The 144,179-nt window shown below is 37.5% G+C and overlaps 1 protein-coding gene across 2 annotated transcripts; it reads left to right on the top strand.

The window, feature by feature from the left end:
- The first annotated feature begins 32,209 nt into the window (after positions 1-32,209).
- TRPC6 (transient receptor potential cation channel subfamily C member 6) lies at positions 32,210-129,011 on the top strand. Of its 2 annotated transcripts, XM_068669880.1 has the most exons (13): positions 32,598-32,737; positions 32,825-33,020; positions 89,894-90,668; positions 97,499-97,684; positions 99,717-99,881; positions 104,586-104,799; positions 106,751-106,978; positions 110,506-110,770; positions 113,200-113,395; positions 114,912-115,115; positions 122,852-122,935; positions 124,804-124,879; positions 125,724-129,011. In XM_068669880.1, the coding sequence occupies exons 3-13, from the start codon at positions 89,982-89,984 to the stop codon at positions 125,873-125,875; spliced, it is 2,457 nt and encodes an 818-aa protein (XP_068525981.1). In that variant the 5' UTR covers positions 32,598-32,737; positions 32,825-33,020; positions 89,894-89,981; the 3' UTR covers positions 125,876-129,011. The 2 variants fall into 2 exon arrangements, with proteins under 2 accessions (XP_068525975.1, XP_068525981.1); XM_068669874.1 differs by lacking the exon at positions 32,825-33,020 and having other exon boundaries at positions 32,210-32,737.
- Positions 129,012-144,179: the final 15,168 nt, after the last annotated feature.

Here is a 144,179-nt window from a genome sequence, read left to right as displayed (position 1 = left end):
CTCCATGAAGGAGACAAAGTGCTATGGACTGGTCACAACCCCCATTCCCCATTCCCTTGTGCTGTTCAGGCAGAGGAGGGAGAACATTTTGGATGGGGGAGAGGTGTTTTTAGTTTGTTTTTAGTTTTTCACTGCTCTAGCAAGTTAGTAATAGGTAATAATTTACATTAATGTCACAATGCTGAGTCTGTTTTGCCCATGACAATAACAGTTGTCAGATCTCCCTGCCCCTGAGCCCTTTCCATCATACTTTCTCCCCCTTTCCCTTTGAGGAGAGAGTGAGAGGGTGGTTGTGGTGGAGCTCATATCTAAGTACCACCATAAGGCCACACCCAGAGAGAAGCAGTTGACAGCTCTATGTCCGTGTGGAGGCTGGTGACAAGTAGTGTTCCTCAGAGGTCTGTCTTGGGACCAGTGCTTTTTAATATCTTTATTAGTGACATAGACAACGGGATGGAGTGCACAGTCAATACAACACAAAGAAGGGATGCCATCCAAAGGGACCTGGACAAGCTAGAAAAGTGGGCCCACATGAACCTAACAAGGATTAAGAAGTCCAACTGCAAGGTGCTGCAGGGCAATCCCAGACATGCGCACAGACTGGGAGAACTTATTGAAAGCAGTCTTGTGGAGGACTTGGGGGTTCTGGTGGATGAAAGGCTCCACATGAGCCAGCAGTAGTTACTTGCAGCCCAGAAAGCAAGATGCATCCAACCCAAGCAATTTACAATGATGAAGGTGGAATCAGTATAAAACTCTTGAATATTGCACAACAGAGCCATGTAGATATTAAATTGTGTGTTGTAGATTATGGATTGCCAAAATAGAAGCTATGAAATTACTATAGAACGGAGCTCTGCAAGAGATACCTATTTATGGATTGCCACAGCAACATGTACCAGCTTGTAGCAATCAACAGTGAAGTATCTCTCAAGAAATCTCAGCTTTGATAAACACATTCAGGTTTTAAAATTAATTCTTTTGTAAAATTGAACAAGAGGAAAAAATGACTGTGGTCTATAATAATTTACATATGCTGAAGATATTTAAATAAGAAAATGCTTTCAGTCTCACAAAGTATTCATGAAATAGTGACTAGCAATTTCAGTCAGAAAAGGTCAAACAATGGAAAAGATGGAATATAACTCTTAAACAATGAATTGTCAAGAATGTGATCCATTCTTTGTCAGTTGGAATCTTTAAATCAAGATTATATTTGAAGACATGCTTAATTTAAACAAGGGTTAAGGTGCAAGAATGAGTGAAATACTGTGTCATGAGTTACCTAGAAGATCAAACCAGATTTTCATAATATATGGCTTTAAAATCTATGACTTTGAAGTAAGTAAAAAATGAGCAGCTCTAGGAGTTAATTTGAATATTTTGAGTAGAAAATAAGGTCTTGGAAGGTCATGTTATTAACATGCAAATTTTTGTAGGGAATTTTTTGCAAGCATAAATATGTGATGTATTAAACACTACAGATTGTTTCCTACTTATTTAAACAAGCATCTTCACTTCTGATCTGTAATACACAGAAATATTTCCATTGTCATAGAAAACAAAATTTGTCATTTCTCATTTTAGGCAGCTTAAATACTGTTGAGGAGTGGAATTAAGCAACAAGCAAACAAACAAAAGCTTACATGGTTAAAAAATAAATCTCTGCATGAGAAATACTGTATTGATTCTATTGAGTGACTTTGAAAGATCTGGCAATATAGGAACATTTATATTTGTTTGTTTGTTCTCTGTGCTGTTATAAGGTCAGTAATGATCAGTATCATGGAATGGACATGTATTATCTTTACAGATAACACTTACTGTCTTTTAATGGTTTAGAACTTCATCATTCATTCCAATAATGTTAAACAGCAACAATTAGTCAGTACAATTAATACTGAAGAAAAATATATTTTCCTGACCTTTTGGACTATGCTTTGAGACCTTCCTAGTAAAAAGGCCTGCCAGACTCAAGATTGTCTTAAGTATTGTTCATATGTTCTGACTAAGGTAGAAGACAATTTATAAAGAGTGGCATTGACTTTTCTTTTAAGAATTATCTCAACGATAATAGCTTTTCTTGCCATGTACTTGCTTTTCTTGGTAATTTTCCTTGCTACTAAATGTTAATAACACATAAAGAAAACATATAGATGAATATATCTGTCTTTATTTCCAGAGCACTTAAAATGGCAGAAACACATAAATTACCTTAAAATAATTGCATACAGCATGAGATCAGATAATTGTGTGGCTAATCTGCATTTGCAACTACCGTGATTTTTCAAGTGGCTCTACTAATGTGGCAAGCTACAAGTCCCCTCAGTGCTATAACCGTGTGTGAATCAAGGCACAGAATTTGCAAGAAGTTGCACACACCTAGAAATCGTAAAATAGCAGAGTTAAGAGTAAGAGGGAAGGGACTTGAACTTTGTTCAAGTGAACCTTAAGAATTAACTAGATCATGTTCATTAAAATGTATCAGTCTGAGAACTGGTGCACACTTAATGCTGGTCCTGTAGTTTGTTATTAATATGATGTATAAAGAGAAGTCACTGGGCTGAAACTGGGGCTAACAAAAATACGAGAATAGTGTGTGGCCACAGATTTCAAGATCTTTTAACTGATTTTCTTTCTGTAACAAAATGGAATTAACCTTTTTCTTTTTGCTTTTCAGGTAAAATTCCAAAGAAAACCTAACAGAAATAAAAGCCTTTAGTATTTGTTTGCAGTACAGGAGAATTAGCCTCTGGTACATGATTTAGACTAATGATATGAAACTACACTTTGTTTATATTTCAGATAAACATTAGGTTATTAACTTTTATGGAACTCTGACATCAGTGTGTCTTGCCTTTTGTGGCAGGTTAACATTGGCGGGGTCCAGATGTCCACTATTCTTTCACTCCCATTTCTTAGCAGGACACTTTCTCACTTCCTTCATTTTTCTCTCTTTCATCCTCTTTTGGCTATATATATATATATTTTTAAATCCAAGATGTAGTAAATAAACGTTTTCCAAACAGAAAAAGATATGTTCCATATCTTTTTTTTTTTTTTTTTTTTTTTTTTTTTGTCGAAGATCAAGTTTTCTTCAGGTGTTGGAAGAATACATTCTCCCAAGGTCTTCTGAAAAGAACTCCAATACCTAGTTTTGGACAAATACAGGAGAATAATTCACCTCTTTCTGCTCTTGATACACCCATTGGTGGATGTCTTCAGAATTAACTCAGCTTTTGCTTTTTCTAATGTCACTGAATGCACTAAGAATTGTTGAAATAAACAATTTCAGTTTGTTGAGGCAACAGTGAAATGTTTCTATTTTATTGGTGCAAAATATATGTTTTAGAAGTTCTTCATTTAGAAGCTCTTCACTTCTTCAAAGTGAAACATTCGCTATGGTCATACTAAAGATTTTCAGTGCTGTCCTATTTCCCATGGTGGGAAAATCAAAAGTTTGATCATACATTTCAATTCAAAATTTAATTTTAAATGTAATTTTGCCTTGAACTTCTTTTGAATAGTTCTGCCACCAGGAGGCAGGTTAAATCAATTTATTTTTCTTGTGACAGGTGCAATATCTGAGAAGAACGTACCCTCAAATCTATATGTACAGTTTTATTAATTTCCTTCTTCTAGGGACTGTAAGACTAGATTTACTGCCCACAGCTAAGGTATCTTAGTTTCCTAAAAAGATGAATAGGTGAATAGGCAAGTTGAGGGACTGTTATACTCCTATGAACACATTTAAATACTCAAACTACTTTTAAAAATTTCATGGCATACCTGTTTTACATCATTAAATTCACACATGCTTTTGAAAGCATTTCCACTAACATTAAACATACAATTAATAGTATAACCACTTCAGCTCACATTAGCCTACACGTTTTTATAAAAATGATACAAGTATTTTGGGTTTTCTAGACTTTTGTTTTCTAGACTTTGTTATTAATCATAGTTCATAGAAGTTCTGCATATTTGGGTTGAATTTATTCAGTTTGAGGCTTTCAGTATTTTTTGTTTGATAGAAGATGCAGCTAAGAATGCAATACTAATGAAAATAGTTGTCTGTTTTCCATTTTAACAGTTTTAAAATCCTTGAGTGTCAGAATTGCTTTTTTCTGCATTTGGTTGAAAATAGAATCATTACTTAGATAGGGCAGTTAATTTTTTCTCTTTTAAAAGATAACAGTTAGATGAAAATTGCTATATTTTAACACTTTAATAGCTAGTCTTTTTCTAATGAGGATAAACATTTTGTAGTAAAAACAAAATTATTATCTTGCCTGACTTACTGGCTTAAACTGCATAAGAGGAATAATCATTTGGCACATATATTACTTTTAATACTAACTAAAAAATAATAAAATAAGAACAACATTGAATAGAATATTTTCTGTTAAACTCCAATATTTTGACATACCCATCTTTGACAATGGAATTCTTTAGAATCAGATTTTTTAAACTGAAATAATAGCAGCATAATAGCTTATAGAATGGAAAATCAGAGCTGCATGGTTGCTTGATATATCTGTTTTTCACCAAAATTTTAAACAAAGAATATTTAATTCTGCAATAGAAATTACCTTACTCAAGGTGTAAAAATGAAAAAAAAAAAAAAGAAACAACTCAAAAGATATATATTCATCTTTGTCTCACAATAAGCAGTCTGGTAAGTGATGAGAGATGGAAGCTTTCTTAGATAAAGAAGACAAATTGAACCTGGGTCTCCCTTATTCTGAATGTGTGCTACATCTTTCAGTTATAAGATAAAAGAGTGTCACCACACAGAAGATTCAGTGTAAGGCTGACACCTTAATCTAGGTGCCAACATGTGGACTAGATGTCTAGGGTTATATTAATGTGATGTCTAGTCAACAGGGAGCCAAAGGAGTCTAGAAACTAATTCATTTGCCTTTACAGGGAACTCAGTGCCACATCCTTGATATTAGCAGGAGCCTAGTAGATAGACCATGGGTCCAAAAGAAGAGCTGTGTCCTTCTGGAGTGACCGCCAGAAATGTTATCATGAACTATTTCAAATCCCCCCATATAGCTCTGCATGAGCAACTGCATCAGACTCTGGGTGTCTATTTGAGAATGGTCTCACATGTTTCCTGGGTCTCTCATGAGAGAACATAATGACCATATTGCTACTGATTGCAGTGGAAGCTGAGATACATAACTCAAAGGTGGACTCCTACATATATACATCTATTTTTAGAAATTTTAAACTTGGACTAGGTCCTGCTCTCTATCTTTGTGCAGGAGCTCTGTGAACCTGTACACTACTGTATTTGAGAATCAAAACTGTTCAAGGGATTAGACACAAATTTATATTGCTAATAGAAACTGCAGTTTGATGAATAATAAATTCAACTACAAAAGATGAATTCTGTCAGGCTTACAAGAAGTGAAAGAAAGGCTGAAAATAAGCTTATAAGTGACAAAAATGTTTTAGAAAGAGTACTATCTAATTTAAGATTCAATTTTAATCTGAAAAAAATTAATCAATAACATTTTTTTTTTTGAGATTATATTAAGCTGCTAACAGTGAAGATGGGAAAACCTATACAATACTTTACTTTTTGTACAGTAGTTTTGGAAATGTACTAGGCAGAAATACAAGCAAATTCATCACAAAAGCTGCTGGTAAAAACAAACGATACAGTTGTGAAAAGAAATAGCCTTGGGTTCCTCCAACATGGTGCATTTATGTAAAACAAAGATCAGAGCTAGGAATTGCCTTGTCTTGCCAGCTCTACAGCAGGTTCCATGATGTGGGGATGGGACTGGTCCTGACCCTGTGATCTAAAGCCCTGGGGGCTAAAGTTTCCTGAAATATAACAAAGCCCACCACAGTGGTGCTGGCAGAAGCACTGCACAGTGAGGGAACCATAGGCAGGCAGGGCAGGAGAACTGATAATTGTTTTAAGGAGCTTTTAATGCCAATCAGCAGAGCTTCAAAGTATGCTTTGGTACTGGGGACAGTGTTGTACAAAGCTTTTCCCTAGGGAGGTTAATCTTCCTTTTTTAAAATGTGATTGCAGACTTGACATCTTTCATGTTGATTTCTCCATTTTTTTAAGGAAAGCTCTGTTCTTACTAATGGAAGACAGAGGACAGAATCATAACTGTACCTTGACCTACCTGACCTACCAGTCCCACTGGTAGCTATTGCCCTGTTCAGGCCCAAAGAAGTTCTTTGTGTTTTTTTAGCTCCTTGCCAAAATGTTTTAAAGAAACCATTCTGTCAGAACAAACAGAGGCATGAGGTGGTCACTCAGCTCTCTCAGCTCCCAGCCCATCTGCTCTATGTGGAGTGGGATATGGCTGTAGAACAGGGTGACTATTTCATGCAAATTGAACAGGAATTGAGCATCTTCAAAAAAAGACCTTCAAGACCATCTGGTCCAACCATCTCCCTACCACCAATGTCACCCACTAAACCATGTCCCTAAGCACCACATCCAACCTTTCCTTAAACACCCGGAGGGTTAATCTGAAATGGACTTTTTCAGAGTTTTTAAAAAATGCTAAAATATTCCTTTTTTTTTTTTTTTTTTGGCACTGAATTAAAGAACTTTATTCATACAGCTGTACATTTTAAGTCACTTGTATATTTTACAGCACACATACCATCACTGAAGATAAAGAGTTTTGTCTCTGTTCCTTTCTAAATATGATATCATATTGTGTTTACAAAATCCAAGCCAAGGAAAATAATCCAGAATTTGAATATCATGATGTTTCCAGGATAGAAGTGCATCTCTGTTTTTTGCAGGTGGAATGCTTGAAATCCCCAGAGATTACAGAGATCACTCTGGGCCACATAAATAATCCACATAGGATTCTGCCTCATTTTTATGGCTTTTGGCATAGCCCTGAGTCATCTGTTTCCTTCTCTGTAGGAAATATAGTTACAGGAGTTTATGCAGATAATACTTCAAGCACACTTTACCAAATGATTTTTTTCTTGATGTGTGGCTCTGGAAAAATCAACCTGAAAAAAGCAGCAAATATCAATTGATTTAAACAGTGTTTTCACTAGTTATTTCTTTATTTTAATATTATCAATTTTATTTTAATGCCAGCTGCAATTTTATGGTTTGGATAGGAGTATGTGCATAGTTAATCTGGCTCATAAAATACACAAAACAGCAGCCTTTCATCTTAATTTATGAAAATATTATTTATTGTCTGTTTTTCAAGAAAGCAGAATTGGGTGATGCATAGAAGCAGCTTCACGTAGTCTTGTTAGTTTTACCTTTCACTGTAGTATTTCCATGATCAACAATTAGATTGATACCTCTCAGTTGCTTTTCTTTTCCTTTACTGGCAAAGATATTGCTTAAAGGCTCTGTTGTATGTATATTATGGCCTGTATTATTATCCCTTTCTTTCCACGGGATGTGTTTTAAATTGTCAGATGAAAAAACATGATGTACTGGAAACAATTCAAATGCAATGAAGGTTCCATCAGCTTGTGAAAAATCTCAATTTGGGAATGTTTGTATAAAAAGGAAATATTGTGTCTGAATTTTCTAAAATACCATATGATTAACTGAAGTACATGTGTATTCTGCTCCTCTTCCAAGGCATTACTACAACCAGGAGAAGGAAGGAGAGGTCTGCCAAAGACATTCCTGCTTAATCATGGTCAAATCGCAGTACTTTGTTCTGTCTCCATTCTTGGTTACAGGGTGTATCTGGACCTCGTGAATGGTTACCATGCTTAGAAATATTTCCTTGTAATCCTTTCTTAAAAGTAGATATAGAATAAAGATCAAACAAAGCAGGTTTTTTTTTCACATTAATTTTTCATCTACTGACAATCTTTAGAAAAAAAAAATAGTCTAAGCATTTCCAAGATTTATTATTCTTTTTATAGAAATATTTTCAATACTGAACATATACATTTTACTATAACTTTAGCAGAAACCTAATTTTTTCCCCTGAAACGCTGAACTGTACACAAGTCAAAACCAAAATCATAGGTTTGTGTGGGTTTGCATTTCAAATGCTTTATAATGATCTGTAAGTCTCACCTAATTGTTAAAGATGGCTAGCTTGTGTAAAGTAATATAAATAACTATGAGAAATGATGAAGATCAAATTTCATTTTCTTCTTTCTTTCTTTCTTTCTTTCTTTCTTTCTTTCTTTCTTTCTTTCTTTCTTTCTTTCTTTCTTTCTTTCTTTCTTTCTTTCTTTCTTTCTTTCTTTCTTTCATTCATTTTTTCTCCAATAAAATACGCTAACAGCACCAAAATTGTCCATCCATATCATACAACTATAAACATTTCAGTCCAGTAACAGATTTGTAGAGTCTGAAATAATTTCTGCTGAAAATTATTCTAAGGCACTGAATGCTTCATCAAGTTGGGAAATGAGCAAAGAGAAAGAAATATTGTCATAAGAATACTGAATTGTTGTATAAAGTCGGTGGAAACAAATGTGCTCTTATCACTGGATAATGTCATTCAGTGCTTGAGTTGATCCTGTTGTACTGGGGCATTGTCCTGAAGGCTGCATGTTAAAAAAAAACATTTTCAACCATCCACCATGCAAACTTCAGGGGGAGCAGGGAGGTGGATTCATATAAAAACAGCTGAGTATAGGCTTGGAAATGATGTTGGCAGTTAGGGAAACCATAGATAACATCTGTAAAGACTGAAAGGTGTAAATGCTATACTTTGACTATACTGGCAAAAAAGTTGCTAAATAGGCATGAAGCATAAGCTAGCTCAAGACATGAATTCCAGACCTGAATAGAAGTGTTTTAGGAAGCTTGCTGTGTCCATTATGGTAACTGAAAGTCTTGCCCTTGCAGGTTTTCAAATAATTATCTTGTTAGAGTTCCACTAAAAGAACATTTTGATTCTATACCTAGTCAGCCTCATTCATCTGTCTAATGAGCTTTGACAATGCAAAAGTGGGATGTCATGACGTCTACAGTCACTTTCACAGTATTTTATGCTGTTGAAGTGACAGAAAGGGCTCTTCACTGGAGAATCAGACCTGGCATGTTTGTCAATATTTTATTATGTAATATTTTGTTAGAACAAAAGAGATGATCACTGGGATGATGTTAATGTTTCAGGAAGTCCAGCAGGAATGTGCTTATGTACAACTCGGGACCGCTGCCTTTGAAAGGCTTTTTAAGCTAACACTCATATGCCACAGGAAAGATTTTAATACTATGTGGACAATAATAATAAGTCATGAAATGGAAAGAACTGGGAAAAGAGGCAGCTTTGATAATAGAAACAGATTAAAAGTATTTGTGTGAGTAGCAAAGACAACTGGGAGACTTGATGCAAGCAGTGTTGCTCTTCATTCTGCTCCTCATTGCTATTGGAATTTAGCAAATCTAAATTCCCTGTGTCTTCATTTATCCATAATTCATTCCTATCTCCCTAAGATGCTTTAAAGATTCATTAATTGATGTTCATGTAGTAATTAAGGTCCTTAGATTAAGTAATTTGTATGTGCAGTCATGAAAGGAAAAATACACATTGGACAAAGAACATTTTGAGGGGGGAAGTTCAATAATAGTGCACTTTGTCAGATGTCAAAACAATGAGTGTATGACTGTGGGCAGTTTTATTATTTGGATTGTGTGAGAATGGGACTGTAAAGTATAAAAATAAAGATATGAAATCAAGTGAGTAATTTTATGTGGTGGAATTTAAACATAAGAGCATGCCAGACTTGAAAAAAATTATTCAAGACATCTCAAATGCTAATTTCTCCAAATTAATTATTTAACACAGATGGTTGAATTCAGATTTAAAAATATAAAGCCATGCACAACAAAACTGGTTGTGTGTTGCACAGAAGGTACTAAATGCTTCAGGACAAGCCCTGAGATCTTTGCTTAGCCTTCACTCAGGGAAAATCAGAGAATCAGAGAATCACAGAATGTTAGGGATTGGAAGGGACCTTGAAAGATCATCTAGTTCAATCCCCCTGCCAGAACAGGAAAACTCCCAGAGGAAACTTTTATTGAGAACTTTATTGAGTGAGGGCCTCACTGCAGCACTCCATGGCAATTCTGTGGTAGCTGAAGAAGGTTTGGGATGAAAATCAATATCTTTTTTTTACCGTTTGCGGGTAAAAGCTTCTCATATCCAGGGGTTTTGCAAGGAAATTAAAGTTAGGCCAGCTTGCCTTTACGTTAATGGTAATTAGGAATTAGGGGTTTAATGTGACAGCTTTAATGTGAAATGTAAACTATGATGCAGCATTAAGTCAGTGTCATAAAACACTGGAACGGACTCATAAAACATTGAACAAGAAGTCCATAATAACTTCTTAACACATATTAACTATGGTGCGATATCTTCAGAAATAGATTGCATAATGATGACCTACTAGCAATAGATGATTAATTAAGAAATAATATTGCCTTGATTAAATACCACGCAATGTACTCATTTAATTGGAACTGTTGTATAGGTTCACTCTCTACTGTATATCAGATGTAATTCTAATAGCCTAAGAAAATACGCACAGTAAATTGTACAATACCATGAAATACAACCAGCATTTCTAGGCTTTTGTCACAGCTTCAGGACTGCCAGAGGTTTCTGCCTGAATAGTACAATGAAATTGCTAATAGTATTAGAAATTATTAAGGGTTCTTACTCAGGAAAATGTGGGTACCTCCTCTTTTTTATTTATTTATTTATTTTTCTTTTTTTATTTGTGAATAAGATGAAAAAAAGAAGTCAGCTGTTTCAGCTTTTTTTCTTGGCATGGCTGAGAGCGTTATCTGTGTGGTACAGATGGAGAAGTTAAGGCATGGAGAAACAAAATGATTTAACATCACACAACAGTTAATGGCAGAATCATGAATCTCTCCCCGGTCAGGTCCCAATGGGTCCCAAGCCAGTGTTCAGCCCAGTAGGCTGTGTTTCATCTGTTACTGAACTTCTTTTGTGAAGTCCAAATAAATGAGTTCAGAGGCACTGAGTTTGAAAACAGAAACCCTTCCCATAACTCTCCTGAATGAAGGCCTTGCAATCCCACTGTGGCTATGGTGGTAAATGAGATCCTGTGTAAATCCCATGAAAAAGAAGAATAAATGTGGTAGTCAGAGATCCATGGGCAGATCCATTTGTACTGAGCCAGTTGTAATATTACACCTGAATCTTAATATTGCAGGCATCTTCTTCTCTTTTGACTCAGCCTGTCACTACTTGTCACGGCTTGTCATTCTCAAGATGAGCACATCATTTGCAGCCACAAGGCAAGAAGGTGTTGGTGTTTGAATGAATCATACGAAAACCAGCATTACCACCAACATAGCTTGGAGAGCTTCCATATGCCTATTCATCTCATTCCTTTGCTTCATAAAGAACTGCTACAAAAGAAGATTTTCCAGGTAGAAGTTTCAATTCAAAGCTTAAAATCTAGAAATTTTCATTTAAGGTAAAATTTTCAAAATATGTAAGGTACGGTTCCAGAAGCCAAGCAGCAGGGCAAATTAAGCAAGCAACCTACCATTGTTGGTAGCTGCTGACTAATTTAAAGCTAACACTTGCAGTCCTTCGCTGCTGTGTCATGGAGGAGATATCTGATCTGTAGATGTTCCTTAGGAGATCAGGGTGCTTCCATGCACTGGTCCACATACAGAAGTTTATCCCACCTTCAGTTTGACTTGGGCTCAAAAATCTATACAGCATCTTTCAAAATCCCTAAGTCATTTCATTTCTGAAAATCTGTCCAGGATCTATTTATCTGGGAGGGAGACAAGATATAGAAAGGAAGTCCTGACGTGTCATCCAAACACCATGAGTATTGTATTGAATTTTCTCACAAGGGGAGATAATTTCAGTGAAGTAGAGCTTAGCAACCCATGAAATCTAAAATTGAAATTGAAGAGCAGCAGGAGAAGGAAGGAACTGTGACTATAGTGGCTATAGGATCAAATATAAAATGCAGAGAAAACACATCAGGGAAAGCTGACTCATGAAACACCTTGTTAATGTTCACCTGTACTGCAGTTGCGTTATGGGATCATAGCATCTGAGCTAGATTTAGTCAAGCAAAAATAGGTGATGATGATGATGATGATGACAAGATCATGAATTTCCTGGCAGCATCAAAATTGTAAGGAACATCAGCTTACATGCACAGCCTGTTCCAAAACCTGTGCTGTTACTTGGGCACTAAGTAAGACCCCATGTTGTTTCCTGTAGTCACAGTGTAGACGGTTATGAAAATACTTCTGTAAATACTGATGACAAGAAGCTCTTGTCTTTTGGTTTTCTTCGTTCTCCTGTTTGTAAGTTCCCGGTTTTATATAAACTAAATGAACATCAAAAGAAACATTTTTGTTTATATATAACAGCTGTAATCTGGCTAGATGATAGAATAATAATGATTTCCTTCATATTGGGAAATGATGAAGGAAAAGACCAATAGGTAAACGAGTTCTGCTACTGTGCAAGGATGAATACATAGAACTGTAGCATTTTACATGCTACTCAAGTGTCAGTGATGATATATTGTTAAAAAAATATGTTAATTCTTCTCCATCTTTTCCTTACAAACTCTGCTTCCTGTTGCACCTGCCTCTAGATGTTACAATTTGCATCTGGAGTTTATGCAGCTATATTTGCTTTTTTTTTTTTTTTTTTTCCTGCAACAATGTGGGCATATTATGATTATGATTCAGCATTATCAAAATTCATTACATCAGTTTGATTTTTCTTTTTTTTTTTTTTTGTATAGCAAATTCCTGTTTGAGTTTATGAGACACTGCTCATATCCTTTTCCATAGTAAAGATGTAAAGGAAGTAGTTTTCCTGCTGTCTGAGGATTTTCAAGTTTTCCAATACCTCCTTGTTTTCTGCAGTACAAAATTTTATTTTTCCATGAAAAAGTGAAGGAAAGCAGTTTTACAACTCCTGGCTGAAAATGAACCCCCAAACCGTTATATAGAACAGGGTCTTGTGTTTGACCCTTTCACATATGCTTTTCTCCTTTTGGTTTTCTTCTATTTTGAATAATTTTAATTTTCCAATAAAGAAAATTAATTTAGTTTCAGTGGGTAGACCTCTTTTGTTTCTCACAAAAAAAAAAAAAAATCCAGTCAGCTACACAACCAATTTTTAACGTTGTCATTTATGGTTTTGACCTTGGGGATAGCAACAAAACGGTATGGGGTGTGGTATGCGTGGGTGGGGTAGTGAGTAGCCAACACAAAGCTATAGCAAATTGAATCTAGGAATGCAATGTATTTCTAAGTGAAGATCCAGAATGTTGACAGGTGTTGAAGGAACAGGACCATGGGCTGAATCACCTTGAAAATACTTTGATCTCCTGACAAGCCTGAACAATTAAAAGATATGAAAAAAATCTCAGTTGGCATTTTGTGGTATGGAATACTTTTTGCAAGACAATACTGGTTACTGGTTGAGGACATATAGGACCTCAAACAGTCAAACTACATACATTTTGAGAAAAACCCAGACATAAGGAAGAGATCTGGACCGAGTCCCAAAGAATAATTTTGAGAGGTAAAGCACAGAGGTAACAAATGGTATAAATAGCTTAAGTAAATTTAATCAGGTCTTTTGGTATTCAAAAGCATCAATAGCTGTGTTAGTCTTTAATGGGAAGAGATTTAGCTATTACCTCTCCCCAGGGATACCTTTAAGCTAACAGAAGGCCATCACGTACCTGCCCTTGCCATTGGGACCCATAGAGAACACCTGTGCTGTGACTGGACATGCTGGACTCAAATCTCCCAGAAACACCAAGAAAGTGCTTCTGCTTAAAATGCATGTTAAGGACTTTTTGTTAATGCTCTTGTTCAATTAGGGTTTTTCTGATACCTGTTGCAAGACAGCAAGCAAGTAAAATAGGGTTTACAAACTAGTCATAACCAGAGGAACATACCCTGTAGTTGTAACAGCTCTGTTCATTCCTTGGGTTGGTGACAAACTTGATGCAGACTTTTGATCCATGTGTTGCTCAAGGCAGTAGATATTTCTGAAATGGATGAATTTCGCTGTCAGTTCCTCAAGAGAAGACAAGGGAATGGGGGAGGTTGGGCAGGCTTGCAGCTGTGGTACAAGTGACACAGCCGGCCAGTGTTAATCCCAGAGGATCCTTCCCTGTCATTTCTCCTAGAAAGCAGTTCTGGACTATATTATTACTGTTCTGCTTTAATCAGGACAAAATTGGAGAGAGTCAGAAAAAAACATTTACTAGTGTTGCTAAAAGCAGAATTTTGAATGTGGACTGTAGAATTGGAATGTAGAATTGTGGACTACCTAGTTGCCAGAGACATAAAGCATCCCAAACACAACATTACATTGAGTATTTCTGTTATATTTCCCACTTGCATCCTATGCAATGTAGTCATACCTCTGTTTTCTGAAATTTACACTTTCTTCCATCCTTGAGCAGCTGTTACCTATTCTCAGCAGGGTTGCATTGGATGCTGCTTAATGTTTAACTTTAAACACAACTGTATAATTGCATTTACTGCTAATGAACTGTAGGGATTTTCTAATTCTATTATGACTGTCAAAGAACAAGTTTAAAACTTCTAAGTTCCACAACAGAAATCCAGCTATGTAAATCCTGAAACCTGTCAAAAAAGCATCTCACCTCTTTGTGGTGGTTTTACTCGGGTGGGCGGCCGAGCTCCACCACAACCACTCTCTCACCCCCCCTCCTCAAAGAGGAACGGGGAGAAAATACGATGAAAAGGGCTCAAGAGTTGAGATAAGGACAAGGAGATCACACAGTAATTATCGTGACAGGCAAAACAGACTCAGCATAGGGAAATAGTAAGATTTATTACCTATTACTGATAAGCTAAAGAAGTAAGAGACAAATGAAAGAAACCAAAAGCACCTTCCCTGCCCATCCACCCCCTTCCACTTCCTCCCCCCAAGCAGCGCAGAGGAGCAGGGGTTATGGTCAGTCTATAGCACTTCTTCTCTGCCGCTCCTTCTCGGTCACTCTCATCCCCTGTGCTTTGGGGTCCCTCCCACAGGATGCAGTCCTTGCTGAGCTGATTCAGCATGGGCTTCCCACAGGCGGCAAACTGCTCCAACCTGGGTCCCCCACAGGCAGCAGCTCCTGCCAGGTCACCTGCTCCACAGGCTACAGGTCCGGCCCGGAATCTGCTCTGGCAGGGGTCTTCCACAGGCCTCAGCCTCCATCGGTGCAGGGCCACCTGCTGCACCATGGTTTCCTCCATGGCCTGCAACGTGGAACCCTGCTCCACCGTGGTACTCCATGGGCTGCAGGGGGACATCCTGCTTCACCATGGCCCTCACCACAGGCCTAAGGGGAACTTGTGCTCCGGCTCCTGGAGCATCTCTGCCCCCTCCTTCTTCAGTGTCCTTGGCGCCTGCAAGGCTGTTCCTCACTCCTCTCACTCTCCCAGCTGCTGTGTGTCACAGCGTTTTTTTTCGCCGTCTTAAATATGCTCTTACAGAGGTGCAAACAACATCGCTTATTGGCTCTGGGGCAACTTCTAGATCCTTCTCACAGAAGCTACCCCTATGGACCCCTGCTACTAAAACCTTGTCACGTAAACCCACTACACTCTTCCAGTAGCAAGATATGGTTTTGAAGAAGTATTCTCACTTTGAACACCAGGTTTCATATGTGAGTGACACTTCATGAAGTGCTAACTTTAACTTATGCAAAAATAAAATAAAATAAAATAAAATAAAATAAAATAAAATAAAATAAAATAAAATAAAATAAAATAAAATAAAATAAAATAAAATAAATAAAGCTTCTTCCAAAGGGTTCTGTTTAAAGGGCTCAGAAAGATTCTTCTATTGCTGCAGCAATGGGCAAGAACTGGGTGGCACAGGGAACTTCCCGCAGCTATTCTGTCTTCAGACTGGAGGGCATTTTCCATCTGCTTTTATTTTGTTAAAAATAGCATTTTTATTTTTAACATTTTAAAAATTGAAATTTAATTTTGACATTAATCCCAAGAGGAACATGAAGCACATTTGTATTTTCATGTCTATCATTCTATTTTGCAACCCAGGGAACCAGAAGCTTTTTCCAGTGAGAACTCTCATGCAGTAACATCCCAAGAGATGATGAGTGAGGAAGACAAGCAGACTCTGTAAGACTCAAGACTCTTTAACAGCAATTTTTGGTATGTAACACTTTGCTCAGAGACGAATAGCAGCAGTCTTGTGCTTCAGGCAGCAGTACCATGAGAGTTTTATCCGAGAATTTATTTAATAAATTAATTAATCTACCACAATTTATTGTCTCCAGTGAAAACAAACTGCTAAAGAAAGCTGTTGCCTGAAAAATCCTCTCTCAAACCAAACAATAAAAGCAAACAAGCAAAAAAACAAAGGAAAAAAAAAAACCAAACAAAAACAAACAAACAAACAAACAAACAAAAAAAAACCACCACCACCACCAATAACAACACAAAACAACTATTGTGGTCTTGGCAACCCTAATGTTTCTAACAAATTTCAGTGTTTCAGTCAAAAACTGAAGTGGACAGAACCCATGGACAAAATCCGAGGATATGTCGTGGTAGAAATCGCCTCTTCCGAGCACTACAGCTCATATGTAATTTTTCAATGGGACAGCATACACTCAGAAAGTATCTTAGCTGAATTAATATACAAATATTTATTCACTGTATGTAACCTAGAAAGAAAATGGACAGAACACAGAAAATGATTCAACCCAGTATTAAATATGGGATTTTGTGAGCAATTCCAAAGACCCTCACTCTGTGAATTCACGCCTGTGAGTTGTGTTCAACTCTGTGCTGATATATAGTGATGCTATGATAGTATCACTACAGCAGAGGAGGTTACCTACTTAGGTCTAAGAAAGCCACGGAACTTCAGGTATTACTATACAAAAAATTTCCTGCCTCAGGAACATGTTGGCTGGATTTATAACTGATGCATCTGAAAGCAGCCACTGGACATTTATGATAGTACAAAATATAACATTGCAAACACAAATAACTAATTCATATAACAAAAAATTTCAAACTAATTTTGAACAGTCCACTGTAAGGATGGACAGAACAATAAAATGGAAGTCCACTGGCCTGGCTTACATTTGTGGGAGAGCTTTTTGGTATTATTCTAAATTATGAATAGAACAAACATGCTGATCTAGCTGAGCCAGGCCGCTGAGATTTATTTAAATCTTTTGTCCCACTCTTGCTAATATGCAGGATAAACTCTTGGTTTTGTTGTTGTTTGCTGATGGCACAATTTCCATGGATTCTAGTCTGATCAGAATTTAATCTCAATAGTTAGGGTTCTGATGAACTATCTGTGGAGGCTCGCAAACATTAATTTGTTTCTTTATCAGTAATTCAAACATTTCAAATTAACCATCCCTGACTGAAAAGATAAAAATGCTCCAGTTCTTAACTGATTGAAAATAATAATAATAATAATAATAATCATGTTTATTTGGCTCTTTGAAGTATTTCACTCTAAGAGCATGTAAGGTACTTCATTCTGATTCCAAGTTTTCAAATATAATTACTTAAAGTGAAATTAAAAAAAAAATAAAAATGATCCAACCCAAACAAATCAAGGGGATACATTTTGAATGGATCAAGAATGGCTGTTTTTCAGCTGAACATATATTTGCTTTCCAGGAAAAAAAAATCTATCAACTAATAATTGAACATTCTTGAGATTCTGGATCTGATAAAAACCGACAGGAAAGTGTTTTGTGTAAAAAGTTTAATCAGCTTTAGCCAGGATATAATTAACAATATGTACGTTAGATAATGGTTCTTGGATAAGATTCGGCATTTATGTATTTTTTAATTCTTCAATATCCTTTTTTTCTGCCTTTTTCTTAGAACAGTTTGCTACGGATAAAAATCACGTTGACAGAACAAATTTAACCCTTTTTGCATGAGTTTGTTTTTATTAATCTATATTATGAGGTAAAATTAAGACTTATGCCTGTTACACAATATGGATACTTTTGTGGGTGATACTTTGTCTTGGTAAGTCTTTGGTTATCCTCATTATACACATTTTATTTTTTCAGCTAAGAAAGACCTACCACAATGATTTTGTTGCAGAATCTATCTTAGTAGAGACCAGCAGAATATTCTGAGAGTCATAATTTTAAAATACGTCAGTTCATCTCCTTATATCAATAAGCAGGGCTTTTCTAATCCAAAAGAAGAAATTAATCCATGGTATAGTTTGGTGGATCCAGACAGGATTAAAAATATATCATAAGACTTGAGCTCTGTATAGGTGGCAGGGAATTTAACTGAGTCTGTGCAGGCCAGTTGCACAGTTTTTGCTGCAAATATACTCATTTTGGATCTCAGTAAAACCTAATTCAGTAAAAAACATCTCAGAAATGAGGTGAACTGTACCAAAAAGTGCTCCACATAACCGATAAGTTTTGCATACAGTTTATATATATATTTTTTGCAGTCTGTTTTCTTAAGCCCTGAGGAAACAGCAGACTGGCAGGAATCTGAGAGCTGTGAAACCTGGGACAAGATGTTTTGTAACTGCAACTTGTCTTGCAACCTCAGCTTGGTGAAGAAAACACAGAGACCTGCTGACTAAACAATCACAAATCTGTTAAACTTTACCTGGAAATACTGAGTGAATAAATATAACTAGACCCTTGGTAGGCCTGGTTTATTAAATATATATATATATATTTAACATATATTTATGTTAATAAATATATGTTATTTATAATATATTATAATAATATATTATATTATTATATAATATTATTTTATTATATATAAATAATATTATAATATATATAATAATAATATATAATAATATTATATTATTATATAATATATTATTATATATAAATAATATATAATATATTATTATATTTATATTATTATATATATTATAATAATATATTATTTATAACATATATTTATTAACAACCTTTTTATTTTGGAATAATTTCTTCAATATATTGAGCACAAATACGCTTTTTAACATGGATCATGTCCATAAACTTTCAATCCAGTCTTGCTTTCTTACATACATTTTTATCCATTCCTCATTAATCCTACTTATCAGGAATGAAATGAATACCCTAGATTCCTTTTGTGGAGTTTGTGCATATTGATACTTTGCAGAATCTCATTACATGTGGTACATCTGCTTTCAGGGGATAAAAGAAGATCCCTGCATTTTTATTGAAAAGGAAATGAACATAACAATTTGATGCATTCATTTTCACATTATATTTCTTTGTGAGGATTATTTACAAATACACCAACCATGTGGACATTTTGTAAAGCATGAACAAAAATTGTTCAACTGGATTTCAATATTGCCATTTGATTCATTGTCACTACCAAATGAAAGAGATCAGTATTTTGGAAAGATTTCTTATCGTGTATCAGCTGTCATAATAAAATAGTAAAAAAAAAAAAAAAAAAAAAAAATCAAAACCCAACTAACCAAGAAACTCCAAAAAACTCTAAAGAAGTAGATTCTCTCGAAGTCTCAATTAATGTTTTTAATCAGAAGGGAAAAAATAGTGTTACATTTCTCACTCCTTTAATGCCTTAATTTTATTTGAAAAAGAACCCTTTTTTCCCCTCTCTTTTTCTTTTGGAGGTTAAGTGGCCCTGACACTTAATAAAGATAGCATCTCATCATCACCATTTGCAATAAGGGAGACTGGAAACCTAAATTTTTTGCTTAACCCATTATTCAGTTTTGTGTATCATGACTTAACGGGACATCATAGAATACTTTGGTTTAGAAGGGACATTAAAGATCACCTATTTCCAACCCCCTGCCATGGGAAGGAACACCTCCCACCGGACTAGGTTGCTCAGAGCCTCATCCAGTCTGGCTTTGAACACTTCCAGGGATGGGGCATCCACAGCTTATCTGGGCAACCCTTTCCAATGCTTTACCACCGTTTGAGTGAAGAATTTCCTCCTAATCTAAATCTCCCTTCTTTTAATTTAAAACCATTTCCTCTTGTTATTACTTGCCCAAGCAAAAAGTTGTTCTCCATCTTTTTTATAAGCCTCCTTTAAGTACTGAAAAGCTGCAATGAGCGTTCTCCAAGCTGAACATCCCCAGCTCTCTCAGCCTTTCTTGGAGAGGTGCTCCAGTCTTCTAATAATTTTCATGGCCCTCCTCTGGACCTGCTCTAAGAGATCATCATTCTTTGACACGTATGCATCTCCTGTTGTAACATGGTCTATATTTTATGTGATAAATAAAGGGTGGCTAGGAGGAAAGAGTCAGGTGGCCTACAGCATAAAGAGAATAGGTGAATACTGAATGTTGGAGCAGAATTTGCTGTCTAACTTGTACATATTTACATCATAAAAACATCTGCTTATGAGCATTTACATTGTAAAAACATCTATTTATCTAGGCTCTCCTTAAGATCAGTGGTAGAAAATGGCTGCATGTGGTAAATAGATAGACATTTCCCTATAGAAGAAGCCTAAATACCTAAATGTCTAAGTTGTAAACTTCTAAAGGTAAGTGAAAATTACTTCCCTCCCATCTACTGTTCTTAAAAGCCCAAGGATGATACATCTCTGCCTCCAAAAATATCTTTCCTTAGCCAACACCCTTTGACAAAGCAGCTAGTTTGGTAAAGGATTAGGCAGAAGACTGTGATGTTTTTTGAAAAGTCCATCAGAAAGAAAGTTTTAAGAGAAATTGTAGATTTAACACAATATCTTTTTTTTTTTTTTCACTTACATTGAAATCAATTTTGCTTACATGACACTGTGTTTAATGAATATATTTCCTGGAGCTTTCAGCTTGCAAAAATGTGTGGCTTAAATTTCTCAGATCTTTGTTACAGTGTAATCTAAATACTTCCATAGTGTCAGAATTTTCGCAGAACATCTTAAAAAGAAGTTTGCCAAGTAAACTTCCTGACTCTAAACCAGTAGTTATACAATCCAAAAGTGCTTTGTATCCTAATCAAAGTGAAAAATTTTGGGTTAAGAGTCTGTATTAAAGTAGAGTTTGCTCTGCCCATACTTATTGGAAATATTAAGGAAGAAAATCCTCAAACCAATAGAATTTACTGTTGCTTACGTCATAGTTATTTCAAAACTGGGTACAAATTAGCAAGCTCAAATCTATCCACCATTTAAGCTCATAATGCAGGTACAGGATGCATAACACGTTTCAATAGTGGAAGTAGCTTCCTTGCATCTAGCAAAGGAGAGTGATCTATTGCAGATTTTTTTTTTTAAAACTAAGTTTTTTAGGTCTGGATCAAAGGAATTTTACAAGCTATTAAAGTCACAAACATCATTACTGAAGTGCCACAATACAAAAGTAGAAGGCATTTGTTATGCATCATGATGTAGGTAAACCAAAGGCTGGTGACAACTATGAATTACTAAAGTAATGTAACCAAAAACAGCATAAAGTAGTATTTTGTGGCATTGTGATGGCATAGCCAGATGCAATGAATGAGCATCTTACATTAGTATGAGTGATGTAATTTTTGAAGGGGATATTAATTTTATGTTCCAAGAATGATCATGTTTGATAAAATGAAGCAATCTACCTAGCCTAACTCTTCTACATCTGGCAGTAATAGATGCCTAAAGGCAGTGCAAAACAAGGTAAGCATGGAATGGTATTTCCCCATTCTTTTTTTTCAAAGGTCCAATGAGTTGTATCTCAAAAGCTTTTCTGGAGTTAGAGGTAATATCCCCTTCCTTAGTGAAAATTGGCATTAATGCATTTCACTAAAAACTCAGCTATCAGGATAGCAATGTTCTCTGACTATAAAGACTGAGCGTTAGCCATCTGGCAGTCCTACCGTGCCCATTTGCTACCCCTTATGCTGTCTCAGGGATGCCCAAAACAGTGAGGCTGGTGTTCGTGGAGTAAGGCATATGAGTTTCCCTCCCAGAGGTGTACTAATTGCCAGATCTGTCATTCTGGGAGTAGGGAAATATTCTGAACTGCCATTATGACTCCAAACAAACAAACTATAGAAACTGCACAGTTTCTGTCCTGAAGCCATACCACTTTTTTCCCCAAACCAATACTGCAACACTTCAACACTTGCATAGAACAGACCAGTAGCATCTAATGATTTAACTTCTCATATTCTAGAGATTGTATTTGTCTGGATTTTAGCAAGCTAGCCCACCACTTTAAGAGTAAATGAGGTGAATATGACCCTGCCTTCTCTGGTTAATTACTCCAGTAACCAATCAGTTTCCCAAGTGATCATGAACAGAAATGTTATGACAAAACTGAAGGAAAGGAAAAACATGTAAATCTTGTGTGGTCCATATCACAAATGGTAATTCATACGTTGATACCACATACAAAACAAAATAAATGAATAAATCATAAACTACAGGTAAAATTGAATCAAACACCTAACTGTCCTGTCCAGTGACAGGACACAAAGTGAATGCTCATTGAAGACTGAAGAACTGATGTGTAGAAATGATTGTCAAAGCATGTCCTGGCAGATGCCATCACTGCTCAAACTGTTACATATCATATAGAGGATGCATGTAAGCAGAAAGTAGTCATAAAAGAATAGATTTTATCTAGAATGCTGGCTTAAGCCTCTTCATGAATAGAGGTGAACAAATAAGGAATGGTAATTTTTTTGTCTTGAACAATCTTGGCCACTTGTAAATGATGTCATTACAGACATATTTTTCCTTCAAAAGTTGTGCAAACAAACCCTTGCTAATCTAGAAATACATGAATGGCAAATGATAGAAGCCAAAAATGTAGAGGAACCAACTAGTCACTGAGAAAGTGAGCAAGTGAGCATATGATAGCTGAGCATCCTTCCCATATACCCACCATCAGGAATTACAACCATGTTCCTCAGTTTGAACCAGAATGGTTTAGATGGGCAGTGAGAAGAAGATGAGTTAAAACAGCAGCTGTACATATTATTGAACATAAGAAAATCATCATTTGGATTTTATATCTTTAGTTATTCATAGCTGGGTCTTACAGAGCTCATATGCAAATTACTTTCTTCCTTTCATATATTTTTGGATATTTGTTATTTCTTGCTACATTAGCCCCTTGTTTTTTCCATATTCACAGTATTGTGATTATGTAGAATATTATCACAACATTTTTTATATTCTATACAAAAAAAAAAAAACACAACACAACAAAACAACAACAACAACAAAACAAAACAAACAAACAAAACAAAACAACAAAAAAACAGAAATGGGGAAATATGAATTTTGCAAGCAATAAGAACAAGTGAAAATAGTGTGGCTGACAAACACAGTGTAGAAGTGGGTTGGGAAGATGCTGTCACTAATCTGTTTAACCTTGTATTGTATAATGTCAGTGTTTCAGCATCAGTTGATGATTATTTCTCCCAGTATTCTTTTTCCATTGCTCTGAAGCCCCTTTGTATTTATTTTTCAGTTTAGCTAAACTAGTATGGCTTATTTTTGCCATATGAATTTGATTGGGCTCCTTCCTGCCATTTCTAACTAAACCACGTAAGAACAGGTATAATACATGTATGTCCCTTCATTGTTTGTCCCTCCTGTGGTGAATGTATTTGAGTGCACTGAGTTTTATTTAGTAAAAGATCTTCAAGTCTATATCTTCAAGTAAGTTCTTCTCCAGCATGTGAAGTAGCAACACATTACCTCACTTGATGGGAAGGCTGATGGTGCATCTCATAATGGAGTAAAGCCTCCAGGTCCTCAGGTGGAGCTGTTTAAGGTAGCACACCCAACCTGCACGCATCACAACATTCTTTCCCTAAATCACTTTTCCCTTATTTCCAGATAAATTGGGCCAATCATCTGCAGCAAGAACACAGAAAGATGAAGTTGCAAACCAGTGACAGTATAGGAAATGCAGGCCTACTTGCAGGAGTCTGAAGGGATATTCTTTGATAGTTGGCAGATATATAGTATCAACAGACAAAATGGCAATTCTGAGTGCAAAAGCAATCTCAGCAGGTTGTCAGTTGAAACTGCATCATGTTTTCTCTGTAACACTGATGCTCTCATACCTTAGAATTACAGTGGAAAAATAAAAACAAAAGCAGAACCACAACATCTTATATTTTAGAGGGTGGAACCCCCTCAAACAATTAAAGGTTTAAAGCCCTCTTTCTACGCTACGCTACTCTACGCTACTCTACTCTACTCTAATCTTGAAGTCACTGGATAAGATGGTGCAGCCAGGACTAGTACAGAATCTTCTTCTAGCAAAAGAAACAGAATTGCAAAATGGAATAGAATTGCAGAAGGGATTATTTTCTTTCTTAGAGAACTACTAACAAGAGATTTAGAGTAGAAACTGATTTACGATAAAGGAACATAATGCACATACACAATTCAGAGAAAACATAAATAAGACATCATTTGTGGTTAACTAAGAAAAGACAGACATCCTTGACAGATAAAGTGTTCTGAGTTATTATTTTTAATACTGCAGGATGAAATCAGTGGGATATCAAAGATTATAGATTCCATCCTGTCGACAGCGTTGCAAAACTAATACCCATTATGTTAGAATCTCTAAATGGTAAAGCTGAGATAGCAGTGAGACATATACTGCAGCCAGTCTCTACAGCTAGTCTGTGTTTATAACAAATCTCATCTATTGCTATTTTCCATCAAAACCACAAAATGTGAATAATGCATTACCTGCTTCTCAAAGGAGGCAGGAAATTGCTAGTATTATGTTGGGTTGTGGTGGTTTTACCGTACTGGGCAGCTAAACCCCACAACCGCTCTCTCACTCCCCCTCCTTTAGATGAGGAGGGGGAGAAGTAAAGCAAAGAACAACTCACGGGTTGAGATAAGGATAATTTAATTAAAGGGAAATAATTATAATAATTAAATAAAGACTACCATGAACTAAACAATTTAACTAAGGGGAAATAAAAAGGGAAAGGGGAAAGGGAGGGGAAAAAAGGAAAATAAAAAGAAGGGAGGAAAACAAACAAACAAAATAAATGAAGGCTATATGGAAGTGCAGAGGAAAGAAATTACTCTCTACTTCCCACAAATGAGCGATGATTGACCACGTCCTTGAAGCAAGGCCTCAACGCACGCAGCCGGTGTTCGAGAGGAGGACCGACGTCTTCCAAACGAGAGCCCACCCCTCCCCTCTTCTTCCTGTTTCCACCTTTTATTGCTGAGTGTGACATCATATGGTATGGAATATCCCTTTGATTGGTTTAGGTCAGCTGCCCTAGTGATGTTTCTCTCCTCACCTTTTGCCCACCCCCTAGGAGGGTTAGAGAAAGGCCTAATACTGTGCCACTGCTGCTCAGCAGTAGACACAACACTGGTGTGATAACACTGCTGTTCCAGCTACAAGTACAGAGTACGGCACTGTATGGGCTGCTGCCGGGAAAGTTAACATTCCAGCCAGACCCAGTACATGGGTAGATAACTTATAACTTTTACAATAGGGAGCCTCCTCTCCCAAAATCATAAAATAATATCCCTGTGCATGATACTGGTTTGAGAACTAGAGTAACTACTGGTGTTGTCCCTTAAAGTGACATAATTAAACCTGACTGTTACACTGACAGGGCTGAGGAAGATTTCTAGAATTCACCTGATTAAAATTATCATTCTTTCCTTGTTATGAGAAGTTTTGCAACTTCAACTTAAAGAGATCACTGAAATTTAAAAGAGAAGGAAACAGTCTTGCAATAGTTGCGAACTGCATCATTTTCATGACAGTATGTGATTATCTCAAGATAAACAACTGTTCTGTACAGGCACATTTATTTGCCAGACAAGGTTAAATGTTAATAATAGTTTTTGAATCTTTAAGAACTTCTTTTTGTTAAAGCTCTAATTTATTAATCACTATTTATGATACTTGTTTAGCCTTTTACTTGTTTATCCTTGGTAGAGATAGACATCAGATCTCCAAGATGAGTACCACATATTGATCCTGTAAAGTATTCATGTAAAAGGACTCAATATATCACATTCTAAAGTTCTATGATAACATTAAATGACAAATCAAGATGCTCTGAACCGCTGGAGCAGCACACAGAAGTTAACATAGTGTCTTGAGTGAACATATAACCGATAATGAAAACCTGTTATATTCTTCATTAAATGGACACAGAGTAATTGAAAATATTTTATTTCTTTGTGTGCATAATGATAGAAGGTAGATACAGGAAGAACTCTGATTTTGATCTCAATTATACTGATTTCATAATGATGTCCTTCTATTGATTTCACAGCATCACAGAATGGCTGAGGCAAGAAGGCACTTCTGAGTCCATCTGGTCCAACCCCAATTCAAGCAGGGACACCCAGAGCAGGCTGCCCAGGACCATGTCCAGGTGGTTTTTGGAGATCTCTGAGCAGCTTGTGCCAGGGCTTTTGTCACTCTGCCAGCGTAGACGTGCTGCCTGGTGCTCAGAGGGAATCTCCTGTGTTCCAGTTTGTGCCCATTGCCTCTTGCCCCAACATTGGGAACCAGTGACAAGAACCTGGCTCTGTCCTCTTTGCACCCTCCCTTCAGGTGTTTATAGACATTGTTGAGATCACCCCTCCTCTTCTCCAGGTGGAAGAGTCCCAGCTTTCTCAGCCTCTCCTCATAGGAGAGATGCTCCAGTCCCTTCATCATCTTGGTGGCCCTCCACTGGGCTTTCTCCATTAGCTCTAGATCTCTCTGGTACTGGGGGACTCAGAGATGGACACAGAACTGCAGGTGCAGCCTCACCAATGCTGTGTAGAGAGAAATAATTGACCTGTTGGTGATGGCTAAAGCAGCAAAGGGTACCATTAGTCTTCTTACCGGAAAGGGCACATTGCTGACTCATGTTCAACAATGTCCACCAGGATTCCCAGGGCCTTCTCTGCAGAGCTGCTTTCCAGCTTGGCCCCCACCATGTCCTGGTGCCTGGGGTTGTTCCTTTCCAGGGGCAGGACTCTGCACTTCTTCTTGAGCTTCATGAGAGTTTTGCCAACCCACCTCTCCAGTTTGTCAAGGTCCCTCTGGAGGGCAGAATGGCCCTCTGGTGAGTCAGCCATTCCCCCCAGTTTTGTGTCATCTGTAAATTTGTCAGATTACTCTTCCTTTCATAGCGTACATGAACTCTTGAGCAACATCCCTTTACATATACATTCTTTTTGGAAGGTTGATACTTTTCTACTTCCTTGGAAACTAGCAAGATATTTTCCACTTAATTCTATCTAGGTTTGACTTCAAACATCCTCCTACTCACTTAAAATACAGAAGGAGTATCTTATTATCTGTAATGGAAATAGGGGCTTGATGACTTGTAGTGTTCTTTGTCTTTGAGCAGCATGCCTCAGACTACTAGGCTGGAAACACAGTGTTTATGCAAAACCCACAGAATTATGTGTAATAAAACTGCAGTGGATTTAATGACAATATTTCACTTGCATTGACTTTTATAATGTAGATACAGTATAGGTGGGCGTTAGTGCATGTTTCAAATTTTTAAAACTAATTGACAACAATTAATTACACCATGTAAATTGAGGCAAATGTAGCATGACAGACCTTATGTGAAAATGATTTGAGAAGAATTGTATATTTTTGACAGAAAAAAAATAGGATAATGTCTGAGTGGGATCCTGTAAGTCATGTGTATCTGATCCTGTAAGTACATGTGTATGTGAGGGAGGTGGGAGCATCCCTGGCAGTCCCCTGGCAGATAAGGATGCTCCTAGGAATCTCTGTTCCACTCACACTAGAGTCCTCAGTATAATTGTACAGGTGGGAACACATCCTTACTAAATTATTTCCTTCTCATTCCAGACCTCACTTCTCGCCCCTCTCTCTTACAGTTCCTCAGTATCTCCTGTCCCTGAACACCCCAAAGTCTCCTTAGGCACGGCATTTTGGACAGCTTTTGAAACATTCATTTACTGTTCTGTGATCCAATGCTGGTGCTCTCATTCGGGTGCCAATAGCTGCTAGCCATCTGAGCCTACCTTCTCTCTGAGATCTCCTTGCAGGAAAAAGGCCAAGCTGCCATTTCTAACAGTGATTATAATTTATAAATAAATCAACTGCACTTCAGTTTCAAAAATGTATCCATGCAGCATTCAGTGGGAAGAGAAGGAGTACAGAAGTGACAATGCTAGGGAAGATTTTTAGAGATAGAGAAGATTTCTTCATGGCACTAGATTCTGTCCTCACCCACATTTAGACAAAGGCGGAGATGAACTGTGATAAGAATTAGAAGTTGAAAATATTTTTTTGTTTGTTTCTTTTGCTTTATTTTGTTTTGTTTTCATAGAGTGAACAAAACTACTGAGTAGCAATGGGTAGGTTTCCTGGCCTTTTAAAAGCAAATCTTGAGTCCTATGTTGTACAACAGGAAGGAACTCCAGCAGGCAGCTTACACATCTTTCACACCTCAAACAATCCAGTGTTGCTTTGCTGTTGAGCTTACTCCTATTTTTTTTCCAGAAGATGCTCTCACCCACAGGAGCGACACTGCTTAGCCATGGCACCATTACATTGAATTGTTCCTTTCCTGTTTATACAAGTGTATCTTTGATAGTATTCCCTGTTCAGAACAGAGAGAGCCAGGAAACTATGACTGTGGTGTGTGCTGGACTACCTCTGTTAGTACAATCTAAGCTCACATAAGACTTTGGTTAAACTTAAGCATCCATGCATCATTCTATGAATCCTTTAAAATTTCCTGGTTACAAGTACAGGTTGGTGCCACTTCCTTTTGTTCCCAAATAGGTTTATATTAGTCTGCAAGGCAAAAATAGAGTTGCACCTATATTTTGCTGTATGGAGATAACCTTTGTATGATTTTTTTTCAGTGAGGCTGAATCATGGTGCTGTTGTGTTCCACGTAGGTTCTTTAGCAGCTTTCATTGCCATGGTACCCAAGTGACTTCCAGTAGTGCACTTAAACAATGTGCCTGTCACTTGTCATTTGGGTTCACTCCGTCTCTCATCCTCTCCCTGTATAGAGAACAGGAGCTTTCAGTTTCTGTTTTTCATCTTTCTGAGCAAAATATCTGTCACTATACTTTATTGAGTGAATGATGATGGAATAGTTTGTAATGTGCTATCTGTAATAAAAAGAATTAAGCCAGCTCTAAACTAACCCTTCCATTTCACACTAAACACATCACTGTTTTTTATCCAGGGAGACAGATGTATTTTCAGATTATGTAATAAAAAAGATGAACATAGTTAAGTGAAGGAATACTTTTTGTGTGTGTGTGTGTGTATCATTACTCAGGGTTACAGATTTTTTATTTTAAAGGAACAAAAAGTTAATATGTGTACAAGTCAGGTAATGATTCAGAACAAACAGATCTTCTGCCTAGTTCTGTATTCAGTCTGATTTAAAATATACATCTGGATCAGAAGGACTGCAGTGAGAATATGATAACTTTTTCTAGAACACGTACACCAATTTCATTGTAATTCAATTTGCAGTTTAAATGTCTTACAAAACACTGCATAAATATAAATAATGGGCAATTTTTTCAAATATATCATATGTTGTTTATCTTTGCAACAGAAACACCAAGTCATTAGCAAAGACAGAATAATGTATAAATAAGATTGTGTTGTTGGAAAGACCTTCAAATGTAATGAACAGTTAAAATCATACTTTCTGATAGGAATCTCTTTTCTTCTCTTTCACTGCAGGAAAGAACCATTTTTTTGCTTCTTCATCCCAGCATCTTGCCATCAAAAATAATTCTCTGTAACCTCATAAGCTTTCAGATACTTGCAGAATGGCTCATCAACCCTAGACTGTTACGCAAACATGGAGATAGATTAAAGTTCAGTCCTTCTATATCCCGAACTCTTCAGACACAAAGGCATCCAAAGGACCATAAGTACAATAGGAAATGTCACCTTTGGCCAGGGTTTCCATCATTTTGTGTCTTTTGTAAAACCCACTGACATCAGAAGATGTGCGCTGGTTGACTGTCAGTAGGCAGCACAAAAAATGTTGGTGTAGGCTTCCCTGCTGAAGTTGGTTGATATTCTCATGGCTTGTCAGCTCTGCAGTGTGTATGAATTGTTTTCTTATTGTTTTCTTATTGTTTTCTTTCACTTTTCATCAGTACCACGAGGGTGGTATGATCTGAAAGAAACCATAAGAGACATTGCTGTGATTCATGAGTGTGTCTTCAGAATTTCTGGAAGATTTGGGATAGATTAAAATATAAGAGTGCTTGGGGTGATAAGTGCTTACAAGGCTGAAATGTGAATGAAGACCAATGAAGGCTTTGTATCAAGGAAACAGCTGAGAAAATGTGAGCTGAAAGCTGAGAGAGATGTAAAAGTATCATGGTGAAAATGGGCATTAATCCTAGGGGCAAACATCAGTAAGCAGATCTTTGAAGGAAGCAGCAGAAGAAAACAGAGTAAGGTATGAGTAGGCTCTCAAATCACAGGTTCTGATAACCTACCAGAAAAATAGGATTGTATAAAGTTTGAAGAAGAAGGAAACAAAGGTTGTGCAAGGAAGAACAGTGATAAAAAAACAAAACAAAACAAAACAAAAAAAACCTAGAACCTAGATCTGGTTTGAGACACCAATCTAGTATCAAACAGAGCAGTTGAAATAAAAAATATCTGTATTGATATTTTGGGAATTTACAAAAAAGACCTAGGAAAAACACTTTATGAGAGAGCAGGAAAGGGGAAATAAAACTTCCATGAACAAGAGCAGTGGAACACATGAGAATCTTCCCATCACAAAGTACTCAGTTACTGGCCAACAATTTTCCTACAGTAAAAATGTGAAATATTATCAACAGCATATTTCTCAAATGCAGAGCCTGCCCATAGCTCTGTATTTCTTTTTATAGTCATATGAAACAAGAATTAGTATGAGAACTATAAAATACACATGAGAGCATTGCTACTAAACCTCCTACTTAAAATATTCTTAACCAGAAAAAAAAAAAAAAGTTTATCAAAGAAATGAAGACTTGTAGAGCCCATTAGAGTTTAACTTTAAGAGCGGTAGCTATGAAAGCAAAAGAAACTTCAGAAACTTAGAGCAACTGTGGAATTGCCTTTAACTGTGGGTATTTCAGAACCTGGTCATTACCATGGACATAATATTGCAACTTCAGTGAGCTCTGGATCTCCCTGTGCATCTCCTCCTCTTGCACTTCAGTAGGTGAGATGAGTCAGTGGCTCAGGCAGTCATCAAAACTAAGACTTGGCAAAGAGCAGCAGGCAGCATGGGCTGTGTCAGCCAGCACATACATGTATATCTTGTACAGGACTGTGTGGGGTTAGTTGCCTGGCTAGCTGCTCAGATGACCACTAGTCGGTGAAGGTGTGTATGCTCGAGGAGATAAGGACATATACTATACACATACTAGCAATGGTTTTGAGATGAGAACATGTTTAGGGATGAGGGAGAGATTTTATTCAAAGATGTTCATTTTACCTGTACCTTTACAACATTTAGTTATAAACACTACTGTGTGACATAGTAAGCCTATTATAATGTTACATAATGTGAAAGGTGACTAAATATCAGATGCTATTTCTTCAATACATTTTTTTTCAGAAAAGTTTGTGTTTAGTATATTTAAGCTAATATGATTTGTATTAGTAAAATAACATCACCAAAAGTTTATGTGTTTAAGCTATTAAGATTTTTATTAGTAAAATAACACCACCACTAAAAGACAATGTTACAACTGAAACAGCATACATACAAGTGGAATGAGTTTTGCAATGAGTTTTGCTAAAGTGTTATAACCAGAACATTTGTTTTATTATTATTATTATTATTATTATTATTATTATTATTATTAGGCTAAGAATGGCCATATTTTGCCCCTGCTGTTATCTGAAGTTATTGGAGGTGACAAAAACAAGTTCTGTTTGAAACTGGTGAGGTGTTTATAATGGGACACAAGCACCACAAACACCGTATTTCCAAGTTAAAAGAAAACAAGAAGTTCCAGCCCCGTGAAAGCCGGAGCTAACAAGTCCCTGTGTGTTTGCAGTCCCGCTAAATTTCCAGGGGAACAGCCGTCAGTGCGATTTTGCTCAGATCCCCGTGGGCCACGTCGTGTGTAAAAAGCGGCTGAAGGTGAGCATCTCTCCTCCTTGGGGTACAAACCCTTGGTTTTGGGGGGTGGGGAGAGTATTTTGGAGTGACCTCTTCAGAAGGCCAAGCCCTGAAAGCCAAAATCTGTCCCCACACAGGCCGGGCAGCCCCCTCGGGGGAGTAGGGAGTGTGAAGGGAGCCGGGGTCCGAGCGGAGCCGGGGGTGGGCTGGCGGCGGGGCCGGGAGACGCCGCGGCCCCTGAGGGGAGGCGAGCGGCGCCCTCCGCCCTCCCACCTCCCGCCCCTGCCGCGCTCCAACTTTGCTGCCTCTCGCCTCCCAGCCGGCTCCATCCCTCCCTCCATCCCTCCCTCCATCCCTCTTTCCCTCCCTCCTTCTCTCCCGCCGGGGGCCCGCCACGCCGTGAGGCGGCCGCCGCGGTGCGGCGGGGCGGGCAGGGCGGCGCCGAGCGGGGCTCTCCGCGCTGCTCCGGCGGCGCCCTGAGGGAGCCGGGTGCCCCGGGCGGGCTCGGCGACGACGACGACGACCCCGTCTCGGCGCGGGACGCCATGAGCCAGGCTCAGCCTTACGCCCCGAGGAAGGGCGGCTCGCCGGGGACCGGCACCCGGCGGAACGACAGCCAGGACTACCTGCTGCTGGACGCGGAGCCGGGCGAGGACAGCGCCCTGCCGCCCTACGCCTTCTACCCGCTGTGAGTGCCGGGGCGGGCTGCGGCGGGCGGGCTGGGGCCGCTTTCCATCCTCTCCCCCCTGCAGGGCAGCTTTTTTGCTTTTAAAAGGCGAAGAAACAGCCGCGGCGAGCGCCCCTCCGACCGGCCGCAGCCCCTCCAGTGCCCGCTCTGCTGGGAGAGGGACCCCAGCGCCCTGAGGAGGAGTAGGAGGAGGAGGAGGAGGAGGATGATGAGGAGGGCTGCCGTTTGCTGCCGTTTGCTGCCGAGCCCGCGTCGTTCCTCGTTAAAATTAACGCTGTGTCTGGTGGGTTCAACGTAGTTACGGGAATATTAACTCGCAGAGTGAGCGCACGTCGCGGTCGTGTTCGTACAGCCGCGGTCCTTCCCTTGCTGCGTTCTGTCAGAGGCGCGTAGCCCGCTGTACTTTGATTGTCCAAGTTTTGCTGAGTAGCTCTTGTCGTTTGAAGTAGGGTGGAAGGACATATGCCATGAAAACTAAATGAAACATAAACGACAAAGGTTCCGGGAGCCGCAGTTTTTAAAAACCAGGTCAATTAACGCTCTCTGTTTACACTTTCTCCCTGGTTCTGTGCTGTCAGCGTGAGTCCCATAATTATCACTTGTTAGTGCTTCTGAGGAGAAGTTGTCCCACAGAGGAGGAATATGGGTAGGTATTAAGCAATGTGAGATGAGTCTGAAAATCCCAGGTGATTAGTGGAAGCTCTGTACTTTCTTTTACACAAATTGGATTGACTGCTTAACTGATGAACTCCAGTTGTGTACCTCTTCTAGTTGTTTTGGTTTCATCTATGAGGAACTTACCAGCCATTTGTCATCTACCTGGATGTAGAAAATAAATAATTGCAAGAAAAATGGTAATACTCACAGTGTTTGATTATTTATATGCTCAGTTAAGAACAGAGTTTTCAGAAATCACAACTATATTGCTCTTCCTAAGTGTTTTTTGCTGTAGAGTAGTTACTAGTTCAGTATGATCATGTAGCTATAGGAGCATACATTATTCTACACTGGACTTAATCCCCGTGTCAATATGAATGAATGTATCTGTCTAGTGAATGATTTCCTGAGCAAAATCTAATGATGAGTAGTGCAGGGACTGCTTCTGGCTAGGTGGACTTCAGCTCTGAACTAATATGCCAATTGTTGAGTTCCTTTGCTGTGGATTCATTCAGAATGGTTGTCCAGCTGCAAGAGGATATACCTTGCTTAAGTGATTTAAACAGTATCTTAAAACAAGATCTTCAAGAGCTGTGGGATGCTAATGTTTTCCCTTCAGCAGTATAAGCCTGTGTTAGCAGCTCTTGGTCCAGCACACAAGTGTGGAGATCATGTCTCATCATCTCAGAAAGGCTTTGAGGAAAGCCTACATCCTAATTAGGTTGCTTTATAGAGCTTGGGTAGCACTAAATGCAGGATTTTATCTCAAGTTGTGTCACATCAAGGTCTTAGATGGCTGATTCTGCTGTATGGGAGCCTCTCCCTGTGGAAGTTGTTTCTATCAGTCTTTGAGAACAGACAGATGCTACCTGATCTGAGTGGCAGATGTGAACATGAGAAATGTGCCCATTCTCATTTTTTATATAGTTGCTACTAAAAAAGGTGCTCTAGGGGACTTTGCTGTTGCTGTGCTTATTTTTTGATGCACATTAGGCATGGGAAAGTTTGTATGGGGCTTCTCATCTTCTTCTAAGGAGCCACTTTATGTGCACCTTGTAGACATTACCTGCACAGAACCACTTACAAACTCTAACTAATCTGGCAAAGATGAACGCAGTGAGCACAGGCTCCTCCAGGAAGAGGTGATGTCCTAAGTACAGGTTTTGAATTTTACTGCCTAAAGTCCACTTGCATCATATTTTACATACCTTTTGTGCTGTCTCTTGAGCTGGAAGCCAATAGTTTTACCAGTGGCCTTCATATGGCCAAGAACAAGACCACAGTGCTGGTGTTTGGGATATATGATTTATAACCTTTGTAATCTGCATGTGTTAAGAACACTTTTTTCTGCCTTCTTTTGAAATCTTCAAAATGACCAGTATTTCATGATGTTACAGTGGAGAGTACTATCTGAATCTTACTTTGTATCAGTAGAATCATAAGGTCTCTGGAGATCATGAAGATAGTGTTGATGAAGGGCCTGCATTACCCAGAGAGATAAATTATGTGAAATCAGTGGTTTGCTTGCCATGAAATCTACTTGGGCCCAGCATGCATGTCTTACCAAGTCTGTCCATATGTGTGCTATCGATGTTTATTCTTCAGCTTCTTCTCCAGCAATGTGGCAGCTTAGGGAGCTGGTCATGCCGTAAGGTTCCATATTCTTCTGTGAAAGTCCATGGAGGAATCATTGGTGGCCATTGGAGTAGGAGTCTAAACCGAGGGGTCTGTGGGCCTGTCTATTGAGGAAGAGCTGTTATGTCCCATGAAACTGAATAGTATGTTTACGCTTCAATGCAAACACAATAAAATAACCCTCCCATCAGTGTGTGTTTTAAAATATTTTTACTAAAACTACTTGTGTGTCACTTATAGTATTTCCTGGTGCATCCAGTCGCTAAGGTTATTTTTGTCAAACTAACTGGAAAATGATGTGCATCATTTGCACAGGCAAAAATGCCCCAAGAACATCTCATGTGATGGTGATTAATGCAGAACAGGGATGCAGAGTACAGCTGAGGTCCACAAGATCTGCCCTGTACATCCTTTTCAACATTGTGAGGGGGAAGCACACAATAATGGTGGCTTGGTTAGACTGTCATTTGACATGTGGGCTGATAACAAGGAAAGGTTTTCTTCGAGTGGTCATTTAGTGCTGATGTCACTGCCTGTGTTGTTTCTAGAACACGTTTTTCATGTGTCTCTTTGTGATTGCCTTGAAGTAGCATAGTGGCTGGATTCTAAAATATCTTTTCTAAGAGACCCATTTCTTGTATTTGCAGCTAAAGACCTAATCCATCAACCACTTCTACTTCAGTTCAGTAGTGTTACTCCTGAGCCTTCATATACAGTCCCTTTGTAAGAGCAAATTATTGTCAATTTAATAAAATACTGAGGTTGCCTTTTTTTTTTTTTTTTCCTTTGAGGTGACTTTTTAGATGATTCATTAATTGTAAACCGTGCAGTTATATTAAAATAGGAATAATTGCCAAACCAACTGTCTTGAATTTGTGTCAATGAGTTTAACAGCACTGATTGTATTGTTCTCAGGTACATCTAGGCTGAGACAGAAAAAATGCTTTCATATATGTGTGTATATATATAATTAAATAATTATTTAATATTTAAGTACTAAATTACCTGTAGACTGGACAAAAATTTGAAATATTGACCTGTCAGTGCTAACTGACTCTGTGAGTAGTGAGAGAGCTGACAGAATTGTTCACATACTTGAGGCTTTATCTGAGTTTCATTACAATGTACTGAATGAGCAGTACTACTCTTAGTACTACTCTGAGCAGTACTGTCTCTGAGGTAGCTGCTACCTTCCTTGTACACAAGACAACCTGGGCTCAGTAACCATGCCAGACAGGGTCACAGCCTCTTTTTTTTTGGTATGTTTATAAAATAATCTTTTATTTTCAGTGCTGTACAAAAAGTTCTAATGGGAACTTGTGCTGAAATACCTTGCTTTTCAGAACCTCTGTTAGGGAAACACACTTCAGGCAATTTACAGAATTCGTAATTATATGGTTTCCAAAAGATAGGGTTACTTTCTTAAGAATTTAATAATTGTGTTTTAGAAATGTTACGTAAGTAAACACTCTTTCTAGTAATCTTCTTCCATCTAGTTATCAAGTCTGGCCCCTAATGTACCAAAAAATTCCATTGCCACACATAAGTCAGAAGAAACTTTTTCTCTTTTGCAAGTATTTCACTGGCATAGAACCCCTAGTGTGTAGTTTAAAAGAAGATGGAAAGTGCATTTTAAGGTCTAACCCCAAACGTGAGCACTATTTTGCAGTGGAATTTGAAAGTGACAGTCCCTGTATAAACTTCCCTGCTGAAAACATGTTATTGGAGAATATATTGTGAGCATATGGAGATAGTCAGAATGCACTAATTCAGTCAGACATCTGCTTATATTGCTTATTTATACTTTGAAATATTTTGCATTGTGAAAAAGAAATATATTTTCTTATACGTGTCAGAAAGGACAGACAATTATGCATTAAAATATCAGTTGTAAAGTAAATGAGGCACACAAATTATCAGATTGTGTGAAAGAAATGTGAAAGAAAAAGGTTCTGATGTGCATAACTGCCTTGAGGCGCAGATTATTCCTCGGCTTCTGTGGTTGTTAGATCAAGTGGTTCTCAGCATTAACAAATCCAATACATGCTTTAAGCCACTTTCACTGTTAAATAATATACTTAATAATTTCTTTCCTGTCTCTAATAGTTTCTGCTGTTGGCATAACATCATTTTTATCTGCATCCTGAACTATCTTGCTTGAAATGACCTGTAAAATTATCTCCTAGACTCTTCATTAGACGTAATCTCTTCAGGGAGTAATGTGCAACGTGGCAGCTGTGCTTCAGATTGCTAGTCTCTGCTGAGATGCTGTATCATCTGAAAAATCTCTTGCAGTGGTTTTGTTGACAACAGAAAGGTGGAAGAATTAGTACAGGGAAAGAGAGGTTGTTTCCTTTTATAGTGTGGTGGATAGAACACTTCCCTGTGAATTGGGACTAATGGATCTAGTTCCTACAGTGCAGAGGAGAAAAATAATGCCTGAATTTCTCATATTCTGGGTGACTAAATTTAATCCTCAAAGTCTTGGTTAAAAAAACATCACCATTATGACCAAGTCCCTGGCAAAACAACTTTTAGTTCCCTCTTTATTTTGTACAAGTATCTATAAGGGAATGCTTCACTTTGAACTAGAGGTATGCTTGATGTTAAGTTCATTTTTTTTTATATATATGCTTTTTTTTTTTTGGTCTGAGTGAAGAATAGCAAATACTTCCCTTGAATCAAAAGGAAACGTGTTTATTTGATATTACTGTGTTCTAATGTTTCCTGTCTCATCAGAATTTTTATGTCTCATCAGAAATAAAGGAAAAAGAAACCAGAATCATGCTTATTGGGATTAGGACATTCAGTAAAAGTTTCTTTTAAAAACCAGCAGAGTGGACCTACTGTGGATAGCTGAGGTCTGTTGGTAGTGAGTACTGCTGTAGCTTAACCATACAAAGTTAAGCTGGCCAGGGATAGGTGGTCTTCAAAAAGGTCTGGTAGTCTTTAGAATGCTCCCTTCCAGTATGTCCCCAGAGCAGACTCTATTCCACAGGTGAGGTTTCCTACTGGATAGTTTTGTGCTTTGAAGTTGCTAGAAATACAGTAGGCTTATGCTGAAACTGGTACAAGACCAGAAAATTACCTCTCAAAGGTAAGCTGAGCTACAGACATTCATTTTTTGGTGAAGACTTACATGATTTGTTGGTTTTAGTTGCTAGGCTCTTGTGTATTCACTGCATATGTTCACTAATGTAGCAGAAAGCTTCCTTTGGTCTGCTGCATTACTTGAGGAATGCCATGTGGTAAAACTATATAATCCATTTTGCTTGACCTGTAGCAATATTTCTGAGGGCTTATTCATACCCATTCTTAAGAAAAAAGGTAGATCTGCAGGTCACTCAGATGCAGTTACTGAAAAAAATAAGTTACCTCACTGTGGGACCTAATTTTATAAAACTGGAAGCTTTCCATTTAAATCCAAGTCATTTGTTGGATTTGCATGGTGAAGGTGGAGTAGCGATAAAGAAATGCGTGGGATATGTACAGCATACTTTTCATTGCAAATGTTAATAACAAGCGTGCTCTTTGTCAAACACCCTCCCAACAGCATTTGCCACTGCGGAAGCTGTGGGTTATAATAACTGGCTACTTGAAGAATTCCCACAAAATGTCAATATCCCCAGGTAACAATGAATTGGCATGATGGGTCTACCTCATCAGGCTATGTTTAGGCATTTGAACTCAGCAAACATGGTGAAAAGAAAATTTTGGCAGTTAAACTATATTCATCAAATTCTGCTTGGTTTCTTACATCAAACTGTGCAAGGCAATGGCTTAGCAAAGGGCTACAATTTGAAAGTGCATAACAATAGTTTTATATATACGTTTGCACACGTGCACACATACTTGTGAGTGTAGATATGCACATGGAATCTACTCAACAGGGAGCTTAAAGGATTTGGTTGATAAGATGCATTTAAATGTAAGTTTTGATAGTTAAATGTGGACAGAAAGCTTAGTGATAATTAAATTACATACAGTTTTCTCTGGAATGGATTAACATTTTAATCTTGCAGTGGAATGGTTGTTTGTTTAGCAGTGACAATTTAAATACATAAATACATTATCTTCAGCAAAATAGATGAATTGTGGAATATAAAGGGAAGATGACTAATTAAAATCTGGGTTTATTTTCTATATCTGTTTCTACACAACTTCACCTTTCCATAGCACAAGAACAATTGACAGCACACATTTATTATCTCACCAACATAATACGTATAAGTAGACATTTGTAAATAACAAAAAAATAGGAATGAGATGGGAGCTTGGCTACAAAAAACACAAGTAAGTGGAACAGTGTAGAGGAACTGCACATCAAGAATTGTCATCTTGGGGGTGTTCTTCAGGTTATGTGGGAGGTGTGCATGGCTTGCTTTCTGCAGCAATTGGATGTTATTTCCTTTTGCTAAAAAACAAAAGCCAAAAAACTAATTTAAAAATGGAAGTGTAGTGGATGTGGGTTTGGAGGGTCAAGCCTTTGCTGTGGATGGTCTACTTTCTTTTAAAGTGAAATTGTAGTGATGAAGTAAAAATGACAAATAGTAATAATAATAGTAGTTGTGAATCACTGAGAAGTAGATGTGCCTCATCGCTCAAACATACCTTCAGTCATGCCCTTAGTCATACTGCTGTTAACATTAATACATCATTAATTAAAAACAAAACCAACCTGAGCTTGCCCATTGCCAGCTCAGAAGAATGTGACTGGAGTTATTTGTTTTTGCCTTAGAAATGGAATAAGTACTGGTTTTGATGTCAGTATTTACCTTAGTGAAATGATTAATGAACTGAGGTTCTTTTTAATTATTTGATATGTGAGGTCTTCCCATGCAGGTAGAAGGAAAGACGCTGAACCACAAGATGGTGGTGGATGCAAGTTAGATTGAAAAATAAACAAGCAAAATGGAATACAGATCACGAGGTTTGGTGATGCAGTGCTGACAGTTTCAGAGGATATTCAGACTGGTAAATTTCAATGAATCTTGTCTGCTGTTTTGTTACCAAATTTTGAATGAAACAGTGCATCTCTTAAAAATGGCATCACATACTCAATTAAATTAAGTCCTCTCATTGAAAGTAGTGGGAGTTTTGTTAGATAGCCTGGATGTTTAGCAGGTTCACATTACAATTTTACTTTAGTTGTAAGTGAGCAGCAGCAACTCCTGCTGACCACCTGCAGAAATAACTACTCAAACAAGTTTACATCTTGCTTTGTTGTGGTTCGCTGATGTTTGTGCACACAGCAAGTGGTAATCTCTGGGCTGCATGGGACATCCCATACTTTCCTAATCAGACTTTGATTAATCTCTGCTAACAAGGGCAAACTTCTGCTTTTGAGCCTGCTGAGTTCTTAATTCCAAAAGAGAGGTCTCTTGATTTAGCCATGACCTGTAGGGACCTACAAGCAAGCGTTATTTAACTCAGAGCTGGAAAATACTTGTCCTGAGAGCAAGGAGCTATTAAGAAGGCTGCTAGCGGCCACAGCCATCCTGGATCCTCTGGATTTTTTTTCATTTTTAATCACATCCTGATCAGCATAACTAGAAAATAGGTATGTGCCCAAGAGACTGTTAATGTGGGCTAAAGTGCTGGTCTGGTGCCTTCTGTCTTCTGTCAGTACTGAGAATTCAGATGAATGCTGGGTTACTAATTTTCCTCTTGGCCCAATCTGGGTTTTGCCAGTTGTGTGTCTTGCCTGGATTTAGGAATTGTGACTGGCTGCTTAGAAGCCTTTTGGAGGGCAGATTCCCTCATCTTTGAGTGATATTTCTCATCTGTAAGATTTTGTCTTTGGCGTACATATTTCATGTATTCTGTACATGATTTTTTCTCTCCTTTTTTTAGAACAGGTAGCCATATCCGACTGCTCAACTTTGTTAGGCCTATGATATGTACACGTCTTCAGCCTGCCAAGTGGTAATAACCCAATACTTGGCACTTCTTGTAAAGCTCTCTTAGTGCATTGCAAACAGGCATGTCGCACAGAGTCCAGCTGTCAGCCTTCCAGACACTGGGCACTTGGCAGCCGAGAGTGGTTCTTAGCACAACAGCGTTTTAAATCACGGTCTGTGTCAATTAAACACCTCTACAGCACCCCGCATATCGCAGCAGTAAGTAAAATGCTTCAAACTGAGGTGCAGTTTGTGGACGGATGCTTTGGCAACTGGCATCACAAGGCTCAGAAAGTCTGTACTGTTGAGACTCATTGCAGCTAATGTTGCAATTCTCATTTCTCTGCTCATCTCAGGATCTCTACCAGCTTCCCCTTAGCCCCACGCATGTGCAGGAGCACATCCATGAGCTTGTGATGGGGCAGGTGCTTGATAAATCTGATTGCTTAGCATCCATCCCACGTGTAACAGCACAAGCAGCGCTGAGCTGTGACAAGGGCTGTGTTTACTCACAAGCCCCGACAAATAGAGACCTAGAGCCAGGAGAGATCCAGATGTTAGCTAAAACAGTAGGTTTTGCATTTTTTCCCTAACCATTTGCAGTAACACCTCGTTGTTCATATGTGCCAAGATTTACAGTCACATTCTGTGAGCTTCTAATCATGTTTAGTGATTTACATAGGATCTGAACCATTGTACTGATCTTTTCATTTTGATAATCCTTTCAGAAAATGCAGTGAACCTCTTTGAAAATTACTCCTAACCAGCTGTTCTTCATGTTCAAAGGCTAAAGAACAATTTTCCCTTCCATTTGCAAAGCAATAATTGATTTTCTATATTAGTTTAGTTCCACTCTGCTAATCTTTGTTTTTATGCATAATTTCCTTAAGCTAATTTAAAATTACTTTCAATTGGAAAGTGTTTTCTTAAATTTAGTAATGAAATATCACAAGTGCCATAATTTTCTCATTGATTATCTGCACTTGTAAGGCTGGTTGCATTATACATGAGTTGAAGATATATTTCTATTCTTTTTTTTTTTTTTTTTTTTTGTCATGCTAGATTCATTAATTTATATTTAATTGCAATAAACCTAATATGATCCAAATATATGAAGTAGCAAAATATCTTGAAATGATCATTTAAAGCTTGTAGAATTTTTATCATGTGCACATGAGGGAGAGTAATCTGTTAGAAGTTGATATAAATATATAGTATGTTAGTTGTGCTTATTTAAAGGGAAATCCAGTGCTCTGAGAACTCCTGAGCCTCTCATAGCTCTGACATGAAGAACGAATATGCACGTTCATGGGTCTGTTGACACCCACATGATCTCATGGATCTCCACTTCCTTGCTTTTGTTTTCCTCTGTGCACTTGCCTATGGGTTTCTCCTGGTGGGAGCACATAGGCTAGGATGGCTGCTGGGAGGGTTCAGACTCAACGTAGGCATAACATGGACCAGGGAGGTGAAATTAAATAATCTTCTGTGCAGCAGGATACTTGAGGATATTTGCAGTAAAACCTTTAAAATTTCCACTGAGACATTTAAGTCCTGCTCTGACTAAATTATCTGACAGATCAGATGCAAAGAGCAGGCAGCTGGATGGCAGCAATTACTCTTCCTCTGTAGCTCTTCTTTTTCTCTGCCTCTAAAAACAAGTTTCCCATTAATTTCTTAAGACAGTTTAGGAAGGCTGCTGTTTTCTTAGCTTTCTCAAGTGAATCTTAGATTCTTACAATGCTCTATTTCATTCTCCTTTCTGTCTCTATGTTGAGAAATACACATTAAAAATGCAATGACAATTCATAATTTGGATCTAAGTGTGGTAATGCCAGCAAAAGTTAGTTAAGATAACTCTACCTTCAGACAGTGGGGATCGGACGAAATCTTCTAAGGCTACTAGGTATTTTGTATGGCCTCCCTTCAGTGTTCTCACTTCAGGATCTTAAAAACTAAAACCACACAGCATCAGAGCCACTGGGAAGTTTGGGCCGCAGTCTGTGCTGCTGTCCTGCATCCCAGTGAGGCCAGTGAAGCTGTGAGAGTCTGTAACAACCTCTGGCCAACCTCTGGCTGTCCAGGAAAGATGAAGGAGTTATGGCAACACAGCAGATATTGCAGAGGAAGAACAGCAAGTATCTTGAGCTGGCATCTAAGCAACAAGCAAAACAAGCAAAAACTAGACTGGGAGAGGAATGTGAGTATCTGAAGAAAAGGTCTATAGTATTTAAAACATTTTGGAGAGCACTTCTAAGAAAAAAAGTCAGCAATAACAGTATTTCCAGAAGGTTTGCAGAGTGAACACTCCTTGCTGTACAAAGCAGTACAAGTGAATGTTCTCTACTTTTATTCAGAAAAGAATTTTAGAGAGTTAGGTAAAAACGCTATTTAATGAGCAGCATATGTTATGGGCACATTGGTAGGTAAACAGCAACTGATGTGATTGTGAAATTTCAGCACTGCTGTGTATGATAAAGTAATAATGATCTTACTTAATAAGATGATATATAAAATATATACTGGGATTTATTTTCCCACAGGCACTTCCAGCCTAAAATCAGCAACAGCATTTGAAAACAATGCATGAGAAGAAAGGAAATGTAAAAAAGAATCTAGGCAAACACTGCAGAGACAGCAAGGCTAATGGCTCTAGTCTTACAGAACTGCCTGAGGGTCTTTAATGACCCAACGTTTCTATGTTATTGATTTTTACATCAAATCAGAAAAACAACAGAAATCTCTATAGCTGTCAGTGAGAGCATTTGATAACAACTTAGAGGGAAAGAATATCCCTTGAATTGACCAGCTTCAGCCTGTGCAGGATTTCTGACCTGTCTGCAAGAATCAATGAAGAAATCACTGGTACAGGGTTAACATCACTGCTGTGCATGTGTGCCTCTTCTGACTCTGCCTGTGCCTTGGTTCTTCCTACCAGCACACAAGTCTTGATCTGTCCAGAGGGCCAGAAATGGCACAGAGGTACATAGTGAAGAGGAGTGGAAACAGGAGGATTCACCAAGGGGAAATGCCCTTCCCATCTGGATTTCCTTTTAACTGAAACTCGAGGAGGGTGTAGGAGGGCTGCTACATGTCCAGGGATCTCCCCAAAGGCAGTGTGCATGCATATGTGAATGTGCACTTTTGAGCACTCCTGATACTAATAATGTGCAAGCAAATTCCAGTAGCTTCATGTTCCTGAGTTTTACCTCTCTTGGAAGCAGATTTAATGAGTCTTGAACTGTAAGGTAAGGTGCTAGGTATTTCATATTGTGGATCAAGCATATAAGAATTGATCAAAATTTCACACCCATCCATGGTTTGTTTTCAAATCCTACATTCAGTGAAAATGTCAGTGACTCTGGCATCTACATTTGGTTTTGATTTAGACATAGGATTTGGGGTTAGAATGTTGAAATCCTTGTGTCTCTTCCATCTCCGTGGCAGTCAGCAAGCTTTCCCCTTATTTTAAGGGTGCTGCCTGGGTGGCAAAGGTGGCAGCAGGTGCAGGAGAGGCTGAGAGCTTTGTCTGAAATGAAGCAACTAGCCTGACATCGTGTGGGCTCCTTCCATCCTCTGTGGAGGAGACAGGCCCCTTCAGAGCATAGTTCATCAGGTCTGTTCCAGGACTGGGTGAATCACACTGGTGACTAAAATACAGTAGAATGATTGTTGATGAATGGCACATTTATATTCCACAATGTGCAGATGTATTGCTGCTGACTTCAGTGGGATTTGAATTCATATGCCTGTGTGGGAAATATTATCCTCAGTCTTTAACATTCGTGAATGTCTTTTTCACTGTATGTTTTGTAATATATGTCAATGATGGTAATTTAAATATGGAGGAAAAGATGATATGTTTCTGGAGCAGACGTCAAAAATGAGAAATATCCGCAGTGAAAAACGGTATGTTATTCTTTGACTAAGACTAAATTCTGACCCATATGTATATGGATAGATGTTCTGACCTTTGAATACTGAACTATGCAACATAGATTGATTTTTTGGGGGGAGAGGAGAGAATTAAGAAGAGAAATATTTTGCATGTTAATTGTCTGCGTTGCATTAGAGAACAGAGGTAGAAGAAGAACAGATACTAATGGGTTTATCTGGTAACAGAAATATTTTTTTTTCTAATTTATATTCAAACACGGGCCAAGCAATATCCTTCATTTCGATTAGAAAGTCAGCTTATAATATGAAGAAGTATTAAATCTGCTTATTTTAAAAAATAATTATAACAATCAATTCCATGAGTGTCACAAAAGATTTTGCAGAATTTCAGTTCCTCTCTTGCCTAATTTTCCTCTTTGTTGACATGGATAAAATAGAATTGGAAGTGGTGGTGTAACTTTGTCTCAAAATAGAATTTCTTACAATTAAGGCTGTTTACCAACATTCTGTGATATCAGATGTTCTCCCCTCTGAGTTACATGCATGACTCACTGATATCACCTTTAATAAATGTAATGCTTCTGCAGTCTGCATGCAGCCTAGCACAGGCTGAATTGGAGAATGTACTTCAGTTGTAACCAAAATTTTGCTCTGCAGTTTTTAGAATGGTAAAACCAGGAATGTTTTCTGTTCAAGAACAAATTAAAATCTGTTTTTTTGATATGTTGGTGACCCAAGTATTCATCCAAAGTTCTTGTCCTCCATCCACAAATTATTTATATGGGTAGATTTTTGTTTCAAGTGTTTAGCAACTGCCCTGGGAATTTAAGGAAGGATCCTGCCTACTGATGATGTAGGAGAGCATGCCATTTTCTCCTCAAGGCACCAGAGATGAACACCTCATTTAGAGGCATGAAGACAGCTTTGGAGATTCTGGATTGCATGAGAGATACAACAGCAAAATATCTTTTTTGAGTGAGAAGTAATTTCTGAATATTTATAGCTTTATCTGAAACAGTTCTTTTGAATATATCAATATTATATAGTGAGAGGTGGAATGTTGCCCCAGGTAGGAATTACTGGCCAGACATCCCCTGAACAGTAAAACAGTATGGCTGGTTGCATTTTATCATAAGAAAAACAGTACAAGATTTGAAGTGTATCCTTCTCAAGTTCACAGCCTCACTCAGCAGCAGGCCACTGCTTCTTGGTTTGAAAGGGGTATATGGGCTTTTCTTGGGGCGTGCAGTGGAGAGTCTGTATCTGCTGAGTTTGTACTGTGGGTGGCTTTTTTTTTTTGTTGTTTTCTTTTAAATTTGTGACCTGTTAGCATGAATGTAGAAGGCTGTCATTCTATCCCATGGGAATCTGAAAATTAGAGATGCCACTGACGTTCTGAATAGATTAGCATGATCCCATTTGGCACAACTTGGTAATCTTTTATAGCCTCGGCTGAAGAGTTGTACTGAGATCGTTTTACCTCTTGCTCTGCTCAGTAAGCCCTGAGCTCAAGGCTGGGACACAAGATGGAAGAGAACAAAAGCATCTGCTGCTGCTATGTATACTAAAAATATTCAGTTCTGAGAATATAAGAGACAGTAAACACCAAAGCACCAAATTATGACTGCTAATTACCTTACAAAAAAGGCAGGGTGCTAGGAATATTTGAAGGAATGTGTCAAAGGAGTGTAGAAAGTTAGAGGTATAGAAAATGAGAAGAATAACTCTTATTACCACCTGTCTCCAATAATCAATCAACATCTTCCTAAAAATTCCAGATAATTTTCAGAAAACAGCAAAGCCAGCTGATGCTGCTGCATCTTCACCCAGGAACTTCAGTTTGCCCAGGAACAGGATGTAGCAGAATAAGGAATACGGACAGTGAAACTATTTTCATGATATTTCTCATGTGCAGCATCTAGATAAGCGATATGTTGACTAGGCTAGCTTCATATCCCAGAGATGATTTCTGCATGAGAGCAACTTGGTATTCCCTGCTCTTCTACATTGAGTGTCATATATACTGACACTGACAGGATATATACCACTTACATGAGTATCAAGGGGAGAAAAAACTTCTAAGTAAACAACAGTTGCAAGTAGGGCTCTGCAAATACTATTTTTTAATTTTAATTTTAATTTTTATTTTTATTTTTATTTTAATTTTTATTTTATTTTTTTCTTCTTATTCTGGAATATCTCCTTGCAGACTTGGCCAAAAAAAAATGGGAATACAGTTTTCTCATTTTGCCAAATCCTATGTAAAAGTGAAAGCTGAGTAAGTTTGAAATTTCTTTTCACATGAAATGTTATTAGTTTTGTATCTGTTTTCATGCTAGAATGGTTAAACAATTAAAATTCCCCCTTTTTTCCTGAGCAACCCTTGACAGCTCTCTTCTTGGAAATATTCACCATTTACTCTTTGATCAGATTGCTTCAATATGTCTGAAGTAAAAATGTTTAGTTTTGGTCAACAAACATTTAAAAATGTTTGTTGAAGCCTACCGCAATCATACACAAATCAAATCAATATTAATTACTTTTTTTTTTTTTTTTTTTTTTCCCCATGGCTGATTGTGAAGGACGGTTTCAGTGCTCCCACAGCCCATGTGTGATGTGACTGCCTTGGCAGACGGCAGAATTCAGTTTATCTGTGCGTTTGTGCATGGCGGAGGGATGCACAGCTCCTCCTGAGACCAGCTCCTGTGAGACCATGGTGACCAAGACCCCAGATCTGTCTCCCTTCATCAGCATAATGTAGTGAAATGTTCTGTGGAACTGATGCAAAGTGATACACTTCACATCAGTTACAAAGCAACCATCACAAGGCTTTCTTCTCCACAATTTGGGGTTTGGATCCGAATAACATCTCCCCTGCTCCCTTCTCTCCTTAATTTTAATGCATTTAGTCAAAATCCGAAAAGTGAATTTGGACAGTTTAGACAAGCAACAAAAATACCTACTGAAAGATTTTGCTTTTCGGAACCTGTATTTGCCACTGGATAATGAAAAGGCCACTTTATTGCTAACTTCTGTTGGCTTAGCTTTTCTCCGTCAAAAGAGTTTCCATCCACCCCAAAAAAACCCAATGTCTTAAAAGTCTTAACTCTACTACTGTTTGTGGGATTTCAGACTAAAGAAATGTCTTAAATTGTTATTCTGCTTTGATTCATCAAATTTGCTGGATGTTTGTGTTAAGTGATAAAGAATGATTCTCTGCATATCTGCATAACTAAGTTTTAATTACATTATGATTCTTCTGTAGAGTATATTGCAAAAAAAAAAAAAAAAAAAAAAAACCAAGAATAGAAGTTCTCTTGACAACAAGAGGCAATCAGGAAATATGCTCAGTGGGTATTTGCCATTGCACATAGTGTCAGTGCTCCAAAAGCTGCGTGTTAATGTGTCAGTGTGAATAAATGCCTCTTAGGAAGATTTCTCATTTCTTTGTTTCATCATAACAAATTATTCATTGGTAAGCCATGTGCTTGGGGTGTCCAAAACTGTATTGCAAGTCCTGTTTCAAGTCAGGCAGAACAGAAATCTCAATCCAATGGGAACTGGTGTGGATGGGCAGAAGCTTCTTTAAATCTTACTGATCACAGGAAAATATTCTGCAATTATGAAGTCACAGTTATTGTCTCACTTTATGTCTTTGATATCTCAAATTGTGTTTCTGTTTTACATCGTGCCATGTATTGGAATCCTTATCATACCTCTGGTCTAAGAAAGGCAAGCGATCTTTTCATGCTGGAATTTGTTGCTTGACTTGCTACCAATTCTGTATTCACCGAGGTCAGGATGGCAAGTACTTTATGCACATCAGGGAACAATAAACATTGTCGTTGTTTCTTCATTCTTACAAAGTAATTATTTTTTAATAACAGTAATTACAGCTATTAAAAGTAAAATAAAGCCGTTACTTTAAAAAAAAATATTTTTCCCTTTTAAGTAAGCACATATTGAAATGGAAAACATTTCCTCAGTAGCACTTTATCCTGAAGTTATATTGCACTGTTTTTAAGTAGCATTCTCTTTTTTTTTTTTTTTTTTTTTAAATACAATGCATGTTTCTTCAGCCTACTTTGTACCAGATAATGGGTAACATCTACAAAAATAACTCTGTTCTGTTCTTGTTTTCATGAAATTCAGTTTCATGCTTTTTATCTATTTTTATTTTTCTTGGGTAACACCAATCAGCTGTTCTTTCTGTTGGATATCACTTTGTTTTTTAAGCACTTACAAGGTAAATTCTATCAGATGCCTTGCTTTTTATTTCATATAATTAACTATACATTACATTTGCATAGTAAAGATAGGATACATTTAATTCTTTTCCCACAAGCAGAGGCGGAAGAAATGTCTCCTGTACTGAAACTATAGTTATTGAAGTTTTTTGTTTGTTTGTTTGTTTGTTTTGTTTGTTTGTTTTTTAATCCAAAGAGGAAAAATTGGTTTGGATTTATTATTTTCTCTGAACTTGTTCATAAACAGAATTCTGGGAAATGGAATATTTGGGAAATTCTCATTTTGTTGAAATACTTTTAAACAAACATTTTAGCTGGTGGACACATTTCACAGTATTATAGATTATAACAAATTAAGAAGTGGATAAACATATTAAGGTCCGTAATCAAACAGTCAAATATGACTGCCAGAATAATCATACCTGCCATCCTTTCGGAATTCTCTTTCTTATATTATTGCATATCTCTTCTATCTCTAGGCTAATTTCTGTCCTTAGTACAATTATATGCAGGTTGTTTTAATTTTTGTACCCCAAGCAGACTTATTGTCTGTTCTTCATCAGATACTGAATAGAGTGCGTACTTCCTGCTCCTGCAGAATGGAGTTATTTGCCACCAAATTCTAGTCACTCCTGTAATGCCAACAGGTTCTCATGTTGATACTTCTCTTCCACACTTTTAAAGGTCTTTTAAGACCTTGAATGCTTTTTCCCTTATTCTTAGTCCTGAGGTTGTTGGTTGACAGGTCAAGATCAGTGCGAGATATTCAAAGGAGGATATCTTGAAAGAGTCTATATTTTTTAAAAAAGAACAGAATCTGAACAATATATGAGGATGAAGAGCTCTAAATTTAGGGTATATACTTAGAAATTTATGCTCCTCATTAATATTTTAGGATTGTTAAATTTTGTAACTGCAGTAGTCTGAAAAATCAAACATCATCCATGGAAGTGATGAGCAGATTGGAGTGATTTCAGTTGCATTTGGTGTTGACAGTCAGATTTTCAAGAAATAAGAAGAGACCCAATAAATCATGAGTAAAACTAAAAACTAAATCATGAGTAAAAACTAAAAACTAAATGAGTAATCATTTAATTTTTGGTTTCAGTCCCGAAGGTGACACATATGATTAAATCTCAATTTATTCCCGTGCTGGAGCATTAGCTCAGTGCTGACTACAAGGCATGCTGAAGTTCTGCCATATTAAAGTTCACTTCTTTGTGCCATACACCACAGATTTTAGGGGTAATCCATACAACTGTGTTTCGCCTCATTAAATTCTTCACTTTTTGATTTTCTTCCATGCTTTGATATCTTCACCTGCATTGTAGGTGAAAATACTGGCATTGCTCTCGTCATCAAATTGTCACTTGTCTGGAATTCGTACTTTACCACATGATGTTTTTATTGTCAACTCTGTGATATAGAAAATGAAAAGTATTCTGCTGAGGATTTTAGTTTTTATGTATGCTTTTCTTGAAAGATGCCTAATAGTTTCAGCTTGGGAAAAGCAATAGAAAAGATGTTACCAGCTAAAATTAATCGTTATACAAAAATAAAATTAAAATATCTTATTTAGACTGCTAACCTTTGGCAAGCATGTCTCCGGCCAAGTAGCACAAGAAGCAGCTAGTGGAACTGCTGGTCTTCTCATGTCTTATTTAGACATTTTAAGTTGCTTTTAACATCTGTTTTGTGATAGCCTCTAGTTTTTCTCTTGGAGATGATTTTTCTGTTTCTCTGACATTTTTGATGATACCTTACCCTATTGCCTGGGACTACAACTCTGAATAATAAACTGTGCTAAAAGTAACGATGATAATTGGCTCTGACTCATGCCAGAAGTAATTCACACCACTAGGAGAACAGGTAAAGGAAGACAAGACAACCTTGTGAGGTGTCTTGTGGAGGATTCTGTGCCAGTGTTTCGCCCTGTGCTCCAGTCTCCCTGTGCAATTATTGAGCTGTGGTACTATGGTTGGGTCTAGACACCCCAAACACTGCAGTGAACTCATTAAACTGTGCTCTGTGATGTATGTTTGTTTTCCTTTCATTTATAAACAGATATATAAATGCATACACACTCGTACACATTCCCTTTCTCCCCCACTTTATAAAAACAAATAGCATCAAAATGAATTTAAAGGAAATACCCTTGGTCATTAAATGATCAAGGCAGTGAGAGCTTAGCAGAGCTCTTGGCGGCTGGAGTTATTCTGTCAGCATAGCCTCATTTTCTTCCTTATCTGCTGGAGAAGTCCAGGAGTAGTTGCGGCTACCCTTACATGGGTACATTGTGGGACAGGAATCAGGAGCAGCTTCTCCTGTTCCATTGCATGGTCTTATTGAGGGGGGTTACAGCTTTTCAGCTGTAAGCATTTCCTTAGCAATAGCAAACACTATTGCACTTGCCATAATACGGCTAAGTGTTGTGCGCTAGCATCTGGCAAGTGGTTGCAAACATAAGCAGAGCAGTTGAGTCAGAGCATGACATTTTCCAACAAGGCCCTACAGAGCTAAAGACAAATATTTACTGCTTGAGCTTAAGTCCATTGTCTGGAAAGAGAAGACTCTTGAGGTTTTATGTTCAGACTGGGCATAAGGTTGGCTAAGGAAAAGCTAAAGTCCTAGTAAGTGTTACCACAGATGGCTCTTGTTTGCAAGCCTGAAATGCATTTTACTTCCTCTGTTTCAGTGTATACTGGCTAATATTTTCATGCTTTGTTGCGGTTGCCAAAGTGTTATTTATGCAGCTCACCAGGTTTATATAACTGGGAAAGGGTAGTGCTCCTTAGAGCTCACCTACTGCTGGAAGGTGATGACATTAATGGGACAGTTAAGGTAAATACTGTTTAAGTATTGGGAAATAAATGTGTGCTGAAGACGTATACAGCTGGAGTATAAGAGATGCAGCCTGTGATTTTTTTTTATTATTATTTTTTTTAAGACAAAATTACTAAACATGGACCTGCAGGACAGAGAATGTTATAAAATCCAGTTTGACAAAAGCAACGGTAGCTTTATAGCACAAATGTTAACAAGAAAGAGCCACAGTTGTCCATCTGGCTTGGCTTCTTTCTGCAGTCAGCTTAATCAGATGCCAGCCAGAGAGGTTTGTGTCTGGGGAGACAGGAGCTCAGGGCTGGAAAGGGGGCAGGCACTGCTAGAGGAGGTTCTGCCTCTTCTGAGGCTGTCTCTGAGTATGGGGGCTCCCTTCAAACAAAATGTGTCCAACTAGGAAAACTTGAACGGATTGTTGGTAGTTTAAAAATACGAGAGGACTACAAGGCACTTATTTATGTATTTTTTTTATGTTAATCTGAGGTTTAAAACAACTATTAGTTTTGACAAATTTGACTGTGTGCTTAAATCACAGCTCCATCCAACCTTATTTTTCCATACACAAAAGGGGTAAGGAGCAGTAGAAGTAATATGAAAATGCCTCTCTGTAAGGTTGAACACACACTTAAGATTGCTTCAATTCAGAAAACATTTGAGCAGGCAATTAAGTCTTAATGGTTTTAATGGAGCTAAAGTGTATTCTTAAGTGAAAACCACAGAGCCTTTTTTTTTTTTTTTTTTTTAAACTGAATTTAGGCCTTAGCTACAGACAAGGAAATGAAAACAAACCCATTCTAATATTTTATAACTTTTATGCTCCTACAAAGGTATTTTCTTCTAGTTCCACATCTGTGTAGTATTTTCATTGTAGAGTTTAAAGAAAAAGATAGTTTTAAATATGTTAAATTAATTCTTTTTTATTTTTCCTGCTGCATATTTTACATCACATTCCTAACCATGATACTGGCATTGTGTACTAACATTTAATTATACATTTTTGTTAAATTGGAAACAATAAATTAATTTTTGGCCGTACTTATTTGAATATTGGTTAGTTGTTCGTCCAAATTCATAATAAAAATATGAGTTAGAAATTTCCAAACATAAAAAATTAGGTTCCTGTATTGAACATCCATAAAAAGTCTTCATGTGGTACATTAGAATAGTGAGTAAAGAAAATATTATACATACATATATTGAAATAACTTGTTTGTATGTGTTCATTTGATAAAGCATGTTATAGTGCTTTAAAGCATTTATTAGTTTTTTAAATATAATGGTTTATAATGTCTATGAGTTATTTGCATAAATAGAGATTAAAGGATGATTTAGTATAGCTGAGTGGTAGGACTTCATCTGTTAAGAGGTTCTACAGGTTGGAAGGTATTAGAACGAGAAATAATTTTACACTGATAATTTATTAGAATCATCATCTAGGTTGGAAAAGGCCATCAAGATCACCAAGTCCAACCATCCACCTGGCCTACTGAGTCACGTCACTAAATCATGTCCCTGGGTGCCACGTCCACGCATCTCTTAAATACCTCCAACAATGGGGACTCCACCACTTCCCTGGATAGTCTGTTCCAATGCTTGGCCACCCTCTCCATGAAGAAATTCTTCCTAATGTCCAATCTAAACCTCCCCTGGTGGACTCTTTCCTCACATCCTACCACTTGTCACCTGAGAAAAGAGACTGTCACTCTCCTCGGTGCAGCCTCCTTTCAGGTAGTTGTAGAGATTGATCATTTCTCCCCTCAGCTTCCTTTTCTCCAGACTGAACAGCCCCCAGTTCCCTCAGTTGCTTGTCATAATTCTTGTTTTCTAGTCCCTTTACCACCTTTGTTGCTCTTCTCTGCACATACTCAAGCAACTCAATATTCCTAGCTGTAATCAAGTGGGGAGGGTTTTATTTTGATTTGAGAACCTTAAACACTTCCTCAATTTTTATTTTTAGCAATGAAGAGTGATGGGATAATTTGTACCTGAATTACATACAAAGCTGCAAAAAACTCCTTTGCTTTCTACCCCAGTGTTTTCTGATTCTCTCTGCTAATTATATTCTGTGTGTGGTTTAGTTCATGTGCCTTTCCCACATTGTACTTACTTATATATGGTACTTAGGTAACTATATAACAATGAAGAGCACAGCATATCTCAGTGGTGGTGTAACACTCTAATGTATACATTAGCCATGTTTAAATTCATCTTTCAGGAAAATTAAGTGTCATATCTGAACTTGCATACATTTATTCCAGCTTCACAACAGGAAGGCTCTGTCTTGAATTTTTATATGGATATTGAAATTTCAAGGTATCATGTAGGACACTCATCTAGGGAATCCATTAAAATGAGCAGCTCTTTCATCATGAAACAAGCTTGAACATCTTAAGTATGTTTAATAAGTAGAACAAGAGGCTCAGCTCTGCCATTTTTTGATCCATTATGTTGGCTAAAAATGGACATACTGAGTGCTGTCAGTTCTAATGTAAACCCTTTGTAATCTTTATTTATATGTATTTACGTTTTGATTGTGAATCCTTGCAGAATAATTGTTTTCTGACTCTTTTTTTTTTTTTTTTTTAAAAAATACCATTAATTGTGAAAATTGCCCAATTGCAAATACCTTTTTTAGTTGGAGTTTAGTGAAGATTGATGTGAGCAGTACATTAACTGTTTTGGGTTTTCACTGTAACTTTCCCTTGTGGTAAAGCAATGGACCAAAATTTGCCTTAGTTCCTTGCTTTCTGTTAATGTGTTTTTGGAATAATCTCTGACTACTTTTCAGGCACCTTCACAGGCACCTTCAGGCAGCTGGAGTTTCATTTTGTTCCTGTGCCTTATCTTTTCAATTTGTCCCCATGCTTTATCTTTTCATTTTTGTCCCCATGGTATCTGTTTTGGTGTTAGTATTCTTTCTTAGCGAACTGTGACAGTTTCTCTTTCCAGTACTTTGATGTATTCAGAAAGGCACATGGTTTGGCCAAGAAGATCTATTAAATTTTTGATCTTCCACAAAAGAAAACCTTATATTTTTCCCCATAATATTGGCTTTTTAATCTCCTAATTCTCAATTTAATTTTTACATTTTTACCTTTTACTTTTAGATAATTTTCCAAGATCTTATTTACACTTTCTCTGAGTTTCTTTAAATGTACTTTGTTGTATTCCACTATACTTACTTTACAGTTATACTTCCTTCTCTTATTATAACCATTTCCCTTTTCAATTATTGACAAGGTTCTCATTTTTTCCGCTAAGGCAGTTTGATCTGAAATACATACAATTATTTTCCTGTTGTTTTTCAACTGTTTCGTAAACAGACAAAAAAGGATAGATGACTGAAATGAATTTATGAAATATGATTGACAAAAATAAGCTGTATTTCAGTCAGATATAGACTAGCAGAATAGTTACAAGACTGTCTCTTAAAATGAAATTTCATGCAGGTATAGTTGATTTAAAACAAAAAAAGAATAGAGAAACTATTACAATCATTTTTTTTTCCAAGGCTAACAGAATCTTCCAGTTTCTAAAGGCAATCTTTCCTTTACTATTTCAGTTTTTAATAGGTCTTTCAAATAGGGGTGATATTTCATAACTGACAAATGATAGATACTCTAAACCTGATTTAAGAAAAATATAGTGGAAAGGTAGACAAAATTTTCAAAAAAAATTAAAGGCAAAAATGACTAGACAAAGTGAAATGCATCACAGGCTAATAGAGGACTGTATGAGTAAGAAGGACAATAGAGTTAATTTATCAGAACTCAGAAAAGTATTTGATATAATGCCACATCAGAAAATATTTGTTAAATAATGAGATTATTTTAGTTGAAAAAACAGGTTTAATTTAAGGCAATAGCATGTTGAGTTCCTGTTGCCAAATGTCTAATTTTTACAGCTTTTCTTCATGTGACTTCTTGCCTAGTCCAAAGAAAGTGTTACTCTTTTCCTCTTAGATGTATTGTCTATGTGAAAACATTTTTGTATAGCAGAAGTCTTCCCAAATTGAGAACAAACAATCAAGTTCCTTCAGTCTTTTCTCAAGAGCTCTTTTCTTGGCCTCTATTAATCTATTGCCACATTTGCCCACGATGACTGGGTCACTTTTCAATCCTTTGCAAAAGAAATTGACTCTCAGAGTTTCTGCTTCTTAGGTTTCTGTGTTTCTAGAATATACTCGTGTATTCATTTTCTAGGTAGAAAGGTAGGCTACCTCTGTAATGGTAAAGGAAGCAGTAAATGAATTTCCAGTTCCTGGAAATGTTGCTGGGTATTGGAATGCACTCATTTAGCTTACTACATTGTTCATAGTGTCACCGAATCATAGAACAGTGTGGGTTGAAAGGCGGCCTTTGCAGGCCATTTAGACCAACCCCATGCTCAGGGAAGGTCCAACCAGAGCGTGTTGCTCATGGCGTTTTTCAGTTGAATTTGAATGTCTCCAAACAATGGAGATTCTACAAATTCTCTGACCAACCTGTGACACAATGAGGAATTATACCAAGTCTTAATTTCCTGCTTGTAGCAACTTCTGCCTGCTGCATCTTTTCATTTCAATGTGCACTTCTGAGATGAGTCTGGCTCAGTTATCTTTATGTCCTTTCAGTAGGTTGTTGTAGAAAGCAATAAGATCTTCACCTCAGCCTTTTCTTTTCCAGGTTGACCAAGCTGATTCCTTAGTGTTTGCTTTCATCTGTGCTCCAGCACATTGAGCATCTGCTGGACTTGACCCAGTATGTACCTGTATTTTTTGTCCTGGGGAGTCCAGATATAGATACCACACTCCAGATGTCTCCAATAGAGGCTCACCAGTGCCCTTACCTGCTGGTAACACTCCCACTAATGCAACACACTACATGGCTGGTTGCCTTTCCCACAAAGGCACATTGCTGAGTTCTCTTCACCTTGAGGATCTCCAGATCCGTTCTGGAAAACTTCTTTTTATCCAGTTCACCCCTAGCCTTTGCATGAAGTTAATCTATCCCAGATATAAGACTTTACAATTGTCTTTGCTGAAATTCACAATGTTCCATTTGGCCCATTTCCTCAGTCTACTCTTCAGTACGTCAAATACTCCCACCATCCTGATATCATCCATGGACTTGCTGCCACTACAGCTGCTAGTATCGTTCCTTGATGGCAACCAGCTGCAGTTGGACTTCATGGTGCTTATAACTACTCTTTGAGCCCAAAGGTCCAGTCAATTTTCTGCTCACTTTTTCATGTTCCTCACCAAACTATATCCTGGAAATTTGTCTGTCCCACTATGAGATCATGTTGAAGACCTTGCTAAAATCAAGGTAATTGGTAGCAATTGCTCTGCCTCAGTGTAGCAAGCCCGTCAGGTTGTCACAGAAGGCAAGCAAGTTGGTCAGTAAGTGTCCTAAGTTGACTGTAGTAAATCAATGCTGGCTATTACTAGTCGCCTTGTCCTTCCTGTACTGGAAAGGTCTTCCAGGAGGATTTGCTCTAAAGCCTTCCCAAAAGTTGAGGTTGGGCTCATTTGCCTACAGCTCCACATATCCTACTTTTGGGGAAGGCCTGGTTTGAAAATAGGCGTTGCATGCCTTTTTCTAGTCATCAAGACTCAGGAACCTTTCTCAATCTCCAAAACATTTCAAAGATACTAGATGTCAACACTGGGATGGTATTAGCAAGCTCCCTTACCAGCTTTGGATGCATCAGATCTGGTTGATTGGACTTGTATACCCAATTGCCTTAAATATTGTCCAACTTAATTTTCTTGTAATGTAAGTAATGCTTCACTTCCTCCAGACTCTGATAGCTGGCTTAAGGATTTGAGGAGCTTGATGGCAAACCTTTCTGGTAAAGACTGAAACAAAGAAAGCACTGAGTACCTCACTTATTCATGTCCTTGGTCACTGATTTCACCAGCCCATTGAGTAACTGCGTGCTCTTTAGACTTCCTTTTGCCACCATTGTATTTGTAAAGGCCTTTCCTGTTGTCTTTCACATCCTTGACTAATTTTAAGTTTACATGAACTTTGGTTTGCTTAACTCCATCCCTGTGTGGTTGCACTGGTTATTTGGAACTTCATTGGTCGTCCATGCTGGCCTTTTATCATAGAATAAGGGAATGGTTTAGGTTCTGATGAACCTTCAGAATCAGAACCTGATGAACCTGAAGAGATGAACCTTCTCTTCAGAGGAGGCCATCTAATTCCAGCTCCCCTGCCATAGACAGGGACACTTTCCACCAGACCACGTTGCTCAAAGCCCCATCCAACCTGGCCTTGAACAGTTCAAGGACGGGGCATCCACAGCTTCTCTGGGCAACCTATTCCAGGGCCTCAATACCCTCTGAGTGAAGAATTTCCTACTAACCTTTAATCTGAATCTCCCCTCTTGTAGTTTAAAACCATTACTCCTTGTCCTATCACTACACTCCCTGACAAAGAATCCCTCCCAAAATTTTCTTTAGGCCCCCTTTAGGTACTGGAAAGCTGCAATGAGGTCTCTGCAGAGCCTTCTCTTTTCCAGGCTGAACAACACCAACTCCCTCAGCCTGTCTTCACAAGAGAGCTTCTCTAGCCCTTTGATAATACTCATGGTCCTCCTCTGGACTCATTCCAGTACTTCTGTGTCCTTCTTGTGCTGGGGGGCCCAGAGCTGAATGCAGTGCTCCAGGTGAGGTCTCACAAGAGCAGAGCAGAGGGGAAGAATCACCTCCCTTGTCCTGCTGGCCACACTGCTTTTGATGCAGCCCAGGATACCCTTTGCTTTCTGGGCTACAAGCGTACGTTGCCAGTTCATGTTGAGCTTTTCATCAAATAACACCCCCACATCCTTCTCCATAGGGCTGCTGTCAATCCATTCTCTACCCATCCTGTGTTCGTGCTTGGGATTGCCCCGATTCAGATGCAGGATCTTGCACTTGTCCTTGAACTCATGAGGTTTGCACAGGCCCACCTCTCCAGCCTGGCCAGGTCCCTCTGGATGGCATCCCTTCCCTACTGCATGTCAGCTGCAGCACACAACTTGGTGTCATTGTCAAACTTGCTGAAGGTGCACTCAATTTCACTGTCCATGACATTGACAAAGATGACAGTGCCAGTCCCAGTACTGTTCCCTGAGGAACACCACTTGTTACTGATCTTGACCTGGACATTGAGCTATTGACCACAACTCTTTGAGTGAGACCATGCAGCCAATTCCTTACCCACTGAGTCATCTGTCTATCAAATCCATGTCTCTTTAATATAGAGACAAGGACATCATGCGGGTCTTGCTTGCTCAACTTTCTGCACATCACAATGGACTGCTTTCATACTTTTGAAGAGGGTGTCTCTGAAGATCAACCAGTTCTCCTTGACTTATTTGCTCTCCTACAGGATCCTGCTACCAGGTCTTTGAACAAGCTCATCTTTGGTCTTCTGAAGTCAAAGGCTCTAATTTTTCTGTTTGTCTTGCTGTCTTCTCACAGAGTTTTGAGATGCATAACCTCATAGTTCCTGCAGAGAAGGCTGTCACTGACTTTCATATCTTCAACCAATTCTTTGCTTGTGAGTAACAAGTTGGAAAGTTCCCTGGCATGCTTTTTGCCTAAGCCATCTGCAGTCTCCCAAACAATTCCCCTCACAGTCTGAGAATTAAGAGTGTTGCTGGAAGTGTTCCCAGTAGTTGGTTTCCATGAGCCCACTGTTCCCAACATTGAGAGGTCTTACTGGAAGTGAGCATAGGCATAGGGCACAACGTCGTGGTTGTGGACCGCTAGTAGACGTTAGTGACCTGAAGCATTCCCGGCCATTTTTACTAGTGTGGATATAGCTGAGAAGTAGTCTTATGGGCATGAAATGCAAACAATTGACTAAAACTGTAAAATACACCATACCAGTTAGTACCAATGAGAAGAGCACATCTCTTTGTTCTGCAAGAGCAAACTTTAGCTCTAAGAAGAAAGATACAAAACAAATGATAGAGCAATGTAATTGTTTCTGTGCATGTGTACATGGCCCCTCAAGCACAGTCATCCAGCCCTGTCCTGGAAAAGTTGTAAATGCAAAGTGAATTGCTAGTAAGACACAAGTGATCTGTCTGATAGCCAAGTATCTCAGTTGCTCTACTGTTTTTTGTCACTCCCAAAGTCTTCCATTGGACTTCAGTTTGCTCTATGCTTGTTCTCGAAGAAAAGCCTAAAGTTGCTGATACTCTTTTACTGTGTCTAAACTGGTCCATGAACGCTTCCAAATTCCCGCATCTAAACATGTTCTGGAAGCTTCCAGGGTTGTCATATTTAGCCTTATGTCATTCTCACTCCCCAGTTCCCCACTTTCTGCACAATCCTGCTGACTCCATTTGGTTTTATAGAAAATAAACTCTTTTAAGTGCAGTTTGGGAGGGTGCAATAATCTCCAGACTTTACTCCATGCTCAGTTTTAGGCTTAATAAATACATCTCCCCTGACAGTTTAATTGAGCTGTGTATTATAGCCACAATACAACCATTGAAAAAAATAATCATCTCTGACAATACACTGAAAGGGAATTTATTTATAGTTGTATGATAGAAGAATAAATGTGTTCTTGAATCCTAATAAAATCAAAATGTGTCCTCGTAACAAAAAAGAGAAATTATACTGAGAAACATTTAAGAATTTAGTGTATGATGATATTTCATCGAACGATATTGCATAGTGTTCTAGGTTAAACATTTTTTAAATCTGTTTGTAGTGTCTCAAGTGGATATTATAATTGCATTAACTTCTGTATATGATACCTAAAACAGTAATATGGCACACTCTCTATAAGTTTATTGAAACTACTTAGAAATTTTTTTGCATAAGCAATGCTGAGGTTTAAATCTGTGTGTTGATGTGGTTCTGCAGTCCAACCCCAGCCACCTCAGTGTGAATGGAACAGCAGGAGTCCTGCAGTGCTGTGGCTTGCACTGACCTGGAGCTCATAAGCCAGGAATTCTGCAGAATGACCATCTTGGCACCAGTCAGCAGTGCTAGTGCAGAGATAGTACCTGGATACTGTGGGTTATGTACATACCAGGCTATATTTGCTCCATTGCTGAAATAAATTATCTCTCATGTGTCCCAAAGTGCTGGAACATTGCAGGAGTCCTGTGGACTCAATAACTCTGGTTTCTTGCCAGCATGGTAGTGCTAGGCTGGCTTTGTGTAGCGCAGACTGTATGTCCCTGCACCATGCCCTTACTGTGCATATTGTCACAGCTTTTCTTTTATCTTCATAATCCAAGAACGCTGTTACACTGTTAGTAGAAGGCTAGCTGCATTAACCACGTAGAAATACTGGTGTGCAGAAAACTAAAATTTCTTCTATGCAGAGGAATGAGAATTCCTGAAGTTTTAAGCAACAGCTGATTCATGTCTGAATGATGGATCATCCACAACTCAAGGTGCATGTGAGGTTCATAAACTGTTTCTCTGTGTTTTACAAAAGTTTCTTATGAGAATTTTTGCTTGTCGAAAACATTATCTTGTTACTCTTGTGCGTCATATAGATTTTCCCCTTGTTAAAATAGGTTGAACTGAAAGGGGTTGTATTCTGAAAGGGGTTGTAAGGACAGGTCACAACTGAAGTCTGCAAATATTAACAGAAACAAGACTCGTCAGTCTAATGTTCAAATGATCTTGGAGGGTACAAAAACTTGCTAGATGAATAACGGTGAGTCTTGAAAAGCCCCTTGAGAGCACTGAATTAAGCCAACTAAAACACAAAAATTACCCATCTTATTTAATCTGAAAAGCAGAGGGCTGATGGCTATTGCTATAACCAGAGAACTTTAACAGTGAAAGTCATCAGCTTCCTGGATGTGGTGGTTTCACACTGATGGGCAGCTGAACTGCAGCACACCACTCTCACTCCCTCTCTCGAGGGAAGAGGAGGAGAAAATACAATGGGAAAAGGCTCAAGGGTGAAGATGAAGACAGGTCAAAACAGACTCAGCATAAGGGAGATTCATGTAATTTATAGCCTATTTCCTCCTGCTCCACCAGGGGTTCCTCCATGGGCTACAGCGTGGAGATCTGCTCCATGTGGGACCCATGGGCTGCAGGGGGACAGCCTGCTCCACCAGGGGCCTCTCCACAGGCCGCAGGGGAACTTGTGCTGCCTTGTGCCTGGAGCACCTCCTGCCCTCCTGCTGCACTGACCTTTGGGGCTGCAAGGCTGCTTCTCTCTCAGCTCTCACCCCTCTCTCCCAGCTGTTGTAGCACAGCAGATTTCCCCTTCCTTCAATCTGCTTTCCCAGAGGCCCAACCAGTGCTGCTCACGGCTCAGCTCTGGCTCACGGGAAGGTTAACCATCAGCCTCTAGCGCTCTGGGTTCTGAAGAGAACAATGGGCTCCAAGTGCCTACAGTACAATTAATTTCCCTCAAAGATGCTGATTTTTCCCTTTTAATGGTGAAAACAAGAGTTGAAATAATTATTTTATGCTCAGAAAGGGACATGTTATTATGTAAGTCTATAGAGGAGCAATGGCACAATGCTTTTTGCTGCATGCTCCATCATCCTGGTCCTGTCACTGTCCAGACTGAAGGCCTGTCTGGAGCATGCTGTGGTTGCCTTCCAGCTGGCACAATCATTTTCTTTTTCTGGAAACCAGAAAGTGTTGAAGAAAAATTTGAATAAAATGATGCTTTCTTGGGTCATGTTCTGATGTGGAGTTAGAATCTCAGTGGAATGCTCGTCTAGGAAGTGGGAAGAGATCTAAGGCTGTATCTACACTAAAAAATGAAGTGTGCTGGGGCCGCTGAAGTGAATTGGCACTGAACAGTCCATGAGCATTTATTAAATGGTCATGTTGCCAAAACAGGATGGCAGCATTCAGACTACCTAATGGAAATTTTCTATGGCCTGGGTTAACTCCTGAGTACTGTGGGAATATTTGGGAGTGCTAGTTGGCTGAGTCCAAACGCATACCAGGGTCTATGCTAACAAATTAGCCATACAGTCTGATTTCTACTACTCAGGAACATTCCCTGGCACTTATTCATTTATTAGTACAGACTTAGCCTAAGAACCCTAGTCCTTGAACAGGAGCCCTTCATGTGAGATGCTGTCCAGACGCCTAAGAAAACATGGTGCCTTTGTGATCAACAGGTTTACAAGGGAGACTCAAAAATATAAATTTAATTGTGATATCCAGTACCTACTTATTTTGTTTGCAGGTGTTTTAGGACACTCCTGAGTGTTTGCAAAAAGTTGAAAAAGGCACACTGGGTCCTGAAAGAAAAACATGGAGAGAGCAGATGCCCAAGAATAACCCAAATAGAGCTTCTCTGTTTCCAAAACAAATAGCAAACCTTGCATATCCCAGGAAACACGTGTAGCTGAATGACAAGATTTTGTTTCTCCATATGTTCCCAAAAACAAGCAAAGAAACAGAACAAAGAGGAAAAAAGAATGCTTTGGTGTTATTGATAGAGTTGAGAGGAGAGAGAGGCAAAAAAGCCCAAGGTCTCAAAGCCATTATGAATGTATAATGTTACTAAAATCACAAGTTTTTAAATCTACAGTTGTTAAATTGTATGTTAGCATACTTTATGAAAAATAGAACCTAAAAAAACAGTTTGAAAACAAAAAAAATTAAAAAATGGAATGAGAATATTTCATAGAATATTTGAAAACCTCTTCAATGGGGCTTGAAAGAGGGCATTAGGTAGTTTCTCTTGGTGGAGGTAATAGGGTAGTGATAGAACATGATTATCTGAAATGTTAACAAAAGATAGACAAACTGATTGTTTCATCAACAATTTTTTTTTTCTCTTGCTGATTTATGTTAGCTATCCAATTTTAACTTTTGTTCCAAGAATTCACTTGGAATTTATCTGCTGTCTGCCTCCTGTGAAATCTAGTGAAATACATGTCAGTAAGGCATTTCAAATCAGCAAAACTCTTAAAGCTCCGGTTATCTATGAGCATTTATATTTGAATGGCAGAGTTGAAGTCTAGCATGCAAAAAGGCAATATGCAGAATTTTTCTAAATTTACACAGATTAACTTATATTTTACATAGTACAGCAAAGCAGAATGCATCTGTCTTGTGAGAATTGTAATTTTGATCATTGCAAGTCAAGCAGTGAAAACGCATCCTCAACAGACTGAGCAGCAAAACTTCGTTGTCTTGGATGGTGTGAAAGTTTTATCCCCCAACCCTTTTATTTTTTTCACCTCGATGTTCTAGCACAGTGTGGTAACTAAAGTAAGATGGCTGCTTATTTTAATAGTGATTCATTGCTTCCTAACAGATAGTATTACTTGATCTCATCACAGGACTTTTCAGGCCCTTTTTGACCATTAAAGGTCCAGAGCAGTTCCCACACAAGTCAGTAACACTTGGATCTGGTCCAAAGAGATGTTTGGATTTATCTAGCTTCTGCTGACGTGGTACAAATGCAGCTGCCTGGGGATTTTTCACAGCATTGTTTGACCTTTTGCCAGAGCTTAGGCTGATTATCAGAAAACTATGTTCTTAAGAGGGCATTTGCTCATATTTGAACCTCTGGGATACATGCTTTAAATCTAATTTCTTATACAACTTCAAGCATAATTCTCTGTATCTTACTTTATAGACAGATGTACAATTTGAAAAATGAGTATACTTTGGGTTCTGGAGGCAATGTTACTATAGTCAGAGTGATTTAAGAACAATAGCAAGATCAAGTGAGTACATCTTTTTGGACCAATTTTATGGACCTGAGTAGGAATGTGAAAAAGTCTTCGATCATCTCAGGTAATTTCAGTGATGTAGATCTGGCATCTACATCTTAGCTAGGCATGCTTCGCCCATTTTATAATTGGTGGAGATAAACAGGCACTTCTAACAAGCAATTCAGTGTAGATATTTACTTGGGGCATTGAATCATGCTGTGGAAGGGCTTATTTCTGTCCAACAACTGTGGTGAAGGTTTGGGGTGCCTCACTCGGCTGCAGATGTCTGCATTGTGTGGGTCTATATTTAGTCAGATCAATCCCATCTGATTGTGTCACACATAATGGGTATGATTAGACATTATCTTATTTTCCAAGTCAGTTCTGGTGTCAACATGAGTAAATGTTCAGTCTTCATTCCATTAAAAGCCATCAGATTATTTTCTCTTGTGCTGATGTTTAATTTAATTTTTTTTTTTTTTTGAGGAAAACTGCACCATACTGACACAGAGTATATTTCTTATTAGTGGATTTTTTGTGCAGCTGAAGTCAGAAGGCTTGAATGTAGTAACATAGACTGCACACAACAGGAAACAGCATGTTTGACAGTGGATCTCTCTCCAGATCTCTTTAATAGTAGAAGTGTGAATGAGTCACTGTTCTGAGTCATTTCTGAGAGGATTTGGAGATGCCTGCTGCATTCTGCTCGGGTGTGTTGAAGTCTGAGGACCAGTATGAGGACCAAAGGCTAATTTGATTCTTTCAGGTTGCATTGCTGCCATGCATACAGTCCATCAAAAATTCTGCAACTGTTCAAAACAGTGTGAGTAAAGATTAGTTTGATAAATGCTATTAAGGACATGTAACAAAGAAAATTAAGTCAGAGGTGGTAAGAAACTTGTTCTTTAAGTTGTAATAGAAAAAAAAAAAGCATTAATTTAGAAATAAAATTTATGAAGTTATAAACTTAATCACAACAAGCTCTGTTTAATCAGACTTGAATTTGATTATATATTCAGATGTTTTTTCCCAATTATTGTCCATTGTCTGGGCTTTAGTGTCAGGGACAATTGCAGTACTTCTTCCCTAGACAGCAGCTTTACACCCTGATTCTTGCAGGCCTTGCTAACTCACAAATGAATACACATTGCTTTCTTGTGCATCTCCCCCATCTAGAACTGAAAAGGTTTTAAAGAAATGAAGTATAATTCAGTTTTCCTATGACCTAAAATATGTTTATGTGATAGTTTTAGCAAGGAGCCTTTCTCACAAAATGAGTGAATTTTATTTAGTTATGCATAGTATTTCCATATAATTTTCATCATGTCATTGCCTTCAGTGTGCATAAAATCAATATGAGTTTTGGTTCTGGTGTAGTGACCAAAGGGATTTCGGTGCATACAGTGGTAACTGAACATGTCTGCCTCATGCAAAAAATGGTGGCTGGGCACCACAAAAGTGATTTCAGAAAAAAAAAAAAAAAAAAAAAAAAGAAAAAAAAGTATAATAATAAAGGAACTAGAACATGAAAAGTGGTGTTTTATAGAGTATAGGAGACTTTTTACTTTTTTACCAGGGACAGCACTTATAACATACATGTACTTCTTTAATCCTAGCAAAATAGGCTATTTAGGAACATTATTTAGCTTCTGGCAACATTCAGCAAAAAGCTGCTCTAGACATAGCAATGCCTACTGCCTCATAGATGGGTTACATAGATGGGTTACATTCTTCTTCTGATTTGTTTCATGCTATTTATTATTCAATCTGTAATAGTTTTGCTTTTGCAAAGCCTGAAGAAAAGTACACTGTTGCTCAGGGATGTGGTGGCACAATGATGTTGTTTCCGGAAGTGAAAGCAGGCAAAAATTGATCTCAATATGTCCGATACCAAGTATGAGATGCTAACACAAGACTTATTTTTCCTTTTAAGGCACAAAAATAGCAATTTGGAAACCAGCTCATGACCTTGAAGATGGGAATTTCATTGTATCCCTTTGACCTCAAGCAAACCATTTAAAACATTTTTAGCTTTGCATTCGTGGGCCTGCAGAGAATTCCAAGTTAATTTTCAGGTTTTGCTCAATGCCTGCAAACTCTGAAATTTCATTTCATTCTCTTTCATTTCCTCACTAATGAACTTCAGAATGAAAAAGGAGTTCCCCAAGAAAATAAGCTGCTTCATCCTCTATCTTCACTTCCTTTGGTCCTATACAAAATATGTTAACACAGATGGGAATTTTTCCTTTGCTGCCTGCAGATTTTGGATTTGAGTTGCTACTGCTTAAAGGGAAGCAGAATCAGATTAATTTGTTACTGTTTCAACAGAAACATAGTTATCTAACAGATAAACAGCCTAATGGATTATGGATGTCCAGGTTGCTTCCAAGTAGTGATAACTACAAGGTTTTTTTCTGGCAATTTACTTTTTTATTCTTCTGAAAGACTAATAAAGCAGGGAGGTTAGTTTGAGGGTGTCCAGTGCTTTTGTGGAAGTGTTAGCAGGTAAAAGAAGCTTTTCCTGGGAACAAGGTAATGTGACTTTTGGGAACCCAACATGTTCAGGCTGTTTCCCAGTATGTTGTAGATGTAGCCCATGATTTCTTGGGGAAACAATTACAGAAATACTTCACTGTGTGCTATTTCACCTACTATTTTGTGCTGCACCCAGCAGAGAGACCCAGAATGGTAGCAATACAGCTGTAAGTGAGCTGGTGTAATTCTTTTTTACAAGAGCGGGGACTGAAATTTCAAACAGGAGCTGTATACTCATTCATTTTATTGCAGCCCATTCATCCAGACAGATTCCTGCGTGCAACTGGAGAGTGGCATTTCGAAGATATACAGATGTGTAAATCTTGCATTATTCTGAAGCAAATTTAGGAATTTGAGGATGTAAAAGAATGTAAAATAGAGAATAGAGAATATAAAAGATTTTTTTTTTTTCTTTGTAACTCTGTGGTTGTTTGGTGGTATCTTGTGAGAATTCCTAGTGTTCTGAATATGCAGGTGTGAGGAGTTTGGACAGGGAACTTTCACTGGCATTGAAATTCAGTGAAATGCTTTTTAGGGCATAAGAATTCGCAAAGGAACACAAGAAACATGAGGTCTAAACAGAGCAGACCAGGGTGTTTTTCTTTCTTTCATTCTTTTTTAATTTTTCTTTTCTTTTCTTTTCTTTTCTTTTCTTTTCTTTTCTTTTCTTTTCTTTTCTTTTCTTTTCTTTTCTTTTCTTTTCTTTTCTCTTCTCTTCTCTTCTCTTCTCTTCTCTTCTCTTCTCTTCTCTTCTCTTCTCTTCTCTTCTCTTCTCTTCTCTTCTCTTCTCTTCTCTTCTCTTCTCTTCTCTTCTCTTTCTCTCTTTTTTTTTTCTTTTTTTTCCTCTTTCTTGAGAACTGTTGATTTAGTGATGCAAAAGGAGATTAGGGACGTGCAGCTGGAGAGGGCCAGGCACTGTGCTCTCCTGGATTGTGTATGATCCAAATTCAGGCCATCTGACACCAATGGATTTTAGCTTTGCAGAGAAACATCCAAGATCATATACTGCTTCAGGAAACTGTGTTTGTATTCTTGAGTAATTTCCTGACCTGAGGTCCTGGTTGTTAACTTTTCCTTGAATTTTCTCATGCTCTCCCCTATTTAAAGAACATTTTTCCACTTTGGCTCCACTGACTGCCATCTTGTCATTTTTTAAGTGCTTTAAATAATCCAGGTGCCAGCATGAGATGTATGTTTATAAGTCAGATTTCTTACATTATTTTCCTTCTTGTCAGCAGTGTTTCCTGATACATCTGTGGAATGATAACACAACCCTTTTAGGTCATTCAACCAATTATTTTGGGCCAGTCCAGCAAGTCCTACTCAGAAGACTCTGATTTCATTCATTTTTTTCTTTCCCTATGAAAAAACTCTCCAATCAAGAATTAATGTTATTGATCTTGTTTCAGTGATATTTTTTTATATTTGGTATTGTTTACTTTCATAATTTATTTCAAATTTAAAGTAATTTAGAAATATTTTCCTTCCCTGACTTATTTTATTGTTTGTTTTTGCTTTTTGTTGTTGTTTTTTGTTTGTTTTGTAATTTAAATAATTCAGATCAAAATCCGAAAAATTATGCCTTAGGGGCAATGGAAACGAACGGAGACGTGGTCTCTGTCTTGGGATTGTTTTTCTCCTCTCGTTTATTTGTAATATGTCTAACATCCTTTCAATAAGTTCATTATTACTATTGTCAAGCTATCTTCATTGCTCTAGCAATTATTAGTAAGCAACAGCTTCGACACAGGTACAGTGTACACGAAAAGTTATGCAGAAGAACACGGGAGAGTTAGACCATGTTAAACATTGTTATGGTTGATGATACAGAGAAAGGGAATGTAACATACTAAATGTATCTTCTCCCTGCTATAGCAATGAAAACACATTGGTTTTCTTGGAAAAGCTGAGGTTGACACAGAATATAAGCATACCTCTCTTATTACTGACATTTCTATAGAGTGAAATAAACACCAAAGAAACACTACAAATTCAATTAAAGTCCCTGGCCTGAACTTCAGAAGGTTTACAGGACTCATGGTTACAGGCTGATGTAGAAAAGATAAATAGCAGGAACAAAGAGTACAACTTGTACATGAAGGCTTGAGAACAAGGTCCCTACATTTTGTATTTGTAAGTAATTCTGCAGCACTATGCTGTTCTCCATAGAAAATACAGAGTTAATCAGGATGAAGGTAAAATTCAACAAATTTTTATGACAAATACTGAGTACTCATTTCTTTGTGTCTATTACTTCCATTGTTTCAACTTTATTTCATCCTTTTATTCAGTCTTGACGTTATTTTTATTTTGCTCTTAATTCTTTAACTATTTGTGGAAATTTTCTCATAATGGACAATAGAAGTCTCTTCTTTTTTTGCATGTTTCTTCTCAGACTATCTCATAATGCCTGCCTTTCTTTCCCAGTAATCTACTCAATTATTATTTTGAGAAATAAAAAACACAATGTCCAAATCATGAAGAGCCTAAAAAAAAAGAACTGATTTCATCCACCTTATTTTTAACTTCTGTTAGTGCCAGGAACTGCACAGCTTTAAGGGAGCACAAAATGTGCTTGAGTAAGAAATGAGTTTATTCTGAAACTAAAGGTTGCATTAAATGAATCTATCCACTGTTTTGGATAGCTGAAGTAGTTTTTCTACAGTGAACTTGGCCCAGATGCTTCATATCACTATTACTTATTTATAGGTAAAATGTAAAGTGTTAGAGAAGAGTAAAAGCTCGTTCTTTGCTTACAGGAATTCTTTATTTAGGTCACATATAAAGAAGGAAATGGGAAATTTTATACAATATACATGAAATATGGATAAGGAAATGTAGTTCTGACTGTGTTTCCAAAGATACCACTCCACATTCAAGCTGCAATGAAATTTGTAGCAAGTTAAGGAGAGGGTAGCACACCAAAGGCTAGCTACTTTCAGCTAAATTCAGCAAAGCTTTTAGTGATCTGGATTACTTTTTCTACTTCCACAAATAGAATAATTCAATAGTTATTTTTTTCCTTTCTGTATTGAGTACTCCAGTATGTTCACTTTGGTATTCTATGTAGAGATCATTCTCTGAGTAATGATATTGCTTGTCTTGTGTGTGGAGATACCAGACATCTTTATATAAAGGTTTTCTCTTGGGCAACATGCAGTTCGCATATGACAAGATTTTTATTTTTGGCATAATAATCTTAAGTTTCAACTATGGGATGGTTTTCTTTCTCTGCTTGCTGCCAGGATGGGGTATTTAGATGGGTCTGGAGTTAATAACTTAACTAATGTTGAATGAGTCAAATAATTTGGTTAGATATCTCCTCAAAGTTGTCCAATGCATTAGCTTAATATTCTTTATCAGTGGCAAAATGAAGCGCTGCACAAATTCCTAGAATAAAATGTCAGGATTTTTTTCCCATTCTCTCTTAGTGGAATTACTCTTCATTATTTAACCATGTCAGACTGCCTCCCATTCACTGGTTTTGTAGAGTAAGGAAATTGAACCAATGAAAGATTCACAGATTCACATAATTGTGGGGGTTGGAAGGGATCTCGAGAGATCATCAGGACCAACTTCCCTGCCAAAGCAGGTTCCCTAGAGCAGGTTGCCCAGGTAGGCATCCAGACGGGCCTTGAATATCTCCAGAGAATGAGACTCCACAACCTCCCTGGGCAGCTTGCTTCAGTGCTGCCACCCTCACCATGAACAAATTCTTTTGCATGTTGGTCCAGAACTTCTTGTGCTCCATTTTTTGGACATCGTTCCTTGTCCAATCCCCACAAACCACTGAGAAGAGGTTGGCCATATACCTCTGTCTCCCACACTTCAGGTATTTATAAGCATTGGTAAAATCCCCTCTCAGTCTTGTTGAGGTTGAACAGACCCAGGTCTCTCAGCTTTTCCTCACAGGTAAGATGCTTCAGGCCCCGTATAATCTCTGTGGCCCTCTGCTGGACTCTTTCGAGGAGATCCCTGTCTTTTTTGTAGTAGGGAGCCCAGATCTGGACACAGTCTGCTTCTCTGGCTTCTGCTCAAACCAGGTCTTCTGAGGGGAGAGGTCTGGACCTGTGGCACCGCTCTCCTTAACGGAACCTTTCTAAATACTTTAGACCATGTTTGGTGAGAGCTTCTGTGAAAGTAATTGCATTACTTCATTCCAGTCTGTTAACATTATTTGTTCAGTTGTGGATTTTTTTCACCATTCCTGGCCCAAAGCATAAGTTCGCATCTTTATTTATTCTTGAAAGATCAAAATTAATGTAGATTTTAGGTGGACTTATTATTTGTATTGTGAGACAGCTTTTCGGTATATTATAGAAAGAAATCCCCTAAGCTGAAAAAAAATGTGAGATAAACAGGAATTTAGTTGTTCTCAGACACAGTTTAACCTTGTCACAGCCTAAAGTACTTCAGAGAGCCTTTGACTTGCATAGGTGATATTGAAATAATTCTTTTCGGTCTCCATATATATATTTTTATCCCTATATAAGCTTCATGTTCACAAAATATGTTCATGATGATGATAGGTAAACTTGGGAAGATCCAACTAAGGGCCTGTCATGTTCTGATTCCTCTGCATCACGTCATCTGTGAAAGCACAGTCAAAAAAAGCAAGACTTCATATTTTTCAAGGAGTGTAATAGGAGTGGATTTATTATAAACTTAATTAGTTCTGAGCAATATTTAACTGCTTGAGGTGGTTACTACACCTGATGAACACTAGTGATAGTGTTTTTTTTTATTATTATTTTAATTTTTACTGTATAGAGAAAGTAATGAAGTAATGATTGGCTGGGCTCAATATAGTATTACCCATGTTATTATGTAAAAAACTTGTTAGTAGTTCAGGATTACCTGCTCTTTTAGGGGGCTTAGCAAAACTTGCTATAAAATGGGTGAATGCAAAGTTAGCCTTCTTGGGTATAAAAGGTGAATCTGGACTCACATGGCAAGTCCATCTAATCATATACTTTCTCTTCCTTCTGTGTTATTTCCAATTCTTGTATTCCATGGCCATCTTTCATTCTGTTGCTGGTTTATTCAAAGGGAAAGAATGTGGAACAGTAACTCTATACCACATATATTATATATAATTACAGTATTTAAATTTGATAAATTATTTGTTATATGAAAACTCTGAGCTTTCTGTGGATTGAAGAATCAGAGAATCCCTGAAACTAAATGATTTATCTATCAATAGCCAAGAGAGTTTGAAAACAAGAGAACAAGCCCTGTTAATTTTCTGAAGTTCTTTTTAAGTACCATAAAAATGTTGCATTGGATAAGTGATACTCACTGGAGTATTTATATTTTCTGAAATCATTTGACAGGATTCTTTGCTGAAGATTATAAACTGTGGTAAAGTGTTGTTGAGTGTAAGATGAAACAGGATATTGGCTAATTCCCAGGAACCAAAGAACAGCCATAGATGGATCTTTTCATAATGGAAAGGGATAAGAATGGAGTAATCCAGCAGCCTATTCATGTGAGAAGAGAAATTCATTACACTGCTGGGCTTCTCCTTGTCTGAGAAGTGAAAGACAGTTGGAAGAGTGGTAATAGCACAGAGAGGAGAAGCAAACAGTCTCCTGTGTCCTGAAATAAAATCATACCTTATGCTTTGGGAAAATAAACTTACCCTTTATATTTCAAGAATCAGAAATTGAATTGGTAGATGGGCTTTTTTTTTAACCCCAAATCCAATCAGGATTAGATTGTCATCTGATTTTAGGGATAAAACCTATACATTTATTTCTTATAAGGCAAGGGATTTTGAGCCCTGATTTTCCTGGTTGTCTATCTGCTGGAATCTGGTGTATCTCTTTGCACTTTGTGGAGCTTCTCCGTGCATATTCCGTGGGGAAGTTCAATCCAGGCTGCCCTTGCAGTATGTTCTAGCCTGGTTGCTTGTTATCAACATCTGTCTTTTAAGCTCAGACCATGTAAAGTACAGCCAATCTCTGTCCTAAACAGCTTGCATTTTACATATAACAAACAGAGAACCTAAAGGGTTGGGAAGAATGACAGATAATTTTTTATTTTTTATGCTATTGTTTAAATTTTATTGTATATTAATATTTCCAGGCAATTTATAAATATCTGCTGGCAGGTTTTCAGTATGGAGAAAGTAGGTGGAAGTACTCTTTCTAAAGAATGTTGATTTAAAATTGAAGGAGGAGTTAAGAAGGTGCTTGGGGAGAAGCATTTCACAAATGAGATTAATTATCACATATGTCAGTAAGCAGAGTTCAGTTTATCAGAATAAAACAAAGCAGAATGTACACAAACGATGATAAAAGGTAGAAAGGTACAATAAAATTAAATAGCAATATTAGCAAGATCACGGACTTTCTCTGCTTTTAAAATGTCTTCTTGAATGTGGCAGCTTTACAAGCTGAAGTGAAATTAATCTTTAAACAACCAGTTCCACTGTTACCAGAAGACCAATGCCTCAGGACCATAATAGGACATCTCTTCATATCCAAAGCATAACTTAAACATATACTTCCCCATACTTCCCCAGCATTCAGCATTTGCTTGAATTTTCTGCTCTTTCCTTTTTTTTTTTTTTTTTTGTCAACAATATTCAACAAGGACTTTTTCTTGTCCTGCTCTGCATTCTCCCATAGATCTGCCTGCTCTGGCAAACAAAGAGAACACTGTGTGAGATAGCGTTATTTAGCATTATTAAAGGCTGCTAATTAGTTTGTCCATTATTGCACAGATTTAGGCAGTGTTTTGCACGTTGCACCTACCTATAGTTTCCAGCTGTGGTCATCTGTGTGGTGTTATGTCCCCTGCAGTTCCACAGCTGGCATTTTGCTGGAGCTTATGAATGCTTAACTATACTTGAGACTCCTCTCTCTTTGCCCATACTCTTTGCTTTGGACATATGAACCAGAGATCCCTGGTAGTGTTACTCCTGTGGCTACAGACAGCCTGAAACTACAAGAAATATGAACTGTCCAGTTATTCCAAATTAGATACTCGAGTTTTCCTGCCTTTATTCCAAGGTCATGCAGTCCCACCAGCATTAAGCCTTACAAGTAGTAGAGGTATTAAATAGGATTAAAATTGGATTAAATGTACCTCACTGAAATCTCATGTGGTTGAATCTTTTTTTTTCTTTAAAGGTCAAAATATACTATGCAAAGTATTTTTCATACATTATTATGTGTGCTAGAAGGAAGAAGAAGGTAACTACTCTCAGAAAAAGGTTTTGAGCTCTGCCATCCGATACTTTAAAGGACTTGAATTTCAACCTGGATTTCTTGGATGACACAGAGGAAAATCTTCCTCAGCTTTGCTTTTTTTTTTTTTTTTTTTTTTTTTTTTTTTTTTTATTTAATTACTCGCATAGAAGTTAATCATCAGCTACTGAATCATCAGTCTTAGGTCAATGGTTTTCTCCAGCTGTAGAAAACCTGTAGTTGTATATTTTGCAAAGGCAAGAAGGGTTGGATGTGGAGGAAGATAGATGACAATAAAGTGAATCAGTATTGTTTTAGAGCTTATAGGCTGTTGCTGCTGCTTCAAGAGTTCACACTATTGAACTCTGACATTTCAGCTCTGGAATTTGCTAAAGAAGAATACTGGGCCACTACAGAGCTAATCAATTAATAGTTAATCTCCCTGACTTTCTGACACATTGTACTAAAGTCTTTTAAACTTCTTGTTTAATTTCAGACGTGGAAAGGAGCCTAAATTATGATCAGCTGTATGAACATGTTAGTCCTTCAAATTCTAAAGAAAAGTTGCATCTCAGGCCAGCCAAGTATAAGTCCTTACACTTATGTGCACTAATCTCTTCAGTGTATTTTTCTCTTAAGCATGAAGTGGTTTTATAAACATAAATCCATTACCTATAAAGTACCACTATACTAAATCTATTCCATGTGTCTATGGTAGAATTGTGGCTTTACTCATAGAAACAATGCAAATACAATTTTGTCTCAAGTATATAGACATACATCCTGTTGCCTAATTTAATTATCTTTATCCATACTCAGGTTTACACACTGTTCACACAGAAAGGAATTTTTATTAAGCTATGCTGTTACAACATGCACACATTTATGTGATACTTACAAATATAAAAATTAGTGAGCTAAATCCCAAGCTATTCCAAATCCTAGAATCAGAGAAGAAATAGTTGTTTGAGGAGGTTCCTGTGTTTTATTTTTTAATCTATGGGGTATCAAAGGAAAGTTGTTTACATGTCAGGGTAAGCTGAACAGTCTCAAAACCTGAGAAAACATGTCACTGCTATGAGCTCTTTACTATTGTGGGGATCAGAACAGATTATAACAAAAGTTGTTGGAATCTGCTTTGGGTTTTGCAAATGCCTATGGGTACAGGAACAGGAATACCTTTACTGAATCTTTCTGCCCAATGTAAACGATTGGAAAGACAGATCTTTGGAATCAACCAACTATATATTATTATATATATATAATTATATTTGTATACGATTATAGATATAAAAATATATAGAGTGGTTAAGTTACAGACCTCATAGTGTCCTGTCTCCAACAAAGGCCAAAAAGAATATGCCTCAGGAAGGTGATGAGAACAGGGAAAATAAGAAGCCATCCTTTCCTATCTTCCTGCAGTTTACTTCTCAGAGACTCAGAAACTGTGCATTTAATACCAATGATAGATTTAAGTTCTCTGAATTTCTTTAATTCCTCCTTGAATCTATTGTTAACTGTTAGCATGCACAGTGTTGTGGGGTGGGCTCTGCATACCAACTATGCAGTATGAAGGTGTACCTCCTTTTGCTCGTTTTGGAACAATTATCTGCTAATTTCACTTACTGCTCAATTTTCTTTAATTTCCTTTGTAGGGGAGAGTTGCAGACTCTGCTTGTAGTTATTCTTGGGAAAAAAAAAAGGGAGAACATGCAGTATAAGTCATCATCAGCTGTCTCTCCAATGCTATTTAAAAACATGCCTATGTGTGGTCAAAATAAAAGCAGACACGACAGAAGGAAAATACACACCATGGAAGTGCAATGCTGAGTTGCCAGACAGTTTTAAATATGTTGTTCTGTGAGTTCATATGCCTATGGTCTCCAGAGGGAAAGTGTGTGTGTGAATGGGGCTTTGCTCTTTCCAGTTTCCTCCTGACCTTTCCTGTGGATTTTCAGTAGCAGAAATTCGGTCTGTTTATGATGAAGCAGAAGTTTGAGCAAAAGACCTGTGCATGAGCAGTCCTGGGGGCAGGGAACCAGTTAAGGAAATCACAAGCATCTGCACTTGTGAACTGTGGAAAGTAAGCAGAGAGTAAAGTATGAAAAACTGAGAAAATATCCTGGCCCTTCTGGACTTACGGGTTTCAACTTGTTTTATGTTAAGTGAATCAGAACACAAAACTCAAGATGTAATTCCTTTCAGGCTTTAAAGCAGATCTGATAAGGGACGACCATTAATGACTTAAATAAGAGTAATATATCCAGGTTCTGTTTATGACATGGGCAACCGCAATGCAGAGCCTGACAGAGAAAATCTACTTGAGATTACATTGTCTGTTTTTCTTTTCATCTCTCTTCTAGACCGTCTATCTATTCACTTCATCATCACCATTGATAAATCATCATTGCTGAGCAAATACAAAATGTTGATTAATATGCATATATATTTTCGTCTTAGCCTATTGTGCTGTAAACTAGTAGAGCTCACAGTGTGGATGTGAAGTGACACAAAACAGTTGGGTGTAGTGGACAGAGGGAGAGCACAGGAAAACGAGGGAGTCGTACTAAGCAATGTGAGAGTAGTTTTTGTGGCACAGATCCTTGTAGATCCTTGTTAAACAGCCTTAGTCTAGAGATTTCCTTACACTGCAGTGTGATTTTAACAAGCACTGTCACCAAAAGGATCAATTCTCCCTCTCTTCTCACTCCCCATTACTTATTCTATGTCCTCACACCACCTCCTACCATGGGCCAGCACAAGTGTTTCCATCTGTATGATAAATTGGGTCGAGGAGCTGGACTTAGAGTAAGCATTTTTTATTCAGAAATATTGTCCTTTGGTTAAGCTCCTTGATTAAGGTCAGCCTGGAGTTGCCCCAGCACTTATGTTGGCATAACAAATGTCATGGTGCGGGAGCAGAGGGCAGGAGTGTTTCTGCAAGAATGTGGATGAAACATCCTGACCTCACTCACTAAGTGGTTAGCAAAAATGTTGCATCAAATAAATTGCAACAATATAGGAATGAACCTGTTAAACTGAATAGAAGTCAATTTTAACCCTTTTGAAACAAACAAACAAACAAAATCTGTATTTGTCTCTCTGTCTCCATAGGATCAACATCTTTGGTTAACCAGATTTGGTGTGGAGAGACAAAACACAAAACCTTATCTGTAATTTATATTTTGAAAGTCAATGTCTCTTTAAGAATCTTAGAGTTTCCACCAGGGGAGTACCAAGATCAAGTTGGTTATATATCATAGCAGATTGCTTTGTTTGTATTCAGTTTTAGCATTGGTACAAGTATCCATCCTCTATTTTAAGTGATTTTATTTATAACCAGTGGGACACAGCACTAAGGCAAATACTAAGTGGTAGCATAACATTCCAGAGATCTGCACAAGAAGTGTTTTTTGCTTTTATTTGAACCTCCAAAAGAACTGTAATAGAATAACAAGGGATATCTTGTTGATGTCTGCTACATCATTATTAATATGATAATGTTTTGTTTATAGAGGCATGTTTGTTGTGGGCAGCCAGCTGTGTTTGCATTATAGCCATTTTAGTGATTCTGCAAGTTCTAGCTGGACAATGCTGAAGCTTCACTTAAAAAAAAAAAAAAGCAAAAACAAAAAAAGCACACCAATATGACCCACTAGCAAAAGTGATTTTAGTGCAGAAGTCTACAATTCATCAAGAATAATATTATGATAGTAATAACAAAAGAATATTAATAGGAAAAAATGTCATTAGAAGAGTCTGGGGAATGTCAGTGTTGGACTTGATATGAACTAGATAAACCTGTTCAGTAGTCTCAAACCTAGGTAAACAAATGGATCCTAAATTACCATTTCAGGCAATGTCAGACCTCGAATTTTTAGATTGCTAGCTTATTATTACAGAGAAGCTTGCTTGAGGCAGCAATCCATCTAGCAATTGTGAATCTAGAATAGTCTTCCGTGATAGCAGCTACTGATAGTCTACTCAGAATGAGGTGAGTAATGAAAGCTGATAACTCACCACAGATAGAAGAGCAGACAGCTTGCAAAACCTATATACTGTACACTATCAGTAGCTTTGTAAAAGGCACAATTTAAACTGGACAGCAAGCTCTTGACCAGAAGATCGAATTTCCCAAAGTTCCCAAATAGTTTTCAGTGCTTACAGAGGGAACCTTAGAAACAACCATCAACCGCAGTGACAAAGTCAGACACTGCCTGGCTAACCAAGGAGTAAACAAGACACAGGACATTTAATTTTGCAAAGTATACATACTTAGATAGGCCTATAAAAATTGTTTAAGGCTCAACTCCAAAGGCATATAAATGCCTCCAGAATAACAGAATTACTTATTTATTCTGTAGATAGCTATGCGTAAGGCTGTAGGAATAGATACACAATTTACATAGCCCTTGAGATATGCTCATAGTGAGGTATAAAAAGTATGGCAATATAGTCAGTGATATACCTTAGGTGTTTCATAGAAGAAACACAAATTAGTTAGCAATGCAGCCAGTTATGAAATTTACTTTAAATTCTTTTTATATATTTAATTTGCTTTCAACCATTTTTTTCCCAGTCATGTAGTTAAAATCCTAGCTTTAATATGAATAATTAAGACTTTTTGATTGCTGTTTTACTGTTGTCTAAAATTGCTGAAACCGATAAATTTTGGACTGTCTACCACCAGAGAAGTAAACAATGTGAGAAAATTATGTGGTGAGGCCTCTAAAGACATTTCCAGAAAAACATACAGAACTTGGAGCTGTGAAATTGTTTTGAGAAGCTGAGTATGTTAAAGTTGGAGACTGATGTTACCAAGTGCCAGGCTTAGTAAGGAGTTCCCTCTGGTGGGCACATACCCTCTGCAAGAAACAGGAAAAAATGCACTTTCTGGCTTTAAGCATCCTCAGAGTATTGCAGTGAAACTGGACAATTACACTTTAATTAAAGTGTATTTCAAAGGGTGGATGCATTCATCATTTTCTTACAGTTGAGAAAAAATGTTTTAGCAGATATGCGTAAATACAGATCAAGTTTTGTAGACAGATGCTATTCTGAGCAAGAACATCAAGTACAGTTCAGGTTTTCAGTGGTGACGCTAAAATTAGACTTCAAAGCTTATGTTTAATGTCCAGGCTTATTGTTAAAAGCTTTCAGCAGCCAGCATGAAATTACATATGTACTCAGGTACAACAGGATCTTCAGTCCTACAAAAAGCAGTTCCATGGTAGTCTTCTGAAGCTTAAAATTACACTAATCCTCAAATAAAAGGAAGATAAAAATAATAAGCTCTCTTTTGGCACACTACCCTAAGCAGCCTCAACTCATTTCTTAGTGTCATCTGTCCTGCCTTACCATCTTACAGTGTTTAATCTGCTGTTTTCTTTGCCTTGCAAGTATATGGTATTGTGTAAGTATTGTATATGATGTGTTCTAGGCTGGTAAAGCACTTGCTGTGCTCCTTTTCTTAGGAAGGAATTAACATCCCCTTTCTTCATTTGAAAGGTACCAGCAAACAGAGTCTAACCTTGTATTTGTTGTTCCTGACAAATCTCCTTTATGCAGACTCAATCACGGTTTTCCAGATTGCCTTTCCTCCTTGGACCATTTTTCTGCAGCAACTGTTTTCTTAATCATTTCCCTAAAGTTTTCTATTTGCTTGTAATTTCCTTTTCAGTGGTAGGCATCTTCTTTATCAATAATAAGCCACCATTCTTATTTCTGGAGTGAAAGAGCCAGTGAGAAGCAGGGATAACAACAAATGAAATAAGGAGCCTGGGAAATGGCTGTTTGCTCTGTGTTGTGTGCTTTCTCTCCATCAAACATTGAATAGCCACTGAACTATTTTTTCAGGGGAGAGAGGAAAATCTTCTGCTATTCCCTGAAGGAAACATTAGTCCGACCATTACCCTTCCAATTTCGCATCAACAGATTTGAACTTTTCACCAAGCCGTGGACAAGGAAATACTTTCTAAAATCAAATTATTATTAACCACTTCTATACAAAAGCATTTGCATGACATACTAAAGAAGCTTGGAGAAAACACTTCTCAACAGTACATAAACAAAAAGCTGTAACTATCCATGTCTCAGAAGTGCCTCGAGGGCAGTCCCAGTGGACACATCAATTTCTACCATAACATTCCCAAAGATTACATACTTCATGCTTGGTGTTAGATGTGCTTCTGAGGAAAAAAAAAAAAAACAAAACACACAAACCAACACGCCCCCTGCCATAACCCCATCCCCCCAACAAAACAAAACAAACAAACAAAAAAAAACCCACACCATGTTTGTCCAAGATTTATGCAAGTAGAAATACTCATATTTGCAGAACCCTTTCAAGTGCTGCAAAAAATGAAGTACTTAAGGGATGTTCATTGTGGGCTTTTCTCACTTCTGCTGCAGTCTCTGTCTTTGGTTATTTGGAAAATATTCTGTAAATGTCCACCTGTATTTTTGGCTTGTTATTTACAGAGTTCTTCAGCTATAGCCCAAAAACATTTTAGCACCAACTTCAAAGGTTTATGGAGGTAATTCAAATCTTTATACCAATGTGGATGTCATTAAGAGATGTTTCTCATTATCTTTAAGCAGATTGAAGAATAATCAAATATTCAATTAGAAAACAGTGGCAAAAGAATCTATCTTGCTGCATGTCAAAGGTAATTATTTCTGATGCTGTGTGGGTGATGGCTCCACAGGCTGTCTCTGCTGCTCTGTGCTGAGCTCCAACCTGGAGATGAGAAGAACCAATACCCTGACCTGGCATTCAGGCCTGTGAAATGGGGCTACATCAGATTTAGCAACTGTGTGATGATGGAGAATTGCAGAAGATGCGTGGCTACTGAATAACATGTTCTGAGGGGTTTGTCTTCCCTCATAAAACAAGTATGTCCCTGTTAATGACTTGCAGGGCAAGTGGACAACATGGCTAGGAGAGACATGGAATCTGGACATCTTATCCAATTCCTCTTCACCAAGCAAGGTCAGCTGTCCCATAGCCGTTCCTAACAGGGCTTTATCTTAGCTATTCAATCTCTCTGGTGACTGAAAATCCAAGATTTGTACAGATATTTGTTTCCAGCCAGTATCTGCCTTTACATTTGAAATTTTAATGTAATCTTCCTTTCTACAGCCTATCACTACCTGTTCTGTAGCATGGCATAGCAATACAGGTTCGGACCACATCTGTCTCAGCATACATCCTATCTCTGGACTAAGTATATATTATTTAATATTATTTATATAAAATCTAAATATAATTTTATATGTGTATTACAAATTGCATATTATATATTGTTATATACCAGATATGTTTATATTTACATATTTTATATATACATATAAGGAAAAGGTAAGGGAAAGTAGAAGAGTAGAATATACAAGTAATTCTCTCTTCTCTAAATAACTTATCAACAAGTTTTAAGGTTTTCAGAGGTGCAGGGTGCTTACCAATAAAGCTTACTAAATAGAGACAAATTATTCCCCTCTTACACCATAATTTGAACACTATTTAAATTCCTTCAGTCTTCTCAAGATCAAACAAAACCTGCTCATACTTTATTTTACATCTTCCAGACTCTTGATTGGTTCTGTTGTTACCTACTAGACTAATTCCAGTTGTTCTGTATTGTTTTTTTATTTTAGACAACTTCTTGTCAGGCCCATTCAAAGTTCTGACATTGCTTTCCTCCTGTTTATGATTCCTCCCAAACTAAGTTCCTGTGAAAATCTAAAACATGGTGTTTTTATTCTATCATCCAGAAAATTTATTGAAAATACTAAATAGTACCACATCTAAGTCAGATTTTCTGAGCAACTTGTCTTTATAACCTTGGATTGATAACTACAATTTTCCAGAGTTGAGCTTCCTCTTCAAGGTTTCATTCAGCTTCTTTCTTTAGTTTGTATTTAGAATGTTATGTGTCACAGCAATGAAAGTCTAAAGACCTGCAGCATATACAAGGCTCCTGCCTGGTTCAAGATGATTTATTCTTCAGTGTTTGCAGCTGAGGGTCTAATTTGGTGCTACTAGTACCTGATCTTGTAGCTAATTACTAATTAGTGGAAATTCACCAACACTTTTTGAAAATTAAATTTGAAAATGATTGATTTCATTTACATCACTTTTTATCTTTGTTGTTGGACTCCATGATCCTTATGGGTACCTTCCAACTCGGGATATTCTATGAATCTATGATTTTTTAAAATGAAGTCTGTGGCTCTTTCAGGTTTTCTGGAAGCTCACCCAGAGAGGTGATTCAGAGATGATTACTATGTTTTTGACATTGTTTCTGCTTGTTGAAGCTATTCTCATGCTTAGTAATTGGCCAATTTTCATAATTCTTGAATTTAGGACATCGAGTAACTTGTAATTAAGCCAGTGTGGCCATATACTAAACTTCTTTCATTCCCTTTGCTCTGGGAGTATTTATGACTTTAATATTTTTACTTAGGATGCTGTTGGCAGTCGCTACCCTCTTTTTTTCCTTAGCCATGCTTCCAGCCTGTAGATTTGCATTACACATTTATTTCCTCTTCATGAGAACTATGGTCATTATGTCTGTTTGTGCATGAATTTACTTAAGTTAATGGCTTCAGTGTAATCTCTCTCACTAAAGCATGGTCATGAAGACAGAGGCATAATTGGATTTAGTGAGTTTATATGTTCTAATTTCCTAAGAAGCTGTATAATCTTACTCCAGAGGTAATAAAATTTTGAAGTTAAGCCAAAGCCTGAGTTAAAGTGAGTTAACAGAGTACTCTTACAAAATATGTAGTTAAGGTCTTTGAATTTTTGAATATAATAATGCCTTTTACATGATTAAATGAAAAAGAGAAGGGGGCTGTGCTGTCACCACCCATGCTCATTCAGACTTTTGCTGCTATTACAGACTCTTCTAAAATGCTTTCTACTTTGGATTATGATGCTGGAGATGCTCACAATTGTTTCCCACTTCTAGACTTTCCCAGCTCGACAGCTCTTCATAGGGAAAGTCAGTGTCCTTGAAAAGAGTTGAGGTTTGAAATAGGATCTTTCAACACAGTCCTTTCAGTTTGTAAATTTGACTCTCACTTCCTGAAAGCTGATTAAGGAAAGTCAGCAAAGGCAGGAGACTTATCTCTGTCCTCCAGAAGAGTCATTAATGCCCATATGATGTCTTGGATGTAAGTGCACCAGTGAGATAGCCGAAGATGCACATTTAAACACAAAATGGTTGCTAATCATTTTACTGCAAATATTGATGTGGAATTACTGTATGGTTTAGGAATGTGTCATTGAGTGGGGTTTTGTTCTGTGGCAGGTTTAATCCATGGAAGTAGCAGGAAATGAGATTAGCTTGATTTAGCTCAGCAAAATGAAATTTGAGAGTGTGTATGATTGTTTTGTATTTGTGTGTTGCAAGTAAACACTGTCAGGGGAAAATGCTACTTAATTTGAAAGACAATTCTGGTTTCCAAACAAAACCAAATAGATATAAATTGGCCATTATTACATTTAGACTGAAAATTAGATGAATGTTTCTAACTGCAAGAACAATCAAAGTCAGGATTAGTTTTTAGGTGGGATTAGTGAGAGAAAATAAAACCCCAGGAAAACAGCAATTTCCTTTAAGGCAGAACTTGATATATTTATGGGAATTTTTTGAGATGGTTTGTGTGCTTTGTGGTTTCTGTGCATGGACTTGACTCCATGATTCTTTGGTGGTCCACATTCCTACTAAATTATATACATTAAAGGAGGCCTTAATCTCATCTAATCAGCTAGGATACTTTTTGAATAATCGAAAAGTACAGGTATTCCGCATTAATATTTATGCTATCCTAAAATAAATACTAAAGGTAGACAGCAGAATTGTCTCTTCCTTATCTAGAGAGTAAATCAAAATCAATTTATAGAAAAATCCTACTGTTCCTATGGTAGACATAAGATGAGTTGAATATGACCCTGTATAATTCACGAAGTCAACTTTATCGTGCTTTAAGTTGAAAATACAGTGGAGACTGTGTGACTCTGCTCCATTGTGTTACATTTCTTATTTTATATGAATACTTCCTGTAATATGGTACCCAAAATGATGCAGGTATTCCAGGTTTGGTCTTGCTGGCTCTTAGAAATGAGTTAGTCCTTTAGACTACATTCCCACAAAAGTGCATTAACTATCTGTTTCAACCAACAGTTATTCAGTATATTGTAAAGGCTAATATTGCATGTTGCTTCATGAATTATGTGGTCAGAGTGTGTGCCAATAGGTGCTAACATAGGTATCTTCTTGATAAAAAATTGAATGAAAAGACCCTTGTAATGGTGAAATAAATTTAAGAATGTCAGAACTTAAGAATGTCACTGAACATCCTCTTCTGGAACAGCAAGTTCTTCTCCCTTCTTTTGGAGGCAACCAAATATCTTATACCTTTCTTAACAAACTCCTGAATTAATTTTTACTCTGTGTATCTAATTAAACAGAAAATAATAAAGTAGAATAATTTGCTTCCTCTGTTACAATTAAACATATTTAGAGTCTTGTGCTACAAGAACCAGTTTTAATTACAGAGCCTTAACTTTAATTAATTGCAATTGCAAATGGGTGAAACAGGAAATTCATTTCATACATATAAAATATATCAATGCAGGGAAAAGCTATTGAAAATGGATTACGCTGAAATTTTAGAGCTCTGCATCAGAGATGTGCTACAGCGAACAATACAAAAATATTCTATTTCAGTCTGTAATAAGTTCTGCTCCAGAAGATGAGCTACTGTCTAGGGAATGTATATATTTAATTTCCCGTTAAAGCAGTGATTTTCTTATAAATTCAGGCAAGGAAAGAGGAAATGTTACTGGACAAACAAGCTGATTTTAAGTGTTCTTTACTAGCAATGATTACTCTTTGTTTTGATAAATCATACTGAATGTGTTGCTGGAATAGAAACATAATCAGTTTCTATTATTTAAAAAATGAAAGTGTTTAATGAACTGTAGATTTTTGCCAGTTAACTGAAGTTCAGTTAGCATGTCAGTAAAAAAATTGACCAATCTTCTAACTCAAGAGGTTGTTTCGTTTGACTTTATAAGGATCAAAAGCTAGCAACATCATTTAGTACTGGATTATTTTTGCAAGGCAGGTGAAAATATGTATTTTGAATCAGTTATATAAGATGCGGTAATCTACGCTGAATATATCTCTATTTTTTGAAGGAATTTTTAAAATTATGATATTTTATTATGGGCTGGATTTATTGTCTATTCAAATAATGTCAGTGTAAATTATTTAAATAACATTTATCAGTAAATGAAGCTGCATAGATCAAGAAGAAGGAAGTAATTCAGGACTAAGTACCTAGATGCAGCTTGCCAGAATGCTGCTCAATAAGATGGCATATACATTTCAGACTTTTCTGCCATTGCAATTCAGTGGTTAGCTTATTCAAAATTGAAAAGCCAATGGGGAGGTAAAAAAGTGGGCAAACTTGTTTCCTAATGAATAAAAATTCCTCTGGTACTATGCACTCTGAGAGATGATAGAAAGCAGCTTCGCTATGACATCTGTCAGCTCCCTCTGTCCCCTGAATGCAAGGACTGATGTATATCTACATCGTTGAATGTAGATAATGTTGCTTGGCTTGTGCACTTTCGAGGTCTGGGCACAGTCTTTCCTGGTAGAAACTGAAGCCGAGAAAGCATTGAGTACCTATCTGACCTATGATGTCCTTTGTCACTAGATCTACCACCTATTGAACAGTGGGTCCACATGAATTCTTCAGCCCTCCTTGTGCTGCTATTTATTCTCAGAAGCTGTTTTTGCTGGTCTTCAATCATCCTTTGCTACTTTTAACTCTAGCTGAACTTTAACTTTCCTAATGCCCTCGCTGCATGTACATTTATTCTCTCAATGTTTCTGCCAAAAGATAGAATCAGAAGGATAAGGATAAGCAGAGGAGATGTATTATCATGACTTGAGCAGATGCAGTGAAGTTAGGCTATTTGTCTTAGGCTAACATAAACATAACTTATGTTATATGAATGATGATAACTGTCCTATACTCAGTACATCATCTACAAAGACATGAAGTTCGTGCTCTGAATCCTTTGTGTAATGGTGTCCATTTACCTTTATCAATTGTAAAAGCTGAAGTGTTTAAACTTATTAAAGTGATCTTAGTCTTTGAGAACACTTCCCTTGATATACAGGAGAGGCATCATGGCTTTTTGGATAGTAGATATTATCAGGAGGAGTATTCATGTACACATTTGCTGCACATATGGAAAGAACGGGAGAAAAATGGATGGAGTAAGGTTTGAGGGAGATACTGTGATACCAGTTGGAGCAAAACAACAAATATTTCTTAAAAGGGTGTGGTTTGGGCCTTTAGAATGAATTGATGTAAATTAATTTTTACATCAATTGATGTAAAATTGATGTAAATTAAGATTTATATCAGAGAATATGGGTCATCTGGCAATTTCTAATGTGATAGGTGTTGCAGTAATTTTTCTTAGAAGATGGTCATTACTTGTAGTAACTTATGCTGATATATATTTTCATTAAATAAAATCTCTCAAAATCTTTCCTTTGATAAACACAACAAATAGATTAAAGATAGTACACTATAGACACTTGTTACTTATTGTCTGCTCCTACTGCCTGTTGAGTCAGGCAAAACTCACACTGACAAAATAACTTAAAATGGTTTTTACAGAGTAAAGAAATAAAAAAGGGATTAAAAAGCTGCATGGTTTCCAGACTGATCAGGATATTAGAGAATTTTTACTTTAAATTTATTAATTGGGCTGGAAACTCAGACTTATGTAAGATATAACTAATGTGCTCTATAACGTGTCTTGTATTTCAATCACAGTTATATTAATTTGTAACAAATACTGAAAAGAAGTATGTTTAATTTCAATAATAAAACTTCCATTTTGTTATTGTGAGCACCTAGTTTCTCTGCTTAGATGGTTCTGTTCTACCACTTATGTCCTGCATTCAATTTAGCACACACATTTCCACTAAGACACTTGCAGGTAGGTCAAAAAAATGACTTCTGTTTAGTGAATTTCTGTTTTTAGCACCAATATTGTCAACAATGCCAGTTATGTTATCATCTTTTTAGTTTTCATGTTTTCTGTGAAACCTCTTCAAAGGTGGACTTTTCAACACATACAAATATATATGTATATTTGTAAGATATGTGGAAATATGGATGGATTTTTTTCAACAAGCAATTTACCTATAAGACATCAGCACATATATCCATGCTCTCATGTATGCTTTGAACCAACAGTAACTGAGACAGTCCTCAACAGAGATCTCAAGGAGTAGATCTATTCCATATCATGACATAGGCCCAAGAAAAGCTATAAACTTGCCATTGTCGTACATTATCAGTATTGTCTGCATATTGAACAATATTATAATTGTCAATTTTGAGTTACTCTTTATTTCATACCTCTAAATATCTTGCAAAAGTAATTGCCCTATTGGATTTAAGATGTTGAAAATTCAAAGCATTTCCAATGAGGAAAGGACTATATCTCTGAAACAGAGAATATAAAAGGCAGGAAGGAAATGTACAGCAAAATTAAATATAAACAATTTAGAAGATTATTATTAGAAGATATTTTGTAATGTTACTTTTTGTGAAGAAGTTTTGAGTCACTGATTCAAGTGATTGATTTTTTTTTTTACTTTGTCATTTAAATACTCAAAATCATATTCACTGGTATGTATTTAATAAATAAAATGTTGCTTGCAGTTATTATTTTGTGGAAATATTGAAAATACTGAAGTATCTATGAGCTTACATATGTAAAGAGTCATTAAGTTACCATTCAAAAAGGAAAAAGGTGAAGTTGTAGTGAATATTGTGTAGTTTAACAGTAATTTCAGGAGAGAAAATGATTTGCAATTGAATTTCTGTTGAGGATCAGGATCTGTTCTGAGACAGCAGTGCCATGAATTACATTTTCTTCTTGTTAAAAAGAGTGTATCGTATTTTGCCCTGAAAAAAACACAGCAGGTAATTAAACATTCCTCAACAAGCTTAGTTTTGAAACTGTTCATTTTATGTTTTAATAAATAAATAGTTAATGAGTAAGAGAAGTTAAGTGAAGGATGTGGATTTCTGTGGTAGAAACAAAAGGATGGTTCGCATTTCAGAGCTGTCATTAGGCAAGAATTGGCAGGATTTTGAGGCAAGCCATTAAGTGGCTGAATTAATAGGGGAATATCAAGGTTATGTACTGTAATAATGAAAAGGTTTGTGGAGTTGTGGAGGAAGAAGTATCATACAATGCAGCAGATACACTTTTATTGTGTAGAGATTCAATTTATGACTGAGCAGCCAATTCTAGATATCATAAAAACACCATCAGGGCAAAGAGGATAAATCAGGCTCAAAATGTAGACTAGACACTAGTACTACTATCAGTAGCACTGCTGATGTGGTGATGCCAATAAAATAATAAAATCAATTGAAGTCTTCCTGCCTGCTTTTCTGAGACAGGTGGCTCTTTGGAAAATTTCCATGTTCATGTGTCCTGCTGTGCAATCCCTTGTTCCATGGCTGCTGACCCCTTTCACACCGCAACTTAGCTTCACTCCAAGCTGTGACTTAGCACTAAAGTAGACCAAGAAAAGAGCTTTGGGTGAAATGGCATCCATAGGGACTGGTGGCTTTCTGAAGGGCCACCTGACACCTATGCTCATGAGGTGTCACTGTGTCTCCTTGTACCAGCTGAGCAGACCCGGGCTATTTTCTCTACAGGGTGCTGTTGATACCATCAGTGTCTGAACTGAGGCGGTCATTGCACATATCACCTTGCATCACTGTTCTCCAAGTCATCTCTGTATTTCAAATATATGCAACTTGAGATCTGATATTCTTTTTTGCTACTGAGCTGTTATAGTGAAGGTCCTCAAAATATCCCCGCTAGGGCAAGCAAAGATGTCATAAAGTAGTACATTCATCCAGGAAAATGTAATTTTGCTTTTCTTGAAGAAATTCACAAACTTATCTGAATGTTTTCTGGTAAAAATATTCTTCTAGCCAAAAAGTCAAATCTTAGCATGTACAAATGTTATTATAATGCTATCTTCTTTTGTAATAAGAAGCACTCTTTTCATGAAGTGACTATGCATATCGGAGGGAAGCTTGGGATATGAGACAATGCTGAGAAGATAAGATTGTGTAGATAGAGAAGTACCAGAGAAAAAGAGGATTTTTTTTGTGTAAACCTGGAAAAGAACCTTGCCTTTAAAACTGTTACTCTACCTGTGTAATATAAAGCAGAATCCAGTTTCACTGAAGTTTATGCAACAGTTATGAAGGAAGAAATAAGAAAAGAAATGTACTCTTAAAGGATGATTGACTAGGGCTTTCTCTTCTTGTTGAAAGAAAGTGTAGCTGACTATAGATTCCAGATCTGTGCAGTGACAGTGGTTACAGATGCATCAAAGACAGGATTTCTGGTCTTCATACTGCATTAAAAATATGCTGCAGATAAATGATGAAAAAATAGTTTTATTAATTATTGTTTAAAATGGACATGCCCTTGCATACAGCAGAATTAATACTTTCTTTATTTCCACACAGCCGAGGCAATGAGAATAGACTAGCGCTACGACGACAGACCATTCTCCGGGAGAAGGGGAGGAGGCAGGCCAGTCGAGGGCCAGCATATATGTTTAATGACCGCTCAACAAGTCTTTCTCTTGAGGAGGAACGCTTTTTGGATGCAGCAGAATATGGAAATATCCCGGTGATTCGCAAAATGCTAGAAGATTGCCCCTCACTCAATGTCAATTGTGTGGACTATATGGGGCAGAATGCCTTGCAGCTAGCAGTTGCCAATGAGCACCTGGAGATCACAGAACTTCTACTGAAGAAAGAGAACCTGTCTCGGGTTGGGGATGCCTTGCTTTTGGCTATTAGCAAAGGTTACGTTCGGATAGTGGAAGCCATCCTAAACCATCCCGCATTTGCCGAAGGCAAGAGGCTTGCATTAAGTCCAAGCCAGTCAGAGCTCCAGCATGATGACTTCTATGCATATGATGAAGATGGAACACGGTTTTCCCATGATGTTACACCAATCATCCTGGCTGCTCACTGCCATGAGTATGAGATCGTCCACACTCTGTTGAGAAAAGGGGCGCGGATCGATAGGCCACATGACTATTTCTGTAAGTGCAGTGAATGCAATCAGAAACAAAAGCATGACTCTTTCAGCCATTCTCGGTCCAGAATCAATGCCTACAAAGGTCTAGCCAGCCCCGCTTATCTGTCTTTATCCAGTGAAGACCCCGTAATGACTGCCTTAGAGCTCAGTAATGAGCTGGCCGTGCTTGCTAATATTGAAAAAGAGTTTAAGGTGAGTAGAACGATACCTATTCTGACAGACACAGAATTATGAAGTTCAATTAAAGGCTTTTCTCGTGTTCCTTGAACAGGAAGACATTGGCATCATCTTCATTAATAAGAACAGTAACACGGGGAAATGTGTAATTGTTTCATGAATGGAACATTTAAATTTCTGGGAACTTATTGCTCTGTGCTGATTGTAATTCATACCGTGTGTGTAGAAGGTGCCAGTGCCACATCCTATCAGGCAGGATAGTAAAGGGGGCACAACCTGACCTTCAAACTTGTGGGAGAAGCTGGTTTATGACAGGGGAAAGAGGAGACTAAGGTGGGACAGTTTTGTTACTTATGCAAGGCAAATTGAAAAATTCTACTCAAAACCTCACACATTCATTATTTTCTCATAGTTGAACTGAAAACTTTTTGTCATTTCTTACAACATTTTACAGTTATTCACTAAAAGGACTCTAAATAATGTCCTTCTTTTCCCTTTTAATGCATAGCTTTTCTCTTGTGTTTCTACTCATCTCTTCTTGTCTTTTACTAATTTATACTTGGTTATAGTTGAACTCAGTGAAGTTAAAGACTTTTTCAATGTTATACAGAATTTGTAATGTTACACAAATGCATGATTTTGAAACAAAATCAGCAGACCCAGAGATTCAGTGCCCATTAGATCTTTGGAGCGTGAATGTTCTTTTTTTTTTTTTTTTTTTGTGAGTGTGTGTGTGGGGATACACTGGTGCGCAGCCTAAAAAAATATGCACCCCAGTTTATTTCTATTATTTAAGACTGTAAGAACCATAGATAGAAGCTTTTTGCTTTCAGTAACTGCCACGTGGGCCTTGTTGAAACATAAGCATTGTTAATTATGACAAAACATAAGCATTGTTAATTATGACACTGTTGTGGTTTAACCCCTTTTGGTTAATTAACTAAGAACCAGCTAAGAACCCACAGACTCTCTCTCACTGCTTCACCAGTCAGACAGTTTCATAAAAAAAAAAAAACAAAAACAGCTGTTATTGTTAAACATAACATCATATGGTATGTGACATCCCTTTGGCCAGTCTGGGTCAGCTCCTGGTTGTGTCCCCTCCCAGCTCCTGGTGCACTCCCAGGTATCTCGCTGGCAGGGCAGCACCAGGAGCTGAACAGTCCTTGGTCTGTGTGAGCGCTGCTCTGCAGCAACTAAAACATCAGTGTGTTATCACCAATATTTTCATCCAAAATCCAAACATACAGCATGATACAAACCTCTATGAAAAAAACAAACAAACAAACAAACAAAACTCAATCCCTGCCCAAACCAGGACACTTAGATTAACTAACATCACTTGAACTGGGACCCTGTTGAAAGAAGGTGCTAATATATGATATTACTGTGACACAGCATGATATCTAGACTTCTCTACCAGGAGATCAAACCCTCTCCAAAGCATTAAAAGAATAATTTCTTATGTTGTGTTAGGAAGAGTGCGAAGTTGTCTTAATCGATATTTAATGTTAATCTTTTAAACACGGCTTTTAAGCACAGTTCTCAAGGTCATGAACCTGTCTTTGCTTAGCTGACTTGAGCTGAGATGCTGCAAATCTGAATTAGTTGCTCCTAACTCATGCTTGCACTGTATCTTTGTGGAACCAATCCATATACAGGAAGCTGAAATCTTTCTTTAGGAGGGAAAAAAAGGAGGTGGAATGTGCAAGGGGATCTAGAAAACAAGAGTTAAACTGCTGGATAGGAACAGGGGAGAATTTTTATTTTACATCAATAAGACCAATGTCTGGAAAAAACATTTCAGCTTAATGCAGAGGATAAAAGTCTGCCCCATGGAGTCCCTGGCAGAAATCATTAGGACCTTGGGACAGAGGTTTTATCCAGTGCTTGCACGTACAGTTTAGAGAAAAGTATTTAAACCACATACTCTTGTTTCTTTTGCTTTAGCAGCTGCTGAAGATATGAACAAAAGGACTTGATTAACTTAAAGGGGAGTAAATTTAGAACAGAAGAGAAAAACATTTTTATACACCATAAATGCAGCCTGTTAAGTTCACAGCTATGTTGAGATCAATGGCATGTCTGATTTGTAGGGACTGTATAGCTCCGTTTACCACAGTTGGAGCGACACAAGTTAAAGATTGTTAAATAAAATCATCATCTGGAACTGTCAGCAAGAATTGTTCTTCAGATGTGTGCTGCAGTACAGAACTGAAGGGGTGAACAGGGGGCACAGTATTTGTCCCTGGTGCCACCAGGGCCAGGAAATGCAGCACAGGTGTGAGAAAAGATGGACTGGTTCAGACAACAGGCTTCTGCAGCCTGCACTGCTGTTCCATGAGGAGGACGTTATACTGTGTGACCTGGCTCAACCCCAAGTGACCTTTAAAAAAAAGTTCCTCTTTTGTTGCGGTTGTCTTCTGCTTAGAGGATAATATTGTGTGAAGAATTGCAAATGAGATTTTAAGGTACTGTCACTCAGCAGAAGCAGGAGGCTGGACAAGAGGCAGAGCAGCTCTGTATTGCTGAGCATAAGTCAGCCAAGTTCTGCTGGGGATACACACGTGCTTTAGGGTAGGGTGAAAGGAATAGGAGCAGTGAGGAGCAGGAGCACAAGGCAACGCAGAAGTTTAAGTCTCTGTTAATTTAAGGTTTAACCAGGAGCAGTCAGCTGGCGACGTAAGGTCTTTCAGAAACATTTTTGTAAGTACTAAAATGATAAGGCCGTTCTGGATAAACATTAAAGACAGGGGAATATATTTATACATGTATGTGCAATGAAAAGTGTTAACATTTACACTGTACGTAAGTAGTGACATTTACAATATCTACACAACCTTGGGGCTTGACTGCAAACTACCTGGCTTAGGTTCAATGCAGACAGTACAAAGGTTGTGTTTACAAAGCTGCAGGAAATGGACACCATCATCTATTCTGTCTGGGCTTGTCTGTGATCCTGTCAGCTCGTATCACTGCTCATATCCCAGCAATTTATCTAAAAAATTGTTACCCTTACTTTCTTCAGGAGTTGGCTACAGTTGTTCAGAGTGTAGATTATGAATAAAAATGTAGATTTGGTTAAAATCTGTTACACATGTTAGTGTAATCAAAGAATGTCTTCTGTGCATGGATTAGCTGGACATGGTAAATCTTTAGCTCCACCTAGGGTTTACCTGAGCCGTTTGAAATATTCTAAAGCATTTCTAAATGAAAATTGAGTTTACTGGCAATATACTGTTTTAAAATTCACTTATTTTTCAGTGCTGATGGAGTATTATTTGAGATAACACTAACCATGAAACTGTGATTCAGACCCAAATTCAAATCCCATACTCAGCAGAAAGCACTATTCTCTGGAACAAGCTCCTTTCTTTGCTTCAGACATCTGTAGGAATTGTCCTTATACATGTTTTGGAGGATAATTCTTTATTATATAATACATAAATATAATACAGAAAAAAAGTAGAGGATAACTGCTGAAGAAAGAGTAACTGGACTGTTGTGTGTAGTATTTCTGTACCAAGCACACAGTTAATTTAGGCTTCCTGAGAAATTTTGAAATCTGCAAGATTTTCTGAAAGCCATTTAATTTAACTTTGTACAACATAGCCAAGTGAGCAGCTTTATGAGGTTTGATAGCATATGAAACCTTATTTGGAGTATTGTGTTTGTATTTTCTTTCATCTAAATTCTTTGCCCACCCTAGAGCTAATATCTCTGCTCTGTCCATAAGTATGAAGATTATATCTGACAAATGTTGTCCTGCAGAGATGTGGCCTGGAGTTTTGAGAGGGACAGCTGTGGCCCAGCGCTGTTCAAAAAGGATAAGATTTGCATTGAATGCAGAGTTCTCTGCAGCTATAATGGCAACACACTGTTTTATTATATAATGTGATGGAGTGGAAAAACATTTTTTTTTTTTTCAATAAATGTAGATGCGTTGCTGTTTGGTGTAAATTAATACCCCAATAAAGTCTTTTAAGTTTTCTTTCCTGATGAGAATCAAAATCCAAACTATCAACTCAAAGCCTGATTTTCTGTTTGTTTTCAGTTAATCCTTGTTACAGAATTAGGGTCCCAAGTCTTGATTGTGGGTATTCATTGCTCTTTTAGAGAAAGGTTATCATCACCTTTTAGAGATGAACACCTGAGACATGGAAGGGGTAAAGGCTTCATTTGTAAGGGGGAAAATATGTTTCTCTACCTACTTAGATGCCTAGGTCCAACATTTAGGACCCACTTTTGGGGGGTCCCTACCAAGGCACTGGTAAATCCTAAATGCACCAGGAGCCAGTGGCTTTTCACAGGAGGCAGCGTAGAGAGGGCTCCTTTCTTCTAGGAGGATCAGCTGTGGTGGTGCCAACACTGCTGTCCTGCTCATGGGGTCGGAGGTGAGGCAAACGGCTGGCCCAGGATGTGGTCGGCCCAGTGGCCTCTGCTTTCCTACCCAGACCACCAGGACAGACTGCCAGGAAGGACAGGTGACACTGCTGGACACAGCGTCCACTGCCATCCCCATCCCTCCTGTCATTCCTCTGCCACCAGGGTCCTGTTCATCCCTTCTCCAGAGTGCTCACCCCAAACCTTCACCTTCCTTTTGCAGGGTGGGAGCAGCCTGGGGTGCTGATCCCTCAACCTTGGTGTGCCAACATTTGGCAAAGCGGAGATTTTCCTGAACTTCAGAGAAGCCTGGAACCAACTTTGTCACACATAAAATAAAGCACACACCTACCTGCTTGCAGAATTAAGGGCTGATTCTTTTGAGCCTCTAAATGTAAATTAATTGCAAACTGGCTTTTTAAGTCTTGTAGGGCTGCTTTTTTAATTCATTGTTTATGATTTGCAGTAAAAAGACAAAAACAAAAACACAAACTTGTGGAATTCTCAATGTGCTGTTGGCTATTTTAGAAAGTGAGTTAAGCCAAACAAATTACCATTTTCTCTTGGTTCACATTAATGGTAAGAGACAGGAGAACTGGAGGGGAAGTGACTGTGCATCTGTGACTGAGACAGGGAGACGGTGAGAAGCATGTATTGCAATTAACCATTTCAGCTGTTACTACACATTTTTGTGCACTGAGGAAACAAGGGACACAGAAAAAAATATATATTCTTCATTAGAATAAAGAATTTTGTTTGGAAAATGGCCAAAGGCATTGGTGTCCACCGTGGGGTAATGATCTCCTCACATACTGTTTTGAAAATCCTCAAAATCCAAAATGTAATGTCTCAGTTACCAGTGTGACTGTGCATGCACATATATTTATCACATATATTTATCAGCCTAGAACTGTTCATTGTACCTAAAAAGGTACATAGGTACATAGGTTCATTCTTTGTTTTTCCTTTGCCTGGGAATCTCAAAAAGCTGCTTTTCCTCTAACGCTGGGAACATTTCAGTATTAAAAAGATTGAATAGTAAGTCTTACCTTAGCCACTGGTACAAAAATGAAAGCCAAACAGAAGGTGATATATTACTCTCAAGAAGCGTCTTTCTAAATTGCCAAGACGTTGGGATTTTGGTTAATCTCTATAGTTATTCATTTGAATAGAGAGAAAACAAATAATACAACAGTAAAATATACAACATGTTGTGAAAAAGTTAATTTTATTATTTAGTTTCTGTCTTCTCTGCAGAGAAATACAAAATTCTCTGACAAATCTGAGCTATCTTGCTTACATTACATTATTAAACATATAAATCACAAACACTTATGGAGTCCTATAGTGGTATGTGTATGCATCTATGAATATTTGCATCCATATAAGTGAAGTGAAATGTAAAACTCAGATGCAATCCTTTAATATATCCAAGTAATAAACTCCTGGTACGTTATGTTTAATAAAGAACAAATATATATGAATTATACTCTCAGCAAATAAATTAGGATATTCTGCATACTACAGATAATGGTTTGTATTCCTGGCTGTGCATTAGTTGGCAGTTAGTATAAGGAAGTATTTTAAAAAGAATGGTAGAAGAGATAATGCTATGAAAAACAGACCAGAAGAGGGAGAAATACTCCACTGTACTAACAGTGTTTGTAGAAGGTGACTTTGAACATGAAACTAGAGACTGCATGAGCACTTCTGTATGACTTTTGTTGTTATTGTTTTTTGCTTCATTCTTTTGTTTGGGAAAAAATGTACAGTAATTACATCTTTTTAAGACATTAAAAATTAGTAAAAATTAGTCAATTAAAATTATTAAAATTATTAAAAATTAAAAACATCAGAAGATTGTGACATATGAATAAGAAAATCTCTCAAAAGAACTAAGCAGGGGGTAATAAGTCTATACACATTATTTAGCTTTAGATTTACATCTATATCTGTATGCATCTGTCTACCTATCTACCTAATTTAACTTTAGTGACCCAAACACAGCTGTGAGCAAGTAGTGGTTAATGAATTGTGGTTTACAGTGACAAATTTGGTAATCAGTGACTGAGAAAAATAATAGGTAATTAAAGCAATAACCAACTGAACTTGCCATTACAGGGCAACATTTTGGCTGACTCATCAAAGTCTGAAATAGTCATTAAAATACAGTATTTCTAAAAGTTTCATTCAAGTTTTTATTGGAGATAAAGTAAGTCTTGAGAAGTAACCTAGATGTAAAACTTGATGGTCTAAATGACCAAGATGAGATGTATCCTAATCTTTGTGAACATTCAGGGGAAGTAAATTCTGGATAGAAAAGTGCTGTTAACCTACAACAAGAAAGCAAAACAAAATGCAAAAGAACTATTGATGCTCAACAAATGTATAACTGGAATACAGAAGTATTTCTCTGTTAGTTCTAAACATCAATTCACTTTCTTTCTTCCTTTCTTTTCCAGAATGATTACAAGAAATTGTCTATGCAATGCAAAGATTTTGTAGTTGGACTCCTTGATTTATGCAGAAATACAGAAGAAGTGGAAGCTATTTTGAATGGTGATGTAGAGATGAGCCATAATAATGGAGAACATGGTCGCCCCAGCCTTAGCCGCTTAAAACTTGCCATTAAATATGAAGTAAAAAAAGTAAGTGATTATGTTGATAGCATGAAATCATGGGATTATTGAATGTTTATGGTATCGTAGCTTTTGACATTTAAATGAACATTTCAGCCCTTCTATCAAGTGTATTTTACAAACAAAAGGATACTCACCCCAAATAGCTTACAGTATGAACAAGAAATGTTCAATGCAGGGTGGATACTGGCCACAGTGAGTATGCAACTTAATCGTTCTAAGAAAATACTAGCTGTATGCAAATTTTTTAGGTATTTACTTGGTTTTAGTTTTAGTGTACTTAAAAAAAAAAATAAAAAGGTGGAAGAAATTTGTAGTAATTCTGAAGCCTGGGAAAGTATAAGATTTAATAAAAAACAGATGATAGCACAGCAGTCTTGTGCTATTGATACCCATTTTTTGTCAGGCTGTTATGACTTACTTAGAAAATTGAGAGAACTTAATGAAACTATGTGTGTCACAGAAAATGTATATTTTTCTGTATGGATAATTGGAGACACAATCTAGGAGTAAAAGTACTACAGTGGGCTCTAGGCATCAGGCAGTGTTGAAAACATGACATCACTTCTTTGGCTGACTTTCCATTTCCATTGCCAATTTAAGTCTTTGGTCTGCATTTGAAATGGATCAAGCTGAGTTAGTAGCTACACCCAGACTCTTGAATTACCCAGAAGCTTCTCTTGGATAATATAGGTTGATAAATTCCAGATTATGTATATATGTGAGAAATTATTTGATGAAGTTTGTGCAAATGAGGGACACGAGGATTTAGTTCAGGAACAGGCTTAGAAAGCAGGTTACCCTAAAGTAGGGCTATCTGATCTCAGAGCAGAAAGATCTTTGATAAAATTTCTACATAACGAAACAAATCAGATCAATACGGTGAAAATAATCAATTGCTTATTTTAATGAAAAAATAGAAATGGAATCAGAATGCATAAAAATCCAGTATGGACTGAATATACAGATCTAGTTTGTACAGGAAGAGCTTCAAATTTTTTATGGAAATGGAGTTCACATCTCTGGGTCAAACCTTAAAAATTGATATGTGAGCAATATTTAGTGTTCATGAATGAAAGAAAAGAAGAAAACCTTTTTGACTGAGGAGCACCTACCAGCAAATGAACACAAACATGCAAAACATTTGGAAAACAAAGTTCACTAAAGAGAGCTAAAAAAACTTCCAAAGGGAACATACAACATTGAACATGTCCTTCGTAGTGTTTGAGTCTTTATCCTGCCTTGAATGGGAACTTGCTGTCAACGTTTTCCATTGCCTGTTAGATGACATTTCTTGCAACTTCAGCAAGTCACATAAAAGAGAATAAACTATTCCTGAAAAATCTACTGGATTCAGTTAAACTTTTAATTATATTTACATGTTGAGATTTAAACTTTAATGCACAGAAGAATCCACCATTTATTAATACTACCATTTGAAGATGCTTCTTATACTCTCCAGAAGTCTTGACAGAAAAGAGGGCTGCAAGTCTAACTTTTCAGTTTTGCAGTATATGTCTAAAAGATTCCATAACCAAGTTACAAATAGCCCTTCCTCGATTTCCTGCAGAAGTGACAGTGGTATTCTTATGCCAGCTGAAAAAGTGATATTTTCCAACATGGCATGTGAAAATACGGTGGATTTTTTCTTTCATAACTGAACTCTGTATAGCATCATTTGCAAAACAGAAAGACTTAAAGTTTTGGAATTTCTGAGGTAGCAACATGAAAATCAGAGATGTAGGAAGCAAGTGGAGTTTGCACAGATAAAGTTGATGGATAATTACACTTAGAAGGAAATTAGTTCATGATGGACCCCTTTTTTAAAGTTAATGTATTTATTGTTGCTAATAGCAACAAGTCCATTGCTGGGAGATTACACTCATCAAAAAACTTTTTTCTTATACCCCTGTTAATGCTCCTTTGAATATAAGCTGAGTTTTTTCTAGTTCCACAGTCCAAACACACTGCACATGGCTGCTATTTTAATAAAAGATATTCTAATAGTAATATTCTGTTGTGTTTCTTTTCTCTGTTACAGTTTGTAGCACATCCCAACTGCCAGCAACAACTTCTCTCAATCTGGTATGAAAATTTGTCAGGTTTGCGGCAGCAGACCATGGCAGTGAAGTTTCTAGTTGTTCTCGCTGTTGCAGTAGGACTGCCCTTCCTTTCAATGGCTTACTGGATTGCTCCTTGCAGTAAGGTCAGTTGACGAAATCTTGTAATGGCCATTTATTAATATTTATAACATTTCCATGTAGATTCCTGTCTGGCAAAGATGAAGCATGGGTATATGTATAAGTTACTGGTGTGCTCAGATCATGCTTCAGAAATGTGTTATTTTAAAGCTGGGTTAGAACAGAATGGCTGCAGTATTACATGTTCTGACAATTGTAATTATGACAGGTAACTGTATTGTGTTAAATGCAAAGTATATTAAGTTAAGTTACCATAGCTGAACAGGAGTCATCTTGTAGAAACTGTAGAAACAATGAGTCAAACTATTCTTCATTTAGTTGCTGCATTAGTAGTCAAGTGCTGACTACTAATCCTCATTTTCCATTTTTCAGAAATAGACCAAGTTCAAGCTATGGGTTGATTCTAATTACCTCAAAGGCAATTTTATTTTTGATGACGGAAAATGAGTAGATAAAGGTCACAAGATCATGAAGCCAGAAATTAGCACAATCATAATTGGTTTCCTAGTCAAGGTGGATTGTGTTGGCTTGTCAAGACGGTGCTGTGGCTCATTGTATTCCATTAGGTTTTTAAAGCAGCCACGCAGCCTCTCTTGCATCCATTTATAACATGATGTCGTTTGGATTTGGATGCTACCACTTTATCTCTTTGGGTGACATATAGACTGTGGAAAGCCTTTCCACTGTGGACAGTTTACAGTCTCTAATCTCTCCAAACTTTGTGTTGAAACTCTGTTTTAGTTGGTTAGCCACTATCCATTGCAAATGGACACTGATGGAAATTTTCCTCTGAGAGTATATTAGAAGGAACAAATGGGATCTTATAAGGATCTCACAGAGCACAATATAATATCTATGATTTTAGCAGGCTGAATCCAGTGCACATATGATTCCAGGGATAGAGGAAGTTTCAGAGAGGATTGAAGTCTTTTTTCTTTTTTTCTTTTATTGTTCTGTGAGAGGGAAAAGGTGGGTCTTTTCTGTTTTGCTGTATTTTTCATTTCTTTCAGTACGAACAATAAAAATCAGTTATATCATTTTCAATCTTCTATATAGTGACTAGGATTTTTATGAATGTTTTTGTCTGAAAACGCACCCTGAGATTCAGCACTTTAGTAATTGTTTTTCAGCTATAGCAGTGACTTGTCTATTTGTCATTTCCCTTTTTTAATGATTTATTGGATCTTAAAGTCATTTTGAACAATCATACATTCTAGAAAAGCTATTTCAAAGTAGCTTTTCAAAGTCAAGTTTCAAGGGACAACATCCTTTAACATTTCACTTCATCTGTTCCTTTTCAATCATCTCATCCTGTGATCTATATGTTGGATGTTTCATTATATTCTGCAAATATAAAATTCAATCCATCTTTTTAAACAGTTGCAATTTCTTTTCTTGTACTTCACTCATACTTCAAAATGTTTCCTTTTTTTTTTTTTTTTTTTTTTTTTTTAGGACAAAAATGTCCTAGGATTGCCATAGGATTGCTCCAATACAGAGCATTATATATATCTATAACACTACCTATCTATGGAGTTCATTCTGTCTAAGAACTGATGGAATTTTATAATTTCTTTTTCCTACCGAGATAAATTACCCATATTTTTTCCAGATATGGAACTGTAGGTCTCAGTGACAGCAGGAAGAGAAGACAGTATTTATGGTGAAAATAACAGCTGGCATTGAAGTTATTCTGATACTTTTCTTTAAATTCTCATGCCATTTCTGAGAAAGGCAAAAAAAAAGGTGCAGCCTTACTGTCTTTGTAACAGTTACAACATCTCAGACAGTTACTGGTACAGCTATACACTTTTCTTTCTAGGAAAAAAAGCACAAAACAAAAGAAAACAAAAACTTTCTTTGAGCTTGACGTGCATATTGGGAGTTTCACATCTGGAAGAAATTTCAGAGAAAGCTGTGGACAGAGGCCTGTTGATTTGGCAGGAATTCACCCGTGTTAGATTCTGAACAACAAATGTCCTCTTAGTGAGTGATCCACTCAGCTTAGCTGGTGATCCACTTAGAGGCACTTCAAAAGTTTTGTGAACTATTTGCTCTGATTTTCTATCTGGTAGTTTAGTTTAACTACAGACATAATTAACCCAAACCTTCTCAAATACTATTTAGTTGCATGACATTTTGAAAGACGAAATATTATTTTCACTTTTGTACAAGAATCTTTATAAAGTCTGAGCTCTTCAGTTATAATTAATAATAGAATTTATATTAATAATTTTATGAATTTATGCATAATTCAGTCAACCTCTGCTCAAGATGGGGATCTGAATTTGAAATTCAGTCTTCTTTTTCTGTTCCCATCCCATTGGTGTTGGGATTTCTGAAAAAGTAACATCAGTCCCTATGTGTTTCTAGAATGTTCTGAGAATTGTACATATTCTATTTCACTGCAGTGGAAGAAAAGAAATTTAGTGTTATGTCCAGTACATGAGGAGCTTGGAAAATGTTCCCCCTAAAAAGTATATGCATTATCCCTTTTTGTTACCAGTCTTTTTTCCTTTGTGACAGATGTACTACCCAGAGACCTATTTTATCTTCTCTATATCAGTGTCATACTCTATAATGTTATGATACAGACTGTTTCTGCAGATTCACATGGAAGGACTAAAAGGACTAATCATTGACTAAAGTCCTCAGACACTTTAGGTGACCTTATGTATGGGGTATATGCAATATAACTAACCATATCTTGTCCTAGAATCATAGAATCTTAGAATGTCCTGAGCTGGAAGGGTCCCATGAGGATCGAGTCCAACTCCTGGTTTCACGCAGGGCAACCTAAACAAAAATCAATATATAAAGTGTGTCTAAACTATAGTACAAAGTATCAGAAACCATCAAAAGCACTTAAGGTACAGAAAGAGAGCATTTAGAACACCATGTCCTTGATCTCTGCAATGGGAAGGAATTTATTATGTCAAACTGCTAAGTGAAAGTCTATTAAAGAAGGACTCTAGTTTATAGAAAAGTCTCAACATCCTGAAAGATCATGCAGTGTTTTACATTTTCTTGCTCAGAGTCCTATTTTCTGACCTATGTCCCCTGCATAAAGAGATTCAGGATTTAAAAAGTGCCATTTCAAGATTTTCTTGGATCACTTACAGGTACCAATGTCCTAGTAACTTCCAGAATTTGTGTGATCAGTCAGGTGTGGTCAGTTCTGCCTCCAGGGAGTATTTTACTACATTATTTTGCTATTTTTTTGTTTTTGGAAGGGGTGGGGATCTAGGAGTTCAGTTTACGATCAAGAGGTATATTAACACTACTTCTCTCAATATTTTTTCTTTTTTCCTGGCTATGACTCATTCTGGCATCTGTCTCCTAACCCATCTTCGTTTGTGAACACAAGCTTAGTGCATTTAAAAGGACACTGTCAAGGTACTTTATCTTCCAACTCTGCTTTGTTCCATGTTGTTTATGACTGTTCCTTGCTAGACTGAAACAAAATATTTTCCCATGACAAATATCTGCTCTTTTTTGTAGTTAACACAAAATAATTGGTTGTTGAAGATTGTCTCAGAAAACAATGAGAAACAATGAATGACATGGATTTGCAGAATAATATATAAAGGAGAAAGAAGATCAAATGTTGTGCCTGCTAACCTTGACAGTGTTCCTTTAAGAGTACCTTCTTTTTATATTTGTCTAATTATCTTAATGTTTTCTGTGCCTCAGACCTTACCATTGCATCCTCTTATTCTTTGTTTCTGTAAAAGCTGATTGTAAAGTTGGCATAAATCTGATTTTGATATTGAAACAAGTGTAGCAAAAATGCTTATGGCAATAATTCATCTTTCTGCCTTCCCTCCTTTTTTCCAGACCACAAATAGTCATATATTTCACCTGGGATCTGTGACACTTGCTTTTAATTCTTTCAATGAAATTTTTGTCAAGATGCTATGAGAGTATTTTTCTTCAGCTGCCAACTCAGTGAACTAGCTAAGACTTTTGCTATTAATACCGGCACTCTTAAGCTATTCCCTATAGTAAATAACTTCTTAAAGTTCAGCCTAGTGTGAACTGCTATGGAACTTTTAGGTTTTTTAAGTGTCATGCTAAACTGTTTTGAAGCCATGCATAGTCATCACAAGGTTGAGGATGTTTCCATTAAAGGAGTCAGGAAGGAAATTAAGACACTACAGAACTATAAACATACCCTCCTGAGGCCTAACGACATTTTTTTAAAAAGGGAGTAAGCTGGAAAAACTGCAAAATAACTGTGCTGAACAGTATCATGTCAGTCAGGAAACAGAATTCTTTAGTCATAATGTACTCCTGATGATAATTCAATGCCTTTAGTAAGTGTCAAAATCCCATTTTCTTTTCTGCCTCATAAAGATCACTGGAAAGTAAATTTGGAAGATATTTAACAACTATAATAAATATTTCTCTTGATTACCCATAGTAGACATAAAAATGCCCCAAAAGAATTATAGAATTGTTTCAAAACACTGAGTTAAAAATACATATATGGTGAAACTGAGAATCAAAATTATCCCTCTGAAAACGGGAAATAAGCAGAAACTTTTAAATGTGGTTATCAGTATGGCATCATAGTACAATTTTTTTCCAAGACTTTGTTCCTTTGTATTATTGAAACATACATTTCTCTGTGTTCCTGTTCTTTTTATACATTCTTATTTTGGAAGAAGGCGATGCAATATCTTTTTGTTTTATAACCTCTGTTGCAGCTGGGGAGGATAATGCGTGGACCATTTATGAAGTTCGTAGCCCATGCAGCTTCTTTCACCATTTTTCTTGGTCTGCTTGTCATGAATGCAGCTGACAGATTTGATGGCACCAAACTCCGACCTAACGAAACAACAGGCAATGTCAAACAACTATTTAGGATGAAAACATCCTGTTTCTCCTGGATGGAGATGCTCATTATTTCTTGGGTAATAGGTAAATATTAGTTTTTGCTTAAAATTGTCTTACTATGATTTCAATGAAGCTGGACCGAATTTAGTCCTTTGCTATTAAAGTTACATGTAAAAATTGCATCAAAGAGAATTTATTCAACCAGCTGCATTCCCACATTGGCCTCGTGTTTCTTACTGGATGTCAGCAGGCCTTCACATGTGCTTCATTACACACATTCAGATTAGTCACAAATATTCAGGTTAATCACAATCACAAACATGCAGGTTAAGGATGTTGGTGAAATTTTCATCATCCAAATATGAACAAATGCAATTTTATGAATGTCAAAGGAAATTATCTACTTTTTTTTTTTATTATTATTATTTTTTATTTTTTGAGTCAGGCTGAGTATCAGCTCTCAAGGGGAAGGATTTCTATATCATGGGCCAAGGTTTTTTATTCAGTTGTCTCTTTCTGATAAGATTTTCTTACTTTGCAAATATTTCTTCAGAATTAGTGGTTTATAGCTTAATGTGTTGTTGTTTGACAAAAGAGAAGCAGCGTATAGATCCCTCAGTATTCAGCTGTGGATTATTCCATCCCAGCATAGGGATGAAGTGAATGCTATGAATAGTAGTTTGGTATGACCCATTCAATGCAGTGACTAAATATTACTGCACATAAGAACTTGAGCACAGAACCTCAAATATATCTTATCTGTATGATTCCTATTTGCAAGTCTAATTCCATTTATTTCAGTGAGGTTTAGATTCCCAAATATTTTAAGGACCTGGGTTTCGTATGTTAGTTAAGTCAGTAAATATGAGAGTTACATTCAAGCTAAGGAATCTGCTTCCAGCTTATGAATTTAAAAATTTTTACTTTTATGAGCTATTTTTTAATTGGAGACATTTGCACATCAACTGAATCATACAGCTTTGAAAGACATTGACAATTGTTATTTATTTCATCAGATAGCTGTATAAATGAATATAATTGTGTATTGCGGGAATAATGATACTTAGATTTCCAAATCTTCTATAAATATTAATGAATGACCTGATAATAAGGGACTAAACAATATTTTTCCAATTTAAATTGGAAATTTCCAATTTAAGCTATTCTTATTTATTTATTCTTATTTATTTCAGTATCATGCAGAAGTAGGAAATGATTTAAGAAAAATTAATTCAGTGCATACAGATATAGTATGGGATTTAATTATTGTAATTAACATTATAATTGTTCTTATCTGAGAAGTGATGAAAAGATCTTTCAGATGGTTCGATAAGTACAAAAAATGGTGACATTACAATTTGCTTTTCTCTTGTTAGCTCTCTTAAGAATTCAAGAAATTTAGTGCATGATTAAATACATTTTATCTTGAAAAGGGAAAGGATTTGCTCAATAAAAAAGATGCCATAAATGATACTGCATTCCTAGATCTTATTATGTTTATTTTCTATTTAATAATTAATATTATTAATTAGGAATGAAACAGATACCTTTGCCCTGTTGACAAAATATTGGGTCTGATTCCTACTTGCACACTTGTTTATCATACAGACTATACTCAGGGTGCTCTGCAAATGGGAAAATGTGACTTCTGCTATCAGTTCTGCTACTGCAATACAATCATGTCATTACTCCTCTTTCAGTCTCATTCTGTGTTTTTAACAGATGGGAATACTCACTACCCATTCTTTCTTTGAAATCTTTTGGAGTTGAACAGGCAAAAACAGTATAAAAGATTGTTATGATTACTCAAATGAAGTAGAAGTAGTGGCATATATATATATATATATGTGTGTGTTATATATATATACATTAATTAACAGATTCAAGGATTTTAGTGTGTGTTCAAAGTCCCAAAGAGCAGAATGGTTTTGAGTTTGACTGAAATCAAGAGCATCTAAACATAATAAAGTATCATATAAAATGAACATGAAGCTAAACAAACATGCTGTTTTTTTTTTTTTTTTTTCTTTCACAGGCATGATATGGTCTGAATGTAAAGAAATTTGGTCTCAAGGTCCAAAGGAATACCTTTTTGAATTATGGAATATGCTTGATTTTGGCATGTTAGCAATTTTTGCAGCATCATTCATAGCAAGGTTTATGGCATTTTGGCATGCGTCTAGAGCCCAGAACTTGGTTGATGCAAATATGAAAGACCTGTCAAGTCCAACACTGGAGCCCAACATAAAATACTACACCTTGGGTGAGTTGATTGCACATGGTTTGAATGTGTTTCTTGGGCCAAGAATTGATTTTCTGTAATTAGTACATTAGTTCTACAATGTAATTGTTAAAGAAATTACCGTCCCTGCTTTTCTTTCTCATCTCTACTACTTGTTCACAGTTCCCTTGGCTATGCTCATACATCTCTTTGGGGATTATTCTGGGCATCAGGCACTAAAATCAACTTAAGTTCAAAATAGCCCCACTGTCATCACCCCACCCATAAAGATTCTCTTTAATATCTTTATTGGTGATCTGGATGAGGGGATTGAGTGCACCCTCAGTAACTTTGCAGATGACACCAAGCTGGGTGAAAGTGTTGAACTGCTTGGGTGCAGGAAGGTTCTACAGAGGGATCTGGATAGGCTGGACTGATAGGCCAAGGCCAGCTCTATGAACTTCAACAAGGCAAAGTGCCAGGTCCTGCACCTGGGGCACAACAACCACATACAACACTACAGGCTGGGAGATGAGTGGCTGGAAAGCTGCTCGGTGGAAAGGAATCTGAGGGTATTGGTTAAGAGCCAGATGAATATGAGCCAGGTCTGTATTTGGGTGGCCCAGAAGGCCAACAGCATCCTGGCTTGTATCAGAAATTAAGCGGTCACCAGGACTAGGGAAGTGATTCTCCCTCTGTACTCAGCCCTGGTGAAGCCACACATTGAGTACTGTGTTTGGGTTTGGGCTCCTTACTACAAGAAGGAGCTGGAGGTGCTGGAACGTGTCCAGAGGAGGGCAATGAAGCTGGCGAAGGGTCTAGAGAACAAGTCCTATGAGGAGCAGCTGAGGGAATTGAGGTTGTTTAGCCTGGAGAAAAGGATGCTCAGGGAGACTTCATCACTCTTTAAAACTACCTCAAAAGAGGCTGTAGTGGAGTGGGAGTTGGTCTCCTTGCCCAAGCAATAAGCGATAGCACAAGCGAAAATGTCCTCAAGTTGTGCCAGAGGTGGTTTAGGTTGGACATTAGGAAATGTTTATTCACTGAAAGGGTTATGAAACATTGGAACAGGCAGCCTAGGGAAATAGATGAGTCATCATTGCTGGAGGTGTTCAAAAAATGTGTAGACGGGATGCTTAGGGAATGGTTTAGTGGTAGGTTTGTCAGTGCTAAGTTAATCGTTTTAGAGGTCTTTTCCAACCTAGCTGATTTGATGATTTGATTTGATGATTTGATTCTATGATTATTTTAGTCCAGGTCATTTAAGCTGTTCAGTCACACAATGCTATCCTGCAAACATTTGTGTTGGCACAACTGAAAATGTGATGTATGGTAACGCAGGGGAAGAACTAAGCAATGAGATGCAGAAACTTCTTAAACCTTCTTGCCAACAAAACCAACATGTCTTTCACTACAGCCAAAATCTTTGCTCATAGACTCTATTATATTATTTTAGTATTTCTCAATCCATTTTCTGTATCAGTAAGAGATAAACATGTTAATAAACTGCTTGTCATATATGAGAAGTGAGTAGAAGCTTTCATGTGTATGCATGTACACTGAAGCCTGCTTGGAGAACATCTTTGTTTGGTAATACTAGCATGGATAATATTAATAGTTAATATTTAATGTCATAGGTTTTGTCATAGGCTAGCAAATATAATACAGCTCATCTGGAGACCTGAAAGACATCTGACTACTAACCCATACTGAAACATCTGCTGTCTTTGCATCTAGTTATCCATGAAATCTGAGGTAAAGCTAACACAGCTATGTCTGCTTATAGAGTAAAGGCACAGTATTTTGCCATACAGACATTTTCTCATTTGAATATAGAGTGTAGCGTTTCAGTAAACAAAAGAATATGCACATACCTACAAGAAAAGCACAGTTGCTAGCAAGACAATGATTGTGCTAACTGAGCCTTGTTATGCCTAAAACCACAACCACTCATTATGGTGTCATGACACATGAATACTGCTATGGCAGTAAATTCCTTGAAGACTAACATTTTCTTACGTAAGAAGAACATTCTGAAGCATTGTTGCTCAACATCACTGTGTATGGATATAATATAAATCTGTACAAATAACTGACTTGTATTAAAATATTATTTGTTAGTTAACAGCTCAAAATAGTATTTTTACAAAAGGCCAGTGGCTGCCTTCATTGCAGTATAAATTATTTATTTTATTTTCTGGCATTTACGGTAGAATAAACACAGATGACAACACTCAGGAAGTAGGAAAGCCATTCCAGGTTGACCTGTTCTCTTTGCCTGAAGCACAATTGTGAGTTGAACTTAAGCCTCTCATCTCATGGGAGAATGCCATAACCTCCAGCTAGGTAGCATACCGAAGGGTATAACTTTGGGTTTCTCCTTCTATTGTTCTATAAAGATTTCTCTGAGTAGAGGTTCAAACCTGAATGTGCCCCCTTTTCAGTTGAATATGTTCCATATGAAACAGCAATAACTCACTCACTCACTGATCCAAATGACATTCAAGCAATTTACCCAAGTGGATTAGCTTCAAAAGAAGGAATTGGTAGAAATGATAATAGAAAAGATGATGGAAATGGGTGTTTGGTATATACCAGGAAAGAACCATTACCATTTCACTATGAGATGGAGAAATAGAAATAAAGATGGAGAAATAGAAAAACAAGAGAAGCATTACTGTTCCCACAGTTATGGAGTTATGGACGGCACTTGATTTTAGATCCCCAGGTTGAAACAGTTCATTTCAGGTAGCTCAAACAAATCACATTTATAATTTAATTTGCCTTTTTTTTTTTTTTTTTTTTTTTTTATCATTTAACACTATAAGCTGAATTTTACTTAAATTCACTAATAGGTTGTGATTCAAGTCCCAGGAATTTACTTTAGTGCTATTGCAGACCATTTTAGGAGCTTGCTTTTCCTTTATAATCAGTGGATATCTAATCAGTATAAGCAGAGCCATTCATGGTTTCTTGTTATTAAAAATGACACTTCTGGTGGAAGTGTAAAAAGAAAGGAGTAAAACATGAGTGAAAAGGTAAAACATTTCCCCAGTCCCAAACACAGGAGGTGGACTAGTATCCCACCTCTGTGTCAGTCTTAGTGAATATCTTCCTTTCTTTCACTTTAATTTCTGGCAGCTTCTTCATGTAAGAAATTTACTGAGCACTGGGAAGTAGTGGGCAACAACTGTTGGCACTATTTGAGCATTTATACTTGGCACCAGGAAGTCAAATGAATATCTAAGCATTTCACTCAAAGGAGGACACTGTTTTTCTGTGTGTTAAGTTCAAAAGGGTAAAAATTAACAGCTCCTCACTTTTAGGCAGCACAGTTTTATACCTTTTTACTAATGAAATAGCTCAAAATTCATGATGCAACATACAGTAAAGGAAAACACATGCAGATTGTACTTCAACTGTTTCAGATTTGCGTAGCTCCACTTAATTCAATTCTAACTTACAATGACTTTGGTTCACTATTACCACTCCCCCAAAGACAGCACTTCTGTGAACAACCCAGAGTGGACTTCAAAATGCTAACAGAAATTCTCATCTTTTGTTTTTAGCTAGAATAAACTGGGATCCGTCTGATCCACAGATCATATCTGAAGGCCTGTACGCAATTGCAGTAGTATTAAGTTTCTCCAGAATAGCCTACATATTACCAGCCAATGAAAGCTTTGGACCACTGCAGATATCACTTGGCAGAACTGTGAAAGACATCTTCAAGTTCATGGTGATATTTATCATGGTGTTTGTAGCTTTCATGATAGGCATGTTTAATCTCTATTCCTACTATCTGGGGGCAAAACAAAATGAAGCATTCACAACGTAAGTACTACTGATTTGATTGTAATAATTGTGAGCTATTTTTATGGGAGATAGTTGTTTGCATTGTATGTATTAAATTTACTAATAGTTTTGTAAGTTTTACATCTTTTAAAATACCTTTTTGTGTGGTATTAAATAGTATTTTTTATTGTATATATATATACATACAGACAGACTTTATATTATATACTTGAATAAGCAGATGAACTCCTGACCCCAACACTAGGATGATAAATCAGGAAGAACAGTCTGGGAAGGTGAGGGATAGCTGCAGTTTATAGCTGAGTAAGAAGCAGGAATGCCTGTGCATCTGCTTAGGGATAGATAATAAGCCAGCAAGAATTTACAGGTTGGGATTAGAGGGTAGACCAACATGGGTGATTTTCTGGTGGATGCCTGCTGCAGACTGCCTGATCAGGAAGATGAAACAGATATGGCTGTCTTCAGACAACTGGGAGAAGCCTCATGCTTGCAGCTCCTCATCCTCATAGGAAATTTTATCCACCTCGACATCTGCTGGATGGGCAACACAGCAGGACACAGGCAATCTAGAAGGCTTCTGGAAGTCATCAACAATAACTGCCCAACATAGGTGATTGAGGATCTGGTGTGGAGACATTTGCTACACTTGACTTTTACAGACAGTGAAGATCTGGTTGGGGATGTGAATACCGAGAGTAGCATTGGCTTATGAGATGATGGAGTTCACATTCCTGAGAGGAGGGAACAAGGCAAATAGCAGGACCACCACTGTGGACTTCAGGAGAGCAGACCTTGGCCTGTACAAAGAATATCATATGAAGAGGAAGTCCTGGAGGAAAGGGGAATCCAGGGGAGCTGTTTGATTTTCAAGAATTGTGTCTTCAACACTCAAGATCGGTCCATATTACTGGGTAGAAAATCAAACAAAGGTATCAGAAAGCCTGTATGGATGAACAAGAGTGACTGATCGTTGTAATGTCTCTCAGAGGGACCTCAACAGGCTGGAGGAATGGGCTGACAGCATCCTCACAATGTTCCACATGGGAAAATATCAGTCCTGGCCCTGGGGGCGTAATAACTCCAGGCACCAGGGCAGCCTAGGGCTAAGCAGCTGGAAAGCAACTTGACAGAAATAACTGTTATTGATGCTCTTAGTGCACTGCAACCCTCTTACTCCATGTAGCATCAGTTGCATGCTTTTTTTCTTCTCCCACCATAAGAAGAGAAGATCTGAATTTACTCTGTCTGTCAGGAGTTACTTGATATACATTTGTCATGACATCTTATTGCTAGCCATGATTTTAAGATAAATCACCTAAGCTGATACTCATTCTTTTCCATGCGCTGCAGTCCTTGCCCACTTAATTTCTGACTGTCATAATATTTAAACTATAGCTGTTATGAGGCTTGCTCAGCCAGGAAACAAACTTGGCACAGAAGGAAAAAAATGCTACTACTTTTCTTATTATTATTAGCTCACACAATAGATAAAGTATCTGAACCAATTCACAGATGGTGTACTGATAGAATATTTTATGCAGAGGGGTAGATTCAGAACTACATAACTTATGGGTTTCTTTTGACTTTTCTCTTAATGATAATGCAATAAAATTGAAAATGTGCTTTACAATGCTACTATATTTGGGTCATGGGGAAATACATGTAAGGTCTATTTATCAAAGCAAGAGAAAATACATCTACAAGGAGGTGAATATAGAATTAGACTCCCAAGACATTTGGACTTATGTTTGTGCGTATGTATGTGGAGAAAGAGAGAGAGAGAGAGAGAAATATATATATATATATATATATATATATATATATATATATATGATTAAGAGGAGATACATGCATTGAAAAGAACTAACCTGAAAAAAAATATTAGTGTCACAAAACCATGGCTTATTTATTTTTTCTTGAATTTGTGGGAACAGTGAAAACTGAACTTCAGGATTATGGTCTTGAAGCATTTTTGAAAAATGTTGCTTTGCAGTCAAACAAGCTGCTTTCTTTACGGTTTCAGAATGTTGATCATATTAATGGTATAATACTTAATAACAATTGAACTATTCATACAATTATAACAAAGTGTTTACAGGTTATTTTTTGTTATTTACATTCACATTACAGGCAAGTATGTTGCATCTAGAATAAAGTAGTTTACAGTGATTTATTGTAACATTCTTTTGAAGCTGTAGATATAATTCCTAAACTGAATCAGATGTTTTTATTGTCAGTCCTAAATATTAGGACACGTATATTATCGAAGAACATATACATATGAAATTAGGTAGTCTACTTCTGCACAATATTGCTCTGGTACAGGTGTACATTATGATAGTAGAAATTTTTTTACACTGTGCAAAAATGGTCGCTGGCAATTCATACAATAAGACTATACTGTTCTTGTTCAGTAACATATGCATGTGTTCAATTCCTCCTTTTAGTGTTGAAGAAAGTTTCAAGACATTATTCTGGGCTATATTTGGACTCTCAGAAGTTAAATCAGTTGTCATCAATTATAAACACAAATTCATTGAAAATATTGGCTATGTCCTTTATGGAGTTTATAATGTTACCATGGTCATTGTCTTACTGAACATGCTTATTGCAATGATCAACAGCTCATTCCAGGAAATTGAGGTAAAAAATCCATTTATGATGAAATATCACCTAATGTAGTGTTATATCTAATTGTTTAAATACCCTGGAAATCCTGTCTTGTCATCTTATATAAGAAAAATAACACAGAGAATTTTGGAATATATTACCAGAAAGTATTCATTCACTGTTCATTTTTGTTACAAATTACCTGGAAATTACTCAGCTGTATGTGCTTGCAGTAGGAAGAACCAGAACCGAACCAAGAAACCCAAGAAACCGCTGCCGACCCACAGCGGATTATTTAAACAATCATTGCTTTATTCCTCTGCATTCAACAGAACTTTATCTAATAAAGTAATCAGCAGGGCTACAGAAAGTCAGCATGAACTTTTCATGTCATGCAATACAAAGGGCTAAATCATTATAATTGATTAGTAAAAAATGGAAGTAGAGCTCCAGAAGCTAGGCCATCCCAGCCTTTCCTGGGTGATGCCCTTACCACAAAGCAGCAGACTCAGGTTGTTTGACATTACTCCCAGTTTCTGGGCATTGACTTGGGGTCACAACCATTATCCAGCCTGATTAAAAGCAGTGCACATTCTCCAAATTTAGATTTTTCTGACTGAGATCACAGAAAAAAACAATTAGGTTTAGAGCAAAGAAAACTACGCTGTTATCCAAAAGTATGATGACTGAATACAAATAGCTTCTAAAAACACCTACAGCAATATTGAGATATGTCCTTGAGCCTGACCTCAGTCCTTTCTGCAGAATTGACTTCCCTTGAACTTTACAGGAATGAGTAAAATTAGTGTTTTGGCCATTGTAAATGTTAAACATAAACCATGGTGATGATAGCATACCTTATTTAATCGTATATTAAAGCAAGTGGAAGGAATTTGATAAAAATCACCTAATCCTCTTTAACATCATGTTTAAAGTAATAAAGTAAAATTCTTATTTAAAATTCTATTTCTTTTTCAAAAAGAAGATTATAGATTAAATTAATTGCTACAAAAAAAAAAATCAGTAAGATAAGAAATCAAAGCTTGTAGTATTATTGAGGAATTTACAGTTTTGTTATGTTAGAATAGGATTTTTCCATTTTATTTACTGAGCGTGACAGTGTTCCATGCAAGTGACTACTTGATCAAGCCTGAGAGGATGAATTTGAATGTTGCCATGAAACTTTACATTAGGCATTGTGTTGTGTGCTTTTAGGTCAACACCATAGGCTTATTAGTCTCATTACAAAGAGCACAAGCCAAGAAGTCTTTGTAATGTTGTATTGGAGACTATTAGCACTCATTCTGGAGTAACTAATGTCTAACGCAAATCCATTTTGTTCTTCTGTAATTGCATTGTTTTAAACGGATTAATAAGAACAATTCTATTAATTGAAATGTGGTTTTCATTGATTATAAACAAGCTCCTAACCTGTTTGAAATTAACTTCAGCCAATTACATTGAAAGCACACATAACATTTAGCTAGGTCATCTTCAGTTGTCAAGATGCTATTAATAGTGTATTAATAGCAATGTTTCTGCTTTACAGGATGATGCTGATGTAGAATGGAAATTTGCAAGGGCTAAACTTTGGTTTTCTTACTTTGAAGAAGGGAGGACTCTTCCAGTACCCTTCAACTTAGTGCCAAGTCCAAAATCTTTGCTGTATCTCTTACTCAGAATCAAAAAATGGATCTCTAAACCATTTCTGTGCCAAAAGAAAAACTTTCAGGAAGATGCAGAGATGAACAAGGTAATTTAACAGTATGTCTATTAACTACTAATTTTAAAAGATAAAAACAATTTTAACTTTTCATTGTTGGTGTTGACCCATTTTTCTAATGAATTTCCTGATCTGCTTAGTCCAGACTGAAATCAATCACTAGGTACAGGTTGAAATTTACTTATTTTTTAAGTTAAAAAATACCTTTGTAAATTTACAGTTCTTCTTGCTCTCTGTCACAGAGTCAGAAAATAATTTAGGTTGAAGGGGATCTTAGGGGTCTCTTGTTCAACTCACAGCACGTCAGCTCTGAGGTCAGACCAAGCTGAAGACTTCATTCCTGTCCAGTCCTGAAAACCTCCAAGGACAGAGACTTGACAACTTGCCTGGGCATCCTGTGCCATTCATTGCATTACTATTCTCAGGGGGAAAATTTTTTCCTATCCAGGCTGGACCTCTCTTGTTTCAGGCCGAACAAGTCCAGCTTCTCCAGCCTCTTCTCACAGGGCAAGTTCTTTAGCCTCCATCATCTCTGTGGTCCTCCACTAAGCCTGACAGGAGTGTACTCCTGCAACTCCTCCAACACCTGGTCATTGATAAAGATACTAGAAGCCAGTAATGAGTGGTGTCCATCAGAGGTCCATACTGGCACTAATGCTATTTAATATCTCCATCAATGATGTAGATAGTGGAGTTGAACGTACCCTAAGCAACTTTGCAAATGACGCCAAGCTGGTGCTGTTGATATGCTAAAGGGAAGGGATGCCATCCAGAAAGACCTTGACGAGCTTGAGAAGTGGGCCCATGTGAACCTCATGAAGTTCCAAGGTCAAGTGCAAAGTTCTGCACCTGGTCTGGGGAAATCCCTAGTATCAGTACAGTTGGTGATGAATTGATTGAGAGCAGCCCTGCAAAGAATGACTTGGGGATACCGGTAGATGAAAAATTCGATATGTTCTGGCAGTGTGCATTTGCAGCCCAGAAAGCCAACCATAATCTGGGCTGCATCAAAATCAGCATGGCCAGCAGGTCGAGGGAGGTGATTTCCCCCTCTGCTCTGTTCTTGTTAGACCCTGTATAGCCCTGTGTTCAGCTCTGGGGCTCCAGAGCAAGAAAGACAGGGACCTGTTACAGTGGGTCTACAGGAGGGCCTCAAAAAGTATCAGAGGGATATAATACCTCTCCAGTGAAGAAAGACTGAGCAATCTTGGGAAGTTCAGCCTGGAGAAGAGAAGACTTCTGTGTGACCTTATAGCAGCTTTTTAGTACTTAAGGGGGATTTATAAGAAAGATGGAGAAAGGAATATGGGTAATGGTTTTGAACTGAAAGAGGGTAGATCTGGACTGAATATATGGAAGAAATTTTTTACCTTTACTGGAACAAGTTGCCCAGAGAAGTTCTGGATGCTCCATCTTTGGAAGTGTTCAAAGCCAGGTTGGACAGGGCTTGGAGCAAACTGGTCTATTGGAAGATGTCCCCACCCATGGCAGAGATGTCACACTGAATGACGTTTAAAGGTTCTTTCCAATGCAAACCATTCTATGATTCTATATTAAAAAGTGCAAGTCCCAAGACAAGGCCCTTACTGCCCTCTGAGTACGACTATCCAGCCAGCATTTTGCCCAGTTGTCCAGGCTAACATCCTAAGGTAGGTAGAAGAATATTTTGGGATACAGAGTTAAAACCCTTACTAAAATCATGATAGACTACATTTCCAGTTCTTTCTCCATCTGCAAACCCAGTCATTTTATCACAGAAGGCCATCCAGAGGGTCAGGCAAATTTTACCCTTGGTAAATCCACATTGTCATTCTCAGTCACCAACTCCTCCTCCATGTGCCCAGAAATGTTCTCCAAGAGGATTCAATCCATTATTTTCCCAGTTACCAAAGTGAGGTTGTGGTGCTGACATCACCATTTTGGCCTTTTTTGAAGATGAGTTTGATGTGTGTCTTTCTCCAGCCTTTGGAGACCTCTTCCAATTTCCATGAACTGTGAAAGGTGTTACCATCTTTGGAAGTTCTCCAACTGCTCTCAGAACCCATGGATGCAGCCCAATGATCCAATAGACTTGCCTGAGCCAAGTTCTGTCAATTAACCCCTGACTCAACCCTCATCCACGGTTGGTTGTTCAAAACCCTCCTCAAACCCCTTCACTAAGAACAGAGCCTTGGTAGACTGTTGGTGAAGCCTGATGGAGAGAAGGCATCAAGTCCCTCAGTCTTAACCTGAATACCCTTCTTGACTGAGCTGCAGGCCCACGTTTCCCTGTGCAGAATATTATTGCTATTGCAGCAGTAGAAATTCTTCTTATTGCCCTAGCCAAAGTTAGCTTAAGGTGAGCTTTGGCTTTTCTAACAGCACCCTCACATGCCTGGGCAGTGCTTCTGAACTCCCCTTGTACAGCCTGTCTCTGTGTCCGCCAAGAAAGCAGCTTCCTTTTATTCAAATCATTCTGTTATGTTTTATACAAGTACAGTAAAAGGCACTTGAGTTTATTTATTGCTGTATCTAGCGGGTTTATTTAAGGAGTTTATAGTCAGTCTGTTTTTCTTGCAGTGGTTTGGTATAAATTAAATTAATTGCTTTACAAGAACGTAGGGCTTAGCACATGAGTTTACGTGGTGGTAGAAGTGTAAAGACTAGCACTGTTGTAACGCAATATGGAAGAAAAGCTTTGCAAGACATCTAATGAGACTCGCTAAGTAGAAGGGTGAGCATATGGTAACATTCACACACACAAAAAAGAAGTTGCAGGTTTGTCTATGTGGCAGAATCAAATGTGTCATTTATGGAACTTTAAAAAGTGAAGGGTCGCTGTTAAAATAGTCAGCAGACTGACCAGAGGCCTCCCCAAGGTTAGTAATTTTCGAGACAGTGGCTATAGTCATTAGACAGGGGCCTGTGAAGAAATTACATGCCTCTGTCAGTTCTCAACCAATATGACAAACACTTTTCCCATCACAGTTATCAGCTGAAGAGTAAAAGAGAAAATAAACTCATTACAATCCTAGAAGGAAAAAATGGACCTATATGGAAAAATAGTGTGCCTCTGACAAGCCTCTGCCTCTGGTTAAGTTCATAATGGTTTATAAAAGGAGACACAGACATTACAAACACTGCCAACAAAATCAAGCTTGTTATTAATTTCAGATGTCTTATGTGTGCTACTGGTAAACTTTCTAGCCTTTCAAAAGACCTCATGTCATTTTATTTGCAAAATCAAATACTAATGTATTTAAGACCCATCAGAGATAATATCACTGATAATATCAGATAATATATTTGCTTGAATTTTCAGTGACTCAATGTTATCAAAACTTTTCATCAAGCTGCTTGATGAAAATTGATTTCACAACTTCAGTGAGTGATAAGGTCATCACTGAAAAATGGACTTTAAGGAGATGCATGCAAACTTCAAATTGGGTGATGGTGAGAAACATTTGTGACTTTGAAATGTGCATAAGTAAGTTATAAGCTTACTTTTAATGATGGTTTTAAAAATGAAATTTCTGATCCAATACAACTTAGGTAAATTTGAAAATCTTGTGCTTGCAATTACAATTAATTTTTATCATTCCTTTCCAAAATTATGTTTGTACATAGCAATTCAGATAGCTAGAAAGGTGCTTTCTGCTAGCTGCAGATGGTAGAGTAACAAACACTAAATTACATGTTCTTACTCTGCAATCAAAGAAGCTATAAAACTGCAAATCAAATTAAAAACAAACAAACAAAACAATACCTTACAATGCAACCCATAATGCAGCTGGACTTGCATCTATTCTTTTCTCAGCCTTTCCAGAAAGGTGATTGATATTGCCAGATGATTATGTTCTTACTTCCTTTTCGCCCTGCCATATGCCACTGAGCTGACTTGGATCTATCATGTGCTGCCATCCTTTGCTCTTCTAAAAATAAACTAAAATGTTTTCATGTCCTCTATTAATGATACATTTCTGTAAAGTCTGTTTTATGGCATCGTCTCAAAGAAATTCTTAGCTTTTGGAGCTTTTAGCTTTGTACTCATCCCTGTGCTAGGCAGGTTGGTCCTGCTGTGGCTGCCGAGCTGGCCATCCTTGCATGAGGAGCTGCTGGAAGCACAGTGAGCTGCGTGAAGATCAGAAGAGATCTGGCAAGAGCAAGACTTGGTGGCTGTGCAAATGCAGGACTCAGGGATGGCTTGGCCCTGTTCAATTAGCTTTGCCCCCAAGTAGGGTTGCTGCAAGGGCTTGTCCCCAGTCTGTTCCAGTTGCCAAACTGTGAGGGAGACAGCAAGTTCCTCTGGTGCAAGCCATACTCGGAGGTCTCCACAAGTTTACAGAGAGATGCCTTTACATTGCTGTGCCCAGAAATGTTAATGCATGCTTGAGTTTACTGACTCAGGCCCAGTCTGAGGGTCTTTCCCAAAGCCAGTGTCTTCTCGGTGCAAAAGCAGCGGCAGCACCAGAGTGAGTGTAAAGGTGAGAAGGAAGGTGGGAAGGGGGGAATTCTGCCCCTGGAGCTAGCTCTGCCCTTATTAGTGTCAGCAGGAAACAAAGCCAGATGTTGATAATGCTAAATGGCTAGTATGGATAATGTTAATTAACACAGCTGCATTCAAAGTGTAGCACAGCAGAAACATGTCTTGAGACATGTCTACATATAATAATGAAGACTGTGAAAAAGTTTTCTTACAATCTGGTGTTTAAGACCTGCAGATTTCTGCTGTAGGGTAGGATTGTTGTTTAAACATTAGATAAACAAGAACGATAATCCAAAATAAATAAATAAATAATATAAATATAAATATAATAAATATAATAAAAATAAAAATAAAAATAAAAATAATAATAAAAATAAAAATAATAATAAAAAGAGTTTTAAAGAAACCTTCTTGGAGTATTATGCTAAATCAAAAAAGTGCCTTGGAAAAGAGAAAGTATATGTTTTAAGAGTCACAGAACCTGTTCATCTTCCTGAGAAAATAGCGGCAGATAACATATATAAGGCATTTTTTTAAACCATGACCTTTCAGAAAAGAAGTAAGGAACTAATTTTTGAAATAGCTTTAAGCCCTGACTCAAACAATGAAAAAATATGTTACTTTCTCTTTCCTGGAATAAAACAGTGATTCTGAAATTTGCATGAGGGACCTCTGGTTATGAGAGCACAAACTGAATCATATTCTGGGAACTCACACTCCTGGTCTAAGCATATGCAGTTTAATGGCATTCCACTAAAGTCATCAACTGCTTCTGAAAATTGGGATTTAAAGACATTAGGAAAGTGCTGCACAAAACAGCTACAGTCATTATAGATGACTGTTGTAACTGATTGCACTGAACATTTTTGCAAGAACATTTTTTTCTAATAGCAGTGCTCCATACATGCTGCATTTTTCTTTCACACAACACTCCCAGAGGAGAGTTATTTTTGTTAGGTTTCATATGATTATTGTATTTAAATTACTTTCTCTTTTCTCTCCAGTTACTTATATGTGGATTCTTGATAGATAATAACTTAAAAAGATGAAAACTCTTTCAATCATTAAAGTGACAAGCTGAGTTTACTCTATTAGTTGTTTTTAGGAGGAAAAAGCAATACAAATGAAGCTTCAAGGGTTTACAGATTTTGTGTAAAAAATGAAGTTGTAATGAAATCTTGGCAATCTCTGCCACCAAGCGGCCACTCAGCAGTGTACAATAAATGTGCATTGTGTGAAGCACACAAATGTGTTTCCTACAGAGGAAGCAAACTCTTCATTTTATTCTACCACATTATTTCCAGAAATTAGGAAACCAGAAGCTGAAGAAGAATTAAGATTTTTTTTTTTTTTTTTCTCATTTAATTTAATAATAAAGGTAAGGCCCAGGAGAATATTTGTTAGCTTTAAAACCCTGAAATACATATTGATTAGATGTAGAACTTAGGGATATGGTTTAGCGGGGACTGTTAGTGTTAGGTCAGAGGTTGGACTCGATGATCTTGAGGTCTCTTCCAACCTAGAAATTCTGTGATTCTGTGTGTGTGATTACACAGTCATATATACTCAATAGCCACTATTTTTTTGCTGTTGTTGTTATAAATCTAATGCATAGTTTAAGTTAAAATATATTTAGATAAGCTTATGTTCTCCAATATATATTCAAAGCATTTAAGGTAGTTTTATTCAAGGAAAAAAAATAAAGTAATAGATTTTGCACATCTTTAATTAATTTCCCATCCAAATTCATCTTAATATGTTACATATAAATATTAATTGTGCCATATATTTCTATATCTTATGAATTTATTCTTGCTTATTTCAAATAAACATAATCTGAGTTAACGTTTTTTAAAATATGTATACATATACATATATACATAGAGAGAGAAACTTTGTAACAAACAAAAGTTCTAAATTCAGCGTAAATTTAATATTAATTTGAAATGAATACAAATGAGTACACTGTGTCAACAACTGTGATGTTTTCTTCAGGAAAAAATATCAAAATACAAGTGCTATATAAAATTTTAAAATATTTAAATTATTCCTTGTTTACTGATTTATTAAGATTCATTTGCTTTACTGTAATAGTGAAAATAAAGTTCTTGGGAATTCTGGAGAACTAGAAGACTTAAAGAGCATGCTCTGCAGCAACAGGGAGAATTACGAATTTTAATTTATGTCCTCTTTGCTAATTATGCACCTGAATATTATGCGTCATTCAGCATTTTTTGTACATATACAGTTCCCAAGTTTTTGATTTTAGCCTTTCTTTTGTATTAATACACGTAGTGTAAGTTAGAACAAAGCCCCAGTAAAGCTCTCTGCTGAGAGCTTTAACCTTTTCTAATTGACATCTGGTGAATATTTACCACATATTCTATAATCCTACTTCCATTTACTCTCAAAGTTCAACCACAGGAAATTCACCGTGTACCTCAGGAGGTTATAATGATTTCAGTTGTAGGAGGAATAGCTACACGGAAGCTTCAGCCTTCACTGGCAGCAGGCGTTGGAGCGTGGGCTGCTTGCTGTGTGGCATGGCTGTGCAGCTGCACAAGCATCTAACTGCTTTCCCAGCTTGTCCCTCATATCAGGCATCAAAGTGCCCCAGTTTGCTTAGCTGTAGGTGCTTGATGTGTTAAGACACAAAATAACCAACACAGAGAACCTCACTGAAAGTGTAGTGTGATCCCACTGGATCTGAGGTACTGCACTGGGAGCCTAGTGTTTTAAAGCAGTAAAAGTCTTACTGTAACTTGTCTACATGTGGAGAAAGTACTTTTTAGTGACAGTCCCACTTATTTCTTGTCCAGATCAATCACAGCTTATATTTCATACTTTTTTATTTCTTGCAGTGCCACTCTTTGTACTGTCTCCATATGAATCAAAAGTCATGTAATTCATTTTGGTTTGAGACTCAGTGCAGTCCAGCCATCCAGCTGGAGCCCCCATTCATAATTTCCTGAAGCTTTAGTCCTTATCAAAGATGTAAATCACAAACAAAGCCTACAAGTTGAATCCTCTGGTTTTCATCAGGGGTGAAGACCTTTCATTTTAGCACGTGTAGTAAAGAAGATGCTATTCAGAAACACCAGCCGATAATTTTGTGGTTCCTGTGATGGAGTTCTGCAAAGGTACCATGTGATGGAGTTCTGCAAAGACTACCATGGTAACTTCACACAGACATAATTGGGCTCAACAGTTAATGTTCTGTCATACAGTACCTGCGTGGGGCAATTTAACTTAATATTGTTCTTTTATTTATTTTGTATTATAAGCAATGTTTCAATTTCAGCTTGGTCAAAGGAAGCAATCAAGTATAAGAAGCTCTGATGAAATCCACTTAAACAGTCTAAACAATCCTCCAAGACAATACCAGGTAAAAAGCACTTTATTTTTGAATTAGATCAAGTTGTGCAACTCATAACAACGTAAGGATAGTTTGAATTTAAGTTAAATAAAAATCAAGGGTAAATCCGCAGACTGCATATGTCAGAAATAAATGCAATGATTTTGATACTTACAGTAAAATTTCAACTTTTTTGGTCTTTTTTATTTATTTTTTTCCCATATAGTATAACATTTAAAGTGCTTTTTGATTTTAGACAGAGGTTGAGTCCTCAACAGCACAGCAAAAATTAAGAAAACAAAAAAGAAATGCAAAATATTCCTGGTTTGTTTGCTGAAGTAGCTTAGCTTATTGTGCCACATTTCTATATTTTAATACCTCAGGAAATAGAAATATCTTTCAGCCAGTGTGCTATCAATAGTCTGTTTATCCTCTAGTTCCTAGACAGCTTCAGTGAGCCTTCATGCAGTCAAGCATGAGGAGACCCAGACTAGTCTGCACAGTTGTTCTGGGCTTCTTTTCTTTTGGAGGCTGCTTCTTTCCTTCCTGGTACTAAGTAGGCAGAAAGGAACGAGCAACTTGGGCAGTAGAACAGGACAGTCTGAACACTAACAGACATTGAAAACAGTGGAATTAGGCATAAATACCTTTTTTTAACCATAAAGTAAAAACAAGTTGGTTTCCTTGGGTGCCACTGTTACATTATGCAGTGTCTATAATAAACTCTGTTTCAAAAACTCTGACATTTTCACAGCCAGTTTCCTTTCAATGCAGCGACAGATATGAAGATTATAAATGTATCCTGTAAACTTGAGGGTATGTGTCCTTGTATTTGAAACATTCTTGGATTATTAGAATAAACAGTACGGCTGCTGACCTTGCAAGCATGACTGTAATGATGGTCCAGAACCACTGATCTAGGATGATTCACTTCTCAGCCACCTCTGGTCAGAGCTATTACTGTGGAGACAAAAGCAGATACATAAAACTATACATATTTCCTACCTTGTAGTGAAAAACAAAAAATATTTTGTTGTCATGGGTTACATTCTATAAAAATATTAAAGCCAAAGATAGATCTTCAAAGGTAGTTAGATACATTCTTCCATATTCAAGTCTTTTGAACTAATGGGAAGAGCAGGGTCAGGATTCATTTATCCTAGAAAGATAAAATGTACGTTTCAATTTGCTGGCCTAGGTCCCCCATATTACTAGTGGACAGGACAGTCATTTGAATGATGTGCTTCACTTGCTCAGTTTTAGCTGTCTGAGATGAACTATGCTCTCAGATTTGCTTTTTCTTTCCATAAAGGGAATTCAGGGTGATTGCCACAGATATATATATTTACATTATAAAATATCTGTATTTGCTTAAATGAGTCACAGCTGAGGTGCTTAAATGACTCTTAGAATGTGGGTTCCATTTTTTCCAACATTCACGTTGTGAAAAGATAGCTTATCAGTTATAATACTAAAAATAGATTAAAATAAACATTGCAAACAGGTTTAGCAATTAGCATGGCTACTCACGGCCATGGTCATCTTTTGGTAGTAACAGAGGCTAGATGTTTTTGTCTATGTGTAGATCAAAGCTGCAACTATATCAATAATTCTCGTAGACTCTGGTAGTGGTCCAAATCAAGCTTCATGAATGATAACATCAGGAAGACAGGCTTAGTTTTCTAACTTTCTTATACATATTTGTATAGAACAATAAATCTTACATAATTACTGTAAATAAAAAAAAGGTATTTTTACGTTACATTCTTTTAAGCTGGCAAGTCCTACACTGCAATATCTGAATGTAAGAAAAGATAGCAGAGCTCATATGTTGAAATTTCATAGAAACAATAGCAGGTCCAAGTAAGAAAAGTTTTTCTTTACTTTCTTCTCTGCAGAAAATAATGAAGCGGTTGATTAAAAGATATGTACTGAAAGCTCAGATAGATAAGGAAAGTGATGAAGTCAATGAAGGTGAGTATGTGCATGTTTGTGTCTAATCAGAGAATCAAAACAAATTAATATGGTTACATATGACACCTGGAAAAAAATAAATGTTTCCAAAGTGCTTAATCCACTTGACATATTTACAAGTGCAAAATGTAAAATTAACATGAAATTGAAGTTAGGGAAGAGATGTGTCTTTCCCATCAGAAACAGCTCTGCCATCAGATTCTTGTTCTCCCATCAAAAGCTGTCACTAGTCTGGCACCTTCTTGTGAAGCGTGATGCCACTTCTAGTAGAGCTCATGCATTCTAGCAGAGCTCCCTGCAGGGAGGCTGCATTTAATGCAGCAGCTGGTTGGGGGCGCTCACGTATGAATTTTCCCTTGTGCAGACACCTTTTTTTTTATTAGGGAAACAGCTGGTGCATGCACTTAGCAGAAACGTTCACTTTTGTTTGCACCCCTCAGAAGCTGGAAAGACACCTAATGCCACAGGGAAAAAAAAAAAAAAAAAAAAAAAAAAAAAAAAAAGAGGGCTGGATAGTAAGAGGCCTTGTTGCTAGCCAGAAGGACTCAGGGATATGAGATTTCAGTGATTTCTCTTAGAGCAGATCATTGACTTCCTTATAGAGGCTGCTTAGGGATTTGTGAACTAATGTGATCTCTCACACATTTGCTTTCTCATTTGTTTCCTAAACTGCATCTTTCTATTCCTATCCATAAACCACCATTCATATACAGTCCACAGAACATTCACTTTTTCTGGTTCAACAAAGAAATCCTGAGAAAACCAGTGATAACTGTAAGATATGTAGGATATGCTACTTTTTCCTTCTTTTCTAAATAGTGTGATCTTCTAATGTCTTTTACAGGTGAACTGAAGGAGATCAAACAGGACATTTCAAGTCTCCGGTATGAACTCCTTGAGGAAAAGTCCCAAAATTCAGAAGATCTGGCAGAACTTATAAGGAAACTTGGGGAAAAATTGTCAATCAACTCTAAGGAAGAAGAAAACAAAAGATAACCAACCTAAACATTTAAGAAATGCAACAGAATGTTAACAATCCACTCAAAGCCATATTTCTGTTTTTCTCAAGTCTAGCTCACATTTCTACTACAGATTCAGAAATTACATCATTCCAAATCTTTATTGTAAAAACAGAGCCGCAAATCCTCTCTGTCTATGGTAAAGATGAAATACCACTTGAGTAGCGATATTTATTTATCCTTTATCTGCTGAAGAATAGATAGTTTTAGATCATTTTAATATTCAATTTACCTCTTTTAGAAGGTGAGTGGAATCTTGACAAGCCCAGCTGTGAAAGATTAAAGACATAAATCTAAACTTTTCCTACATTAGCTGGTTGTTTTTCCAAATTTAATTTTGTAGACATTCACACATATATTTTAGTGAAGCAGAAGAGGGAAATTGTGTGTTTTTACATATTTATATCAAATGCTATTTAATTTTTCAAACATTCTGAACTAGAAAAAAAAAGGAAAAGAAAAAAGCAAACTGTCTTTCTTAAAAACATGCAGGTTATTAATTTATTTGAGCATCTCTTTATTTGAGCATTAGATAGCAGAATTCTCAGAGGTCTTTCCTACTTATCTCTATCACTTGATAAACTATCATGAAAGATTCCTAGGTTCCAATGGGAGCTGGTGCATTAAGAAAGAAATATTTTTCACCAAGCTTATTGAAAAGCTATTGCTGGGGCCTGAAGGAAATTCCTTTAATCCAGAATAATTAATCCTTGAAGTTCTAATCTGTTCCAGAATTCCCAAATTCTCCAGCTTTTATGTCTTGAACTAAAACCCACAAACTGCAGGAAAGTTTGATTGTAAAGCAGGTAATACATTAAGTTGGAGGATATTACAATAGTAAGTGTAAACCCTCTGAATTCAGGGAATGGTATGCATTGGGGACCATGTTTCCTCAAGTTAAACTTCTTTAAGTTGTTGAATTTTGCTCAGATATATCTTTACCAAAAGAAAAGGTGTTCCAAAAGCACAAAATCTGTATAGATTTGCATCCCTTGTCCTATTCTTTCCCTGGAGAATTTCCTGCGCTCTATCTCCTAGGATTTCATCAATGAAGAATCTTCTCCATGTCATCATGAGTAGCTTCCCACACTTCGCTTATGCCTACTGTAATACTCCTATGTCTCTGTTTAGCTGGACAAGAGGTACGATATATCCGTGTAGACATGTCTGGTTGATTGTTTAGATGCCCAGTCCCTGGAGGTGTTCAAGACCAGGTTGGATGAGGCCCTGGGCAACCTGATCTGATGGGTGGCATCCCTGCCCATGGAAGGGGGGTTGGAGCCAGATGATCTTTAAGGATCCTTCCAAACCAAGCCATTCTGTGTATCTATGAATCTATGATTCTATGATAGTTGTGTGAGTCACCAGCTAATACCTACATGCAGGATAGTTGGTTGCTTTCTGTTTCTCCAAGTGGATACAGGCTAAACACCATCTCATTTTTTCCCTCAGTTAATGCAGTAAATTGGTTTCTCTCCTCCAGCAATCACCCATTCTGTGATTGTTACAAGCATATATTGTGTTGGAGAACTTTACTCCTCTTTAAGCTAGGTTGAAGTTAGTGAAAGGGCTGTGAAACTTTATAACAGGAACTTCAAGATGTATAATGTACCTGTAAAAACCTTGCATATATTGGAAACACGGCTAAAATGACTTGTTGGTAATTACTTTTAAATTAGCTTTGTGAAACTTATTTATTGTGGAATGTATCAGAGTCTTTCCACCTCTCCCTTTTGGCTGAAGGTGTAAAAATATTGCTTTTGATTGGTTCAGACTAGTTTCTAGCTGAATTTACTGATAGCCTTTTTAAAAAACATTGGTGAAATCACTGTGTATCTTCAGGGCAAAAAAGTGTGAATGAGAACTGCTTTTGTAGTCATGTAGACATATGTAGAGGCAAGAGGCTCTGTCCTGCCTGGAGTGCAGTTGAAGTTGTGAAGGTTGGCCTTTGACCAGGTTGACTGGGTATTTACTGTGATCTGGGGGAATTTCTCAGCCTTATGCTCAGCCAGTTAGATTAGCCACAAATGGAGCCTGTGGGATAATCCCATGTACTGTGGGCCTCATGCATAATGAACTCAGGGTTTAGAAACATTTAAGGCCTCTTCTTCTGAGGGAGGAGAAGAAAATGAGACTTTTGAAGGTACTAGAACAGACTGTATTAAAATCCACAGTGTGTGCGACTGGAAAACTATGAGCTACAGAATAGCCAATTTAATAACTTGCCTTTGATTATTAAAAAGCATTACCTCATAACCTGCAGTATTTCCTGCAGTAGTCAACAGGGAGTACTGCAGACTCTGAGATGGCCGTACTGGTTGGTCTGCAGCAGAGATGCTCTGGTTTCTGTGTCAGCCATTGTATGGAAACAAAGGCAGCTGGGGTGATCTCCAGCTGGAAGTCAGCATGAAGCTATCTTCACTGCCTTTTGTCCCCTGGAAGGCTCCTGCCTGTCTCCCTGGGCCAGAATTGGTCACCGATTTTGAGTTCCCGCTTGAATATTTTGGGCCTGGTTTACTGAAGTAGTGAGCACTTATTACGGCTCCAGCAAATGATCACATTAGGGACCACACCACACCAAGATTTTCCACCTTTGAGAAGCCCTTTGGAAAATCTGTTGGCCAGAACTTTTGGTAACAATTACAATTAAAATTTGGTTTCACTAATAGGAAGTTTTCGACCATTGTAATGTGCAGATTGGATCTGCAGCCCAGTGCTAGATGTTGGTAAAACTCAATCTCCATAAATCCAGTGTAAGGAAATGGCACTTAAGGAAATGTGTAAACACAGTTTAAGATCCAGGCACTTTTAAAGTGAAGATTTTTATTACAGAGGTAGAATGGACACTGTGAACTTGTTTAAGCCCAAATTTTGACTTACCTTAAAACTATAGGATCATAATGTATATATTGTATTTCATGAAAAAAAAAAAAAAAGATTTTTTTAATTCAATGAAGATATTTTATATGTAGTTATTACTCATGGAACAATTTGTTAAATATATTTGAAGAGGTCTATTGCCAAATGTAGTGTGACAAGCAATGTAGTATTTAAAATGAGCACAATACCAAATATATTATTCTGATAAAAAATTAAACATACCAGACTGAAAATACCTTTGTGCTGCATTTTATAATCATATTAGTCCTTCACTGCTGGGAACCTTTGGCTACTCTTGCTTGGAAGACAACAGCAAGACAAACACAGAAGACTACTTCAAATTGTGAGCAATCCTACTACAAAAAAAAAATAATTTAAAAAAAGTTTCCCAGAAGGATAAAATGTCTTGTCCTAGTTGATTAGACTCAGGATCTGTCTTGCCTTCTGCAACTAAATGTCACTGATGCTAGATGTTTTGGAATGACCCTGCAGCAGGTAACATGTAATTTTTATCCTACATGTTTCTACTTCTGTTTTCTAATTACAAAAGACTGATATAACTTTGATGAGGAAGTGTTTCTAGATTTTTTGTTAATTATTAGGATAACAAGTAGGTAGTCTTGCTACATACTTTAGTGTTCTTTTAAATTTTTTTTTGATCTCAGCAATTCACAGTTTCTGCAGCAGCAGCTTCCATGTCCAAACCAGACCTACTACGAAAAAGTATTGGCTTTTATATTTTTTTGTCCCATGAATACCTCTTAAGTTTGAATTATGTGACATAGTGAGTAAAATCCATCATCTTCATGACAGTCTTCTCTCTGTTCATACAAACATATTTCACTAAAAAATATAAGATATCTTAATAAATTCTCAACAGAAGAAAGTACTTTCAAAACAATCCCCAAATTAACAAAGGTTTGCATGGAGGTTTCTTTAACTATTATTGTTTAAACCAAATCACACCAAGCTATTGGGAGGAAACCTTATATGTCATGGAGGAACACAGATAATAGAGAGTAATAGTGTAATACAAGTGTACTCTGCTCAAGGTTTACAGAAGCAGTTCCTGGGTAGTTTTCTCCACCAAAGGGTTTCACGCATAGATTCAGATATTCCAGGCTAAAATCTGCTTTATTTCACTCCATTTTTGAGCACTTCAGTGCCAAGTTAATATATCCTACTGGTTTTGGAAGTGAAATAAATAGGGTCACCTAATGTTAGATGGATGCTAGCCATGAAGACTTCTGTGTTGGAGCACATCTGGACTTATTTTACATGCAGTGAATAGAAATGGTCAATCACAGGTGTGATTTTGTCTCCTCTCAAGGTAGGAAAGCATCCTGGATAAGTCATGTATTAGAAATGACCATTTCTCTCCAATTACTCTGAAGAAGCCACTATAGGTGTTTCCGATGTCTATAAGGAAGTGTGAGATGTCCCAGCTTGCAGAAATGAACACGGCGGTACACTGAAGAGCCATGAACCATCACAAAGCCTCATCTGCTTAGAAGTGCTTGAACTGATGAGGAACTCATTGAGAGGAGCAGGATCCAACCTGCCTGCAGAAGAAGCTAACCCATTTTCCAGGGATTATGGATGAGTATGGTCCTTCATTACTCTGAAGCAATATTACATGTTTTCAATAGTGTAAGTGTGGGTAGGCATAAATGGAAATATCTACTAACTGCATCTTTCCCAGACATAAGAAAAACTGTAGCTTAATGTGCACTTGGAAACTAAACCCTAATTGATGAACCAGGAACTTTATGAGAAAGAGAAGTTTAAATGCTATGTTTTATTACACTATGGTGAACATGTATTTTCAAGATTATGTCTTTAAAGTAAGGTTTACAATATACAATTTGATGTTGGCAGTACTTCAGCTATAGCAGATGTATCATATAATTTATTAAGAACATGTTCTCATGGCTGCAGTGTCCCAAAATGCAGTTTAGTCCAATGAAATCTTGCATTTGCCTCTCATATACTTCCCTCAAGCTTGAAATTTGTAGCTGAACATAATAATTAATATATTATAGACAACATAATGTGCAACTGCGCTCATTCACAGAACAGTAGAAATCTTCCTTATATTGAAAATGGCTCATTTTTCATGTAAATATTTAATGTTTTTTTTAATTCATTAGAAAATGCCTAGTGCAAATAATATTTCTTATTTCTAAGCATTTATGTTCCTGCTTAAATTTTAATTTGGTCTGTGAATATAGAACTCATAAATTAGAAAATTTCTATTTGGAAAAATGGAAAAATACTTGTACTTCATGATCTCATATAAAAAGAGGAGTTAGGTGAGGCTGAAGAATTACCTTAATCTACGTACTCTTAGCAGGACAGGGATATAGTGCTTTTCCCTGAGGTATATGACCTTGAGTAGTTCAAACTGCTACACTTATTTTATTTTTCCATTGCTGCAAAGCCTAGCAGACTCTTCTTCCTCTTTCTGTTCTTGTCACCATCATTAATGTGACAGTGCAGAAGTGATCACAAGGTACAATCTTTGAGTGCTTTCTATGTCCTGGCAGCTATTATAGTAGCAATTGGTTTTGCTGTAACCTTTTCATTATTCTATGATTCAGCTCCTCAACATTTACTCTTTGCTCCTTTAATTGATGGATCTCCAATCAAAGTAATTGAAAAAGATTAGATTGCATAGTCTGCAAATACCGGTCATGAGATAAATCATTATGAACATGAATAGCAATAACTGTATACACTTTTATGTATAAAAACTTTTACATCACTTTGATATTTCATTGTTCTTTACAAATAATGAGTGTATGCTGGTAGGCTTGCACAGTCTGCCAAGAAGGGTATAATTAAAACAACAGTCAGTACAAAATACTTTTGCTGTGGTGGCTTAAGGCAGCTCAGCACCACCACACTGTTCTCTTATCCCCACTCCTCAAAAGGACAGATGAATTAAATATGATGAAAAAAGCTCAGGGGTTGAAATAAGGACAGGGAGGTCACTCATCAATTGCCATCACGGGTAAAACAGACTTGGCATAGGGACATTAATGTAATTTATTGCCAACTGCTACCAGACTAGAGCAGTGAGAACTAAAAGCCGGCTAAAAAAACCTTCCCCCTACCCATCCTATTCCACCTCCTCCCCCTGAGCAGCGCAGAGGAACAGGGAATGAGGGCTGCAGTCAGTCCCTGGCATTTTGTCTCTGCAACTCCCTCACTGTCCCTCTCTGCCCCTGCTCCCCATGGGGTCCCTCCCACGGGATGCCCGTCCTTCCCAAACTGAGCCTGCAGGGGCTGCCCACAGGCTGCAGCTCTTCAGGAACTGCTCCCACACGGCTCCATCCCACGGGGTCCATCCCCCAGGAGCAAAGTGCTCCAGCACGGGTCCCCCACGGGTGGGCGGCAGCTCCCCCCAGACCCCCTGCTCCTGCGTGGGCTCCTCTTCATGGGCTGCAGCTCCGGCCCAGGGCCTGCTCCTGTGGGGGCTCTCCATGGGCCGCAGCCTCCTCCAGGCCACATCCACCTGCTCCACCGGGGGCTCCTCCACCCATGGGGGGGCTGCAGCGTGGAGATCTGCTCCATGTGGGACCCATGGGCTGCAGGAGGACAGCCTGCTCCACCAGGGGCCTCTCCACGGGCCACAGGGGAACTCGTGCTGCCTTGTGCCTGGAGCACCTCCTGCCCTCCTGCTGCACTCCCCTTGGGGGCTGCAGGGCTGCTGCTCTCTCAGCTCTCACCCCTCTCTCCCAGCTGTTGTAGCACAGCAGATTTCCCCTTCCTTCAATCTGCTCTCTCAGAGGCCCAAACAGCATCGCTCATGACTCAGCTCTGGCCAGCAGCAGATTCCTTTTGAAGCAGGTTGGAGCTGGCTCTGATCTGACATGGGGCAGCTGCTGGGCTCTGCTCACAAACCTGCAGCCTCTCTGCTGCCAAACCCTTGCCACATAAACCCAATACATGTAGGCAAAACCTACTCACTCTCAACTGGTGAATGGATTCTTCTAATAAAATGTACTTTCCCATGACCTTTGTCAAGCCAATTCAACTCTCTGTTGAACTCAGCTTCCCTATTTGTGACAGGGAAGAATGAAAAAAAACACTGACGTAAATTCTGAATAATGTTGGTGAACATGTATGAATAATTTTGAGGATTTTATAAAAGATAAAACTTCAGCTTTTCCTCAAAGGGACTATTTCTGTGCTTCCAGAAATGATTTTGAATAACTATAATCAGACATCCAGTAGTGTTATCCACTGCAATGGAGAAAGAAAGTATGGAGGATTTAACGAGATTGATGTCTTCGCAGCAAAAGGCATTGCTATGGGACTGTTCGTATGAGCTGTGATTCTAAAAATGCCAGTTAAAACACGCACTGAGCCTGTTCTGTGTGTAGCCTGATTATTCAGTCCCCATCTCATTGTGGTAAACTGGGGCTCTTCATCTGTCTCATAAAACACACACTTTTGAATGGAAAAAAGCCAGCACACAGTAAACTATTTAAAATACCATGCATCGTGAACAAGTCTTTCTGGTGAAAATAAAGTATGTGGCAGGTTTCTATCAAACCATGTTGATATTAAAATACTCAAGACTGTGTTTGAAGGCTGTGTTAGAGCACATATGATCTCCCCTGAGGTGGTTGTTCTATTTTTCAAGTTAAAATACTTGTACCAGAAATGACCTTGTGCTTGAATTCATCAGCATTATTTAATAATGCTGTGAGCTTCTTCCCTCTAGAGTGGACCTTACACTTTGCTTTATACTTTAGTTGAGGAAACTAAGCATCCGTATACAGCCACATCCTTTCAGCAGAGACTTCTCTTTGATCATACAGGAGGCCATTGACTGTAGCAATAAAAGTATTAAAGCTAAGCCTGGCTGGACCAAGAAAGTTTTCTCTGTATCAGAGGGGGAGGAAATAAAGAAAAAATCAGAGAGCCTGAAGATCTTTTATCATCTGAAGTTTGCATATAACCATCCATGGATGTTCCATGTGTTTGGTGATTTTGTTTCTTCTGTTTTAGATATTCAGAACATAGATAACTCATCAAGCGATCTAGGCTCCTCCTCTAGTCTCTGAAAAGGAACAGAAAATTCTAGGGCACAATTTTAAATGTCTAGCGTATGCCAACAAAAACATTCTTTCAAAACATCTCTCTCTCCACTGCTCAGGTAAGTCCCATCCACCGTCACACAGCTCTAGTAGTAAATGGTTGTGTGAAAGCAAACACAGGCCTTCTGTTTCAGGGGCCTTGATAGGCACAGATTTCTATTGCCTGAATGATGCTTCAGAGGTAAATCTTGGCTTAGAGCACAGACCTAACCTTGGCCCAGTCTATTGGTAACTCAATGTCTTGAGAATATGGGAATACCTTGTTGGGTGACCAATGAGGTCTGTATGGAAGTAGTGACCCAGACAAGAACTGATGTCAGTTGCCCAGGTATGTTATGTTTTTCTCTTCAGATGTCTTCACAGCTTTAGTAAGACTCAGGTATCTATATTAGATTACTTATCTGTGTCTTTTACAAATTAATCCCTCTTACACTGGCTTTCCCCTGTAACCCAGCAATTGTAGTTGATCTAGTAGCTGTTCATTCAACCTCCTCAAACTTATCAACATGTTTTTAATTCATGCAGGTAAATTTTCTAATCAACACCCAAAACTTAATCTGAAGGAGAATGATGAGGAGATAGGATACATGCTGATGATCCCAGATTATTCACTCTGGAGTGAATAATCATAGTCCTTCCCTTACTTTTTTTATACAAAAGACTTGAAAAATTTGGAAGCATTCTTGGTTACTGCAAGGCTGATGTGTATATGCGTCTCCAATAAACTGTTTCTGCTGCACTTACCCCTTCTGTTATTCGAATGCTTCTTTTGAAAAATAAATTGGTGAGCTTACTCATTTATTTTTAGGTTTATGGGTTTATATGTTTGGTTTAGGCAGGAATTCAACTCTGACTGAAATGAATATATTTCAAGTCAGCATTTTCAATGTCTATAAATTTTATAGTGTTGTCATAATATAATCAGCAGCTGCTAGCCAATAGCCCATCATACCAGGCTTTTCCCACACAAAATGCATAACATCTGTTAGGTAAGCCCTCTGTGTACCTGCAGACCACAGGATGCATGCCAGAAGAAGACAGATGTTGGTAAAGATCCATCTTCTTTAACGGGCTATGGCTAAGACATCCCAGACTTTCTGGAAGGTAAATGATGTGTGAATTCATCAGAGCACTCTGTAACAGAGCTGCTACTCCAGACTGTTCCATGCCATACTAACCTGTAGTTCTTTGTCCAAAGTAAAGTCAGTCAAAGAGCAAAGGTGAAAACAACCTGGAGAAACTACTCTCTAAATAATGTCTCAGGTATTTTTCAAGTCAGGTGACTTGGTGGGTATGAGAGAATGAGAGGAACACCTAAAATCAGGATTGAGTTAAGATAAAGTCTCTGGCACTGTGGTTAGGTTTATGCAGCTCAGCAAGGTTGATTCTGGAATATTTAATGACAGGCTTCAGGAGATATGATAAATTCTTACTCCTAAAATTGTGAAAAAAATAATAGGGATAGTTCCCATATAGTTTCTAGTGAACTCAGAAGTGTATGATCTACCAGATAATACTTACAGAATTACAGAATGGTTAAGGTTGGAAGGGACCTCTGGAAGCCAACTGGTCCAAGCCCCTGCTCAAGCAAGAACACCCAGAGCAGGCTGCCAAGGACCATGTCCAGGCAACTTCTGAAGATCTCCAAGAACGAGACCCCACAGCCTCTCTGGGCAACATGTGCCAGTGCTCCAACACCTGCATAATAAAGACATGCTTTATGATGTCTAGATGGAACCTTCTGTGTTCCAGTTTGTGCCTATTGCCTCTTGTCCTGGCACTGGGCACCACTGAAAACAGCCTGTCTCTGACTTCTTTGCACTCTCTCTTCAAATACTTATAGACATGGATGAGATCCCCCTGAGACTCCTCCAGTCTGAACAGCCCTAGCTCTCTCAGCCTCTCCTCACAGGAAAGGTGCTGCACTCCCTTTGTCAGCTTGGTGGCCCTCCACTGGACTCCTTCCTGTATGCCCATGTATGTTTTGTACTGGGTAACCTGGAACTGGACAGAGGACTCCATGTGAGAGCTCACCAATGTTGAGCAGAGGGGAAGGATCACCTCTTTTGACCTGCAGGTGATACATTAGCCTTGTTAGTAGCAAGGGCACATTGTTGACTCATGTTCAACTCGGTGTCTACCAGAAACCTCAGATCCTTTACTGCAAGGATGTTTTACAGCCGAGTAGACCTAACATGTCCTGGTGCATGGGGTTGTTCCTCCCCAGGGGCAGGAGTCTGCACTTGTCCTTGTTGAGCTTCATGACCATTTTGTTAATCCACCTATTCAGGCTGTCAGTGTCCCTCTGGATGGTAGCATGGCCCTCTGGTGCATCTGCTACTTCCCCGACTTTTGAGTCATGCATCCAGATGTCCCTTCTTTGTAACTCTGTGACTTTCTAACATTGACTGTGTAAGTCCCTCTGAAGCCTGTCATTTGTTGTTCATCCCTATAAATGTCTTAATTCAGTATGCACTTACCTGAAATATATATATTTTTTTTCCAATAAGGCAAACATTTTAATAATCTTATTTCCCAACTGCAGTTCTATGTTCCTGCATCTGTGCTTTTCCTAAGTATCAGTGAACTTGAAAAAAATAATTTCCCACAGCAGTGCCTTGCCCCTGCCAAAATAAACTCATTATATCATGGCCAGAGACTTGAATTAACAAGTTCAGTTAGGAAATACATGTATTGATTGGATAATGATTATACTATAACCTGCTTATCTTCACACAATACATTTGTCAAGGTCATGGCTAATTGCATTAAATGCATAAGCTTTCCAGAAATCTTGATATAAAAAAGGATGATTTAAAAAAACGCTTGTCTGAGCAAACTGTATTTTTGAAAACAGAATTACTATCCCCCTTTTTTTTCTTTCCTTTCTTTTTTTTTCTTTCCTTTCTCTTTTTCTCTTTTTCTATTTGGTTACAATGTAAAAGGAACCATTCCCTTACAAAAACTGGGAGAAGTTGTCCTTAGCATTCTGAAACGCTGTAAGCAACTGTAATACAGGCAAATCCCTTTTGGTGGGTTTATATTTTCCCCTATAAAAATCACACTTTATGGCCTGGTTCATATTTTATTTGCATGCTGAGTCTGCAGCAGCAGCATTTGCATTGGATGAGCTGGCTGGGCATCAGTCTAAATTAAACATATCAGCCTCCGGTGGTCTGGTATCTCCCTCTCTTTCATGAGCCCTATTTTCCTGGGAGCATGCATGCAACCTGCCAGCCAAGCATGAATGCATGCCTTAGTTCAAGCTACAACTTGACTCTCACTCAGATTATTTCGATAAAGGAAAGTGTTAAAGAAAAGACAGGCATGGAGGCTAAGCCCACACATACCTTCAAAATATGTTCAAAAAGTATTTCTAGCTATAGTGTATATGAACCTGTAACAGGAATAAGATGTTTGAGGTCACTGTTGTAGTGCTAAAAATGCATTCATTTGACTCCGTGTGACTCATGCAGGGCTGAAAAATTGGCCTGAAACCCTCTATATTAGGTACAACAAGACCTTATCAGTGGTACAGGTGTAAGAACAATTTAAGGGCAGTAATGATGCACAGGGCATGTCAGCACGCATGCTTTAGGTGATACATGCCTGTCACAGCACTTTTCTATTCAGGTATAAAAATAACTGGAAAAATGCTGTGTGGATAGGGTACCTGTCTCCGTGAGGTCCCTCAAGCATGTGGAGACTGATGGATCAAAATCAGAAGCACAGACTTTGCTTCCAACAATCATTCTATAAAGTCCACACTGAACTGTTTATATATATTTGCAGCTGCAATGGGTGACTTAAAAAGCAAAGCACGAAACTGCTGAAGCTACTTCCTAGTGCTTATTTAAAAAGCAACCCCATTACCTAAGGTTCACGCCAACCTCCAGCACAAAGTGAAGCAAAACTCTGTGAATCTTTATCAAAAAGTGAGAAAAAAAGCGAAGAGCCGCAATCTGAAGGGAGCATGCAAGGAGAAAAACTACCACGCTGGGGCAGTACGTCCCCGTTGATGCTCTACAAGGAGCGTGCATGACCCTACACAACGCCTGCATCCTGGGTGCTGAGCAGGGCGTGGGAACACCCCATCTTTGGCACTCACACACGCACACATGCATAGGCGTTTATGTGTATATAAAGATACACACGTCACGTACATACTCATATATATATATATATTTTATATATGTATATATTCTACATATGAACACACCAAACTTCCTTATTTGTTTTTTATGGTACCTTGAGCATTCATATAAATTTCTTCATATAAAACCAGATGACAAAACAAGGCTCTGACTTCAGTGAAACCACCTCCAGCAAATGCTTAAGGAAAAAGTTTCATACTTGGGAAGTCTGCAGTTACACATCTCGATTGCATGAGAAGAATAAGGGGCAGGGGACACAAGCTGAGAGAAGTAAAGTTCAGGTTAGGTATTAAGAAATACATTTTCCCAGTGAGCATTCTCAAACACTGGTACAGGTGGCTCACAGATGTATTTAATGCTTAATTTTTGGAGATTTTCACAAATCTGAACAAAACTTAGAGCCACCTTCTCAGGATTGGATCTACTTTGACCAGGAGGATTATCCTGAGCTTCCTTCAAAACTGAACTGTTCTGTAACTCTCTGATTATAGTATGGATGCCTTTATACATATTTACAAAACTCAGTGATCAAAAGTATTATGTGTATTTATCCAAAAGAACTATTTGTGATCCTGGACTAGCTGTATCTGCAAATTTGAACTAATTCATAACTTAGCCTTTGGTTTGTATACCTTTGGTTGGATGGATACAAGAAATCTGAGATTTCAACATTACACTTTTCCCTTGGTGAGTTTGTGAAGTGTATTAATTATTATGCACATGACTTCTAGACCTATGATTAATCACTTCCTTCTCATCTAAGCACAGCAATTTTTTCAGTATTTATTTTATTTTCTCAGCCCAGGAAAATAAATAAGGAACAAACATCCTAGAAAAGCCCAAGGCGGAAAAACCCAATACAGACAAACAAATATGGATGCATCTGGGAAAGCCAGAGAATGCAGAATGCATATATATTTTTTTTTTTTTTATCTAGCAGAAAAAAATATTATTCTAACCTGATACAACAGAGTTAAAAGTTGCTTAGAAAATTGTCCAACAAGTCTTTAGAAAGATATTGTATCGATTCTTTATAGTATCATCAAAATGAAGCTCTATAAAGGAAGTCATGCCTCAAATATCATTCAATATAAATGTTTTAAATCCCTGAACATGGAAACTTTAAAGCCATAAAATATACCTGCTGCCACTCATCAGACTAACACTCCAAGCAAGAAACGGGTAGCGTTCAACCTACCTCAGCTATTTTCATCTTATCCTGCTTCTTTTCCAAAACCTTTTTCTTGTTCCCTACCTTGCACCATTTTAACTTAATTTATTACTTTTTAACCTATAAATACATGCTCATCAATGATTGATGTAGATTTTAGAGTAGCTGGGTGGAGGTGGGAGCCTGATGGAGTTCACTTGGGTTGGCAAGAACCATGAGATGGGGAATTAGAGAACCTGCTCTGGTTTTACAGCAGAAGGTCAAATGGATTGGACTTTTTGTATTTTAATTGTCATGAACCAGCTTTTATGGGTTATAGGTAAATATAAAATACGTCCTGATTCCTCTCTTCTTTTGTTCTAGAAGCTTTACTCTATTTATTCAGATTCTGTAGAAGGAAGAGAGGCCTTTTTGTTCTCAATTTTCATTCAGTGTTTCTTCATCAATGCAAACGTTCCTTAATTCAAACAGCTAACCAGTATTGTAGTTCTGCATAGGTCTTCTGCTCTATTTTTATCACACGCAAAGGATGGAGCCAGATTTCTTATGAATGCCCCTGTGTAGAAGCCCTCTTTGGGAATGCATCAGAATATTGAAGAATATTGAATATGAGTGGGGAACTAGACACAGCAGCCCTGGAGCCCATGGCCAGCCCAGGGACAGGACTCATTTCCTAGCTCTGTATCTGTCCATTGACTCTACCTTGCCTCGTTTATAAACATGAAATCTCATTTTAATGTTCATTGTCCTTGTGACTTATATTTATTGGTCTCCTGTCTAGTTTCTTCTTTTGGGGCTGGTATGACTGGTATCCTGGCAAGGTCACGAGGGTTGAATGACTTCAGTTACCAAGCTTTACTCTGCAGAGAAGTGATTAGGTTACACAGCCTTGTGCCTATTCACTTCCTTCCCTTGATCTTGAGCCTTGAGAGCCTGAGGAGTGATGCAAGTAAATTGACCACGAGTTTCCTATGCCTCCTAGAAGCTAAGCCGAAAATGCTGGTTACTTGGAAGAAACATAGTGATTTATTGCTGTATCTCACTGTAACCCCTTTTTTCATAAATCATTTTCATCAAAGTCATTGCTGCAATCTCTGCACATTGCAGCTCAGAAAGAAACAGGGGCTTTTTGTGGTTTTATTGATAATTCTTCAACCAAGCAGGTGGCCTTTGGCAAACAGTAGGTTTTCCATAATAGGTCATATTATCATGCCCCAGAATGTTTGTATCTAGCTGCAGACAAGAAGGTCTGTGGAATTATATGGGATCTAAGAACTCAGAAGTAAACACATTCTCACTTTGTGGTTGGGAAAAGCTCTTGTTTCTACTGCTTTTTTTTTTTTTTTTTTTAAGTGTGCATATAGGGCAGGTAGGCAGTAATGAAAGCTGTACAGAAAGGTCTGTACAGCTACTTTCCAAGTCCTAAGGAAAGTCGGTTGTGGAGAACAGACACACGATGAAGGATGTGTGCTCCCGTCCAAAAAAAAAAAAAGAAGACCAAACCGACCTAGTCAGATTGAGTTATGGGAAAAAAAAAAAAAAAAAAAAAAAAAAAAAAAAAAAAAAACACTTTAATCTACATCAGATGGAACAAGGCATGAAGATCTCATTGCTGTATACAGCACAAGACCAATGTGTTGAAAAAGCAAATCCACACCCTCATCTATAAATAACAAGGCTATAGAGTCACCTCTAACCCTGAAATAGGGCTGGTTTGTGGGTATTTGGTGCTAGTACTTTGTGATAAGCAAAATAAGGGGCACTAGAAGGCTTTCATTGTGGGGGCAGAGAAGATATCTTTCTACTTAAAAAATAAAATAAAATAAAAATGCTCTGCTTACTTGGAGGTTAGCCCAAGGTGTAACATGGCCACCAACCTCTGCTGTTATTATTGCTTGTATGGCTGCCTGATTTCTAGCATCAAAAAATGCACTTTTTGTATTAGCAATGCACTGGGGATGGGTCTGTGTGCCAGCACCTCCAAGCAGGATCCCCAGCGGAGGGGTCTATGCCTGTGGGATGCTCCCCAGAACTCCTTGCTCCTGGGCTCCAACGTCTCTCTCATGGACAGCCTCCAAACACTGCCCTCAAGCACTTCCCAGACTAGGGACCCTATATTTCATGCCCTGTGTGCAACCCCCTCCTTGTCCTTTGCACCATCCAGGTTGGAATGTCAAGCTGGTTTCACATCCCCTCCCTCAAGAATCCCCATCATATCCAGTGATCATTCCCATCACCACCATATTTAAAGCTCCAGGCGCTGCTCCCAGTTCCCCCACCCAAGCCCTCACTGTCAACAGGAGCCACTGAGCTCTGGCACCCCCACAACTCAGCTGATGCACCCCCTCCCTGCTTTACACCTTCAGCTCCCATGTGAGCTATGAGCTGGCCCTCCTCTCCTGGCTGACCACTGCTGACCTCTCAAACACCAGGAGGCACCAGGGACAAACAAGTTACAGTGCCCTGTCCCCTCTTTCTCCCTGAACATCTGGATCCTAAATGCCGTGCTAGCTCTGGATTTCCAGAGTCTGAACAGACCAGACTTAGGTCATAAAAATATGGACATAAAAATAGCATAATTTTAGGAAAAAAAAATACTACTTTTATTCACTTATTATTACTTGCTGCATGGTGATTTACTGCACTTTTACACAACCTTCCTGGAGTTTGACCTCAGAAAGCATCCAAATGACAAGGGAGGGGTTGGAATGACAGCCTGGCAGTGCTCCAGAAACATTCAGTGTGCTTTTACCATGAAAAGGGATAAAGTAGACTGAAACAGGAGCCTGAAGGTTTCCTATTTCTCTTTTTCATAAGTAGAAAATGATTCATTTTTTTCCTCCTGACCAGCACCACTTCCTATTGCTTCTGTACCGGAAAGGACAGAAACTTTACTTTCTTACAAGAGAGTTTATAACTGTATTGGATCAAATTCTGTATTGTGAAAAATCCACTTTTTTCCAAACCTCCTGTCTTACTCCTCATATCCTCATATCCTCATGTCATTTATATATTTAGAAACATGCATATGCAATAAATATGTGTAAATATATATATCCATCTGTATCCATATTAAAACATTATATAAAATACATTAAAATTCATATAAGTATACATCCACACATGCACATATAAACGCCCACTTTTAATTCAATTGAATGCCAATAGCACATACAATATTAGGGTATAAAATTCTGATAAAAAGTCACTGGGCATGCCTCAGTGCTTGTCAATGCCAAACCAGCAGAATTTTCACTTCGCGGTAAATCCAGACCCAGAAAAGAATTCATTTTCCATTTTTAGTATGAACTAAAGCTCAATCTCCTGTGAGTAAACAGTTTGACAAAATGAATCTATCTTTTAGACCCAAAATGTCACCAAGATATTTAGCTCACAGGATTCTGGCACTACTAGGCCTGAGCTGCCATTGCTTCACCATTCACAGTCATACACTGTTAATATAGATTAAAACTCAAAATTAAAACTCAAAAACCTGAATTCCAACTTTATTTATTTTTTTTTTTAAATCCATCACTATAAGTCACTAATCCAGGGCAAAACGGCAAAACTGCAAGATACCACTTCAGTCAAAAGGAATCACATTTATTTTTTTATTTATTTACTTACTTTTCTTGACACAGATGTTGTTAAAACAGACTGAGACCCACAGGATACAAAATGGTAGAAGTTGTCAGAAAAAAAAAAAAAAAAAAAACAAAAAAAAAAACACATTAATTTTCTAAACACAGTTACAGCTTCTATATTTTGGGCACTAAATAGATTACACTTTGATCTCACTCTAAAATAACTGTTAGATATATTGCAAAAAAAAAAAAAAATCAGGCAGGAACAGGTTTCTTCTGATCTGAAACTCAAACCTTGTCATTTCTTGAAATGTCTTAGCTTTCCCTACTCAGCTCCCAGTGAAATCAATGGCATCACTTTGCCATGCCTGAAGAAATTCTGTAATTGACGACCAAAGTTATAACTGTTAAGGGAAAAAACTAACACACTTCCTAGTACAGGGCAAAAATGTATTTATTGATTAAACTGCCTATGGTGTTTTTTATGGAAATGGTTTCAAAACTTTGTTTTCAAAAGAATAATAATAAAAAAAGAGATGGCTGATCAGCTAATATTTTCAATGGAAGTAGTTTGAGCAGGAAAGGTAATTTTGGTTCTTAAGCTGTCTGAGGGTCTTTCAAGTTGCCTGGCAAACAAGTTTTACATTCATCATGCTTTTCAAGTACACATAATATAATAGGACAGCAAAGACAAAAGTAAAAAAGGCAGAGATGCTCCTGCAGTTACACAGCAAGACATGGAGGGGAGAAAGCTGAGTTTGTTTCCAGCTCTGGCACTGACTTCCCATCTCAATGCAAACTGTGCCTGCACTGCAAACTTGTTGGTGCAGCTCAGGTTCAGTGCTTAGCACTAACCCAGCGAACACAAACATACATTTCAAGGCCGATGATTTGCCACAGACACCTAATAAGATAGTTTAAAACTAAACTTCGTGTGCCTGCAAGTGTAGGAGCTGATGCCCCTTATGCCAGCTACAGTGACCTGGTATTGTATCCAGCCCAATGTGAAGCTGCTGCTGTGGCCCCCCCTTCCTGCTGCAGGAGTTTGTCAGCTCGCTGGAAAGCATAGCAGGGCTTCACATGGAAAGCTGCAGAATTAATGTTTCTGTGACTGTTTCTTGTCGGTATGAAAGAAACAATAGCAGTTTATTTCTCACTCCCATCTTGTCTCTTTAGCTTATAAATTCTTGAGTGAAGGTTTTATTTTGTGTTTTCCTATGTCCAGCACAAATGGAAATCTACAGGGCTGCACTAACAAAAGCAACAGACACAAAAATAGGAATAACAATAAAGTGCAACACTGTTACAAGTCAAAAATCCAGCCAAAAAGCCTTCATCATTTTTATTTATTTATTTATTCCATTCTTGTCATTTTGATCCTCCA

The sequence above is a fragment of the Anas acuta genome, chromosome 1 (assembly GCF_963932015.1).
Source record: "Anas acuta chromosome 1, bAnaAcu1.1, whole genome shotgun sequence".
Classification (NCBI taxonomy): Eukaryota; Metazoa; Chordata; class Aves; order Anseriformes; family Anatidae; genus Anas; species Anas acuta.
Note: the sequence above shows the minus strand (reverse complement) of the source record. Positions and strands in the feature narration are given on the sequence as shown.

Excerpts from the sequence above, each read along its gene's own strand:
- TRPC6 (XM_068669874.1), top strand. The coding sequence starts at position 32,595 with ATGAGCCAGGCTCAGCCTTACGCCCCGAGGAAGGGCGGCTCGCCGGGG. Across the intron at positions 115,116-122,851 it reads AAGATGCAGAGATGAACAAG|CTTGGTCAAAGGAAGCAATC; the intron begins GTAATTTAACAG and ends TTTCAATTTCAG. Across the intron at positions 124,880-125,723 it reads AAGTGATGAAGTCAATGAAG|GTGAACTGAAGGAGATCAAA; the intron begins GTGAGTATGTGC and ends TGTCTTTTACAG.